Below are 113,041 nucleotides of genomic sequence, written 5' to 3'. Positions count from 1 at the left end.
TTGCTGAGGGTTGCATCTGGCTGACAACAAGTGACACTGTAGTTAAAGCATCTGCACTGGCAGCCCGTCTACTACCGACAGGTCCAAGGTCCTTGTATTTACAAAGCAACAATAGCTAGCTTGATTTCTGATTCTGTGTTTTGAAATATGTTTTTATTGTATTGTTTTATGTGCAATTGTTGTAACCTGTTCTGTTGTTTTTTTTATGAATATGAGCATACGATAAAAGTAAAGGAACCCCTGACTGTTAGGTCCAGTTGCGGACGACTCTGGGGTTGCGGCGCTCATCTTGCTCTATAGGCCGAGGGAGCCGGCGTACAGCTTCCGGGTCATGTGGCCAGCATGACTAAGCTGCTTCTGGCGAACCAGAGCAGCGCACAGAAACGCTGTTTACCCTCCCGCCGGAGCGGTACCTATTTATCTACTTGCACTTTGACGTGCTTTCAAACTGCTAGGTTGGCAGGAGCTGGGACCCCATCGCGGGGATTCGAACCGCCAACCTTCTGATCGGCAAGCCCTAGGCTCAGTGGTTTAGACCACAGTGCCACCCATGTCCCTGAATATGGGCACATAAATAAAATAAATAATAAAGAGGACACCAAGTTAGGGGGAGGCTGTAAATGTGACCACACTTTCTCTCTCCCCTTTCCCCACTCAAGGGCAACCTGTGGTGAGGTGAGGAGGCTGATTACGATCAGCATCAGCTTTGTACCATGCAATCCGGGGGGGGGGGGCGTTCACCAACAAAGTTTGCTGCAGGAAGGAAGCCAGTGTAGTGTAGTGGTTAGAATGCAGGACTAAAACCGTGGAGACCAGGGCTCAAATCCCTACTAGGAAGCCTGCTGGGTGACCTTGGTCCAGTCGCTGCCTCTCAGCCTAACCCGCCTTGGGAATTAAACAAGGGCGAGAACCAGGTATTCCACCTTGAGCTCCTTGGAGAAAAAGGTGGAGTAGAAATGCAATAAATGCACATGTGATGCAATACTGTAGAAAGCTACTTTAAAAAGACAACGGGTATGTTAAACCGCTCATTTAATTCTTTCTCACACAAACTAAACTGCTGTTAGCCCTGCTGGGGCATGATATATGTCCTTGCATTTCTTCTTCTTTTTTAGCAAGTTCAGTAGTTCTGGGGCACAGATTTTAGCAAGTTGGAGCATTAACCTCTCCTTGTCCCCAGCACTGCTGCTCCAACTGAGAGCATTCACAGAAGAAAGGAGTCAGTCAGGAGATCCAGAACGGACCTTCTATCATTTGGAGGCTCCCAAGGTGTTCCTTTGTGCTTCCCTTCATTACAGGAAAGCAGAATTTAAAAAGAGCAGCTCAGAATTGGCATATGTGAAGCCCCCAAAACCACTCAGATGTGACAAATTCTATGGATGATTGTTGTCCTTATGGTGAAGGGCAATTCATGGTGAATTGCTTGCATTAAAAAAAAAACACACGCCTTTTCTTTCTATCCATTTCAGATCTGTTTTGGTGCATTGGGCACCATTTTTGAGGCTACACCAATGTTCATTCAAAGTGGGAAATTGCCAGTTTCATTTCACAATGCATACCAACTATGACCGCCCAACGTGACTTGTGCTTCATTAGACCATATTTTATTTAAGAGCTACACTGAGCTGCAAGCTAGACAATGCCTTTTAAAGTTCCTGCTCCAGGAGTCCTTGCCGCTGCTTAGAGCACAGGCTTTGAAAGAAGGGGTCTTCCTTAGCCCAAACATTCCATTCACAAATGACATTTGATTGAAGACAATTATTTAAGAGACTTGCCTTCAAGGGAATAGAGGTAATCTCCCCTCCTCTTGCTTTACTTAAAAATATGAGAGATGATTAACTAAAAGAAGGAGGGCACTGAAGTTCTCTGAATAAGAACTGAGATTAGTAGCTCACTTCTTTCAACCTTCCACCCCCCCCCAAAAAAAATAAGAGGCTTTGAGAGGGAAGGAGAATTGTGTTAAAGCGATTAAGTAAAAGGACACCATAATTAAAGTCATTGGAGCTCAATCACAGAGGTTTTGCTATTACAAACCAGGCCTAAAAAGACATGGATACTTCTTTTAAAGATGACGGGGGGGGGAGGCATGTGGGGAGGGAAGGTGTGTCACCTTTACCCCCCCCCCCCAAATGTACACAGTGCTATTGTGCTTCAGACCATGGGAAGGGGGAAAGGGTGGAAGGCAGAAGAAGGCTGGCATTGCACTCTCTGGGTGATGAAGTTGAATGCTCGGGGGGGGGGGCATGCAAGATTTCCAAGTATTTGACTTCAACATTCAAGGCTGGCAATCGATTGGGGGGTGGGGGCAGCACTTTGGCGCTTTCCCAACAACAGCTGTGCTTATGTTTCTATTCCTTTTACTACTTTAATACATTTTATTCCCCCCCCCTTGCATTGTTTTTGCTGATTTAGCTGTTTTTATTGTTAGCTGCCGTGAGAGAGAAAAACGCTGAAAAGCAAGATGTAAGTTAGCATATATCAACCTATCAATTCTTAAAGAAATCAGCCCTGAATGCTCACTAGAAGGACAGATCCTGAAGTTGAGGCTCCAGTACTTTGGCCACCTCATGAGAAGAGAAGACTCCCTAGAAAAGACCCTGATGTTGGGAAAGATGGAGGGCACAAGGAGAATGGGACGACAGAGGATGAGATAGTTGGACAGTGTTCTAGAAGCGACTGGCATGAGTTTGGCCAAACTGCGGGAGGCAGTGGAGGATAGGGGTGCCTGGCGTGCTCTGGTCCATGGGGTCACGAAGAGTCGGACACGACTGAACGACTGAACAACAACAAGTTAGCATAAGAAGAGCCCTGCTGGATCCGGCCAAAGGCCTCTCTAGCCCAGCATTCTGTTCTCACAGTGGCCAAGCAGATGTCAGCGGGAAGCCCCCCACCCTGAGTAGGACCCTCCTCTCACCTGTGATTCCCAGCAAGGGGCATTCCTCCGAAAGGGAATGCTGCCTCCGAGAGGGAAGGCAGAACACAAGCCTCATGGCTAGCAGCCACTGGTTGCCTTCCCCTCAGTGAATTTGTTTAATCCTCTTCTGAAGTTATCCAAGATGATGCCCATCATGACGCCTTGCTTTTTATATAAATGGACAGTCTCTGTGATAGGGCAACCTGAGAGGTAGTGAGTGACTAACCCAGAATCAACCAATGAGCTTCACAACTGTATGCAGGTCTCTTCTCAGCGTGGTAGGATCCAGATGTTTGGGACTACCATTTCCACCTGCTCTGCTCTGCTCTGGTTCCAGTCTCACAGTACACATATCAAAAAGGACAATCCCTTCCTGATAGGAAAAAGGTCCAGGAGGTGGGGGTGGAAGGAGGAGGCCTGTCCCTCCCCCCCCCCCTCAAAACTAATAATATTGCCATCATTTTATGAGGCATTAAAAAAAAAAACAGGCGAGGATAACAGATGCTTTTAAGACACTGTTATGGGTTTGTGCGATTTGATTACTGCTTTGCCTGAAGTGCTGCCTGACAGGAGTCAATGATTTGACAGAAATGCCCTTAATGTTCCTTTAGTGGCAGTCAATGCTTTCATGAATAAGCAAAGCGTGGGATCCGAGACCCGCATTTTGCAAGGCTGCAAGAGAAAAACAGGCAGGGATTGTTTTGGTTTTGCACATTGAATTTTGGGGACAGACAGACCTGAAAGAGGTTTAGTTTGGCTGAAGCTAAAGCTCTGTGAGGTGAAATGGATCTCCCACGCTCTGGGGATCATCTGCTTCACTGTAGGCATCCCTTGCTCCCAATATAATCTACTTGTCTATTTAGTAAACAAAGTTATGAAAGATGGTGTTGAAGCAGCCTTCACCAACCTGGTGCCCTCCCACCAGACAGAATGTGCTGGCTAGGGCTGATGGGAGTGGTAGTCCAAAGGATCTTGAGGGCACCAGGTTGGCGAAGGCTGCTGTAAGACTACAATGGGGAAACTCCAGGCCTGCAGATGTTGTTGGACCGCAGGTCTCAACAGCCCCAGTCGGCATTTATTTAAGACATTTATATACCACTAAATTAATCTAAATGGTGTATCTTTAAAAAACCCGCAGAAATTGGGACAATTATTATTATTATTATTTATCATAAAACCAATTGTAAGGGAATGACAGGATTACAGTCAAACATCATTTGGAAGGCCACAGGTTCCTATCCCTGTTCTAAAGATGTCTCACCCAAAGGAAACCAAGCCCAGTGATGTTGCTCCTGGAACTTCTCATGCCTAGGGAGCTGGAGGAGTATGCAGGTTTACGCTGATTTTTCATGATATTTGGGTCCAAATGAGGGTTTTGAAACTTGCTACATGCTACCCAGAGAGAAATGCTGCACAGGAAATAAATTCCTCTCTACACAAAAATTGCGAAATGGCACTCCTGAAAGGACAGGAGGGTGCATTTGAACTCCTCCATTTGACACAGAGCTGGCATGAAGAGACATTTTTCAGTTAAAACTTACATCCTATCTCCCTTGGAAGACAATAACAAACAGAGTGAAACAGTCCAATCCTATGCATGCTTCCTCTGAAGTAAATCCTGCTGGAATCAATGGGCATTAGCAACAGATAATTGTACATAAGATTGCAGCTGAAGTCATATTATTTACAGCATCCTTCAACTATTTGGTGCTGTCCATATGTTTTGGACTACAGTTCCCCTAAATCCTTGGCCAGTGGTGATGCTGGGTGAGGCTGATTATAGCTATTGTCCCAAATGTCTGGAGGGCACGAGGTTGGAGAAGGCTGTATCATGCCATCAAGGACTACCAAAAGAGAAAGCATGTAACAAGAGTCATAATCTCAAGCATTTTCAAGATTCAGATTTTACTTAGCTGTGAAAACACACACACACACACACACACACACACACACACACACACACACAGAGTTAATCTTGACAATTTTTAAACATCAAATGAAAACTGGTTTTAAGAATGTCAAAGGAACAGGATCCTTCGACTTCATCTTAAACTTTTTGCTTCTGGCAAAATTCAGTGGCAACTACTTCCTAATCTACTTAATGCACCTGGGTCTGGATTGTAAGAGCAGGGGGTGTTGAATAAGTACCGGTAACCACAACATGCATTTGCAGAACAAGCACATTAGAAAAACAAAGTGCCATTTATTATTATGGCATATGCCAATGTGGATTCGAGTCTTCTTCCTCAGACTCAAGTAGACTCCAGCCCATGAAAGATTATGCCATAATAACATTTCAATTTTGTTTTTTGTCTGCTGCATGAGTACCCCTCTGGGATGAAAAAAAGAAGTATTTAAACAGCATTGTATCGTGTCAGCATAGCCTATGTTAAGTCAACGAATACGGAAAAATATGCAATGGGGGTGAGGAAGGGTCTTGATAGGAGCATAAAATATGTCTGGCATACACTGCAAAAGCCTGCTCTGAACACGGAATTTGCATAAAGGGTATTAGAATGAAAGCAGGTGGCAATGTGGTTATATAGCATTGAACTAGTGAAGCAGGGCTCTCTCTCTCTCTCTCTCTCTCTCTCTCTCTCTCTCTCTCTCTCGTGTGTGTGTGTGTGTGTGTGTGTGAGAGAGAGAGAGAGAGAGAGAGAGAGAGATATCCTAACAGCAAAGCACCTTGGGAGGCCTCCATTTTATTACTGCAGAGAATGAGTCAGGAATTTTATAGGCTGCTGCAGTTGCTTGTTAAATCTCTGCATCTGCCATTGTTGCCTTAACCGTGGCTCGCAATGGCAAAAATTGTACTTGGGGAAAGGAGGAGCAATGGAAAGTGCTCTGATCTCACCTTTGGAGAAAGGGAAGCCTAAACAACAGTGATGCTGCTCCCCCCCCCACACACACACACTGCACCACAAACATAGCCTGTTGTTGTTGTTCAGTCGTTCAGTCGTGTCTGACTCTTCGTGACCCCATGGACCAGAGCACGCCAGGCACACCTATCCTTCACTGCCTCTCACAGTTCACCTATGGGAACTCTTACCATTACAGCTCAATTCATACATCACATCAAATCACGCTTAAGGGATCTTAACTAATTTAAGAGTGATGCAATGAACTGACAAAGTGTATTTGCACACGGATGTATTTGCAAATTAGGGAGGGTTTGCAAAGTGGTGGGTGTTCATTGTGGCTTGGTGGGAAATACGCATGAGTGCTCACAGCTGTTGGTTCTGCTTCCAGAGCCCACCATACCTACAGACCACAAATGTAACATTTAAAGGAGAAGAAAAAACTCGCCCTCATAGTTGCCCTGGGAGAGCTGTTTTCTGGATGCTGTTGTGGTTGGGAAAGGATGGCCCTCCTCTGTCCCTGTGCTGAGGTCTGGAGGGTATAATTAAGACCAAATTGAGATATAGCTGCACACTGTGCATTAAGCGTAACATATAGTTTCACCCTTAGACGGACACCAGACTAGAACCAATTGTCAGACACAGCACACTACTGGTCTTCAGTGAGTGGGATATACCATACATTCAGCCTCCAGGGCTGAGGTTCCCCATCCCTGCTTTAGAAATTCTGACCAAGAGAATCTCTGCCTTCCATCTAGAAAGTTTTTGCATGGATACTTTAGCAAGAAAGGCTAAATATAGATGTTACCCATGAACGTAGAATGCATACAGAACAGATATTTTCTCAGGATCACACTCCCATTTTGCACCATTCAAATTTAATGACAATTAGTAATGACACATTTATAAATTCTACTTTTCACCATAATAGTACAACCAGTGACTGGCTAATGCTTTAGGTAGACAAGATATGTAATGTTGTCATAAGGCAAGATATATTACATTTGTATTCACTGGCTTCAGAAAGAGTAGAAGGCATTAATATCAAATGACATGAAGTATTTTTTTTAAACAAAATAATACCAGTAATATTAATCAGAAAAAAACTACAAACCAAACAACATCTCAAGTACAAACATTACAGAATTCAGATACCAGTTCGCGTCCAGCAGTTAATACATAACTTTGAAGAAAGTCAAGATGTGTGGAAATAAATAACAAAAAAGTTATACTATCATCACAACAGGAACATGTTGCTAAATAAGTACTCTTCTCCAAGAGCTAGTAACTTGGGCATAACCCACCCAGAGGTTTTTCTGTGCAAATCTCGCTGAAATGAAGGACTGAATGTGCTCCTGTACAGACTTACCTGGGAGTAAGCCCCAGAGGACCCACTCTTGAGTAGACCTGCACAGGATTTCAGTGCTAGGATGACTAGTGAGATAACTATTTTAAACTAGGCTAGTTTGGTTTCAAAAAGGAGAATGTTGTCCTCAACCCTAGAACCGAATTACTGTGTTTATGTAAATGAAACAAAGCTTTGCGGTCCAATCCTATGGATGTACATTCAGAACGACATCCCACTTACTTCACCAGAACTTATAGCTGCTGCGAGCATGGGACTGGATCAGAAAAATTCATAGGGCAACCCCTATACCTGTGTACCCATAAGGAAGCCCCTTTGAGGCTTAACTGCATCCAGGTAATTGAATACAGGATCACAACCTTCGCTTTGTCTGTCAAATACCGGTACACTTTTGTAACCTTGGGATCGGCTTGCATGACTTAGCTTGTGAGGCCAGAGTAAAAAAACAACAAAAACTATTTGTCCAATATAAAAGTGTTCAATATTAAAATTAGTAATTTTAGTCATTGCTACAACAGTGGATGATTGCCAGATTATTTTTGTCTAGCATTAGCACTATCCACAGTACACACACACACACACACACACACACACACGGTATAACAGGACTATAAATCCATATTATCAAAAAGGCAACAATGCATTTTGCATTGTAGAAAGGATCTCATTTAACTTTCCTTGGGGGGGGGGGAATCAGTTTTCTACAGCACCCTACTGGTGTCTGCTTGAGTGTTAAGACTAATTGCGCTACTATTAAGCTTTCTGAACCCTTTGCTGTAGGGAATCACAACACAGAAACACATAACCCCTTGTCAACTTCAAGAAAATAAATTTAAAATGTAAGTTCAACAACAGAACTTGCTGTACAATTGTACAGTATGCATGTTTACTTAGGTGTATGTCCCCCTGTGTTCAATAGAACCAAGTCGTCTTAACAGAGCTGTAGTCTTAAAAGTGCTTAATTGCAATAGGGTCATGTCCGTTTCAACTTCTCTCTCTCTCCCCTTTTTAATAAAAAAGCTGAAACATAGAAGGTGAATAGATTATTGCATAGAAAAATCATTGGTAAATATACACTTTTATTTTTAGAAATGGTATGTTTTGTGGGACTGTGTTTAACTAGAACAAAGGCCAAGCATTCTAAAGTTGCACAAATCACGTTTAAATGGAGAAAAGTTTACCTATGCTCTTTGGAACTGCTAGTGTACATACCGTATTTCTAAATACATTTACTCTTTTTGCATGCTAACTTTTAGGCAATGACAAGACAATGCTAATGGTTTATGGTTTTGTGTAATGAACTCTTTACAGAAAGTTAAGCTAATCATTAAAGAAATATCCCCTCCCTGAAAGGGCTACAAAGGACAAGATCACAGCTACCACACTTGCAATGGGCTAGGTGACAAATGGACTTGCGATTCAGCCTTTCCCACAACACACAGGGTGCACACAAGACACACTCACTACAAAAGTTTATTCAAGTTTTGCATAAGAGTCGTGCATATCAATTAAAAATGCAAAAGCAAATTCCTTCAGAGAAGAACTTCCTCTTTGTGTGAATGCTAAAAAATGTGCAAGAGAAATAATATCCATCCAGGAGTGCCAATGCAGGGTAAGATTAACACACATTTGTAAAATAAACTCTGCACAGAATCAACCCCATAAAAACTAAGATTTGATTACATATGTGTGTGTGCAAAATTACATCTGCATAAGAGTTGTGCAAATATATATTACGCTATGATCTATATTACTATTTTTTAGGCTCAATATATGATTGTGGTTTATAGAGATGCACAAAAAGACATTTCTCACCGCTACATCTTTCACTACAATAAAAGCAAAAGTTTAAAAGCCCGTTGGGCGTTTGAAAACACTGGCTCTAATGTCCAAAGGACATTGTTCTGACAGCAGGGTGGGGGGGGGGAAATGCTAGTCCAATTTCTGTGTTTACGATATAAACTCATCCTGAAGCCATAAAACATATTCTTTAAGAATTAAGAAAAGCATTTAAGGACCACATCCGACACTGTAGTGATTATCCTTGGAAGGCACCTAAACAATCTGAATTCACTGCGGGTTGACTTCTTTTTCGAGGATATAGATTTTGCAGATTTTTGCCTGCCAGCCTCATCAACCCATGCTTCAGCTGGCTGATAAGAGAACAATATTATGCATGAACAAACATTGGTTCATGTGCTAGTTTATGAGCAAAAGCAACTGGGTAGCTCCCCTTTTGATAAACAGCATAGGGGCGCAAGAGCAGGAGCTCTCAAATCACTTTTATATAGCTAAGAGAAGCTCATGTTAAACAGCAGAATTTATATAGGGAGGTAGAGAGGGGGCACTCTACATTTTAATCACTCTTTTAAAAGCAATGCTCATGGGTTGACATTTAGTTTTAAAAGGAGCAGCTAAAATCTTTACCTGAGTGCTGTATTTGTTGAGAGGGTTACTAAAGGTTTTCTATACGGATGAAAGGAACCAGGCGAAATATTGCACATTTCAATAAAACATGGCACATTTCATAAAGCTACATCATTACGCTGGCAGTAAGCTTACGAACACAAAAGCTAAACTACAACAAGGAAACGGACACACTTCGGCTACCTGCTAAACCCATGGATTTCAAACATTCCACCTTCAATATGGCACATCTCGCGAACAGTCTATTACAGAGCCCCCACTTGGTTACAAAAGGATTCTGGAACATTCTCTAGGGCACCCACACATTCAGTCGTCGCCAGCAGTGGTGCAGTTAGGTAATTTCATACTCTGGGCTGTTGTCCACTTTAGAAGCAAAGTGCATTACTTTCACACTGTGGTGAGCCAATTGCACCTGCAGTTTGAGACCTCAAAATCCTGCCCTGGCAGCTCTCTCCTAGCCAGATATTTTGGCCCTCACTGCTGCCCCTCCTGGGCTGAGCAACATACCCAGCATTCCTCAGAGGCTGTACGCTGTGTGAGTGAAGATTAGTCATGATGAACAAGCTGTCTTTATCTGGGAAGCTTGCCCGCTATTGCTTCCTCTTCATGGAGGAACCCCTTATAAGCTAAAGGAAGCTAAAGGGTTTCACAGATTCAAACCACTGCTCAACATTCTGCTTTGGAGGAAGACATTCTAATGCTATGAGGAAAGGATGATTGGAGTGCGCTGGTTTGTGTAAAGATTACAGCAGACAGTTTCTCTAAAAATATACTGCATTAAAAACACTCATGTTTCCTCCCAGGGAAAAAATATATATAGATCTATTATATATATATATATATATATTAGACTCTACCTTGGCAATATATAGCTTTGCTTTATGAGAGTACTGTACACATTTGGTTCACATGAATAACTGGCTCGTACCTGGGTCCACAGAAGTTACAGTCAACGAAACCAGGTTTAAGTGTAGCTCCTTGAAAAGCTGTCAATATACAGAAAAGTGCTGCTTGCTGCTCTGTAGGTAACACCACTGAGTTCTAGCTCATTTATCTATCACAGTGCTAGGCAGCAACCTCTTGTAAGCATTTAACTACATACAGACTGTGGTGATATACACACACACACACACACACACACACACACACACTGAATCTGTTTTAAAAAGTGCTCCTCTCAGTGTTACAAGGTTCTTAGCAGTGCTTAAAAGAAACTATTTTACTAATGCTCTGTATACAAATAATAGATCTTGTCACTGATACAATATATGCGATTGCTAAGTATTAATGTTGTCAGCCAGCTTTGGTCTCCTTGTCTGGAAAGTAAAGCACAGATCTGCAGCAGTTCCCTGCCTGCTGCCCTGCACTTGAAGGTATACAGATTGCAGCTAGCAGTTACTTTTAGTCGTTTTCCATATATTCTCTTGGAAAACTGCTGTTGCAATTAACATGCTGGGAACCTGATCCTGAAAATGTTTGCATGTAGGCTTAAAAATATAAGCATGGGCTCAGAGCATGTTTGAGTATGAAATCGCTGGGAGATCAAGAGACCCAATCCAGATTAAGTAACTCGAGCAACCTAAGTGGCCCGAGGACTCTTTCTGGAAGAAAAAGGGGAGGGGAGGAAAAGCACTGCCACCTCCTCTGAATACAGTTAGCACACGAGCTTGAAGCATGTGCTGAACCAAAAGCCAAGTATCTCCAAATAATATTTGTTTCTAGCTTGCTCCATGTATCATCATGCACACATAAGCCTACTGACATTTGGAAAGCTACTGTAAGCGCTGGAGAGATACTGTTAATGCGAGTTACAGGTAGGTAGCCGTGTTGGTCTGCCATAGTCAAAACAAAATAAAAAAATTCCTTCCAGTAGCACCTTAGAGACCAACTAAGTTTGTTCTTGCTATGAGCTTTCGTGTGCATGCACACTGTGTATCTGAAGAAGTGTGCATGCACACGAAAGCTCATACCAAGAACAAACTTAGTTGATCTCTAAGGTGCTACTGGAAGGAATTTTTTTTTTTGTTTTGACTGTTAATGCGAGTACACGAGCAGCGGCACACAGCTCTCAAATAGTGCAGCCTTTCCGCCCCCTTCCTAGTGTTCCTCCTGAGCCTTCAGAGTTAGCCAGGTTCAGAGAAATTAAGCAGTCAAGCTGTTCCTATCGTTGCATCAGGCTAGGATCTCACTGGGCATTTGCTAGTGCCCGTGTCCCTCTGAATTCTCCTTGCTGTTGCTGCTTGTTGTAAGCGAGGGAGCTGGCACTGACTAGAGCAAAGGGAGTGAACAGGAACCCCTGCATGCCCCTTCCAATATGGCATACACTGGGTCCAGAGGCAGCTGCAACTGAATGGGCAGTGCAACTGTGGTGAAGAAGTGGAGAAGGGGGCTCACTGATAATATCTTGTTCGATTGCCCCCCAACCCATCTCCAAACCCCTCATAAACAGACTGCTGCCATGCCAGGAACTGTACCACTTGCTTAATTTCTTATTGGCGTTAAAGGCACAGACACAAAACAAAAAAGGCGGCAACGCTGCTGCCAGATACCCTTTAGAAACACAGAATTTAATACAGTGTCATGAAGCATAATTGTTATTTGCTGGGCATTAACTGACTGGTGTAGTGCTGCGATTCTGCATTCAGTCTTCCTACCCAAAGCAACAGCTGTGAGAACGACTGTTTTTCAAAACAGCTCCAAATAAGCAGCCAAGCTCAAACTACTGTACTAAAATATATTTTGCCTTTACAAGTTGCTTTATATCCCTCTCATAACTGCAAATTATTTGTACCATGTGTAGTTTTTTCTGCTTAAAAACTTACATTAAGCCAAAAGCCCTCTCTTCCTAAGAACATTGGTCCTGATATGAACAGGCAGCAGTCAAAGGTGAGTTTCAAAAATAGCAGCATTAGGAATATTTACAAACTTATTTATTATTATAGCCTAGGAGCATAGGAAGCTGCCTTAGGCTGAGTCAGATCACTAGTTCATCCAGCCCACGACCGTCCACAATGACCAGCAGTGGCTCTCCAGAGTTTCACACAAGGGTCCCAGCCCTTCCTGAAGATGCTGTGGATTGAACTAGAGACCTTCTGCATGCCAAGCAGATACTCTGCCACAGAGCTAACACAGCAGCCTGCCAAGTGCTTGACTTTTTTCTGCAGTCCAGGGCAAGCAGCAAGAACAGAAGGATTGCTTAGCATCTCTTGGGCTGCCATGCATGGCTGCTGCATCATCATAAGTGGTGCCGACTTGGTCAAAGGCCAAACAACTCTCCCTCCATGAGGAATAGCTAGTGAGTTGCACTGAATAAGGGTTGAAGAAGTTCCAAGGAGAAAAGAAAGGAGATGGCTTGCAAAAATAAATAAATAAATCTGAATTAATTTTTTAAATGACATTCCATTAAAATATTCCATTAATTTTGCTCTCTTGTCTTAAGGCGGCAAAGAAGTGACCCAAACATAAATAAATGAACACAAAAAGACCCTGGCTACAACCCGTTGGAGAGTTCAGCCCCGCTGAAATGTCTCCTGCATCTCAGAGGAGTGCAACAGGAAAATTCCTCAGTGGATTATTCTCCCTCTTGACAGCTTCAGTGCCTATGCTCTATTTGTGGATATATTTTCTGCCCATCCACTGAGGGAGGGATTTTGATAAGGGAATATAGTCAACACAACCAATGTCCATTGCAGCTAAGTCAATGGACTTAAAGTGAGGTTTACATTCTCACTTAAATTTATCCACCATCTTGCAACACACCTGAATAACAATCAAGATAAGGCCTCTTTTCTTCAAAAAAGCACACATGATTCACCCCAGCAATCTCACTTGAGTCAACAGGATCACAACTCATCACATCCCTGATAAGATATAGGGCAGGGGTGGGGAACATTTGACTCTCCAGATGTTGCTGAGATCTCTCTCCTATTAACCGCAGCCAACATGGCCAATAGTCAAGGCTGAAGGGTGTTGAAGTTCAACACCATCTGGAGGGCCAAAGGTTCCCCATAAATGGATTTTCATAAAAGAAACATCTGCACCACCTCTGTGCTGTACTGAGGGTTGTTTTTTTTTAAATTCAACACAGTATTTCTTCTGATTCTAATTTCTAGAGGGGAATAGGGTACAGCTAGAGTATCTGGCATCTGATGGGAAAGCCCTTGTCTAAAGAAAATTCTCATTCAATTCCTTTTCACTCTGTTTTCCAAATGTCAAGACTCCCCCCCCCCATGTATCCACATAACTCGGACCTGTGGTTTGAGTGTTATACTCCTCTATCTAGTTCACAAGTAACTCAAAAACATGGCTTTAGCACTATGTGGAAGAAACTTCATGAGCCCAAGGGTTTGTGCACTCTCCCCTAGGGATGAGCAAGTAGGTCAATAGTGCTTTCTTTCAATCTCCTGCTATAATGCATTCTATGTTATTTTCATTAACAGATGCACTTTACCCTAGTATGTGCATTTTTGTTCACATTACATGTCTGGGGAACTGTTCTGCAAAATTAATTGAAGTGTGAATTTCATAGGATGGCTGCATTTCGGTTTGCAGATTGTTGTGGAAAGTACAGATGAGGTATGTTCACCTTGAAATGAGAACTGAATTTGATTTTGTCCTCATCCTATTCTTCTACCACGTCTCTTCTTCTCCCACACTTTTGCTGAGTTTTGTTTTGCCTCCACAGAAACTCAGTTCAGTGTTATGTACAAACCAGGGACCCTGCTTTACAACAAGATAGTAAGTTAAACAAGCAAGTTTCATGACCTTGGTCGGTACATAAAGCTAAGCCAATGTTGTTGTTGTTTTTTTAAGCAAATCTAAACTTGATAGAACTGCTCCTTCCAACTGCAGGGGTGGTAGATAGTGGAAGGGAAAGTACATAAGCATGATGCTTCACCCTGGCTCATAGAGACTCATATCCATGTAGCACTAAATCATGGTTTAGTGTTATGTGTGGAGTCAACACAGCCATTGTTTCCCATTCAACTTAAACATGGCTATACTGCATGCATTTCATGATAATAGTGGTTCACAGCATACAGAAGCTTCAGCAGTGACAGAATAACTCAAAGACATCTTTACAGGAATGCCAGTTGCTCACCAAGAGTGAACATTTTGATGAAGCCAAAGACTGATGCACACACAAAGAGAACACCAAGTTTCAGTGGACTTCTAATAGGCTGATCCGGAAAGCAAGGCTGGAAAAAATATTTCAGAATCGTAAGCAGTTACCCAAACTGTTAGGCGCCAGTCCTGAGAGAGCTCAGGAAACCATTCATTTCCCAGGGTGCCAGCATCAGATTCCTGTGGACAAGTGGGCTGAGAGGAAGCCATATCACCATTGGCCAGGTACAGGATTTGTACATGAATCTCTAGTCATTTGGAATCAGCAGAACAATTGTTAGAGCGCACATGCTTTCAATTTCAAATTATTGGCCTAAGTCTGCATGCACACTGACTTGAGAGTAAGCCTCAATGCCATTGCATCAGGACGCATATACATAGGTCCAGGTTGCAAGTACAGCCAAAAAGCAGGTTAGGCTCTATGCTTTTTTCACCATTTCCCTTGGGTGTTGTATCTTTTCTGATGCAGAACAGTTGTTTGCTTTTTCAGTCACAACTGGGACAATCTCAGGTAAGCCTAAGCACTTAGAAATTTGAAATAATTATTCAGCCATCTGCAGCGCCAGTGCCTCAGAATTCGAATCTAGCACCTAAAAATGGTAACACACTTAGGAATTGGAAATAAGTAGTTTCCAGTTCTGCTCCGAACACCTAGTCAAAAATAGTATCAAGCCACTGGTTTACACATCTTGTCACTCTGTTACAGTCTGGTGTAATATCCTAGTTTGTTATACTACAATCAGCTGTTTCATAACAACTGAGGAAAATAAGGAGGAAGCTTACAGTGTAAGAAATCATTGCCCTTGCAAGTTATTGCAACACTACTTTCCCGTACTTTGCCTGCAAGTTGTTCCTCTGACGGAAGCTTGAAACAGCTCCTCCCCTCCCCTTCCCCCAGTATATTTCTCAAAATATAAAATATAAACCATCTGTATTTATCCTGGAAACACACAATTTTGAAAATATCATCTGGTGGTGTATATAAATAAAGGAACATCTTACAATTCAAGACACAGCAAGTGAAGAGCGGCAGAGGAGAAGGTACCCGCATGAGAACAGGAGACAAGGTCTCGTGGTCCAGACCAGCTTGAGGAAGAGAAGGCTGTGGGGCTTGAGTAAGTCAGGTGGTCTTCCCTGATCTAGAAAGAAACCTCACTGGATAACCTCTCAAAAGCAGAGACACATACAAAACCCTCAGTGGAACTGAGAGAGCAGCGCTGTGCTCTGCTGAATTCTAGCGATGAACAGACCACATCTCCAGAGACTGGGGTTTCTGGGCAGATTCTTCTCACATCATGGTGAACTGAAACCACCCAGACCTAAACACATTTAACTAGGCAATACAAGTGGATGTGCAGATCATGTGTCCCCTCCCAACCCCCCCAGCAGCTTGAGACTGGCTCGCCCTTCCTCCCCCATTCAAGATGCAGACAAATCACTTGTACTGATTCAGTAATCTGCATTTCCCTTTCCCACTGCTTCAGGCAGGCTACCTGCCATCTTTTGAAAGACACTGCTTGCACATTGATTAGCTTAAATGTATATTCACTCCCTCTTTCATCTTTTTAAAAAGAGGAGAAGATTTGTTTCTTTTTCTTGCTAAAAACCTATTTCAGGGAAAAGGGGAAATGTGGTCTAGTTATGTCACTTAGCTTTCAGCCAATCAGCACTGTGAACAGCCAGCTCTTGCTGCAAGTTGTAGGCTGGTTCTCCCTGATCCAGATATGGGAGAAGTTTCTACATTTAAGCAGAATGCAGGGAGTGAGTTTCTACAGTGAGTTCTCGTTTATGGTACAGGTGTATAATGTATGTCACCTACTCCTCACTGAGGAAGTTAACCTGTGTCTGGGCTGGACAGCCTCAAACTGCAGGAATGTCTCATACGATGGAGTGTCTTTTTAAAATCCCTACACACAGAAAACTAGCATGTGGGAGGGGGTTGTATCATAACCTTCTCTCTGACATGCCAATTTTCATGGTGGAGGGATTTCTTATTTTAAAAAGAGAAGCATTCCATCATGCCTGCCTTCATTGCAGTACTAGGTGTTACCATACCCAGAGATTGCTCTGCCTGAGTACTAAGCTGGAGTTGTCATGGTGCTTACCTCCCGTTAAATATCTAATTAGAACCGCAAGCCTCCTTGCCAAGAGAGATTTGATCAAGGCTGGTTGGAGGGCAACTCAAAGGTGGTTGGAGATGGATAAAGTGAGCCACAAACAAACAAAGCTATTACCGGTACCTATTGCAATCCAATGGAGGTTAATTTGGAAAGGGGACTTTAGGACTCTGTTTTCCACATCCACTGGCCATAAGGAAAGATGAGCATAACAGAGAAGAGCCACCCCACGGCTCAGCCTTTAACGACGGATCATTTTCCTCCTCGGTCCTCACAGTCCTCATGCCCGACCATGCGCCCTATCCTCAAAGAAACTCTCCAGTGTGTCGCCATCTCCGTCGAGGGAAAGGAGCCTGCTGCTCTCCGCCGCCGGATCCCAGGAGAGGGCTCTGGCCAAGGTGGAGAGGAGGCCCCTCGAGCCGTCGGAGAACCTAGGCGGGGCGACCGGCGCGCCTCCTTTCTCAGATGAAATGGATCCAGGCGCCGCCGCCCGGCTCGTGACCCGAGGCAGCAGCCGGCCTCTGCCTGGCGCGCAGCCGGTAGTTGTGGCCGTCGTTGTTGTCCCAGTACTCGGCGTCGGCCACGCGGTAGCGCACGGCGAACTCGAGCAGCGTAGTGCCCGCGCCCACGGGCAGGTGGAAGGCGAAGCGGTCGCTGAGGCCGTTGGGCGGAGGCGGCAGGTAGGCGGCGGGCACCTCGTTGTAGCTGGCCCAGCGGTTGAGCGTGTAGCGCACCGACACGCTCTTCTCGTAGGCCACGTTGAGGACGCGCACGGCGCCGCGCAGGCCCAACGCCTCGGGGCGCACCCACTCCAGCTTCACCTTATGCTGCCGGACGCGCTCGCCGAAGCCCGTGCTGGCGCCCGGCTGCGGCGGGAAGAGGGGCTCCAGCACGGGAGCCGGGGGCCCGAAGAGCACCGGCTCCAGCTCGCCCAGCGACGGCGGCTTGCGCGTCTTGAGCAAGTCGGCGGCGCGCGGCAGTGGGAAAGGCGAGGCGGCCAGCGGCGCCGGCGCCGGCACCCGGGGCACGTCAGCTTGGCAGAAGTGGCGCACGGCGGTGAGCTCCAGGCCCAGCGAGTCGGCGAAGCGCACCGTTTTGCGACGAGACGGGCTCTGCTGCAGGGCCGGCCGTAAGCCCCGCTCGCCCGGCGTGGGAAGAGATTTGGCTCGGCGCCGGAGGGTCGGGCTGGGTGGCACCGACGGCAGCGTGGGCTCCCGGCCGCGGGAAGACGGCGACGCGGGCGGAGGGGAGGTCGGCGGCGACGGGGAGCGAGGAGGGGCCAGCGGGGGCGGCTTCTGGGCAACAGCCGCTGCCACCGCCTCTCGGGTCACTGGCGGGGAGGGCGGCGGCGGCGAGGAGCACGGCGGAGGAGACGACGACGACAGCGGCCCCTCGACGGTCTCGGGCTCCGGGCTGCAGCCCCCTTTGCATTGGTCGGCTAGGCTGCTGTAGAGGCAGGCGCTGCAGCTGAAGTTGCGCGGGAGGTAGAGGCGCGGCGGCGGCGTGGGCACCGACGCGTGCACGGAGCCAGCCTTATCCATGGCGGCGGCAGTGGCGGGACGCTCTCCTCGCAGGGGGCTGTCGGGCAGGAGCCTCCGTTCACGAAGCCGGAGGCGGCGGCTACAGCCAGATCTCTGGCGGCGCCATGGAGCGCCTGGGTACCTTTCCCGCTACCTCGGGGCTGGGCGGCAGTCGCTGGGCTGCGGGGCTCACCTTGGCCGGTTTGCAGACGCGACGGGTCACGATCTAGCTCGGAGCCCCTCGCGGCGCGGCGTCTCTCCTCTCGCTTGGTGCTGGGAAGACGTTCCTCTTGTTTCCGGCTGCGGGAACAACCGAGAGTGCACGTCGCTGCTGTGACCGTGAGTTGCCCGCTGAGCTCCGTGTCTGGCGGCGGCGGCGGCGGCCCTACTCCCGCAGACCCCGGCACGATGGAGGGGGAGACCACCGTGACGCGCCGCGGCTCCCGGGCTGCTGCTGACGTCGTGGAGTCATGCAGCAGCAGCAGCAAAATATACGCATCCCGGGCCTCGTGTCATCTTTCCAATTCATCACCGCTCTGCTCTCCGCCCCTTCATCTCTGCCTCGCCTGCTCGCTCCTCTTCCCCCGTCGCCTCCCTCCTTGTCATCTCGGCTCACGATCAACCCCCCCCCCCGCAAACTGTGACGATTGTGCCACCCGCCTTCCTTCCTCTTCTTTCCCCTCACCCTCCCTGCCGTGTCCTTAAGTACTTGATCCCAAAGCAAAGGGAGGGGGCGGCGGGAGGGATTCCCCCGGAGAAGCCTCCCTCCCCGCTCCAGTCTGTTACCGGAATAGCAGAATCAAAGGCTGCCTGGGAAACATAAGACCGCGGCGGAGAGGAGATGCAGCTGGCTTGCGCGCCGGATCTGGCAGGGTAGATTTAAAAAGGAGGAAAACCAGTTTAATCCCATGTAATGCATTTTCAATAAATCGGCCACGCTCGGGAGTGCAGAGCTGCTCAGTCACGGTCAAGAACAAAAGGTACTCATTAGGCGCCGAATGAGCTTGATTGGTTCTATTTTCTTGAAAGAAAGTTAATTATGGTTTTAATAAGGAAGATCAGGGGAGGAAAATAATGCTAGTTCAATGCGAGCAGAAGGAATTTTGTCACCTGTTAAATATTCCTCGGTTAAATATAATGGCGCCTCCATGTTTTGATTTGTGAAGGAGATTTATGGCAATGGCATAAATAACAGGGAGAAACTAATCCTGTATTACAGGGCATGGGAGCAACTACGCGACTTGTGCTTGACTAAGCATAGGAAAGACCAAGCACCACTGCCATTTTGATGTATCTCTGAGTTAAGATTATTGTAGTTTCCACCTGAACCCTTAATCTAGCAAAAAAAAAATAAAATTGAACAGGATTCAGGCAAAGGACTCTGGAAGTGACTAGAGCAGCAATAATTATGGAAGAAAGAGAGGTGACAACAAAGGAATTCCATATTATTTTCTTCTATACTAGTGCAAATAACAACAAACCAAAATATCACTAAGTAGGTTTCTTATCCGCCATTCCTGATCTCTTTAATGCAGGTATCAGAGGCAGATTTAGGGGTGCATGATCAGTTTGGTCACACTGGGTGTGGAGCCTTGGGAATGCCACAAATATGCTTTAGGATGGAGTAAAGGTAAAGGTAAAGGGACAGCTGACCTTTAGGTCCAGTCGCGGACGACTCTGGAGTTGCTGCGCTCATCTCGCTTTACGGGGTGTCAAATTTTGGCATCGCACAAAAACCTATAAAGGTTTAGCTGAGTCCTGTGTTCAGAGTCTTCAATTACCTGAAGTTTACGCTGGTCATCTTCCAGGAGGGAAGAAGGAAAGATGGATAATTTTAGGCTGATCCATGTCTGCTATATCTACCTTTTAACCATGGAAGAGTTGAACTGCTCTTTATTCAGCAGGTGATAGTAGCTAACTCTGCAATATGGTGGTTTTTAAGCTGTTGAGGAGAAGCTATCTGGAAAATCTCTGTACTTTTTGTAAAAAAAAGGTCATCCTTTCACTGCTCAGGAGAGCAATTTGTATACCATGTACAAATAAATCATAGGCTCTTAGGATTATTAGATGCCTGTGATAGCTCATGTAAAATTATGCATCCTCAGATAAAGAATAGCCAACAGCATTTGTCTGAAAACTCTTTTATGTCCACATACTTTGGCAGAAATAGCAGTGTTCCTTGGGGACTTCTCATTCTAAGCAAGCCATGCTTGCTGAAAGTGTGTAATCCATTATCTGGCAAAGGATTTTGCATCCTAAGGTGCCAAACATCAATACAATACCTAATTAAACTAATTAGGTTTTTGTAAACAATTGGTTATCCTTATTCAAACACTGAGAAACATGGTCAATTTTTAATGAATTTCAGATCACTTACAAAGCTGCTATCTTGTGTAATCCACTAAACTCTAATGTTAGTGTTCGTGTCAGAAGAGGAATTGCAAGATACCGTATGTAGAAAAGAAGCAGCTTTTCAGCAAATTTAAAGCATGTTAAAAATATTTCAGAATTAGTTAATAAAGTTTTCCCCCTCTCTCTTACTTGCACTGAAATTTGGATAAATATAGCAGGAGAGAGGACTATGTTTTTCCTTCTGTATTTTTTTTTTTTGGGGGGGGGATGTTGCCAAATTTCTGTGACAAAGATTATCTTTTAAGTTCTTGTATCTATCTGTTTCGGAAAGTAGTTTTTCCATTCATCTGTTCTCTGTGCATTTGGACACCTTTTAAACCATCATTACCAAATTTGGCATGATGATGTCTGAGATCAAGGAGCAGATTTTGTTCTGTGTTTGGGTATGATTGGATGTTTCTAAACCATTGCTTTAAACTTCTGGTTTAAAAACTGCACTGATTTTTTTAGTTTCTCAGAATTTTTGAGTAATGTCAGATACACGGTTGCCAAACCTCTATAGCTAGAGAAATAATTCAGCAAAGGTAATCTCTGTGCATAACTATTTGATACACACACAAACACACACATTTAGAACATTTCTGTATTTCTTTTACAAAGTTTGATATGACTTCCAATAAAAAAACACAATATTAACAAAACACAATTTAAAATTACATAAACGGCAATAGCTAAAAGCAGTGCATTCTGTAGCAGTGCTCTTGCAGAATCAGAAATGCCCACTTTGCCAGAGACTTTTGGAAAAGAACTGGGTTTCATTGCCTTTCTGAAAGACAATCACAAAAACTGTGTGGCTTCAGACTTCAGGGTAGTGATTCTATAACTTCAATGGCAGTGAAGTCCCCGCTCTCTGTCCCCGCTCACTTCATGTGGGCACATGGACCTAGGGGCCTCATGTAGAAAATGGATTTTTTTGCGGGGTGGGTGGGTGGGTACAAAGCATACCGGTAGTTTCTTTGTGAGACAAACGTTAGTGTAGCAGAGAAAGCAGTCTGCAGTAGATTACATTTGTTATGTTTTGGTCTGACACCTGCTCCCATGGAGCAAGGCAGGTTGCAGGACCACTGATAGACCTGAGTTGGTGACTTGTTCTGAACTTCTGACAGAAGCTGAGAACAGACTGGGGCCTTCTAAGCCTCTGCCTCCTTTTCTAGTCTTTGCCCACTTTTAGAGGCTTCAGATTCTTAAAGGACCAACCCTCTAATCTGAAGAGGCACTGCCCCACCCTTCCATCGCCTTCTGCCTGGTGAGCGCCCTGTCCTGTTGGAGCATTGAGGTACTGTGGGAGCCATTTGGTTCCCCAGGTTGAAGGGAAGGTGCCTGCCAGAATCCTGCCTCAACACCTAGTGTCTCTGATGGTCCTGGGTGTTCTGAAGGCTCCTTTCTGGCCTCCTTGGGTGCAGTGGTCTCCTGACCTCCAGTCAGAGCCTTCAACTTGGTTGGTCTTCTCAGCTGATGCCTCAGCAGCCTCTGACTCTTGTGTCTGGATTGCTGCTGGATTCAAGGGTTGTGACAAACTTAAATCCCAAGTTTCTGAAAGAACGTATCACCCTGCCTGTGCACAAATATCTCTAGTGGAAGCCCTGGTAGTGATCCCTACACCCAGTGAGATCCATGGGGTGGGGACTAAGTGTGCTTTCTTAGTGCTCCCTACCTCTGGAATGACCTCTTTTCTGAACTGCATCTCACCATGACATTGCTCTTGCTTTCTCATTGGGTGAAGATGCATCTCGTTGCTCAGGCTTTTGGGGAAGGGTGAGGTACACTGGACTGGATTTTAAAAATTGCTGCTGCTGTTTTGTTTACACATAATTTATGTTGGCTGTTTAAATATTATTGTTTAACTTCTGGTTTCAATTGTACGCATTCCCACCCTGTAACCTTTGGATGAAGGGCATACTATAAAAATGATAAATAAATAAATAAATAATAAAGAACTACAATACATTCTTTGTTTTGAGAATATCTTAACTCAGGGGAATATGAAGGCACTTCTTCCAGAGTTTCCTGAGTCACTGTGTTTTTTCACTCACTGCAGTCATGTGCTCATGCCCTTAGTGTGGTGATTATCATTTTCTGCACTGGCTTGTTCCTGCTAAAACAGACATGCAGAATTTTTAAAAGAAAAATCTACAGATGAGCCAAGGAGGTGTAAATGGTCTCACATCACTTTTGATTATGTCACACTGCTTTGATTAAAACAAGGAACACCCTTTATGCTGTGTAAATAAGTCATGTTAATGTTCACTGAAATGAGCTTATTGCAGAACACACCTGTTCATAACCGTTCATAAAAGTTCATAGCAGAAAATAAAATATTTGAAAAACTGAAGGACTGAGCACTGGGAATATATGATTGTCATCCTCCATCACAGAAACATGTTTAGCACCTTTATTCAAAGGACGTTCAAAGGACAATTTTCTTTCTGAATTTTCAAACCTGATATAAAAATAAACATGCTCGTGGAGTCTTATTACAGCAACAAGTTACCGGTATGTTAATTCTTACCTTAAACTTTGTAACAATATAAACCTAACCTTGTGTATGCCAGAAATATCTAGTTATAAATCACCTATAAACAGGAACCAGATTTCACACAGACAATTAATATCTCTTTTAAGATTAAATTTATGATCCAAAAACTGTAAAGATAAAGATTGTGTCCTCTTCATTTCAAACTTGTATCTCAGGAAGGTAGTAGTAAACCAGAAGTTACAAACAACAGTTCAAAGGTTTGGTGTTGTGTTACTCACTAGGTAAGCCCCTTCCCTTCCCATAGAAATTAGGTTTGATCAAAGTATACTAAAACCCCAAGCAAACAGCTCCAACCACTCTTCCTTTGCTACTTACCTTTACTTGACTGCAGACCAAAGGAACAGGTGAGAGATTTGTTTCCTTGCTGGTGTAGGATTCTGAGTGAGAGCCCAAGGTGACTTCACACCATACATTGAAAGCACGGCTTAAAACAGTCGTGGATTTTTCTAAACGGCCTCAGCCCAGTATACCTGAAGGAGCATCTCAACCCCATCGCTCGGCTGAGATGCTGAGGTCCTCCTCCAAGGGTCTTCTGCTGGTTCCCTCACTGCGAGAAGCAAAGTTACAGGGAACCAGGCAGAGGGCCGCCTTGGTAGTGGCACCCTCCCTGTGGAATGTAAAGGAGATAAAGAATTACAGTACACAACTTTTAGAAGACATCTGAAGGCAGCCCTGTATCGGGAGGTTTTTAATGCTTGATGTTTTTATTATTTTTTAGATATGCTATAAGCCGCCCAGAGTGGCTGGGGAAACCCAGCCAGATGGGTGGGGTATAAATAATAAAATTATTATTCATTATTTATTTTCTCATATTAAACACTGGGGATCATAGCTGTGCGTGGGAAATAGGGGTCTCCTAACAATTCTTAGGACCCTTAACAAACTGCAGCTCCCAGAATTATTTGTGGGAAGCCATGACTGTTTAAAGTTGTATCATTGTGCTTTAATGTATGGTGTGAATGTGGCCTGTCAGAAGGCACAGATCTCAGATTCCTGACTTTGCACTCCACTTACTTATAAGATTAGTTACACTTCCACTCTCCTTATTTTAATTTCTTTAATTTCTCTTTAGTGTGAATCTGCGACTCATGCTCCAGGTTTTTGGATAGCTGGGAACTCTCTTTAAGACTAAGGTGTGTGACTATGAATGATATTGGCCGCCTGAATAATTGTAAAACTTGCTATCCAAAGCACCACCCATATATACCCACTGTCTTTTGTTTCTGGGTAATAAACTAATATGTTTATACTTCCTGGTGTGAGAAGTTCTTGGCTGAGTATATGGGTGAAAGGTATATATGCATTTTAAATGTCCTGACTCCACGCAAAAGGCTTTTCTCAGTAGGGTATTGCTGGCTTCATAGACATGATGTGGGATCAAACGTACACCTCTCATAACACTCTTTTCTGATTTCTTCTGAGTGGACGGTGCTCACTGTATGAGTCAGCCACACAGGAAGCTGAACTGACATGTTTACTCCCAGGTGGCGGATTATCTCGACATAGCGGAAAATTGCTAAAGGAGTGACTCTCTTGACCCTCACTGCTAGTAGCAATACATTTTTGAAGCTGAATTTTGTTGCATGTGTGGCCGCCTGTCCCATCTGCGTTTGTGATGGAAGCACATGTTCAGACTTCTGATGGGGAGCAGAGAGGGGCAGTTTTATGGGGCAAACAGTTGCCAGGGGAAGGGCTAAGCTCTCTTTTCCCTCTGGCTGCTGCAAAGCTCCCTCTCCCAACAACTCTGGAGCCAAGAAGGGCCATTGGTCTAGTAGTGTTACAGGCAGAGTCTGGCCAAGATCATCATGGTGGAGGGACTCTTTATCTTAATGTTCTATCTTGGCTCACTTCTTGATGTGCTAGCTTTCAACTTGCAGAGCTTATGGGATGATGCTGATGCTGAGAGCCAGTGCAGTGTAATGGTCGGTTATCATGTGTGGGACTAGCACAACTCGGCCACATGGAAGTCACACGCTGGGTGACTTTGTTCGGGCCAGTAACCAGCCCAACCCACCTCGCAGGGCTGTTGTGAGGATTAATGAGGGCGAACCGTGTGGCCCACCTTTAATCCCTTGGAGGAAAAGGTGGGATATAAATGCAAGGAATAATGCTGGTAATCAGCCCCCCCCTCCGCCCCGCCTCCAAGCCTTTGTTCGCTACTTCTCCCCCTCAGGCCTGGCTTCCTAAACAACCACCGCCTCCCCTTGGCCCCGCCCCCTTTCCACCCGCGCGCCGCGCCTTCATCCCCCTCCCTCACAACCACCGCTCCCGTCACCCGGGGCAACGGCTTTGAGGCGGGAGGGGGCGGGCGGTGACGGCGACAGAGGCGCGGGGCGGCGAGGGGACTGTGAGCGCACCGGAGGCCCCACCTCCCGGAGCAGCGCCAGCGCCGCCGCCGCCGCTCAACACCCTGGTCCGTCCGTCGGTGTGCCCTCGTCGCCGTGTTCCCCTCCTTCCCTCTCTGGGTCCCGCGTGAGGGGCTGGCAGGCGGAGGAGGAGGCTGAGGCGGGTCACAAGACTTGCGGGGGGAGGAGGAAGGGGCACGAGGAACGCCAAAAGGAGGCCTTATTATGGGGTGAGTCCGGGGTGAGGGCCAGAGGAGGGGAACGGGCGGAGGACCCGGGCCAACATTGGAGCTACGCCACGGGGACAGTTCGGGAAAGCAAGGCGAGGCGGGGGACCTCTGAGCGCGTGCAGAGCGCCCCCACAAAGTAACTGGAACTCTTACTCTGCCCCGAGTGTCTAGCCAAGTGTTTCCCAAACCTGGGTCAGCAGCTGTATTTGGACAACTCCCAGCACCCCTAGCTAGCAGGACCAGTGGTCAGGGATGATGGGGGTTGTAGTTCAAAAACAGCTGGAGACCCAAGTTTGGGAAACAGTGGTCTAGCCCAACCTTGGGTCCACAGATGTTGGACTACAACACCCATCATTCTTAGCCAAAAAGACCAGTGGGCAAGGATGAGGGGAGTTGTAGTACAACATAAGAACTGCCTGTGCTCAGACCCTGCTCCCTGTCCAATCCAGGCAAAACATTCTCTTCCCCCTTTTCTTCCTAATGTCTCAACAAACGAAATTGATTTGTAAAAATGTTACATGGAAAAAATACAAGAGAGACATTACACTACCTTTGTAAATCAAGAAAAATAAATAAATAAATAAAAATACTTTGCAGACTCCAGCATTATGTAAGGCGGTGAAAATTTTAATGCTCTTCTCTTCATTGAAAACAAATGCCTAGCAATGCAGTCTTTTCACTGGACTTTAGGAAACAGGTTTCCATCACACTTCAGAACTGATGTCTGCTTTCACTCTAAGGCATGGGTGGACAAACTTACTGTTCCTCAGGGGCACATGTAGCTGATGGGTGATACTCGGGGAACTTTGTGCCAGTTGGTGTGGCTTGTCCAGTCTTGGCAGTGGGCTGGAGCATTAACATCCGCACACCCAACTTACACACACACCAAACCGCAGGATTTTTTTTGGAAGATGGGGGCAAATTAATACAGTTGTAGCTTGGATCCCGAACGCCTTGTGAGTCGAACGTTTTGGCTCCCAAACTCGGCAAACACGGAAGTGAGTGTTCTGGTTTGTGAACATTCTTTGGAACACGAACGTCTGAAGGGGCTTCCGAGGCTTCCAATTGGCTGCAGAAGCTTCCTTGGTTTCTGAATGTTTTGGAAGTTGAACGGACTTTCGGAATGGATTCCATTTGACTTCTGAGGAACCACTGTATAGGGATGATACCTGTAAATAAATTCCCATTTCTTTGATCTATTTGAAGCATCTTGGGCTTCTGGGTGTAGTCTTTCTGAGGGAAAGGTCCCAGTTAATTAGTATAATGTGCCACCAGTGTGAAGAGCCTGCTGCCAGATTGCTCTAGGTTAGGGGTTGGCAACCTAAGGCCTATGGGCCAGAAGCAGCCCACGTGGTGAGTCCCCGCGTGCTGTGCTAAACCGGCATGGTGCGAGGACTCTCTTCTGCAGCTCTGGAAATCACTTCTGCACATGTGTAGATGCTGGAAATAGCGTCTGTGCATGCCCAGATGCTGGAAATAGCTTATGCGCAGGTTCAATTTTTGGTGTCTGATCATGCACAGAAGCAATTTCCGGCACCGCAGACATGCACTGATGCGATTTCCAGTGTTGTGCTTTGCCGGCCCAGCCGACAGAGGATCTCCACAGGAGTGATCTGGCGCATGCCCGGTAAGCCTTGCCGACCCCTGCTCATGGTCATAGAAATGGTGCAAAAATGAACTTTGTAGCAGCAGCTGGATAGTTTTCCAGTATGTACATTAATGTTGGGAAAACTAGGCCCTAGGCTGTGATTGGCAAAAATCAGCCTTCTTGTAACCAGGCTTTATGGTATTAAAAAGTGGCCTTTGACTCAGTTTGGGCCCCCCATTCAGATGAAGGATTGTGTTGCAACGACCTGGATGTAGCAAGCTGGTGGGATCTTTGACTACGGGGTTGGTGGTAGGGTGAGGCAAGCTAATGCTGTTCTTTTTGGTCTCTTCCTGAATTCCCAAAAGGTTTTTGGTTCTTAAATTGTAATTTTTAGTATAAAAAGGATTCTATTTAGTCTTGTGGTTTCTTAATAAAGTGTTTTTCTTTATCTATTGCTGTAGCTTCTTGTGGTAGGCTTTTGCTCTAAATCTGGCACCTGGCTGCTTAGTTTTCACTACTGAGTAATTTGTGGGTTTGGGGCTTGGAGAACAAGGAGTGGATATTTGGCTCTTGATTAGATGAATTCCAAGGGTTCCAAAAAGAAATCTGAGTGTCCCCTGACTTAGATTTGGAAAACTCTTCAGGAGTGGAGGCAGAACTACTGGGCAGGATTGATTTTCCCTGGGCATCGTAATATCTGCTCCTTTGTTCCAGGCTAGAAAGGGTGAGATGGGAATAAGGAGATAGGAATAAGGTCTAAACCACAGAGCCTAGGGCTTGCCAGTCAGAAGGTCAGCTCTTCGAATCCCCGCGATGGGGTGAGCTCCCGTTGCTCGGTCCCAGCTCCTGCCCACCTAGCAGTTCAAAAGCACGCCAAAGTGCAAGTAAGATTAATAGGTACCGCTCCGGCGGGAAGGTAAACGCCGTTTCCGTGTGCTGCTCTGGTTCTCCAGAAGTGGCTTAGTCATGCTGGCCACATGACCCAGAATCTGTATACCGGCTCCCTCGGCCAGTAAAGCGAGATGAGCGCCGCAACCCCAGAGTCGTCCGCAACTGGACCTAACGGTCAGGGGTCCCTTTACCTTACCATCATAGCTCCCATCTCAAACCAAAATTTTATTCAATCCCTTCTTTATCATACAAGTCTAGAAATAATGTACGGTAGGTGCTGTGATTTGAGATCCAGAGCTGCTATGCAGTTCCTGAGTCAGCAAGACTCCTGTCAGATGGGGTAAAAAAGCATGTCCTTGTATTCTGTTAAAGGATTTTAGAGGTAAAATTACTTGGTATCACCCAGCAACACCTGGTCATTAAAAAAAATAAACATACCAATTTTGTTTCATTCATGCTAATATAAAATAAATTGTCTAACTGCAGTATTATTATTATTTTTTAAAAATCCTTAAAACACAGGCAGAACGCGTGTAACCTACAGAGTCAGCAAGTGTAATGACTTCCTCTGAACAGAAGCAAAATGAAATAGAGCCTGAAAGAGTCGCTGGAAATACAAGAATTGTGGAAACAGAATTGCGCTGCACCTACCCAAATGAGAGGCGGGAGAGGAATCAGATTTACACCCTTCTAAGCATCAGTAACAGCATAAATGAACAAGAGGAAAGGTCTCTGGATTGTGTTAATGGAACAGGATGGGAGGAAGCTGTGAGTAAGAATTTTATGTTGTGAACATTTATACTCTCCGCCACCAATTATCCATTAAAATGTATCTGCTATAATATAATGTAGTTTATAAATGGGCACCACTTGTCTCCTAGGGGCTGGTTCAAAAGTAGTATCAGTTGAAGCATCTTGTGTCCAAATGTGCATTCTGATAAATATAAAAATTATATTCTTGGTTTCACATCCATCAGGTGATACTGTTGCAGAAGTCCATTTAGCTACACAGGTCTCCCTTGCTAATTCTTTTCAATATAAATGTTGCAGCTGTGGATGCATGCACCTTCCCTCACTTTAAGTTGCAATACTACCTATAGCCCTGCCTAGACAGAGTTAGCTTTGCCTTTTGGAATATTTTCTCCAGGGACAAATTGACTGGCTCCTACTCTTAGCCTTTAGAATGAGGTTCATACAACTGTATTCTCCTGAATTTTTAATTAATTGTTTTAACACTTCCTTTGCTGCTGGGTACTTTTGTTGACAGTCTTATGGTTTGTATTGTTTCTGTATCTTAGTTCTTAAACTTTCTTAGCTGCTTAGAAAGTTTATATACTCAAATGTGGGATAAAATTATTTTAAAGAAAATAAATATTTAAAAACAAAACTCTTGTGACACGTTAAGTCTATTTAGTGTGATAAAAGCATTTGGGAGATAAACATGTTAATCTTTAAGGACCTGCAAGAATCTTGTTGATCTATTTACAAAGGAATTACCGGTAATAAAAATAAATTATAGGTATTAATAATTTCACCCTGTCCAGACTAAAGTCAGTGGTGTTGGGTTCCTAAATTTACATAAAAGATAATCCTTAAATTGGACAATGCTTTTGATGAAATTATTATAATCATAGTATTTATGATTTGGTTCAGGTTAGTATATGTAGCAATACTTTAATTCTTTGCTCAGGGTACTCTACACTTTCCCATTTCATTTTAAAGATGTGCAGCTGGCACTGTGCATGGAAATAAGTCAGTCTGCACTTACTGGGGCTTATGCCCAACTAAGTCTTCATATGACTGCAGTTAGTTATACTCTTGTGTAATTACTTTTGCAGTTTTCTTGTATTTTGGATTGTGAAGCAAATGTCAAAGCTTTTCTTCCTACTGCCATGCAATTTTTACTCTATTTTTAGGCTCATGTTTACAGTACTACATTTTTTTGAGCTCTGCTTTGTGTCCTGATTTCTGAATCTAATTGAGAAGCCCTGTGGCTATGTCCACATGGACCTTATTTTTAGGGCTGCAATCCTGCCAGTGGCTTCATCCAGTCAATCCTTTCCTTGTATACATGCTTTGCATTTCCTAGCTTATAACAGCATGCAAGTGTTTGGGGAAGAGAATGACCAGCAAGGTCTAGTAATGCTTTCTTGTGAGAGGGAGCAATCCAAGCCACCTTGAAGGAAGCAGATATGTACCTTCTCTTAACATGCAGACTGTTCCATCTATTGATTGCTAATTTCTCATTTTTGAATAAAAGTTATCTAGTAGGTAATTATCACAACCCTGATTGCAACCCTGCTATTTTCCCTAAATCTCACAGCAGGTTTGTTACCATCAGTTATGATATTATTCTGGTGTATATTTCCAGGGACATTGTGCTTCAATTCCTATGCAGAGAGCCATTTTCAGAATGTGGTGCTGAGAAATCATCACTAATGTATTATGCAGGGATTTTTTTCGTCTCTTATGCTGTATAGAATCTCTTCTGTATGAAAATCCTGAAGTCCTTTGGGATCCTGCAGTAAGGTGCTGGCATTTTCTTGTAAAATTCAGAAGTGGTGGTGGATAAGATGAAGTGATGTCTGAAATGAGTAGTAGTAGTAATAATAATAGTAATTATTATTATTATTATTATTATTTCATTATTTATACCCTGTCCATCTGGCTGGGTTGCATGAACTGGATGCATGCTAACTAACTGAAGCTCAAACCAGACAAGATGGAGGTACTGATTATAATTGGTTTATAAGTGGTTTAGCCTGATATGTTGAGTCTATTTTGGGTGGTTTTGCATTTCCTTGAAGAATTAGGTGTAGAGCTTGGAGATTTGTTTAGATCTGTTCTTATATCTTGATGCCCAAGTGATATGTTACATGAAGCACTTTATGCCAGTTTCAGCTGCTATGCCAGTTTTCACCCCTCCTCTTGATGACTCACTTATGTTAAGCTAATGCAATGTCTTCATAGAATCATAGAACTGTAGTGTTGGAAAGGACCCTGAGGATCATCTAGTCCAACCCCCTACAATGCAGGAATATGCAGCTGTCCCATAAGGGGATTGAACCTGCAACCTTGGCATTATCATGCTCTAATCAACTGACATATCCAGACTCAGATGGAAGGGGATGCCTTAGAAGACTACTGAAAAGCCACAACTAGTCCATAATATGTTTGGTCAAATGGAACGCATTACACTAGTGCATAAACATATTCAATGGTTAGATGTCTATTTCCAAATACAATTCATAGTCCTGTTGTTAACCTTTAAAGCTGTGCAGCTCAGGTTGCATATATCTGCAGGACTGCTGCCTGAATGCTGAGATTCTCTTCAGAAGCCCCTCTCTGGGTGTCCTTTGTCTGTTTTATATCCTACTTAAAGCAGCTTACAGTACAATGTAGCAGAGCAAGTATAACAATTTCAAAACAACAAAAAACCAGTTCTATTAAATAAGATTCTAGTTAGGAGATAACGCTTCCTGATTCATAGCAAAAAAATGGACTGGATCATCTTTGAAGGAGTTTGCCATAGTGTGGTCTGGTTTTGTCATAATCAGGAATGTGGCAGTAGGCTACTCTGCAATGGTTGTCTTTCATGGGCATGAGGATGTATAGTTTATGTTACTCCAGTGGACCAGGAATTATTGACCAAACAGCAAAGCTGCCGTTTCACATAGTCAGGAGTGCATGATCCAGCTTTTCCTCTTGTATTCAAACTCAGGCTCATAACAGGCACCACTGGAGGAGAAGTTACTGTGGAAGGCATTTATGCTGACAGACTAGTAGGTGGCAGCTTTCAGAACCATAACTGTTCCCAGAAGCAAAGCTAACATAACCTAAGGGTTTGCTTACAAGAGCTCAGCCTGGCTGCGGTGATGGTACCTATTTTGGCTTTTGTATGGTTCATAGGACTCCACCCTGCTTCAGAGTTTTGCCTAGCACAGATTATTCAGACTTGTTTGCTTTGGGTGAAGTTCTTTCCATTTATGACTGTCTTTACAGGTAGACCAATCAGATTTCTGGAAACCAAGTACAGGGCCTTTTCAGTGATAGTCCCGCATCTTTGGAACTCCCTCCCTTAAGAACTTAATTGGCCTCCTGCTTCATAGTTTTAAATGGGCCTTAAAGAGTTTTTTTTGGTTCTTGTGTGCAACTATTTAGAGATGGTGTTGCTGGCTTTTATTTGTTTCACGTGTTCTATTCTGTTGTTGTTTATATTAATTGTTGGTGTGGTTTTATTATATTGGTTAAATGTGATGGTACACTGCCTTAGGAGGGCTTGTCCTCAAAACTGAATTGAAAATAACTTGTGAGTTTACTGTAAGGTGCTCCAAGAACTTCATGGTTGATATAATATTCACTATTTAAAAATAAATAAATCAAAGGATTGATCAGAACACTTGTTGTGCCAAGGTGAGATTACGCAGCCTTCACAGCTGACTTCCTACTACTGGCAATGCGGCTGTTCTGGAGAAAAGCAACTTGTGTTTTATAGAGGTACAGCACTTCCAGTTGTGTAGTGTAGTGTAGTGGTGTAGTGCAGTGTATAGTATAGTATAGTTTAGTAGAGTGTCGTGTAGTGTAGTGTAGTGTAGTGTAGTGTAGTGTAGTGTAGTGTAGTGTAGTGTAGTGCAGTGTATAGTATAGTATAGTATAGTATAGTATAGTATAGTATAGTATAGTATAGTATAGTATAGTATAGTAGAGTGTAGTGAAGTGTAGTGTGCATGGAGCACTGAAGTACTGTACAGATAATTGCTTCAGCCCATTGTTGGCTTTTTTAGAAAAGCAAGTCTCTTCCTTTCTTCTATAAAATGGTATTTTATACTTTCTACTACTTAAAAAAATTATTCAGTATTGAGGCTAGAATCCCTTGGCCCCTGGGAGAGTGTGCCAGGGGGTCATTGGATGTTTCAAATCTCCACGTTGAGGGTGGATAACTTCATAAGGCCTCTTCCAGCCACTATGGTCTCTGTGGCCGTTTGTCTTACCAATGTCAGAGTTTAAATATTGGAGCAAAGAAAGGGGTTGGTTTGGATCTAAATCCTTTCCATATCCCTGTCTCCACCCCTGCCCAGTAAATAAATTGAGATAAATATATGTCAGCCTTCGAACTGACATATGTATTTTCCTTTCTACTGGAAGGAATAATAAAAACTTAGAAGACAAGCACTTATAAAGGACAAATAAAAAAAGAGCACCACGCTTTCCACCTTTTTGTTTAGCTACCATATGCCCAGTAAAACTGTCTTTGAGTTATTCAAATCCTATGCCTTCTGTTGTCCCATTGGTAAGAATGCTGTGTTAGTGAAGAGCTGTAAAGAAAGCATTAAGAATGTGAATCATAACTTTTGGTGCTCCCATTTGAGACTAAAAATTAGCTATAATATGATATGCACAGCTTTGTTATTTAAGTAGACTGATATGAAACAAAAGTCGGGAGTTGTCTTGTGCTGGACCTTCTTGTTTAGTACTAAACTATGACTCATTTAAGGTCTGCTCAACAGTCTTATCTGACTTTCTTGATAATGGGGCATTATTTTAGAATGGTCTAGGAACCTCATTTCAATTACACTTTTTTTGAACAGAGAATATCTTTTCCTGCATATTGGTCCACAGTTAAAATTAGCAATAGATTACCAGTAAATCTAGTTGCTCTGCTGTGCTGCTTAAAATACTAACTTATATTCACATCATTTTGCTCTCAGGTCCAAGGCTGGGGCAAAACAGCCCCATTTGCTTATCTTCAGCTACAAAAGAAAGCTAGAAAAGCAAAGACAAGTGAGTCTGTCAGTGGATGCCAGTCTGTCAGCGGATGCCTTTACTGCTTAGATCTGAATCAAGTTATTGACAAAAGTTTGGAACAAGACTCCAAGGGTACAGAACCATTGAAAACTGATTTCAAATTAAGTACATGTGCTGCCACAGATCGTATTCCAGAAAAACAACAGACTCTGCTTTTACAGAGTGCAACCACAGACTCTTCTGCAACAGAAGACTCTAAAAAGGAAAACTGTTATGGCAAAATATATTCTAGTCAGATATCCCAAGGAGAAAAGAAAAAAGTGTCCTTAAAGGATGCTCAAGCTACTTTAAGTGAAAGGAGATTTTTTCTAATGAAAGAGTGTCCTCTCTTCCAAGGAGAAAAGAGAACAGTGCCAATAAAGGAGTATAGTATACTGACTCCAGGAAAATCCAAAACTCTAGAAACAGTGAAATACAAAGACACAAAAGGCTACGAGCCTCCCATATGTAATCATGTTGGCACTGAAACTGCTACTGTTAAGCCATCATTAGTACTACCACCTCTGAAAGATGCAACTCTCAAAACCACCCTAGACCCTTCAGCAAAGAAAAGCAAGACTGTTACTTCCCAGGCAAGTGAAAAATCATTCCATGCTGTTTCCGAGACAAGTTGCTGTGGTCAGGTTTTTAAAACTAAAGAGCAAAAGAGTGATAAAAGAATAGACACAATGTGTAATGCAGTGAAGGAGCAAATAAAAATGCATGAAATAGCCTCTTTTGACTCAAGGCTTTCCAAGACTTCATTCATCTCAAGAAACCCAGATCGTTGCTACTGGCATTGTGCATTTGCACCAGATACAAAAATGGCAACCATGTCTAATTCAATTGCACTGCGAAGACACAATCATCTCAACAGCATGCATTTTCTGCATACAAAAGGAGCACGAACCAACAAAGCCAATGAGATTCAAGACCCTTGCACCAGAAGTAGGAGTCACACTGGAACCAAACAAGGAAATGAGTCAAAAACACAGGAGATCCCTCTGCTTTCTGGACTATTCCCTTCCTTAACGGTCAGCCGTGTTGCAATAGCTGCATTGCCCTTTAGGCTGACCTGACTTTTTAAATTGTAATTTCTTGTTGGGCTATTCATGGATTTGTTTGGAGCACTCTGTATAATGAGAAAAAATACTGAAAAGTCATTGTAAAGCAGACTGGGCAGATTTGTTAGTTTGCATAGGTGCTATTTTGAATAGAGTTGACTGCCACTCATTTCTGTACAAAATTAAAATACCAATTGATTTCCTCTTACAATATGATAATGGTTTCAGTAGATCCTTAAATATGTTTAGTTGAATCAATGGTGTCTACAGTGTAGACTCAGGCTCTCAGAGATGAGCCTTAATGTGCATTGTCCGGATGACGCCCCCCGTTTGCCTAAAACTTTATGTCTTTAAAAGTACACCCAACTAGTTCTTATTTAGAAAATTGGGCATGGCGTTGCAGTACTTCCAATCCCCACTGTATGTAAATGGAAGCTACTTCGGTCTGTTTTGTTCTCATTGGTCCTTTTGCTTGGGAAGGACCACTGCAGAAGCAGCATGGCCACTGTAGTTTGTCTTCTTAAGGAATACTTGAACTATTGCACCAAACTCAGAATATGGGAAGTACAGGTATGCCCCTTAGATGGGCAAGGGATCAGATTTTGCCTAAATTAAGCCCGTACAATTTGAAAGTCACCGAGCCATATATGCCTGTTTTTGCTCTCTGTCAAGGATGGCAATAGAAGGCTGTTAAATATCTGTCAGGCCAGACTAAGTTGCTCATGGGCTATATTTATCTCAAAGAGTTGTACAGTTGTACAGGCCTAGAGCAAGTGCTTCACCAAATGGAACCTAGAAAAGTACCACAATTTGTCTGCGCAGTCTCTACCACAATGATGTACTATTTTCAAGTGCCCTCCAATTTGTGCAGAGCCTTAGCTGTTTTTAGATGTTGTAAAAAGTTTATTTTTAAAGTTTTCTTTTATGTTTAATGTTCAAACAATGTGTAGATAAGACTAAGGAAGCAAAGTTAATATTTAGTTATATTTGTGTGTGTAGAATTGACTGTATATACTTCTTGGTTTGTTTATGTTAGCTAGGACTTGTCCCCCTCTGCAAAATTAGGTAACTCACATTGCTTTATAATCTAGATAGCTTCAATAAAATACTTTTCTGTATGCACAGTGACAGCATGTTCCTCAGTATTTCAATCCAAGAGATTTTCCCGTCAACATCTGCCATAATTATCCTACACCTTATCTGATGCATTTGGAGTAGCAGGAAGGTAATGACATTTCTGGATATCCAATTGCAAGAGTCCCAATGTCACTCACCCATGATTCATGGAATCCACTTATATTTGATCAACTGTACAGGAACTTGTTCAAGTAGTTTTATTATAAAATCTTGCCAAATTCTTTTTAGTTTCAAACAAACAAGTTTTCACATAAACTGATCATAGTCCTTGAACCAAATATTTTGAGTTCTTATGCAAAAAAAATCTGAGAGCTGAGTGGCTTTTCCCTTTTTGTTTTGGTGATGGTAGCAAGGGCTCTCATCAGGAATTCATGTGCATAAACCTCATGCAAGAACACAGTAGGCTAGTTGACAAAATGAACTTTTTTTGACAAGCAGCTTGCTTTGTTGTTCTTAAAACAGGCATGAAATTATTTAAAGCAAAAGTGTTCAATAGCATGACAGTTTTTTCAGGATTCATCAGTGCCTACAAAGAAGGGATTAAAACAGAGACTGACAAAAATGTTGTAACAAACATGCAAGATTTTTAAGAAACCACACCTATTTCTACAAGTGTGGGGCAAATATATTTGGGGTCAACCACCAATTAAATGGCGTGAATTCCTCAAACCCCACCCCCACCCCCCGTTCTAGGAGACAAAATTGCTTGAACCATTATAAACTTTTTATTTGAATTGCCTTTTCTTGGATTGGCTGCTAGGCTTAACCCTTCCTCTTGCTCCTACTACCACTTCTGTAGAAATGCTGGTTTTAGTGAACACTGTTGAAGGGCTTCCTGCTACCCTCATTGCACATCACATTTACTGCTAAGAATTGTGAAACTGTGCTCCAGTTTAAAACAAAACAAAACAGGGCTTAAGCAAAGTTTTGGATAATGGGTGGATACAAATAGTCATTTGCAAAGTGGTTGCTTAACCATGCTATAACAGTAACCACTTGCTGAGTCAGTTACCTGTGTGATCCTGTTAGGCCAAGTGGATGAAAGATTTTCCTCTCATACAAAATGCAGATATGTGGTTAAATGGTTGTCAATCTTCACCTATGTAGACTTGTACCTTGTAAAATAATGGCTTTACAGAAAATAACATGTTGTCATACTTAAGGACTAATTAATATGTGTTTTCATTTTTCAAAATTACAAGAATAAAAATGTAAATAAATTTTTAAATCATTGTGAGCATAAATAAACTTGAAGTTGCTTTTCTAATGATTCCATTGATGAGTGAACCAAAATAAATAGCAGCTACTTTTCAGTGAATTTGAAATGATTGATCTTGTTACTTACCAGCTAAACCAAGTTAGTGAGCTGAAAAGCCATGCTTGATAGTACTTCCCGATCCTGCAGTTTGGCTTTACAATGAACAAAGTATGAGTTTTGTATTACTTAGTCAAGGGTATGGTGGTGGTGGGGAAGGCTGTGGCTCTCCAGAGACGGCTGGACCCCAATTCCCCTCCTTGAACACAGTGGGGCCCACTTCTGGGTAGGTATGTCCAGGGCCAGGCTGCATATTCCACTGATTTCAGTGGGAAAGATTTAAGCATGCTCATGACGCTAACTGAAAATAAGTAGGGACTTTAAAAGTATCTTAGCGTTGGTTGGGTCATGCCCTTTGTTTTAACTCCCTTTTTCTGCACTGCAGAAAGAGAACTGATGCCACAATCCAGTACTCAATGGTGCATGCTCCAAAATAAGTGTATATAGGATTACGGTACATACAGACGTAAGTGTGCGTAGCATTACATACTAACACAAGTGTGTATTGCTAACTAGCTTTTAAAATAGCATATGTATTTAACAGTTTTTTTCTTAGTTCTCCTGTGGACTTTGTCAATGCTAACTGTGGAATTTAGCTGTGATTTCATTTTTTTAAATAACTTTTGAAAATCATACTATTGATTTTCTTTTAAACACGAGTTTTTTTGTTTTTTAAATCACCATTATATCAAATGTGGAAAAATAGAGGGATAACAGCATACATAATGTACATCACAAAGAATGTGAGAATACAGCGGAATTTAATAATCATTTAGCTTTAAAAATACAGAGCCGCCTTTAAATCCAAATAATCATTGATTTCTCCCCACCCCCCACAAATGCACCTCAAGACCCTCCTGAATTTATCCATTAAAAACCCCTGACCAGTTCTGTGGATACCCTACTGTGATTCTGTTATACCAGAATATTTTTTGGTGACTCTCCTGGGACTCCCACCCCAATGTATCCTTTAAAAAAGGACTACACCTGCTTTTACACTTTGGCCACTTTGGCAAGAGGCCCCCAGAGGGCTGACATTGGGTCTTTTTTATAGGATTTCATTACTAACTTGGTTCAATAAATCATCACCAGCAGGACATATCCAATATAACATTTAGTGGGAAATTCCCGTTTTTCAAATGAAAGTCCTAGATAGCATGGAAAAGTTACCTAACATGACATTGAAGAGTTTAAGAAGAATTTGGCCAAAATTTACTACAAGTTTTGTATAGAGGTTTGGTGAAATTTATTAAGTGTTTTTTTTGTCAAAGTGAAAGATTCACGTTTTTGGTACGGCCTCAAAACTCTGAATTTAAAGGCACCATCTTTCCCCCTCCCTTCTTTCCTTCCAGGAACAAGGCTGGGGGAGAGCTACTCCTTTCACATGCTGTAAGATCCAAAAAGAGACCAAGAGACCAAGAGTAACCAAAACAGTCTCAAGCATCTCTCACCAGAATATGGTGCCTGCTAATAAGAAAAATATGGCCTGGGTAACACAGTTGGCAAGAGAGAGACAAAAAATGGACTGCAAATTTACTGAAGGAGAACCAGTTTCAAGCAACAAAAAGATTGAAGTTTCGTGCATCAAACCATACAACTATGTCCCAATGATGACAGCCCATGCCGAGGGAGACAGAATGAGAGGGAAATTAGACTCTATCCAAACATTCCTAGGTGAAAAAAGGAGCTTGCCAATAAAGGAATATGAAATAAAGTACTCACAACGGCAGACAGAACCTGACATCCTGAAATATAATGAGATCGGCCTGCCCAGAGTAATCCATGGTAATCCTCCTAACAACTTGAGCTGTATAACCTTAAATGCATTTTTGGTCTTCAGACCAAATGAAGGCAATGTAATCAATTTGCATCTGGAGCCTCCTACAAAGCATGAAGCAACGGCAGTCAAGAGAACTGAGGAAGGGGACAGCACGGACGCAGTCTCTTATAGCCACGCAATTAAAAAAGTAAAGCAGAAGAGTGAAAAAAAAGTTGGTATGAATAATACGGTGAAAAAGCAAATACAAGAATCATGTATCGCCCTTTGACTTGTTCATGGTGTTCAGCTATTTTGTCTCGTCTTCAGAGCTGTTTGACTTTTTACTTTGCACTGAATTTAGATTACATTCTAGATATCTTCCATTCCAAATCATTGCTTTTCTAATTGCAATACGAACACCTGCATGGTTTGTACTGCCCTTGTAAAATTGTGATAGTAGCAAGGGCAATTGCATTAATAATAGGGCAGTGAGCTTTAACTCAACAGGACTGATCATCTCAATTAATTGGCAGCGACCAGTTTTAAACCAGTGAGGCCCAAGAGCTGGGACTTAAGGGGTACTCTTGGTTTCTGAGCATAGCTGTCAACCCTTCTTGCTGTTCCCCACTGCTATAATAAGGGGATTTCCTGCAAAAAAAGGGGAAAGGTTGACAGCTATGTTTCTGAGGCTATTTTGGTTCTAGCAGGTTGCTATAACTCAGAATGCTATATATTAAAGTGGTCATTCTTACTTCCAATATCTGGAGCCCCAAAGCACCATGGGTGGTTTTCAGTTGGCACACCTGGCCTTCCCAACTGCCCCTTTCAGTGGTAGCACAAACAGCCAGAGAAGCTTCTTCCCATTAGGAAGCTCTCCAGAGCACACTCCTCTGGCCCCAGGATAAGAACAGCTGCCACCAGAAGGAAATCCCTGCATTCCCCATGAATGAAAGCTTTTTGCAAGACCCAAATGCTACAGGGATACTGAAATTACTGTCTCTGCAGCAGGTCAAGGAACCATGAAGCCAATCTTGCAACAATGGATGCCAGTTTTGTAAAGCAAGGATGCCTTGATTAGTTTTGATTGATACAGCACATCAGTTACAATTGTGTCAACCCTCCAAATTTGCTAAAAAATATTAGGAAAACCAGGACCAAATCATGGGACATAGGAATTGCTACAGCACAATAATAAGGGACAGTATTTTGAGTCCAACACAATTCAGCGTTTGGGATTTGGGGGAGAAACAAACCTATTCACAGGTAGTTTTCACAGGTTTATGGGGGGGACTGAATTTGCTGTGTTTTAAATAATGCAAATTTTGATGTTACAATATATTATTATTAAATAAAAATGCAATATATCAAGATTGCAGACAGGGCACTGCATATTGGTGCTGTAAGGTTGCAGATTAGACATAGAATTGCAATCAAGAACAATCCAAAATACTTTTTTTGCAACATAGGGGCAATGGTATATTTGTGCTTTTGAATGTTGGCTTATGCCCCAAAACTAATTTGCTGAGAATAGGGAGCCTTAGCATTAGAACTCTGGCTGGTTATGAAAATATAATTCTATTATTCCATTGTGATTCTTCAGTCAGAAGAGTTATTCCCCAACTCCTGTGTTATTTTTAATTTTTTTTTTAAAAAAAGCTTATAGTGGAATAAATACCAGTAATTATTTCCCTCCTCACTCCAAAACATAGGTCAATTGTGTGGCAGTATAGTTGTGCCAGGTGTGCCTACCTGAGATGCAGAAGAGCTTCCTTCCTACTGATGAGTAAAAAGCCCTCCTGCTCAATGCCTACTGCATTTTATAGACTTTAAAAATAATATTCTTATAATGTAGAATTTTCCTTTACAGTAAACCTGGGCTAAATATAGTCCACAAACTTTTTTTTTTTAATCACCAATTAAGTAAGGATACATCAAGTACAGCCTTCAAACTATAATTATTCTCTTAGCATGACAGCAAAATCTTATAATTATTTGGAGGCTTAGAACTAAGAGGTATGATAGCCATACATTAAAACGAGTAGCCTTTTCTTTTTACATGATCTCTAAGAACCTTCATGGGTTTGGTGTTTGTCCATTAATAAATGATGCTCTGAAACACAAGGCTTATCCACACTTCCTCTTGTCCTGCTGCTTTCCCCCAGTGAAAACCCGCTCCTCATCACTCAGTTGGAGCAAACAGCAATTTGGGTTTCCCCCAGATTGCCATTTGTTCCAAGCTAAAGAGTGGGTTTCCCCTTGAAAGTGAGCATGGCAAGGGGAAAGCCACTTGGACCGGAGCTTTCTAGGTGTGGCACAAACAAAAGTGTGGATGAGCCCCAAGGCTTCACAAGAGTCTGCAGAACTTTTTTGATGTGTTCTAATTACTATAATTGCTGCCATAAAGAGGCTAAAATAAAGACTTTATGCAGTGTAGAATATTAAGTAGTTTGGTGAAATAACCAAAATTACACACAGAGGAGTCTTTGAAATGTTCTCTTTGGTCATATTGTTAATTTTTTTTTGAAAAAACCTTACCCCCAAACACCTCTATCAAAGAACATGACTGCCACCTGTGGGCAAATGTACCAGTCCCTTGCCATCCCTTCCAACATTTGAAGCTGCTTTGAAGGTCTGGGGGGGGGGGAGGTGAATAAGAGATGGAGCACTTCCTTGCTGTCTTAAGGCACAGATGTGGGCTTGATGTGGATCTCCACCTTTTTTATGCCCCCCCCCCCCAATGACATAGCCCCACTGAACAAAACAGCTTCAAGCAGGCATTTCTACACGTGTGGTCAAGGCACAGAGGTTTGAAGGCAAGGAATAAAAAAGAAATGCTATCCATCCACACAGCCAAAGGCTATTGCACTACAGCAATTTGACGGGGGCTAGTGAAAAGTGTGACATTGCGTTTCCATTTCACAGTATAATCCACTTTCTAGACACAACTATTTCTTTTCAATAGAGAAATGAAATGGCAAAGTGTTTAAGTAACCATTTAGTGTAAAACAAGAGGCAGGGGAAAAAACCTGGTGAGTTAAGGCAGAAAGACATTTATTTGTTCATCTTTGTGACATAAATGTGTTTCATTATATATACAGATAGGCCCTTACCCTGAACAGTTTTATCCAAGACAAAGAGTTCATTTATTTAAAGCTCACAGTATTTGCAATTCTATGCATGCAGTTGTGTGTGCAAACACCTAATAGACAGAGAAAAGTCAGTTCTACCATTTTACTGTCTGAAAACAGAGGAAACTCTGCATTTGCCTGTTGGTCTAAATTGTCATTGCATGCACGTGTAACATTAATGTGCTCTTTGGCATTTCATCTTGATTAGCTGCCTGAAGAGAATACGTATGCATCAGAGGAGAAAAAGGAGGCATGTGGCTCCATAAAGAATAACAGATTTAACTATATTAGATAAATTTGATCTTTAACAAAGTGAGCACAAATGAGAGAGGGGAAACCCCTAGAAAAAGAGGACTACTTTCCTCCCAAACATGGCAGAAAGGAGGGTGTAGTGAAAATTGCAGCTGCCAACGATAATGAGATTTTCTTTCACTTACCATATCCAGCCAGATATTAAAACTAATCATTTGACAACCTCCTCTTAAAGGTAACAGGCCACAGTTTCATTTTTATTCAGGATTCCTCCAGCCCATCTGCTCCCTACCCCCTCAGTGATGAAACGGAAGTAATTCTCTTGATGTTAGGAAACAGCAGCATTGTATTGTTCCCTTGCAAAAACTTCATAAAGTGCAAGAAGTGGATACAGAAAATGTTCAATGATATACATGATCAATGCTGGAATTTAATATGGTGTCATTCAGATGTTTCATCTACATGCCAAGGTTCTGATACCACCTTTGACCCTTTAATAGATGAACTGGGTGTATTGACTCATTTTCACATTTCAGGCAACTTGCAGTGGACAAAAACCCCTTAGTTCACTGGTATTGTCCAATGACACGGTATTGCTTCTGACATGGTATACCCCATGCTTACGCTGCAGGTGGGGGCTCACATTATTGAATGCTCCTCCATACAAAAGGATTCCCTCTTATTTTCTATGTGGAAAACTAGATATTAGGGAATTAAAAAAAATTGCAGGGGGGGGGGTTGAGGTGTAATGAAGCATACGTGTTCCCATCTGCAGCCCATACACAGCCTAGACACAAGTTTATTCACAGTGCAATCCTACATTTATTCAGAAACAAGTCCCTGACCTCCAAAAACCCAAATTCCCATAAAGCATGCAGAGGCTTACAGATTTTCATTTCCAGTGTCTGTGTACGTGATCTCAATCTGCAGTCGGAGGTGAAGCATGTGCTTGTATGTATGCACACCTAGAATTTTTCTTGAAAATTAGCAAGCATAATGAAATGAAATACCATACTTTGATCCAGCAAGAGTAAGACATCACACTAAGCTCTGCAACTCATGTTTTATGTTTTCCAGTTTAGAAACATCCAGTAAGCAGACTAGTGCTATTTTGTGGTGCAAAATTATATTCAAGAATGTTCCTTTAAACGTTAATATAGCTTTGCAAACAATTAAGAGGTGGTTGTATATTTCCTGTCTGCTCATCCTTTCACCCTTTCATCCATCTCGAAACAGCTACAATGACAGGCAAGTATCATGGGTGCATCTACTGCCTCAGGTAACCTCTAACACTGCCTCTGCCAACCTGGCTGTGTTGGCTAGGGCCTATGGGAACATCTGGAAGGCACCAGGTTGGCAAAGGCTACTGTACAGTGACTGTGAACGAGTTATTTTACTTTCTAAAATGATACTAAGCAACTCACCCAGTACAGTGACTGTTAGGCCCTGCTTTCAGATGCTCGAAAAAGACAACTAATATAGCACTCTGGAAGCAGGTGAGAAAGGAAGCATCCAACCCCTGGGAGGAACAGCTTGCCAAAGTTTATTGTTGCTTGCCTGTGATGGGTAGTAGCTTGTAGTACTTGCTTTATTATCGTTGCCGAAAAACAAATATGGTTGGTTTTTAGTTCAAGTTAATTTTAACCCTTAACTGAAGAAAAAGTGAATAATTTCAAGGATGAGAAAGTTTCCCTATAGAAGACAGGACTCAAGTTAGAGATAATGTAAATGTCAGCTGACTATATGCTGACAATATGCACCATGCATGCTGTATTATACTTGGGATTGTAAGGAAGATCATGTCTGTATATATCAGTGTCAATCAGATTGCGAGAAAGGCATTTCTTGTTTCTTAGTACTATAGCAATCAGGGCTAGTCACACAAACACTAAGATATCAGTATGTATATCAGCATCTTTCACCTTCTATGAAGTAGAATATTAATATGTAGAAGCTGAGCAGGACATTCTTAGTTTGCTTTTGACAACAACATGCTGAGTTTGATCTAACAAGGGATAATCTCCAGCTCAGAAGGAGGATATGTGGTATCAACCTCTATTCAGGTCAGGTGGTTCATGCTGACAGAAACTTACCTTCCTGTAGCTATTGTGTCCTGCAAGTAGGCCCTCTGTGTCTAGGTCATGACCATCAAGCTAAACACTAGTATATAAACCAATTCTTTAAAAATTCAAATCTGTTTACTGCTCCCTCATTAGCAGGTAGGTTACCTTGATTGCTAGAAAATACTATGGAATTGGAAAAACCAAAGGCAGAAGATGTAGCTTATGTACCAAACTCCCTTTAATTAACTCATATTAATCAAATACAAGGATTGTGTGCAGACAGTTACAAACTGAGCAACAGCCTGGTTCAATCAATCTGATGAAATGGTGGGGGGGGGGGAACACTTAATAGAACCAAAGAATAAAATGTTACAAGATTCATTTCAGAGACAGGCTCAAAATCTCCTTTAAAAGGATGCCAGGCTCGTGAAAGGTGCTCAGAAATCAGGTCTTTCCTGCAAATATGACCAGGCTGAGTCAATATTTTCTCTCTATAGCAAATATATTCTTGGAATCTCCTACTAAAGAAAGAAGATAGCCAAAAGTGGGGCATGCAGGAGATCTGCCATTCCTGGAGGAGAAAATAAGCTACTGTATTTTGTGCACTGAGCTGTGGATGGCTTTTAAGTCTTCTTCTATGAGTCGAAGGAGTGTGGAACATTTCTTCCCCCACAAGCAGAAATGCATGGATTGATTTAGTCACAGCAACAGTTCAAGGCGAGCTATTGCATAAGCACCCTATGTAGGATAAGATACCAGTAACAGAATAGAGCCCAAAGGTCAATCTGCACTATTGGCACTGGCAGTACCCATCTATAAGTAGCTGCTTAAAGACAATCACATCAACTTAAGAAGGCGATTATATACCAACATGATCTCCACTGCATTAGTGGTACTTTGTTTAAGGGGTGGGGGACCCAGGACAGCTGCCTGTTTTGTTTGTGGAAAAGCTTAATATACATACTCATATTAGTGCCTGAATATCCTGACCACAGACACACATCAACAACACAAAACCACTTCAAGGTGCCCATGGACATTTTAATCAAAAGTGCACCTAGGCTACTACATTCTGAACTGCAACTACCAAGCTGTATACCACAGCAAGCCGGATGACACTAGCTTTGCATTGGAAGCAATAGGAGAGCACTAAGCTTCAGTGGGATGAGGGACTTTTTAGTTGCATCCCAACAAGGGTATAGTTAAATTTTTGGAGTGCCATCTTTTTAATGTATTTTAAATTGTTGTGAACCAACCTAGAATCTTAGGGTGGAAGGGCAAGTAATAAATAAAATAATAATAATAATTCATGTGACCATGGAGGAATAACAGTACAACTCCTGACTGGCAATTGACCTTAGATCAAAACAACTTGCATGATACATAAAGAGTGCACCCTAGTGATGTCATTACTTCACTGCTGCCTGGGACTCTGACCAAACTGCATCTTTTCAGCTTCATCACTTGTTAAACAGCAACAATCAAGGATGTGTAATGCACTTCTGAAGAACAGTGTGTAACCTGCATCAGCCTGGAAGCTGTTTGCCACTCTTTGGCTGAAGCAATCAGCTGGTGCATACCAAAGTGTTATGTACGTACAGGGCCCAGTCGAGAGTTCTTCTTCCAAATGCTTATCCAAGGCTCAGTGGGAAATCGATGCTCAATTCTGCGCAATAAATACTTGGAGAAAGAAAAAATAAACCCTGCATACAATTAATGAAGATTGCAAATATCCAGTGTAGGATATCCAGTGTAGGATATTCTCTTCAATAAACAAAAACTGGAAATAGAAGTTTCTGAAGAACATCAACAGATACGCTGAGCAGTTGCTAACACTTTGACTTTGCCCAGAGTATGTTGGGTAAGAATTAGAAAGCAAGACACAAAATCAATGTGGAAGTGATGTGTCTATGATGATAGACCATTAGCAGCACTATATAATGACAACAACAGACCCTACCACTGAACATGGTGCTCTCCAGATGCTGCTGAACTCCCAACTCCCATCAGCCTTAGACAATAGGGACAACTGTCAGGGATGATAACAGTTGTAGCCCAGGTACATCTGGAGGACCACAGATCCTCCATCCTAGCCCTCAGTTTTTTTGCCCTTTGAAAGATAAGTTGTTCTTGGAGGAGCTGAGGGCTCAACATGAATTGAAAGAATTCAATCACAAACAGAACTGTATGTCCAACAGCAGGTAAAAGCTGTAGCTGAACACACGCCATCTGCTACTTTGATGAACAATTTCCTTTATTACTTGGTAGAAGAGCTTCCTAGTGATCTTGTCCTGAGCAGATAGCAACTCACTGCTTTTTCGTAGCTTGCCTTGCAGCTATGTTTCCAAAGTGATTGTTTGACATAAACTCTTAGGATAGATTAAAAAGAAAAAAGGTGCATTGGGAATTTTAGTCAATAATCCCTTTTCAGAGGCAATGAAAACCAGTAGCTCTGAAGAGTTGCTGACACAAAATGCACTGAATTAAATAACATATCCAAGTGTACATTTGAAGTATCCTCTCTCATTTCTGCATTGGTGCCTTTCTTTATTTTCCTTACTTAATACAGATTTTTGCAAGCCATTGGGCATAATTCCAAACTGCTAGAACCTGGCAAGACTGTTCAGAAACTACAGGCAACTAACATTGTTTCAAGAAAATTGAATCCATGATCAGCAAGGATTTACCCATGTTAAACATGTTGGGTTGTATTCAACGTTAGTCATACACTAAGCAGACCAACCGAAATTAATGGACACGACTAAATTAGATTAATTTCAGTAATCCTAGTCTGAGTATAGCTTAGTCGTACACAATCCAAAGTGTACTGCTGCACATTTTTCTTAGCATGTTGATGTCAATATTCAGTTGTTCACCTACCCACAGTCACAAGTATGAAGTCTTACTAAATCTATATGAATTAGAAGCCAGATGAGACACACAGAGAGAGAGTGAGAGCGCAAAAACTTGTTCTGTACTTTGGTTGGTTTCTTAGCAAGCAACAAGCTGCTGCAAGTATGTAGGGCACATTCCTGCCAAATTGTTGACTACGTTACAGCAACATGCGGAAGCGTGAATCTGTAGGAATTCTTGGGCACAACCATGATGTAACCCCTGTAGAGCTGAATTGCAACAAAGAACTCCAAAAACAAGAACAAAAAAGAGAAGGACTGCATTTTCAGGATTTGGGGAATGAGCCAGAATTTAAAGAAAACTAGGTTTTGGTCCATTTGAAACAAAACAAAACAAAACAAAACAAAACAAAACAAAACAAAACAAAACAAAACAAAACAAAACAAAACAAAACAAAAAACCTACAGCACAATTCCATGTTTGATTACTCAAGAACTCCACTCTGTTTAGTGGACTTCTTCCCAAATACAGGACTGCTGCGTTAATAGTCAAGGTCAGAGGAAAGGTATTACTAACAGCTATGAGTTGTTTTTTTAAAATGTAACTCAGCATAGCAGAGGGCAGACACAAGATTACTACGAGTTATGAAGTGTTCAAACATACACAAACACACAGCCGTAAACATATGCACACGGGATTCATATTAGTAAACACAAAACACAAGTACCTTATAGTACGACATAGTTTGTAAACCAACCATATGTGGTCAATTACATTCAGTGGAGGTGACTTGAATGTCAGTTTCTCCTACCCACACATAACTTATTCCTCAAAGAAAAGAGAGTTTGAGAACAGCACTCAATGGTTTGATTTACCAGGACCCTGAAACAGAGAACACAATTCTGCACAAGTCTGTGTTTCGACTGAACTGAACTGTGACTCCATTGTATTCCAGGCCAAGTCAGCCAACAAAAAGTCATCCATAGCAGTCTGAGTCTCATTGCTAGTAAGAAATAAACTGCCAAGGGTTTCAAAGCAGCTATCCATGGTCTGTGTTTCAGCACTATTCAGCTGGACTTTGCTTTCTGCCATTTGGTTAGAGGAATTTTTTGCAGGAAAATGCACTTCTGTCTGTGTTTCTGTATCAGATGAGTCTGTGCTCATAGAGAAGGCAGACTGTTTCAAGATGCTCCCCAAAGGCAAATAGGGGCTGTCTAAAAAGAAATTTAAGTCTGTCTGGGTCTGTGTGTCAAACATCTCCAAACCTAAGAAATTGGGATTACCCCTGCAGCTATAGGACTGGGTGGCATTATCTGAAAATAAATCTGTCTGGGTTTCAATATCTAGCAACTCCAAGACTGGCTCAGAGTTCAGGTTACCAAGCTGGGTCTCTTCTGTTTGAGTCTGGATATTGGAGGCTGTGAAGAAATCCTCAATGTCAAAATCAATTCCTGTGTTCTGCGTAGGGCCAGAAGGCAAGGGTGTGCCAGCATGCGAGCTAGTGTCAGTCAAAAGACTACGGTTATCCAATGACTGACTCGCTGTGTTATTAGAAAAAATAGTTTCAAGATCGTTCAGTAACTCCATTGTCTGGGTCTGATTGTCTGTCATAACCTGCTGTGGGAGAATATTATTTTGTGCACTGAAGCTGATAACTGGCTCACACTTAGTGTCTGGACTCAAAGATTTGCAACTTCCTCTTTGCAGCAGACTTTGACCCAGGCCTGCAGCCATCAAGTTGCTGCCTGGAAGTCCCACTGTGGTTGAATCACTGAATGATGAACTAACACTGTCAAAAATGTCATTGCACATTACAGCCTGGTCCATTTGTACTCTCCCATCAATATCTTTCTGCAACCTATTGGTCTGAGTCTCCCGAGAAATTCCACATGACTGAAAGCAAGCCTGTGCAAGTGCATCTGTCTGAGCAGCTATGGAAGAAGTCAACTTTGAACTGGGTAACAGTGTCTGCGTCTGCACATTAATTGGCAACAAAACCTGAGAGCTGAACGTCAGGTCTGTTTGAGAACAAGAGGACACCGATGAATCAGGTGTCCAGGCTGCAGATGTCACAAAGTTCTGCGAAATATAAGATAAGTCCGTCTGCACATTTGTTGAACAAATCCCGTTCTTGTAGCATATGGCTTCCAGATCTTGGATTGTATTATCTGATGCCCTTTTACCCAAATTGACCTGGATACCTGTGCTGACTGGCTCAACACTGCCAGCATTTTTGGTTTTTGAAAGGGGCAAAGTGCTTTTAAATGCAAGTGTTTCAGCCTCCAGTCCTGGTATCATAAATCCTACCGGCAGAGGCATTAAGTGAACAGTACTCATAACAGAGCCTTTGTCATCAACGGCAACTACAACGGGTTTGACAGAAGAGTCTGGTGCTGATACAAAGATAGGCAGTTGAGTAAGCTGCATTACAGGGAGTTTAACCAAAGCCACTTTTGGCTTTGGCAGAAGCAACTTTGGTGAATTTTTTGGCTGTGTTTGTGTTTGCTTAGTAGTATAGGAACAGCTAGAATCTTCAAAGGAAGCTGCTGGCTTCATCTCAGAGGTCTCCAAGTCTTTAGTGCTAGTACATCTGGTCTGGACACTGGCAGAAGCTCCTTTAACTTTTTCTCTCACCAACTGATTGGATACAGAGGCTTCAATTTTCCTTTTCTTACTTGGTGGATCCCTGTAAATATTACAAAATCTTTGACTAGGTACAGCTGTAGCACATACTCCTTCATTCCCTCTGAATCTTTCCCACCCCACCACTTTTACCATTTCTATAACAGAATTTAGAATAATGTGAATTGTTTGCCTTGAAAGCATACTTAGAGAAATCAAAATAGTAACACATTGAATTAAGGTAATGTTAAGCAGAAAACAGCTGATGTTCATTGCTGGGTAAATAAATCAGAGTTAAAGTTAAACTCTGTGCCTAGGTTATTCAACCAAAGCATAATTTTTCAGAAGTTTAGCAGCTGACCTAAAAGTAAACTTTGCACTGTGATTCCACACAGTCTATAATACGGTGCATTAAGCATTTTGATAAAGGATTTCAAAAGTAGTAGTCACCCTGCTTCCCCACACTGAATGGAAATGCATTCTGAATTGTTAGATAGTTCAAACAGAATCAGTTTTACTGGCGGCAGCATGTTGGATAATAATTGATTGTATAAAACCCTGGAAAAATTCATGCCTCTTTAGTTATCCTTAAAAAAAATGTTGGTAAGATAAGGGAAGCTGTCAGTGGCAGTGATCTTCACAGAATGGTGTTAGAACTCCCCCCCCTTCCAAAGTTTTAAGGCAAATATATGTGCACATATATGAAACAGTTAACAAAGAAAAAATGTTGCCCTTACCTATGTTCAACAGGGATCTCATGCTGTGTCCTATAAATATGAGACAATAATGCTGTCCTGCTAGCATAGGGGCATCCACAAGTACACTGGAAAGACTTGCCACAGTCCTCACTATGTCGCTTCAGATCCCATATGGTGCCATAGGAATTGCTGCATTTATCACATTTATGCTTCTTTTCAGCATGCATTTTCATAAAATGCTGAAATATAAAAAGTTAAGTAAGTTATAGGAAACTGCCTTGGACAGCACTGGTTCATCTAGTTCAGTAATGTCTACACCAGGGGTCAGCAAACCTTTTCAGCAGAGGGCCGGTCCACTTTCCCTCAGATCTTGTGGGGGGCTGGACTATATTTTGAAAAAATATATATGAACAATTCCTATGCCCCACAAATAACCCAGAGATGCATTTTAAATAAAAGGACACATTCTACTCATGTAAAAACGCGCAGATTGCCGGAACGTCCACAGGCCGGATTTAGAAGGCGATTGGGCCGCATCCGGCCCCCGGGCCTTAGTTTGGGGACCCCTGGTCTACATTGACTGGCAGTGACTTCAGGGTTTCAGACTGGGCTTTTTCTGAGCCCTACCTGGAGATGCCAGTGCTCTGTCACTGAGCGATGGTCCTTCCCAAACAGAAGAAAGTGGTACTATGTTTGAGACACAAAGCTGTTCACGTTCCAGCCTTGTCTATCCAAGACAAGGCACTTTTGAGCATGCTGTCAACAACTGAATTTTCCATAATTTTTGATGCATTTTCATGCATTTTTAAATGATTGACTGGAGTTGACTGAGGGGGTTCAAGATTTTTTCTGGAATTCCTGAAAATGGTTAAAACATGGGAAAGAAAGTCCACATGCGCTATCTGGCTGCACCTCAACTCAATAAATACTGCAACTGACTTTTAACAATTCCACTTTTTCAAAAGATATTAAGAAGCAGAGAATGCATTTCTTAGAAGATCCAGACCTCTGACATTCAGGCTCCATGAAGTTTGCAGTTAAAGTTCTCAATAATCTACACAGGCCCATTATACGTTTTACACAGTTTTGTACTTCTGGTGAAAAGAAGGCATATTACAGAGAGTTGTCAAAGGAGTAATTGAATTAACTACTCAGAAATCTACAGCAAAATTACCCTCCGATTTGCTCCTTTCATTTTCAGCTACTGAAGGCATATCTCAGCACATTTAATAAGTTTAATTTTCTAACAAAAGAGTAGCATGTATAAAACCTGTGCAATGATGCTGCAGGCTCCCTAGTTCCATGAGAGCTCTTTCCCAACACACTGATCCCATAAACAATAGACAACTAATAATATGAAATGGCATTCATATGCAGCTTCTCTTATTATTATAATGGTATACATTTACACAGAAATCATGCAATTCAGAAAGATGCATGGCTCTTGAATAAGATGTTCCATATAAATTATTTCGTTCTATTTATTGAATAGTGTAGTTAGAATACATACCTGTCTTACAAGAGAAAATTGTGAAAAAGGCCTTTCTGGCCCTCTAGGGCAACCTTCAATAGGACAGCAGTAGTATTTCTGTGGCGTTTTCAAGTCTTTCCTTATTGCAGGATTTATTTTTCCATCCTGTAGCAGAAGAATATTATTAAATTGTATCTAACGTTTGAGGTTCAGAAATATCTGGAATACAAATAAAGCTTGTCTTTATACGGCGTTTTGCCTGCCTGCATACTGAAGAGACTCTCCACTTGAAATTTCTGTACATGTTTCAGATATTCCCTATATGGAAGAAAAACTTTAGGTAGTTTACAACCCAGGTCACTCTAATTGCCTAGATTATGTGACAGGTAGTTGATTATTCACTAGCCCAGTTTGGGTCAATTCTGGCTAAATAAGCAGAGGTATGTACAAGGCTTTTGCTCATGTGCTCTGATTTAGAGAAGCCATCTTGGTTTCTGATTTGATCCCAGAATGTCCTGCTTTTCCTTAGGATGTCCCTGTTTTCACTGGAGAAATGTTGGAGGGTATGGAGTTATCTAACCCCCGAGCTGTCTGGAGGCAATACTATATAGGGAAGGTTTTTGTTTTTTTTTAAACGTTTTCATATATGTTAGAAGTTGCCTAGAGTGGCTGGGGCAACCCAGTAAGATGTGTGGGGTATAAATAGTAAAATTATCATTATGGAATGGGATGTCCATATTTTCATCCGAGAAATGTTGGAGGGTATGCTATCCTCATGCCGCCACTTTTCTCCTTGGCACACTGTGAGAAGCAAGGCAATTTCCAATTAACGATAGGTCCCAGTAACACAGTTACCATGTTCCAAACCACCCATGATTTTAAACCATGGTTTGAAAATGTTCCAAACCTGAGATAACCAGTTTCCTAGTGCTAGTGTAATAAGAGTAGATGAAGAATTCTGGGGTTAATTTTGGTGCACCAAGAAAAAGAGTTTGGATTTGATATCCCGCTTTATCAGTACCCTAAGGAGTCTCAAAGCGGCTAACATTCTCCTTCCCCTTCCTCGCCCACAACAAACACTGTGAGGTGAGTGGGGCTGAGAGACTGCAAAGAAGTGTGACTAGCCCAAGGTCACCCAGCAGCTGCATGTGGAGGAGCGGAGACACGAACCCGGTTCACCAGATTACGAGTCTACTGCTCTTAACCACTAAACCAAGAAGGAGGGAAGGGTGTGTGTGGACACAACAAGGCTTATTCACATCTGGGCTTGTTAAACCAAGAAGATATGACTGAGTGAACACTGACAGTCACTTAGGAAAGAGAAACATTTTGCAGAAAACATTATGCTGAACTTTTAGACCAAACGATTTAGAACCAAACATCTCATAGCAAGAGAGTGTAATATTAAATTCAAAACAAACTGAAGCTAGGGAGACTAGTGCTATACCAATGACTTGGGATGTCAGAGCCATGAACCAGGTCAAGGAACCACTGATTGCTCTAGTCTCTCTATAGCTGAACTTCAGCAGGGCTTTGAGCCTACTGTGATTCAGAGCAAGCATAGACAAAAACACAGAATAATGGGCCTATTATTTCCTATAATATTATATTAAAAAACACAAAGTTTCTGGCACTTCTGGTTGGAAAGATTTGCTTAAAATATGTGTGGATATGGCTCCTAAAATCTCAGAAGCCAGAAGGAAATCAGTAGGATTTCCAGTAGTTTTGAGATAGGGCTTACCGGTAATTCCAGAAGTTTTGGGACAGGGATTCAGTGCCCAACATTACAAAATACCAGTAGTTTGATTGCAGAAGTATATGGATGTGGTTCAATTAGTACAAAGAGACAGCTTTCCTTGGTGTAAAATTTGGACTGCACAACTTTTAAAGTCTTTTTAAAGTGTGGCGTTCTCTTTATACATTAAGGTACCCAAGTATTCGTAATCCAAGGCTTTCCAAACCAGCTGCATTAGATACATGCTCAGACTGGCTGGAGTGTAAGTTTCATCATCGGTGCCCAACCTCTTCTCTAACTTCCTTTTATCTTCCCTTTCAAAAAGGAGTGGGGAAAGTGTGAGAGAACAGCCTAGAGATGCTAAAACCTGAAATGCAACGATTCAGTCCTGAAGAATGCAGAGAGACTCTTTCTACTCTTCAGGCCCTCCCTACCCTTCTGTTAATAAACAGCAGTGGTAGCATACAGTATATAAATCCCTAGGAATGAAAAATATTTCCAATCCTTAAGCAAAAGAATCTTCAAAAACAACAAAAAGCTGCCAGCATTTATTTATTTCATTTTACATCTCAGGCTTCCACCCATCCATTTTATCTTCACAACTACTACATGAAGTAAGTTAGGCTGAAGAAAAATGACTGCCTCAAGGTCACCTAGTGAGATCAATGGATGAGTGGTGACTTAAAACTGGCTCACAGACCCAGTGACTGGAGTCTTCCTGTTTATTTTACAGAGCTCACTTTCCCTATATACAATGCAAGTCTCACTTCAAAATTCACTCACAAGCATATACAGATTTCCATATACTCATAGTTCTAAAGTACTATCAGGTACCTTACTTTCTACTGTAATATTGGCACTAAAATATGGAATACCATTTTGAGTAAACTCTTTGTTGGTTGGAGCGAAAATAAGTCTGAAAAGATATTTCTGAAGTAAAAGCCCAACAAGCCATTATGCCACCCTGGGGTATGGTATGTAAAGGGATGAGGAGGGATTACAAGGAGTCAAAGTAGGAGCTGTTGCAATATTATTGTCACATTACTTTAAAATCTTAATTAAGCCAGTAATTTCCAAACAAGTATCTGGCTGCAAGATGGAGGACATGGTTTTATAAACACTCGTTTTGCTCTAAATAGCTACAGCTTCCCACTAGAAGTTTTATCAAGCACTTCTGGAAGGGATTTGGAGGAAGCCGCCAGCCACTTCCCATAAAAGGTCACATTTCAAATTTGGAAAGAGATCCAGTGGGGGAAATTATTAAAAAAGTACAATCAGAAGCAGGAACCCAACCATAAAGGCAGTAAGAAAGATGTGAGTACAGTACTTCACTTAAATACCAGGATTTTGAAAACAGCACCATGGGCTCAGGCACAAAGCTCATTTTCAAGATAAAAACAAGAGAAGAGAAAGTTATGGGAGAAAAGGAAGATTAGCGGTAGGGATTCTGGCTTTGGTGAGAGGAGGTTTCCTTGCTTAGTATGAAATACACAAGAGAAGCTGCAGGAATCTGTAATTAAATACAGTGAGCCTTTCATAGCTACAGTGATTAGGTTACTAGGGTTTCAGGCTAGGTCAGGGAAGGTTATGAAGTTGTCCTTACCTGGGGCATACTCAAGAGATTTTAATAAAAGTACAGTGGTACCTTGGTTCTCAAACATCTTGGTAGACAAACAACTTGGAACCCAAGCACTGCAAACCCAGCAGTAAGTGTTCTGGTTTGCAAACTTTTTTCGGAAACTGAACGTGCTCCGTTTTGAGTGTTACACTTCCAATTTGAGTGCCACATTTCTGTTTTGAGTGTTACACTGAGGTCTGTCTGTTTTTGCTATTTATTTTGCGTTTTTGTGGCTCTTTTTTGCTTTGATTTTGTGACAGTGTGGAACCCAGTTCAGCTACTGATTGATTGGTTGTGTGACTGCAGTACACTGATTATTGCTTTCATTTTATGGATCAATGATCTCGTTAGATACCAGTAGTAAAATTCATGTTAAATTGCTGTTTTAGAGGTTGTTTTTAAAAGTCCGGAACGGATTAATCCATTTTGCATTACTTTCTATGGGAAAATGCGCTTTGGTTTTGGAACGGACTTCCGGAACGGATTAAGTTTGAGAACCAAGGTGCCACTGTACAGAGTGAATTTGTGGAATGAAAGAGCACATAGGTTGCGCTTTTTTCGGAAGCACACGTTCAGCTTCCGAAGAAAGCAATGTAGATGGCGAGGGGACACTGTTCATTGAACCTAGAAAGCTTAGATGAAGTACAGTTTCAGAGCTTAGGAAGGGATTTCTAAATATTTTAAATGGGGATGCTCTTGCCTGATTTTAACAACAACACAGCTTGGCAGGCAGGATGTTTGGCTGGAGTGAGGAATCAGGAAGGGCTGCAGCGAGGCCACATGAAGCTGTCACATGTTTCAGTGGGCCATAGTAGTTGAAGGATTCTGAAAGTCTGAAGAAACCCTGACCTGCACCTAATACATTTATATAAGAGCCTACTGAGGACTCTGCTAAGAAAGAGATTTTAGGGTGGGTTGATTATTTGGCCCTTCAAGAGGCGCCTCCTCATATTTGCTTACAGAAAAAGCATTTTTGTGTGTACCGGTAAATATGTTTGTGTGAGAGCGTTTACAAGAGGACCATAGTGAGGGGATTTGTCAGATGCTTATGGTGAGGGTAACAGATTAGTGGTGCCACTACTTGTCTCCTTTTTGCAGAAAGAATATCATCATATGGGTCTGAATAGGTGGTGTCATTATGTAGTCATTTGAGACTTACAGTTCAGGCTTTGGTTCTAAACTTGCTTACTATGAGGGAGCAAGTTCAGTCATTCTCCAATATTTCAGGCAAGTCTTCCCCAGGCCTGTTATCCAAACAACCCTTTACTTATGTTACACATTGTTCTAGGTCAAGCAGATTGTGGGGTAGATGGTTACCCATTATGTATTGCAACTCTGTGAATGAATGGTTAGAATGGATACTCTCTGCCAAAAAAATACTAAAGGAAAGGATGGCAGCTGAGCTGATACTGCTGAGTATCACAAATGAACAAAGCATTAGAATTCTGCCTCTATAGAATCATCATGAAGCCACAGAGTTAAGAACCCACAATAAGAGCCACAGTCCTTGGAAGTCACAGGCTAACGTATGATTAACAGAAATTCCAGAAGCATGAGAGGAAAATAACATTCCAGGGATAACTGGTACCCAGTCTTCCCCAGGAAGAACAGAAAACATCCTAATAATGCCAAAGTTACTTGCAATTATGATGCCAATCAACCAAGTTATGAACTAGCGAATCTTGGGAAGTACTAAGTGAACAGACTAAGAGGCCCAGATGATCAAGTTATTGAGGGATAAAAGGTATTAGAACAGGGGTCGGCAACCTAAGGTCCATGGGCCGGAAGCCCACAGTATGGCACTTTCATATACCATATTCATATGACTTAGATCAGCAATGGCCAATGTGGTGGCCACCAGATCTTATGGACTACGATCTCCCCATAATATCTGATCACTGGCCATGCTGACTGGGGCTGATGGTGGCATCTGTAGTCCAAAATGTCTAGAGGACGCCATGTTGGCTACCCCCAGACTTACACCAATGGTTATCTAATTCAGGATTTTCTATTCTGACTGGCCACAGCTCTCTTGGGTCTTGAGGAGAATTATTTCCCAATAAGATCCTTTTAACCAGAGGTCCTGCATATTGAACAAGGAATCTTCTGCATGAACAACTATGAAGCTACCTCACACCCAATCTGGTCACATGGTTCATCCAGCCCATTATCATCTACCACGACTAGCAGGAATCGAATCTTGTCCCAAGACTGAACCTGGAGCTTTGTGCATGGAAAGGATGTGCATCACTTTAGCTATGGGCCCTCCCTAACATTTGCTTTTTTAAAAAGGTATTTTATTATCATGGTTGTAAGGCATCCTGGCAGCTTTGCCTGCAACCTTTATATAAAGCTAAGAAGTAATTGTGAGTGGGAAAGGGAGTCTCCGAGGTTTGATTTAACATTGTACTGGCACACCACTTTTCAAGCAAACAAAATGAGCTCAAAGTGGCTCAACAACAGCAGAACATTAAAAAGATATTAAGAATGCCACTGGAGGAGGGAGAGAGGGGAAAGGGGTATCTGAGATAAATCAACCAAAAGGGGGTGGGGTGGGGAGAATAGGAAAAGGGTTTTTGTTGCTGTGATTATTATTAATAACTGGATGTCTATAGCTACCAGTTAATAATTATTGCCTGGGATACCACGAGGGGCTGAATATTATAATTAATAATTGAATTTTGTAAGCTACCCATTAATAACTACGACTTGGGAACGTTGTGAACAAACCGATGCTGGAAGAGTGATTATTAACATTAACATTTTAATTCAGATAACCGCCATCAATGAAAATAATTGAATTCTGACAGCTGCCCATCAGTACATTGTTACCTGGGAAGCTTATAAAGAAACCGAATGCTAAAAAGTGGGGCTGAAATAAAACCTCTCTCTGGAGCTAAGAGGGAAGGCGCTCGGTCCCCGGAGGAGGGAGAGGAGAGGGCGCCGCCGCCGCCTACCTGCTGCTGCTGCACGCCGTGGGCCTTGCTGAGGTGCATGCTCAGCGCCGGCGGGTTGGGCAGCACTTTGCCGCAGCCGGGCACCGTGCACAGGATGTTGCTCCTGACGGCCCGCGACAGCTCCGTCACCGAGGGCCTCACCAGCTCCCACGGGCTCGACGGCCGCTCGCGGGGGCCGCGCGTCGCCGAGCGCGGAGGGCGGCCGAGCCCCAGGCCCAAGCCGGGCCGCCGAGCGGGCGGTGCCCGTGACACGGCTGCTGCGGCTCCTCCTGCCGCCGCCGCTGCTGCCGTAGCCGCCATGTTGCTCTCGGCCGTTCCCGATCCGCCGACCGGCGGGGCACTTCCGGTGGCGGGAGGAGAGGGAGAAAGAGCGTGGAAGGGAACCCGGCGGAGAGACTGACAGGCAGCTCATACATATTTATACCTGGCGTTTTCCATATTCATGAGGGGCGCGCGTTCTATGAAACAAGTCCCACATCCTGTTTGCCCCTAGTGCCTTCCAGACATTATCCGCGGCTGGAAATAAAAGTAGACCAGCATTTTCTATTTCTCCATTTGTAAAATGGGATATGGCTTATTGAGAAGAATGTGGACAAAACAGGGTGGTGACCCCCCCCCCCACACATTCAGCAGTCGCATATGAAAGATCTTGGGTTCTGAGGTCTGACCGCAACTGAGAACCGATAGGTAGAAATTCTTTTGTCATTTCCAAAAGTTTGTTTGCAACTTGTGTACATCCATGGGCGCAGCAAGGATTTATGTTGGGGTGGGGTGGGGGGCAGGCTTCATGTTAGGGGGCAGATCCTCAGTTTGTTAAGTATTTTTATTGATTTATTGAGGGCGGGAGCTGCCCCCCCGCCTACACCCATTTGTACATCCTTAAATGAACTCAATCCCATTTTACACAGGGACAAAGTAAAAAAAGAAAAAATATGAATTTTACCAAATGTATGAAGCTATGGATGCCAATAACACAGGAATACAGATCTCTACATTCCAAATCTACCTGTTAAATGAACTCAAATTGATATTATGTATACACAGTGCTTTTTCTGGGGGGGGGCAGGGGTACGCATACCCTGTTGTCCATTTACTGTATTTATTTTTCCCAATTTGAACTATAAAATGGTGATTTTCTTCCAAGTCAAAATGAGAGTACCCCTAAACATGTGAATTAACTTTAAAACAGGTTTGGACATTAAATAAGAATAGGAAGAAAATCTAAAACAGACTTATATCAAAGAAGAAGGAATACAGTTAGCAGTTGGATTAAATATTCATTAATGTCAGTGTTTAACCTTTAAAAATTCAAAATAAGGATTTCACATCTATAGTAAATAAATCTTTGATTCTCTAAAATATGCTGTCTCTCAGCCTTCTTTGGAAATCTGATTCTATTTCAACAGAGGCACATATACTTGATATAAAAGAGATAGGGGATGACAGAGGCGAGATGGTGGACAGTGTTCTTGAAGCTACCAACATGAATCTGACCAAACACTGGGAGGCAGTGGAAGACAGGAGTGCCTGGCATGCTCTGGTCCATGGGGTCACGAAGAGTCAGACACGACTAAACCACCACCACCACCACCACCACCACCACCACCAGTATAATGGGGCCAGTTACATACTCAGACTTTACAGTGCTTTGAATCAGGGTATTTTGTTATTCAGAGGGGGTGGCTGCTTCAGAGTGTGTCTCATTATACTGTACACAACTTGAGTTTTGTATGCATCATATCACTATCACTACTGATGACTATATTTGGGGGTAAAACAGCAAGAATGTGTAAGCCACTGGACTAGAGAACAAGGAAATACTTCACTAATTCCAGTTCTTCGATAAGCACACTACTGTATTAAATGGGAAGTGGCAGTAAAATGTAATAGCTTTATTTACTATTGTGAAAAAACTTGGACATAAGCAGTTATGAGCTTTCATTTATTTAACCACACAACTATTTTAAAAAGTAATATTACAAGCACCATGTTTATTATAATTGTAATACCATATCAATAAGAATTTTTAAAAGTTCCGTGAAAAGTTAAAAATAAGGAAAAGTTTCATTTGCTTAAATAATCAAGCACTTCGATATTACATCTAACTTCAGTTATTTGCTAAAGAAGTTCATCTACTCATTGTCCAGGAAGTACACACAGACTCTGGTCAACAGGTCACACCAGCTAGCAGGCGACAGCCTGCTAAGATGTCATATTGTAATCTGATCAACTGAATTGTAAGAAGTTAATGGAAATAGATTCCATGTTGTTTTATTTCGCTGAAGAGAAATAAGTTATCCACTCCTTTGTCTAAAAATGGCATTAGCTTGCAAAGGTTTGTGATGGTGCACTATTTCTTTCATTAATTCTAAAATAGTTCCTGGCTTTTTGGGTGATGCAAGTAAGTAATGGTGAAGGGGGAACATCTGCCAGCCCTAGAATGAGAAGAAAACAAAATTAGAATCAGTTCTAAGTTTTGCATATGGTTCCATATTGCCTTGAAAGTACAGCTGTCCAAAGAACAGTTTGGTGGAACCTGTCTTTTAAGGGTCACATAAGCCTCTTCTTTTAAACACAGCTCTTCACCTGGTTTATGCACTTGCATTTTATTCTAGATCACTATAATAGTCTATAATCCTCTGTATGTTACACTAGACCAGGACTGGAGAACTGATGACCCTTAATTAGCCATGCTTACTACAACTCTCATAATTTGCCTTACTTACTAGACGTCATGGGGGTTGGTCCAACAGCTCGCTACCCCCACTAGGGGACCATTAGTCAAGTTCAGCCCCCTAAGGACTCCTGCTAGCATAGTTTGATACATTTCAGTTTCTTACTCCCTTGTGCAAGTCAAGCAATAGGAACTGAAGTACTAACATTCAGCTGTAGTGCTTAAGGGCCCTGAAGGTGTTATGGAATCATTTGCCTGCATCTTAGCTTATGTTGGAATGCTGGCACAGCCAATATTCCTCAAATCAATTTTTGGCACTTAAATACAGTAGAATCTATAGTTACGACTGCCTCTACTTGGGCCTGATCCAAGTTGCGACTGTGGCAAACCCGGAAGTAAATACCGGGTTTGCTGTGATTTGCACATGCACAGAAACGGCTGCCGCCGTCTGCACATGCGCAGAAGCGCACCGCTGCCGAATGCGCCTGCGCACAACAGCGCTTCTATCAGCGACCTGGATCGACTTATGTAAGGACCTCCAGAACTGATTACTTCCGTAAGTAGAGGTTCCACTGTACAGACAAGTGAAAGGGAGTATATTTTGCCAGTTGTCTGATTATCAGCTGTCATTTAAAACCTAAACCAGTTTTTAAACATTGAAAGATTAAAAATAAGTTTGGCAGTGGTGGTACTGAAACCCAGGAATTACTGCTTCTATGGAATCCTTATGCACCAGATAAGCATACAAAACATAGTACTATAAGTGTGCATTCTGAGACACTGGAACACTTACCGGCAGGTGCTAGGGATTTCAGTGACTCTAAAAGATGAGGACTAGAAAACTTGACCATACATCTAAATGGGTCTTTATTTTTCAAGATACCATTTTCTTGTTCATTTCTGAACATAGTCTCAAGCTGTAAGTCAAATCAATAAATGGGTTTATAAAAAAGAGATCTTTGTAGCTTAGAATAAGCAGATAATTATTTTTACAGTTCAAAGTGCTAAAACTACACTTCATTTTCAGCCAACAGATTATTACACTCAGGATTCTGGTTAAAGATACCATGGTGGTCCATTAATTCACTGCTCTCAGAATTCAACAGTTATCCTTTCCTGCACCTCATTTTAAAAGAGCTTTATGCATTTTCTTTAAGAATTCTACAAACAGGAACAGCAACTTTTTCAGATTTTACAATCCTGGTTTTTTTCAAAGTACTTATGTTTTCTTGAGTATGTGTGTGTATACACACACACACACACACACACACACACACACAGCGCCAATCAGTGAAGCTCGAGCTCAACATATGGAGAACTATATCACTCTGGTGGAATTCTGCCTGTATAGTACCACAAAACTCTGCTTTACTTTGGCCTTCTATCACAAAGACATTAAAGAAAACAGGTTCAATAGATGTGCATTTTAAAAAATCAAAGAGTGCCCCCCTGTGGCAAATAGGCAACAATGCCTAAAACAGCCACATTCATAGTTTTAAAGAACCCAAAACACTTGCAACAATTTTGATTCCATTTTTATCACTGCACTAAGCTATATATTCTAATTTACTGTCTCAGTACTGTATTGCTACAGTACTGGCTCAATTAAAAAGCGCAAGAATTACTTCAGTCTCAGTACACTACCCTCTGGGGTTGTTGTGAATTAAGGAAAGTACTTTAGCATTTCAAGACCATGATGTATCAGTTGCAACATATAAGGAACATCACTATTCTGTATACAGGGTAATGATCTGCATGCATGGCTGGAAATTCCGTGTGTGTGTGTGAAATAGTTCATTTAAGAAAAGTAAGCCATTTAAGCCCAGGGTTTTAGAATGTATTTCAAGCAGTCTATATTAGAATGGACTCACGCAACAATGAGGAACAAATCAATACCCTTTCAGCTAGTGCAAGGAAATCTGCATGCTAACAGTTGGGCTCTCTTAAAAAAAATGTAGGGCTGCTACAGAAATAGAAAACTTAATCAATTATATGAATTTTAGGCCACAAATAACTCTAACTGAACGTGGGAACTTACTTGAGTAAACAAATGGTATTGAAGTATTAATAGAATAAATTTGCATACAAACTGAACTTGTTTGTACATCTTACACAGGAGAGTACCGTACATTCCTTGAGATGGTGCCTACCATATACAGTAATTTCATATATTCCCGTATTTCTTTTTAATCTGATTTATGGCACCTTTTTCAGTTGATAAAATAGTCTTATTCAATTAATCTAAGTAGTTAACTGACACTTCAGCCCTAAGTACTGTTTTGTGCAAAAATAAATTCTATGGAATACAGATACATAATAAATGTATATTTGTGCATTAAATTTATATAATATACATTAAATATAATTTTACCTTGTATTGTGCAAACTCTAGTTTTGGCTGAGGACCATCACCAAAGGCTTCCTCATTCATTCTTTCAGTTCTTTCCATTTTAAGTTTATCTTCCTTAACTATATTTGGATCCACTGAAAGCACAGAACCATATAAAATCTCATGTAAAATATTATCCTTTTCAAGGTGGCATTCAGAACTGAACAGAATTCCAAATATGTAAAGGTCATGATGCAACAGAGTAAGACTGTTGTGTGCTTGAAGTACTGCATGAATTGTGCTGCAGCGCCCCCCCCCAATTCATTTACTCCATAATAAACATACTAAAAGTGAACAGATTAGCACCAGAGAAAGCTATGAACTTCCAGCTGTGAGTTTAATTCATGCAAGACAAACATTAGCCACTATTTGAAGTTTCTGAATATTTATTTAAATATTTTAGAAGATTGATAAACCTCTCCAACTAGTGCACAACTTGCTGAACTACTTCCTGTGCACATAGGGGATAAGGGCACCCAAAAAAAGTCATGTGGCAAACATGGGGCTCTTTACAATGGCCAGACTTCTTAATATTTAAATAAACTATTTTGCTATATAGAGTTTTAAACCAAGATATTATGGATACCTCTTTGCAGAATGCAATTTCGTTCTTGTAGAGGTTGTGGGTGATGAGTTTGAAATTTCTGGAGGAAGGGGTCCATGGAGAGAGAGAATAGTGATAGAACATTGTTAGTGTATTTTTGCCTCTAATGACTGATTGTATGAAACTGCATTGCATTCAATGCTTGTCCTAATTAGAGAAGACCAACTGAAGTGAATGGGCACGGCTACTGTAAATTAGGTTCATCAATTTCAATAGGTCTACTCCAAGTAGGACTTTGTATACAACCAATATTCCAAGTTCATTGACTTAAGACCCAGTTTGCATGCCATGAGAAACTGTTAACTATATATTATGCTTAATGAATCCACCAGGGCTGTTTTGCTCCTCCTTCTAGTTTATGAAGAAACAAACCAAATCCCTGGCTTAGCATCACAAAACTGCAATCTGATTTATATTAAAAATGCTGACTTCTTGTTGTGGTTTGTTTAGAGGAAAACAAACCACCACCTCTGCTTTGAACATTAGACTAATCCAAGTATTTTTCCTTCTTGCCAGTGCTCAGTGAAAGACCCTTGGCTCAACTCTCTCTTCAATAACCACAAAATGTAGCCAAGAACAAACCTTGGTTACAGCTCATGGTTAGTGAACAGAGATCTTAAACACAAGCCACAGTTCAGACAACACATCAAGCCGAACCTGGGCTTAGCACAATAGCAAAAAGGACAGGGGAGGAGCAAAGTGACTTAGCAAGGTTTGGCTTAGCATGTAATGCAAAGCAGTTCAATAGCATATTTTGAGATTAAGTGATAACGGACAGAAATGATAAAAAAATCAATAATGGCTCTAAAAGCAGGAGGGAAACTAATTCTGGCCCTTATTATCTCTTCCTGATTGTAAGACTATACAGCTCTGTAGTACTATAAGCGATCTCTTTGAAGGAGAAAAATTCCTTACCTCCTGAGAATTTTAGAACCAGGCCTAAGATTTAAAAAAAACCCCAAGATCTGACTTAGAAATTATATACTTAAATAACTCACCTGGCTACATCGCTTAAGTAAAATATCTTTAAGGGAGTCTAAACAATGGCTTCGGAGGTCAATTTCATGGATGTCATTGTAACTGGCAGCAATCAGCAGGGCCTTTAATTAAAAATGGAGGTGCTAGTTTAGTTGCAGTTGAAAGAGTTGTTCCATTATTTCTGTTTTAGAATTGGAATTTGATATTTAATTTCACAGTATACACCTCTGTAGGATATCATGCAACTGAGCAGTAATTTCCAGTTGCTTGTTCATTCACTCTTACTAAATCTAAGTTTAGAAATTACCTTGAAGATGACAAAAAAACAAATCTTTACCAGACATAATGTATTTACCTGCAAAAGTAATGGTTTGCAGTTCTTATTTCTAGAGCTGGATATGAAGACATAAGGAGCCTGTGAAATGTAAGCTACATAGGATGGCTTGTATTGGTTGGGCTTTGTATACTGTGTTCCCCATGCAATGCGAATCCAAATTGCATTGTCTTCAAACTCTTTAAAGCTGATAGTTACCTGAAGTAAAGATAAAGGAAAAATATATATTGCAGTCTAGCTGGCAGAAGTGGGCACTCAAAGTAGTGAGAACCCTTTATATTTAAAGGCCAAGAAGTATAGACATAGTTGTTTCTTACATGTGTGTTACAAGAAGTAGCAAACACATCATGAACTACTTTAACACAATGGTTTCTACCATGTATACAAAGAAGTTATGAGATATGAAGCACACCTAATTACCTTCCCAATATGATACTAAATACTGCATTAAAAAAAAACCCGAAGGATCACTGCTAAATAGGATAGATGGTAGACATTTCTCCTTTTAGTTTCAAATTACCATAAATTTACATTATTTTTATACAACAGGATAACAAAACTTTTATGAGAACCCAAAATATTAGCATTGTTTATTCTCACATTTTTCAAAGCTGACTGAAGACTTCTTTTAAATTTATTTTTAAAATCTGCCAAGTCAAAAATGTCATATTCATCCCCTGCGAATAAAATAAAACATTTTAAAATAAGTTTCATTCCAAACATAACTTACATTATTTTAGTTCAATCATGCAAAATACCAAAATATTTATTTATTATTTACTATTAATAATTTAAAAATCCTGCTCTTCAGTCAAAAAACTTTTCTGAGACGGTCTCACATCCCTGCCCTCAGGAATGGAATCAAAAATATGAAATACAAAACTAAAAGGGGTTGGGAAAGAAAGAAAATTTTTAGTCACTGTTTCCCAGTTCTTATAACAATCAGCTGGAATTATGGGAATTCAAGGAGAGAAGGGGCCAAAAGTTTCTGGTCTTCCAGCAGAGTTTATGGAAAGATCCTGCAGTACCTTCTCCTGTAGGATGGAATGGCTGCTAGAGACAATAGTTCTGGAAAGAGCATAATAAAGTTGCTCTTTCCTCAAAGCAAGTCTAGAGCTGGTGTAATGAAAACTAATCTGCCACCCTGGCTGGCATGAGTTGGTGAGGCTTAGGATGTGGTGGTGGATCCATACATACTCACATCCCAGTTAGATTGCTCTGTTAATTTCCTGGGGAAAATGTTTTATTATGGAAGGAAGAAGTATATATTGGCCTTTAAGTAGCATTAAGAAAAACCCAATCCTTTGAGCTCTGCTAAACAGACAAAGGTCTGCAAGAAAAACAGCGAAATTTTAGAGGTTTCCAGCAAGTTTTATAAGATAGCTGACATAATCTACTTTAAAGTGAGGATAAGCAAAATTAGACTATAACAGATAACTGGGCACTTCACTTATTTATATCATCCTTTTGTTAATTATAAACACTTACCTTCTTCTCTTCTCATTTGATAAACAGTCCAAAGCTTTTTGTCCCGATATTTGTAGTTGTCTGAGGAAAAATATTTGACAATAAACTGCATAGCTTATTAACACAAGAATCCAAAATTGTTATCATAAGCTAGCAACTCCTCTCTACACAATCAAGGAATTTCATATTTCATTTTGCTGATTAGTTAACAGTTTTGCTCTTTGTTACACAAAGGATGGCTAAGTTCTGTATGCTTGGGAACTGATATCTATTACACATTCTGGAGATTAGAACAATCCAACCCAACCCTTTTCATGGATGATCAGTTTCCATATAATAATACTGGTTCCATCCAACAATTACTGTATTTTTCGCTCCATAGGGCGCACCTCGTTTTTAGAGGAAAGGTTTTCCTCCTCTAAAAGCCCTGGTTTTTTTTAGGATCAGCTCAAATTTTGCAGCTTTTTTTTTTTTGCAAAGGGAAAAGCCCTGGTTTTTTTTAGGATCAGCTCAAAGTTTTGCAGCTTTTTTTGCAAAGGGAAAAGCACTGTTTTTCTGAGGATCAGCTCAAAGTTTTGCAGCTTTTTTGCAAAGGGAAAAGCCCTATTTTTCTGAGGATCAGCTCAAAGTTTTGTAGCTTTTTTGCAAAGGGAAAAGCCCTGTTTTTTTAGGATCAGCTCAAAGTTTTGCAGCTTTTTTGCAAAGGGAAAAGCCCCCCTTTTTAGGATCAGCTCAGATTTGTGCAGCTTTTTTGCAAAGGGGGAAAAGCAAAGCTTCTTTTGCAAAGGGGGAAAAGCAAAGAGGAAAAGCCCCATTTTTATGGGGTTCAATTCACATTTCTGCAGCTTCTTGAGGATAGGGAGCCGTTTCTAGAGTTTCCAGACAGATAATCTAATCAGCCAGTCACATGTCGCTGGGGGAAAAAACAACCTCCCTCTGCGGCACATTCAACAATGGAGGCCTGGGCAAGGGGGCGGGGCCGAAAGGGAGCCAGGGACTCTTCTCTCTCCCGATCTCTTGCTGATCAGCTACTGAGCGGGGTCCTTTCAACACCCCCCTTTTCTCTTTGTAAAAAAAAAAACAGGATCTGCTTTTGGGCCCTGGGCAATTCAGCTCCATGGACCACCACTCTCTCCATAAGACGCATAGATATTTCGCCTTACTTTTTAGGAGGAAAAAAGTGTGTCTTATGGAGTGAAAAATATGGTAAGAGCTTCACAGGAATAGGACATGTGTTTTCAAACGGTAAGAGATAAACAGATTTCCAAATAGTGCAGATACATACTATTCTCATTGGCCACATTTGCAGATAACTCTAAGTCATACATTTTGGCTTACTTAACAATACTGTACACAGGTACTCCCACTTCCCTCATCCCTTCATGCAGCCAAAATTTACTTCCCCAACAAGTATAATTGTCAGCAAATTTTAATATCATTCTGATTATATTTGCATAGGGCCACTTGTGCCCAAAATTTCTTCAGGAGCCAAATCCAACCTGCAAGTGACTGAGTTATTTCTTCTTATTGTTATTTCTACCTCAAAAGCAGCTTACAAGAAATATGAATACAATAAAGTTAAGACCAAATATTTACCCAAATATTTATTCCAAATTAAGAGAGGAGAAGAAATTATGGTTCCTTAACTTGACATTGGATATAGATTCTTTCAACCTCCATTTACTTTTCAAAAACTGAAGCAAACTAGAAATCAATGCATAATCTGGGGTAGTTACATTTTAACATTTCACAATGTAAACTATAAATAGCTGCAATGTAATGTTTACCAAATACTACTATTTCAGATCACAAAGCAATTCAAACCTTCAGATTCTGACAAATATTCAAGCTTGTATTTATTGAGTTATGCAAATGCCATTTAATAGTACTGTTATCCTATAAACACTTGTGGCAGTAAGCCAAATTAAACAGTGACACTTGTAAATAAACAGAGGATTAAGTTGAAAAGAGCATCCCATTTCCTTATCTGGCTCTAAATGTAATTCAAGTTATGTATACTGCAAATAAATGAAATCTTAGTCTAATAGAAACTTCTTTGCTTTGGGAATGTTTATTGGGGAACACGATTAATGGCTAAACACAATTCTGGGTTGGAGAGAACTCTTGCCTTCTGAAGATGGTACATGGATAGCTGGGCCTAGTATCACTGTGTAATGAAAACAATACCATCAAATTAAGAGGAAAGGGGAGCGATCAACTACCTTGTATTACCTAAAAGTTAAATGATTTATTTTTTCGACAAGACAAATATTAATCTAATAAAAAGTGCTTATCCAAAATCTAACTGGTTTATACTAAAACAGAAATTAATCACAACAACAAATATAAGAAAACACTTCACTTACAAATTATGTCTAGATCTGCTGCATGCTGAATAGTTGCATGGTTTTCCTTCAAGACAATAAGAACAACTAATCAAAAAAGTTAGACGATATTATATAGGCCCAAATTGCATACAATGGTAAGCCATAGCTTTTCCCAAATGTACTGGTGCATGCTGCTCCTTCACACCAGCCCCCCCCCCCCCCATGTCATGTTAGGAGAAAACAAAGTAGAACAGTGACCTTGTATTACCGGTACTTGCAAACCAGCATTAGTGGTTTGTTTTTGCTAAACAGGTAAGTAAATGTGTGAGCATTCGTTCCCACATAAGACCAAGTCTATGCCCTGATTTGTTTTCTCCAAGCATGAAGGAGGGGGTGGATGTGAAAGAGCCATGTGCACCAGCATGCTATTCATTCATGGTAAACCATGGTTCATGGCTTACTCTTATGTCCAAATCTGGATAAAAACTGTATTTGTATTAAAACAATATTGTTTCATTATTAAGATCTGAACCTGTAAAATCTATTAGCTATTAATTAGTTAATTAGTTGCTTCATTGACAAGAAACTGGGGGCACTCCATCACAGATCAACAAGGACTACAACAGTCATGGATTTTGTTGAAATTCTGCAGAATCATTATACAAATCAAAATGTATCTACAGCCAAAGTATCCCTGAGCCTCACCACAATTGCTCCAAGGTCACATTTCCCATACAACATGTACAATTTGTAACAGACTGTCAGTGGGAGGGGTTTGTGGCCCTGTCCCCAGGGTTCCAGATACACAGCACTCAGATTTCTGGATTAGGTGCTAAAAGGAGCTCCATCACATTGCCCTGCTGTACTCCAGCACCGGAGCAAGAAGATATGCTCCGGTTTTCAGAACTGGAACAATAGGATATGCACCCCAAAGGTCAAAGCCAGTGCTATTTTCTACACCAGGCTTCCTCAAACTCGGCCCTTCAGATGTTTTGAGACTACAATTCACATCATCCCTGACCACTGGTCCTACTAGCTAGGGATCATGTGAGTTGTAGGCCAAAAACAACTGGAGGGCCGAGCTTGAGGAAGCCTGTTCTACCTTGCCCATGCAAGGAATTATAGTGACAGAATAAAGATGGGGTATAAATGTAAGAAAAATGTGCATTCAAAATTCTCTCACTGCAAAGACCACTACTTTTCCATCACACATGCTCCCATGTGCTCACATCATTGCCTCATCCTCTTATTTGGGTGAAGACATCATCCCAAAGCTCTGGTGGGTCCTCTATTAAAGGCACTTGAGAAAGATTTCAGTATTAAGAAACCAACTCCTATCAAACGTAATTTTAAAACACAGACCACCAATAGTACAGTCATAGTACTTAAATACTACAGTACTATGTTTCCCTTTATCATAATAAACACCTGTAGAGACTTTTGTAACAATCATATATTTTATGCAGAAAAAACACTGACATTTGTACAAATTTCACAATGATCCTTCCAATACTATTCTCACCTCACATAGCCGAACTACTTCTTGGGACAGGTTTTCCTTTAGCTGATGGATGTTTAAAGACTGAAGCTGAGTTTCAGACAGAAACCCCCATGTGGCCAGCATTTTCCCCATTTCGGAACGTGGGATTCGCAGCACAGTTCTTCTAATGTATTCAGCTACTCTCTCATCCATAATGAAGACCCTTCAGAATAAAATAGGGATTAAATATTCAGATACATCACACCAGGCACTCCCAACCTCCGGCCCTCCAGATGTTTTGGACTACAATTCCCATCATCCCTGACCACTGGTCCTGTTAGCCAGGGATGATGGGAGTTGTAAGCCAAAACATCTAGAGGGCCGCAGGTTGGGGATGCCTGCATTACACACTTAAGATAGACAGCATACATCAGCTGTGAAAAAGGTAAATTCAATATTAAGAATTAGTAGGAAAGGGATTGAAAATAAATGGCAAGAATTGAAATGCTACTATAAGTATTTGTTGCAGCCACATTTGGAATCCTGTTACAAGTCTGACTTCATCTTAAAATGGTCTCACAAAGCTTCAAAAACCCCAGCCACAACCATAAAATAATTACAGGGTTGAAACACCTTCCAACCAAGAGATGAGCTAAAGTTTTAGAGGCTTAGGAGTTTTGAAAATATAATTAAGAGGGTAGGATAGTAATATTTACAAAATTATGTTGGCAAAAGTATAGACCGAGAAACCTCTTAGTGCTATAGATACGTATTCCCAAAATTCAGGATAATGACAACAAATTTAGATCTTCATCACTTGAGATTTTAAGATCTAGTCATACTATACAGTAGAACCTTCTGTGAATCAATCATCCTATCCACAACAGGTAGATATTAAATACTGGTACTTATTTTCTCCTGTGTTTTGGCTACACCAACCTGCTTCAGAAGCCAGTATAGGACACACTATTACAACAGGGGTAATCAGTGTGGTACCTTCCAGATCCTATTGGACTCCATCTCCCATCAACCTCAGTCAGCACCGCCAATAGTCAGGGATGATGCAAGCGGTAGTTCAATTACATCTACATTCTATTTTTATCTTGCCATTCCTCCAAACACATGTTTTCCCCATTTTATTCTCACAGAACCTCTGTGAGGTAGGCCAGGTTGAGAAAGGAAGTGACTGGTGCATGGTTACTCTCCATGAGCTCTGTGGATGAGTGAAGGTGTGAACCTGGGACTATCAGATACCTGCTTTTAGTCCGGCACTATAAGTGCCACTTTATACTGGATTTTACTCATGAGAGCAGTGCAACATAAGTGTACACCGGACCCTACTTTCTTCTGAGAGTTGTTGGAAGATATATTTTTGTAAGCCACTTAAGAGGGTATTTTGTTTTTACAATCAAGTGGTCTATAAATGTTATTGAATATAAAAATGCTTGAAGTATGCAAAATAACAGAGCATCTTGGTGGCAAGAGCCCATGGGGTCCTAGGCACACACATGGGGTCTGTGTCCCTTTGGAGAATAGAAGACATGGCAGAGAATGTCATGCTTTAAGAAATGTGGTTTATTCACCTATTTACACCTTCAGTCTGCATGGAGGAAGTCCAGATTTTACAGCATAGTCATTCCAAAAGGCAGCAGCATAAATAGCCTCCAAATGATGGACCTCAGCTCTTTTATCCTTCTTCTTCCCCTAGCCCTCCCCCAGAACTGTTACCCTGGCAACCTCCCAAATCCCCAGTTTCTGTTCACACCTGGGGGCAAGAGAGAAGTTCCATTGTCTTGTTAACCGCCTCTATTGTACCCTTGACAGCCGTAGCTCCACCACCAGGTTGGTTTGCATAAGCCAGCCCAGGAATTCCCTGTCTGGCACATCCCATGTAATCAAAATCCTAATAGTTATTTATTCCTAAAGTTTAGGGGGACCCCCCCATATCTATAACAATATGGAAAATATCCTCATCAATGGGCAACAGCATTCTCCCTCACTCCAACCCACTCACTGACATTATATTGTGGACTACGGGGCGGGGCTCCTATGCCCTTTATCCCAGCTGGCTGGGGCTGATGGGAGTTGTAGTCTGAAACACCAGGAGGGTATGACATCCGGCACCCAAGGCCATGACTCGGGTTCAAACCCTCTCGGCCACGAAGCTCTCACTGGCTAAGGCTTCCTCTCCCGGCCCTAACATACCTCACAGGGTTGTCGCCAGGACGAAATGCGGATCTCACTATGTTAACGGCCGTTCTGAGCTCCTCGGAGGAAGAGCCGGATTAAAATAAACTGACTGATTTACAACGTATCGTTTCCCCGGCTCGCTTTCTTCTGAGGGAAAGGGGCAGCCCCTGTTTACCTCAGCGGCGCTCCCCCACCCTCAAGTCGAACTTACTCGGCCCCGTCCTTGCCATCTCCGGCGTTCAGCCGCTGCCTCTTTTCCATCTTCTTTTTCGGTTTATGACTACCGCCGCCCGCCGCGGCCGCCAAACCGTCCCCTCAGCTTTGAACCAGCCAATCAGCTGTCGCCTTCTCGTCCGCCAAAGCCAATCACCGCCCTAGCGGTGCCACGCGCCGCTGCGCAGAGCTCGAACCGCGATAGTCAACAGAAGCCCCCTAGCGTTCCTCGTCTCCGGTTCCGATCGTGCCAGCGTTAGTTGTGTGCTATCAGCTGCAGCAGAAGAGGCGGGGTTTCCGTGTGACGGAAGCGGTCAAGAAACAACAACTTCCGGGTATGAACGAAGCCTACATCCGGGTTTTGCCCTTTCTTTGATTTTCCGTCTGTTCCAGGCGTGCTGGGAGTTTTACAGAACTTAGGTAGGTGTGAAGCGGGGTCTTCAGTAATCGGGTGTTTGCGTGACTTTGAGCGAAAATGTGAGAGAGGAGGAAGAATAAGAATGGCAACGATGTTGAATTCTGTTGACTGTCCGCTTATATATAATGTATTATGTCATGGGGAAATTATGTAATGTATATATGCAATATATGTTGAGTTGTATCTGACCAAATCATATTCAGCGTAGATCCATTAAAATTAATGGAGTGGAGGGAAACATTTATGCCATTCAAATCTCCACCAGCACAGCGGAATGGGGAGTTTGGATTGCTCTGCCTGTAAGGTAGTAATATTTATGGAATTTCAGTACTTTAGTTGAAACAAAATTTAAAAAAATCCTTCCAGTAGCACTTTATTTTTTGCTGTTTTTAAGAGAATAAGAAGAGCCTGCTGGATCAGGCCAATGGCCTGTATATAGCATAACACCATTTTCTCACAGTGGCAAACCAGATGCCTGTAGGAAGCCTGAAAGCAGGATCTGAGATCCTTTGACAGCGGAGATGGAACCCAGCCGTAGGTAGCCTTATACATCATGAATTTGCTACCCATGTTGATGGTCGTCAGTACTAGTAGGAGTGAATTCTATAGTTTTAACTGTGTGCTGTGCTTTTATAAAACTCAGTCTTAAAAAATAATACCGCATGCTGTGCGAAGATGTACTTTCAGTCCTTTAGTTCTTACATTTATGTATTTTTCTGTATAATTTGAAAATGGATTATATTTATGATGTGTCCGTATGCTAGTATGTTCTCACTAAAGCTGTGATTGAAAACAATATTAGGAACAGCAAAAAATCTCAAACTAGGCTTGCTCACTGCATTGTAAAAGGTAAAGGGACCCCTGATCATTAGATCCAGTCGTGTCCGACTCTGGGGTTGCGGCGCTCATCTCGCTTTACTGGCCAAGGGAGCCGGCGTGCAGCTTCCGGGTCATGTGGCCAGGATGACTAAGCTGCTTCTGGCGAACCAGAGCAGTGCACGGAAACGCCGTTTACCTTCCCGCCGGAGCAGTACCTATTTATCTACCGGTACTTGCACTTTGACATGCTTTCGCACTGCTAGGTGGGCAGGAGTTGGGACCGAGCAACAGGAGCTCACATTGTAGTGTTGTCCCAATAAAGCTCTCCCCTCCTTTGTCATACAGTATTGCATTGGGAAATGGGTAGCTATGCTGAATTTGTACTTCTACCTTCTATTGTTCTTTTATTCACTATTGTATGATTTTATATACTATAAGAAGGCTTTGGTGGGAGAGGGCATTCTCTGTGCCAGCCCCTAAGTTGTGGAATTAGCTCACCACAAAGGTGTGTCTGGCACTTACACTATATAGTTTCGATTGTATGTTGAAGAAGATACATTACTTTACCCTCGCCTTTAGCACCTGAGCTATGTATTTTTAGGACCCACCCAGTTCTCTTGATTGTAATTTGTTTGTAATATTGCTATAATACACCCTGGGACCTTATTGTGAAGGATGGCTAAGAATTCAATTCAACAACAACAACAACAACAACAACAACAACAATACTTTGTGCACCACATTCTACAGTATGACTGGCTTCTGATTTTTTTGTGAAAAATGTTGGGATCTTAAAGTGGCTTATGATGTGGCTAAACCTTGTATATTGAACAAAAACTAGCCTATGTATAAATTCGGGTCACTCTGAACTTTCTGGCAGCAGAATTCTACAAATGGAATAGAAGCACTGTTTGAATGAATGAATTTTATAGTGGTGGTTACTACAAAAGCACCTTAATACTGTAGTTATGCTTGCTTTTCTTGGCCATGGCACCACCTTGTGGTCATTCTTATATAGACTTTGTTGTTGTCATGTGGGTTGTAAATACCTACTGGTAACTTCTATGTTCATTTAAAAAGAAACCAACTCACAAGCCTGTTTTTAGAGAGAGAAATATAATGGTGCTTATTAATCACACCAGTACTGGAAGTTGAACCAAGCTTGGCAGAAGCTTTCCTACATTTATGCCATTTTCAGTGAGAAATGACCCCATCTTCCTTAAAAAGATGATGAAAACTCTTGCTAGTTAGCAAACAGTTGCCATGTAAACCTGTTCACCCACAGCCATGTCAGGCATTCTGCAATCCCTCAGAGGCTTTTTTTTCACACTTCCCATCTTTAAAGTATAGATTTTTCACGTCTAACTATCCATTTTTAATCTGCCTTTCTTGTTTCTGTGGTGAAAGGAGCAAAGACTGGCAGCAGCTGTAACACTGCTGCCTAAGTAACAATTGTGCTGCACAGTGAAATATCACAATACTATGTATGTCTGACACCAGTGACATAGAGTGCAAATTCTTCCAGTACTTCCTTTTCCTGTGGAAGATTTTCCATTTCATAATTATGTTAGTAATGATTAATGCATGACAATTGTGAATATATACAGGGGAATCTTGGCAGTTTCAAAGTGTTTAGCTTCGTTTACTAAATACAAATAAAATAAGCTTGCTAAATTAGATCACCCTGTAGGACAACAGAAAATGTTCTGATGCAGACTGAAAAATTATCAATACAAAATTTTCTGTAATACCTATGTCACCGTTTGAGGCATGCAGTTTTTAAAAATATTTTTTGAGTTGTATAAGTCTGAGGGGTTTCTGTACTTCTGCAAACCCTGAGGTTCCTCTGAGGTGCCTGATACCTCCTCTGTATGTGTGTGTGTGTGCGTGTTTGTGGTGTCACTTTTGCCACTTAAAGAACCTGACTTGGAGAAGGAGTTCACTATTAGCCCATTTTGTCAAACCTATATACTGAGAATAGACGGTTAGGTCTCCTTAGGGGACATAAAGCTGTTTCATTCATTCTGTAAGAGAGTATAAAAAAAACCCCTGGCAGTCTACTATTTATTGAACAGCGCTCCCTCCTGAGGAAGAAGAGAAATGCCATTTCTGTGGGGGCTCCTTAATATCCTGAGGTTAAATGTATGGAGCCGAGATAATGCTGCTTTGTGATCATTATAAAAAAATCATCTCTTGGAAGTTTGACAGAACAGTCTTGCTCATTTTTCTTCTGCTGCGGACTCAGTGGTGCAGAATGATTTGACTGTGGCGAGAGAGAATGGTTAGAGTAAGGCATTGGCATAATAGCTCAGTAGCAGAGTGCAAACTGAGACATCTAGGGATGAAGCTGTGTGTGTGTGTATATGCAGTTGTTGCCCCCCCTTTGCTTTATATGATCAGGGGAGGGCGATGCAGCCACTGCGCATGCGCTGATGCAATGCAAATAATACTTACTCTGATACACCACTAATTATCTGAATATAGGAAGCTGCCGTATAATGAGTCAGGCCAATGTGGTTCAGAGCAGGGCAGAGGCTCTCCAGGGTTTCAAACACGACACATTCCCAGTTTTACCAGGAGATGCCAGGGACCGAACCTGCAAACGTCTGCGTGCAAAGCAGATGCCCTACCACTGAGCTACAACCCTTCGTTTGTCAAAGGTTAAATATCTTCTAGCTCAGTATTGTCTGTTCTGGTCAGCAGTTGATCTCAAGGGTCTCAGGCAGGAAGCTGCCTTATATCACATCAACTTGTTCATTCGTCTAGACCAGGCAACCCAAACTCGGCCCTCCAGATGTTTTGGGACTACAGTTCCCATCATCCCTGACCACTGGCCCTGTTAGCTAGGGATGGTGGGAGTTGTAATCCCAAAAGATCTGGAGGGCTGAGTTTGGGGATGCCTGGTCTAGACCTGTATTGTCTACACTGACTGGCAGTGGCTGTCTAGGGTCCATGTGGAGTTTCTCCCAGCCCGACCTGAAGATGCCAGGGGTCGAACCTGAGATCATTTTCATCCAAAGCAGACATGCTACTGCTGAGCTAGGGCCCTTTTCATTACTGTTTTATTTTGCTTTTCTCTCGAGCAGCTCAGGACAATACGCAGAGTCTCCAGCTTAATTTTATCCTTACAACAATCCTGAGAAGTATGTTTGGCTGGGAGAGAGAGAGTGACTGGCCCAGGGTCACCCAATTAGCTCTATGGCCAAGAGAGGATTTGAAACTCGGCCTCCCTAGTCTTAAAAAGCTAAAGGTAAAGGACCCCTGACCGTTAAGTCCAGTTGCGGATGACTCTGGGGTTGCGGCGCTCATCTCGCTTTACTGGCCAAGGGAGCCGACGTTTGTTCACAGACAGCTTCTGGGTCATGTGGCCAGCATGACTAAGCCGCTTCTGGCGAAACTAGAGCAGTGCACGGAAACGTCGTTTACCTTCCCGCTGGAGCGGTACCTATTTATCTACTTGCACTTTGACGTGCTTTCGAACTGCTAGGTGGGCAGGAACTGGGGCCGAGCAATGGGAGATCACCTCGTCGCGGGGATTCAAACCACCGACCTTCTGATCGGCAAGCCCTAGGCTCAGTGGTTTAGACCACAGCGCCACCTGACACTATCTAGCCAGGGACAGCTATCATAGTTGTATGGGATCTTTTGCATGCAATGCATGTGCTGTACCAGTGAGCTATGGCCTCTCTTTGTATTATAACAAATTAGCAATTGTATGGTCAATAATTGCATCTCTGTGTGCCTTCTGCACCTTTATCCTGTCAGTGAGTGCAGTATAACACAGTACAGTAAACTTTTATTGCTTTTCACTGCCCTGTGATCTTCAGATGTAGGGCAGTATACAACTTTAATAAATAATAGCAATGAAAATTTCACGAATCACCATTGCATCTTTCCAAGAAATAATAGTTTCTGAGAGATGACACCCAGGGAATGTAGAAACCTATAGTATGCTGGAGTGTTAACTTGATGTTCTATGTATCCAATATTGTGTTGAAAAAACTATTATATATAAAAAATTATGCAGTTGTTGGAGTACCAAATAGTTTTCTCACACATACATATGTGCGTGTGTGCATGCGTACCCACAAACAAACATTTCCTCTTTCCTTCCTTTACTGGCTTCAAGCCTTGTGTGTTTCTTGAAAATATCCATCTCATTTTAAACTCACATAGTTTTGCCAAAGTCCAAGTTCTATAAAGTGGGACCTGTTTTTATCCAGGTCCAGGTTTTCTGTAACCATTCTGATTTTGTAGGTTTTTAATTGAATTCTGACTTCCTGTCCTTGCAATAGTAAGCATATATACACTATCACATTATGAACACAAACTGCAGTAACTTTTAAAAACAAAGTTCAGCAGACAGAATTTTGATTTTTTAAAAATGCCATTCATGTTTCCTCCCCACAGTTGTGAATTGACGGATAACAGCAGGCGCACAAGTCAGATTTCCCAGGTAAGTACTAATTTTAATATTGTTCCAGGCTTTCAAAGGTTAGAAATAGCTGCCTTATACTGAGGCAGACAGTGGATCCATTTAGTTCAGTATTCCCTACACCAGACCTTTCCGAACTTTTTGTGTCGGTGACATACTTTTTAGACATGCATTATTTTGCAACACAGTAATTCAATTTTACTAGCAAACTGGAGACTAAACTACCGTATATACCCGAATATAAGCCGACCCGAATATAAACCGAGGCACCTAATTTTCCCACAAAAACCTGGGAAAGCTTATTGACTCAAGTATAAGCCGGTTCACCTTTGCCGCTGTGGAGGAGGAGGAGGAACGAGCAGCCCGAAAGCAGCCCTTTGGGCTGCTCCTTCCTCTTCCTCCTTTGCCAAGTTTGCATTTATGCGAGCAGTTCAGGAATGGAACAAGCTGCCTTAAGGAATGGTTGACTGGGGTGAGCGGGCGGCGGCGGCACGAGTGGAGAGAAAGGGCTTCTTTCTCACTGCCCCCACCGCCCGCCTCACTCAAGTATAAGCCGAGGGCAGCTTTTTCAGCACAAAAAATGTGCTGAAAAACTAGGCTTATACTCAAGTATATACAGTAACCCCTTTCTATCCCTGGGAGAAGCATGGGCAGCGTTCGCACAACACACCTACACACTGCAGCCGACACACTAGCGTGTCACGACACACAGTTTGGAAAGCTCTCCCCTACGCTGACTGGGAGCAGCTCTCCAACATTTAAATCACTTACATATCCTCACAACAATGCTATGAGGTAGGTTGTCCTGGGAGACAGTGATTTCCCCAAGGCTATGCTATAAGCTTCACAGGTGAGCAGGGATTTGTATTTATGTATCATGTGCAAACCTTATATTTTGTTTTGTCAACGTAAAAAGTGCCTGTGCCATTCTACCCTGCCAAAGAAGAAAATGAACTGAAGTTTATCTTTCTTAAACAAACTTTGCTAGCTATTTGAACAGAGCCAAAATCCAGTTGTTGTAGCTTTATATGTTTTGACCTGGAAGCCCTTTAAGTTATGTTGCATTGTCCACTACAAATGTTTATCTTCTTTATTCTATGCATCCAAACCTAGTGCATTTTATTTTCTGTGTGTAAATTTTACAATTTTGATGGTTGTATTTGATAAATTGCAGGCATTGGAACTATGTTACTAATACCAGTTCTTAAAATGTATTAAGCTTGAAGGTGTTGTTTAAAATCTACTTTTAGATAATAATAATATTTTTAAAAATGGCTATAGTCATAGTCACAGTCACACTGGTTATATGCACTTCCAGTATCATGAGGAAGCATTTTTCTGAATAGCAGTTCTTTGGGTTCACAAGAGAAGAGTGCTATTGTTTCTGATTGGTCACCGTGGGACACAGGAAACTGGGCTAGATCAGGCCTTTTGGTCTGACCCGTAATTGTTGTCCAGTCTTAGTTGTGCTCGACTCTCCGTGACCCCATGAACCAGAGCATGCCTTGGATTTTCTTCTGAAAGCTTCTCCTTTTGTCCATGGAGAGTTCATGGCAAGATACTGGAGTGGGTTGCCAGTTCCTTCTCCATTGGTCTGACCCAGGAGGTTTCTTTTTACTTTCTGACCTAGCCAGGCTCTTATTTTCTTACTTGTTCTCTTTGGTTCTTCTCCCTCCCTCCCTGGAGAGAAATGAGTACAACGCAATGCTTTGTGATAGATACTCTGAGTGCATTTCCAGTTTATCTATATTTTTTCCTTTCCCATCCTCAAACATAAGCCACACTTCGGCTATTAACCGCTCCAAAGGCTAAAGATGTGGGTCATAATTTTATGTTGGAAGATTGTGGAAAACTGGTATAAAATTTTCAGGGTGTAATATGCTTAGAGAGAATATCATGAACAAAGTAATATACCATGGACAAAGTAATAAATGCTGGAAATGTAAACAGGTAGAAGGAACTTTTTTCCATATGTGGTGGACGTGCCCAAAGGTAAAAGACTTCTGGGAAAAGATTTATAATGAAATGAAAAAGGTGTTGAAAAACACATTTAAAAAAGAAACCAGAAGCCTTTTTGCTGGGCATCCTAGGCCAGGAAATTCCAAAATGTGATAGAACTGTGTTTATGTATGCCACAACAGCAGCTAGAATTTTGATAGCTAGAAACTGGAAGACAGGAATTACCAACAATTGAAGAATGGCAGATGAAAATGATTGACTATATGGAACTTGCTGAGATGACCGGGAAGCTCCGTGACCAGAGGGACGATGCGGTGGGAGAAGAATGGAAGAAATTTAAATTGTATTAAAAAAATTATACTAAGATTGAAATATAGATGTAACTTGGAAGATAAGTCAGACTGCAGATTTAGAATTATGTTAAGCGTTAAGGAATTTGGAGATAATGAATCAAGATAATAGTTTAAAAATTGGATAGATTTTTTTGTAAAATAAGGTTTATATAATGTAAAGAAATTACTAAAGATGTGAGACAATGAACGCAGGAAGGGTAGACGTGAGGAAGTCAAGTTACAATGTTAAGGAAAGTAGCAGTTTATGTGAATAAGTTTTTGTTTTTTATTGTAGTTTGTCTGTAATAGTTGTATTGTAGTGTATTTGTTTGTTGTTTGTATTTTGTTGATGTTTTGGAAAAGTTAATAAATATATATATATATTTTAAAAAACAATAACCGCTCCAAAGGCTACTAGCCCTGATGGCTGTGCTCTGCCGCTGCTCAGAAATAGCATGCTTCTGAATACCAGGTGCTGGAAACTGCGGGATGGGAGAGGGCTGTTGTGCTCAGGTCCTGCTTGGGGGCCTCTGGTTGCCGCTGTGAGAAGAGGATGCTGGGCTAGACAGGCCACTGGCCTGATCCTGCAGGGTTCTTCTTATGTTCTTGTACCTTCTGAATTTGGTCTGAAGCTACCGAATTATCTTTGGGCCACTTTATAGAAGCCGTTCTTCACTTCTGTCAAAATCTCTCCAAAAGGGGCTTTGTCCAAAGCGGAGGCACACACATTGACCTTGTGCCTTGCTTTTGGCCTTCCCATCTCGTTGGCATGGGTGAGAAGCAAGATGCGAAACCTAAACAGGCCTTTGTTCTTACCTTCTCAGGTTTTTACATTCTTATCTGTTACATTTACTTACCACTTTGGTATATGTCTTCTTGGCCAGCTAGCTTCTGATTTCTCGCTCACCCTAGAACAGGCATAGGCAACCTTCGGCTCTCCAGATGTTTTGGACTACAATTCCCATCATCCCTGACCACTGGTCCTGTTAGCTAGGGATCATGGGAGTTGTAGGCCAAAACATCTGGAGAGCCGAAGGTTGCCTATGCCTGCCCTAGAAGCTCAAAGGGGTGTGACAACCCTTTCTTATCTCATTTTGTAGGTTGCCTCTAACTTTCCAAAGCTGAATAGCTTTCAAGATGGGCTACAGGAAAATTATCCTGAGGTCGTGCTCCCTTCTGTATATACTATACAATCACAAAACACCTGATAGATCAGGGTTATTAAAGTTGGTTGTTCAGGCTTGGTATTTCTGATACTGTGGGCTTATGGCTAGACCCTTGAGGTCAACTTTGAAAGCCTTGCAGGAAGATTTACTTCTTGATTACTTTTTGAAGCAGTTGCGCACCTTGATGCCTAGAGATACGTGTTGAAAGCACTGTTAGTGGTGCACATACCCAGGCAGCAAGAAGCTGAGACATTTACTGCTGTTCTATTCCTGTATAGTTAGCAGAGATGAGGTGGAAATAGAGCTTCAGCTTTGAAAAATTGATTAATGGAAGCTGAGGTGTGGCAGAGCAGAAACTAGTAGCAAAAAGTCACCCCAAAGAAGCTGCAGTGGGGGTGGGCAAGGGACTCACGGAGAAGCCCAACAGATACTGGGGATAAATATATTGATACCCAACGTATGAATATCAACATATTTTGAACAAATAGTGCTTTATTAGGCAACTGTGTTTTCTGCCATTTTTTTTAAAAAAGTCTTTCTTCAAAAGGAGTCCTTGCCTAATCTACTGATTCTCTTCACCATTATATATGTGGGGCTCAGAGGATCCTGTTCTAGTTAAAACTAAATTTGCAGTGATTTATGGCTAGAATTCAAAGAGCCAGTCCTGCAGCGCAGACTTTTGCACATGTATTCAGGAATGAGTTACCCTCAGTTCTGGGGGATTTAAGCTCAAATGTGCCTATTAGGATTGCAGCTGTGGGTTCATACAAGGGGCTTAAACTAGCCCAATGGGACTGATTTACTTGGACAGCTGATGCTCTCCCCTATCCCTACGTGTCTGGGATGCATCATAAACTATATGAAACTCCCCATGGTTTCAAAACCAATTTGCTGCTCTTTGAGCTCACAGAACCAGTTTCCTAATTTGTTGGCTCCTGGCCCATTTTATCTGTTGATAAGAGAGTATGTAAGGTTTTTCACTATGTAAACCTTTAATTGGGCAAAAATGAAAAAGAGGAATTGCTCTCAGTTGATGAGCTCAAATCACCAACCCATTGTAGAACATGAACTAAATTATGTTGTTCTGGTTGTTGTTGTTGTTGTCATTGTCATGGTACTGTGGTATGATTCATGGCCTATCCGTATTGTACATCTACAAGTAGGGTCAGGTCTTTACTTTTGTTGTTGGATGAACTCCTCAATACATCTCTGTTCTATTGTGTTTTATTCTATGTATTTGGGTTTAAATTATGCACAGGCAGTTATGCATTTTATATATTGTAAGTTGCTTAAAGAAACTGTCTTGTAAAGGTAAAGGTAAAGGACCCCTGACAGTTAAGTCCAGTCGTGAACGACTCTGGGGTTGCAGCGCTCATCTCGCTGTACTGGCCGAGGGAGCTGACATTTGTCCGCAGACAGTTTTTCCGGGTCATGTGGCCAGCATGACTAAGCCGCTTCTGGCGAAACCAGAGCAGCACACGGAAACGCCTTTTACCTTCCCGCCGGAGCAGTACCTATTTATCTACTTGCACTTTGACGTGCTTTCGAACTGCTAGGTTGGCAGGAGCTGGGACCGAGCAACGGGAGCTCACCCCATCGTAGGGATTCGAACCGCCGACCTTCCGATTGGCAAGCCCTAGGCTCAGTGGTTTAGACCACAGCACCACCCGCATCCCTGCAGGAGTGGGCGAGAACGAGTTGCTGGAGGTCTCCGGCCTGAGCCTGTGGACCCGCATGCAGAAGAACTTGGAAGAGTTGGCGGCAACTATTCCTGGACTCAAAATATTTTGGTCGCAACTCTTGCAGAGGTGCGCATGGAGAGGGAGTCGTAGCCCACCTGCCACCAAGAGGGCCAGGAGATGCATGCAGAGCGTGGTGGCCAGGAAGGTCTTATCTGCCACCCAGGCATTACCTATCGCAACACATCCCTTTACAGGCCTGATGGTGTTCACCTGTCTGTATTTGGGAATGATTTATGACTGACCTCCATGTAGAGCAGGATTAAGGGATTGGTTACAGGAGTGAGTGGTTGGCGGCGAGCACTTGTACTCTTGGTGGTGGATAGGAGCCACTTGATGCCTAGCTTATTAAACCAGGGTTACAGTTATCAAAATGGAATGCCTAGTTGCCAATTTGGGGCTCTAAAGCAGGGGTCAGCAAACTTTTTCAGCAGGTGGCTGGTTCACTGTCCCTCAGACCTTGTGGGGGGGGGGCGGACTATATTTTGAAAAAAAATATGAACAAATTCCTATGCCCCACAAATAACCCAGAGATGCATTTTAAATAAAAGGACACATTCTACTCATGTAAAAATACCAGGCAGGCCCCACAAATAACCCAGAGATGCATTTTAAATAAACGGACACATTCTACTCATGTAAAATTACGCTGATTCCCGGACTGTCCACGGGGTGGATTTAGAAGGTGATTGGGCCTCATCTGGCCCCCGGGCCTTAGTTTGGGGACCCCTGCTCTAAAGTCTATTTTTCAATAAAACTTTTTGGTTCCTGAAATTCATTATGGTTGTGCAGATAAAATATAATGAATATAATTCTACAGGATGTGTTGCTAGTGTGTGAAAACAGTCCAGATCCAAGGATCCCCAGACATGTACCTCCAGGTGGTGGAGATGTCAGGCACCATCCTGGCACCCGGGCATCTTCACTTGGTGGCATGTGGCCAATAGCCAGGTGCAAAGTGCGTCTGGGGCCTGGTGATTTTCGAACGCTGCTCCCCCTCCTTGTTTCACCCTCACAACAGCACAAAAGATAGGTTAGGCTGTAAGCTAACTTAAGGTCACAGCCAGTGAGCTTCATGGCTGCGTCAGGATTCGAAAGCTGGTGTCCCAGGTCATCATCTGATACTCTAACCGCTGCACCAAATTGACATGGGTGATAACAGGAAAGGGAGGCAGAGCTGAACCAAGAACTGCTTGCCATATGAGGAGAGGTTGCAGCGTTTGGGACTTTTTAGTTTAGAGAAAGGTGAGTAAACAGGAGGTTTGATAGAAATTTATGGATGGCATGGAGAAAGTGGAAAGAGAAATGTTTTTCTCCCTCTCTCATAACACTTAAAATTGGGGAGGGATTTAGGGCAGGTAACAGAAAGTCCTTCTGTATGCAGTGGATAGTTAAGCTGCAGAACTTGCTCCAATTTGGATTGCTCTGAAAGAAGATTGGAGAAATTCATGGGGAAGAGGGCTCTCAGTGGCTACTGGCCCCAATGGCTATGCTCTGCCTCCACTGTTGGAGGCAGCAGTGCTTCTGAATACCAGTCACTGGAAACTGCAGGAAGAGAGTGGGCTCTTGGGCTCAGGTCCCACTTCCAGGTTTTCCACAAGAATCTGGTTGGCCCCTGTGAGAATAGGATAATGAACTAGACGGGCTTGATCCAGCAGGGCTCTCCTTATGTTTTTGGGTGTAAGTTGCAGTTTTTTCAGTTACACATGCTGAGGATTAATAGCCTAGGGCAGGGGTGGCCAACTCCCAAGAGACTGCGATCTACTTACAGAGTTAAAAACTGGCAGTCATCTACCCCCTTTTGGGGGGTTCAGGTCAAAGTTGTTCAGCTTTTTTAGGGAGAAGGAAAGCCCCATTTTCAGGGGGTGCAGGGCAAAAAAAATTGAGCTATTTTAAGGGGAGCTGAAGTTGTTGAGCTTCTTTGGGGGGAGCCAGTGGTCTACCAGCGATCTACCACAGACATCCAGTGATCTACTGGTTACCTGCTGGAAGTACCTGGCCTAGGGCTTGCCGATCAGAAGGTCGGCGGTTCGAATCCTCACGACGGGGTGAGCTCCCGTTGTTCGGTCCTAGCTCCTGCCCACCTAGCAGTTCGAAAGCACATCAAGTGCAAGTAGATAAATAGGTACTGCTCCGGCGGGAAGGTAAACAGCGTTTCCATGCGCTGCTCTGTTTCGCCAGAAGCGGCTTAGTCATGCTGGCCACATGACTCGGAAGCTGTACGCCGGCTCCCTCGGCCAGTAAAGCGAGATGAGCGCTGCAACCCCAGAGTTGGACACAACTTGACCTTATGGTCAGGGGTACCTTTTCCTTTACCTTTACAGATTCTCTAACTGATTTTACAAAAGATTAAGAGCCAAATACAAATAGTACTTTATAATCATGCTTTGGTTCTGATAGTTATATCTTTTCACTAAGAAATATACATAGGGCAAGATGCCCCATCTGGCATTCTCTTGGATATAAAAATGTATCACAATATTGACAGGTGGAAGACTTCAGATTTTGCTCATGAGCTCTCCTTAATTTGCGATGCACCCAGATCTGTCTCCTCATCTGCACAGCGAAGAATGCAACCTTATTATCCGTCTGCTCAAGGAGTGCCACAAAGAGGTAGGACTTCTGCCTAAACCCAAAGCACACTGAAATGTATCCTGGTAGAAAGGGCTTATCCCAGAACTCTACAGATAGAGGAGATGGCCTTCGGGCAGTATGACCATGAAATAGCTAAATACACCCTAAAGAGCAGCTCTCACTCACTCTTCCTTCTTTCTTTCTCTGCCTCTCTCTCCTTGGCTCAGCGGCAGACACAGTGTTGCTGATGGTGCCTTTAGAAAGTCCAGCAAGTTAAACTGATTGAGTAGCTGTGCAGGTTTGTCCATTTTCACAAGAGAAATTTTTGTTTACCCCTTTCTTTCTCAATATAAGGTACACCCAGAAGCATCCATATTACTGCAGGTATGTGCAGACGGGTTTATCAGCTGGCCCATTAAGAGCAATCGAAAGGGTACAGTGCTGGGCTTGCCACAGAATCCTTTTCAAAATTAATGCTGAGAGATTTTGCAGTTGCTGGGTTAGGTTTTGGGTGGGAGGGAGTAGCTAGGGGCTTACGATTCTCAAATATGATGGAGAAGTCAGATTGCAAGGGTGTCCTGTAGCCATGGGCCTTGTATCGCCCATCTGACTCCTTGGCTGCAGTTGTTCTCTTCAAGCAATGAGAATTTTGCTGCTGCTGCTGCTGCTGCTGCTGCTACCACCTAATTACGCCATGGTGGGTAATTAAGAGCTGCCTTTTGTTGCTCCGTAGAATTCATCTGCGGTAACATTCCTGCTTGGCCATGGCTGCAAAGGAGCCTTTTTTCAGTATTAATATTCATGAACCGCTCTAATCCTTTCATGTTTTAGAAAGGCTAGGTGAAATGTTACATATAATTATAGGTTAACAAGATGTGGTTTATGATCAGTCCTGCTTGAAACCTGTATTTGATTGCTGAAAGAAGAGAAATGGAAGCACAGCCAAGGAAGGAAGGAAGGAAGGAAGGAAGGAAGGAAGGAAGGAAGGATCGATCTTTTACTCTCAGTATAAAGATGCAGATGATGCATCTGACATGTTAAAAATTACTAACTGTTCACTAGCTGTGCATGTAGAAGCAACAATAAAGAGTTAATTAGCTGAAAATAGTTTCCTGCAGAAGGAAGTAGAATATCTGCATTTGTGGTCCAGGTCACGAAAATAAATTTCTTGATTTTCTAAATACTACTTACAAAAGAACTTCCCCCTGTTTCTTAGTTAACTTATATGGTCCATTGATTGTTTCATGTTAGAACTTTGGAAACACGCTTTTATTGAGATTAATACAAGGCAAGTATAGGAAGTGGGGGTGGAAACCAGCATACAAATTCAATGCAGCTGCTAATAATTTTGAAACAGTTATACAGTCCTGTACTGAACTGGTGCCTGGGCTCCTAAAGGCTTTTGTGAGTTACTGCTGTAGTAAGCATTGAACTGGTTGTGGTTAGGATTGAGCCAAATTGGAGGGGGAAGTGGTTCAAACAAACAAACAAACAAACAATCCATTGAATACGTGTTTCTGTGCGCGTAAAAATGACATTAGCCTGTTTAGAGGGGGGCAGGAAACATTGCTCTGGCTCTGTGACATGAGGTAACTAAATTTAATAGTTTATGCAGCATAACCAAGGTTTGTCCTATGTTTACAATACATGGTTTGTCTGAGAGAGCTAAACCACGAGCCCATTAAGCTTAGTGCATCAGCTAAATGACCAGGGAAAAGCAAAGTGACTGCAATATGCTCTCTTTGAGCCTGCATGTTGCGCATCCACACTATACTGTGGTTTGACATGTGAACCAGACAGCTTCCTGTGTACTCTATGGGTGCAGCAACTATGGATGAGAGTCTTTAGATTTGGGTTGGGGGAAATCTATCGACTGCTTGCTCAGCTACTCAAGGCCTCTCTTGGGATGCGTATCCAGGAACAATGCCTACACTCCACCCCCACCCACTTCCTGCCCTTTCCCTTTCCGATGGTTGGCAGGGGGAGTGTCAATCATGAGGTGAAAAGAAAATAAGTAGCTGTTACTATTAGTATTCTTTTATATCCCACATAGTGCCAAAATGGGTTTCTAAGCGGTTTACAAGTATAAAAACACAAGCGTGGTGCCACACAGCTGTTGGTGATGACAACTGGAAGTTAGGAAGCCAGGCCCAGGCTAAACCACCAGCTCCTGAAGGAACCAGCCATGATCTGATAGGAGTGGGGTGGTAGCCTCACCCTCTTACGCCCCACCGTTCTTTCGGCTAATTAAGACTTGGGTGCTCTGAGGGAAGGAAGAAGTGAGTGTAAGCCTGGGCTAGGGAGTTAAGGTCCTGAAGTAGGCTGGAGAATATTTTGTACTGTGGGTTTGTTTTCATATTTTAAATTGTAAACTACCTTGGCAGAAAGGTATCTATGCAATGCATAAAAAATAAAACACTGACATCACAGCCTTGGTCAGCTAATTAACATACAGTCATGAAACAAATGCCTTTGTCTTGGTTTGACCCATGTTGTCAGAAGTGCCACAACCTCCATTTTACAGATTTTTTGGGGGGGAGGGGGGAGTTGGAAAGGAAATCCCACGTGACTGATTATGGATTACCATAAATTTCAACATAAATTATCATCTTTACTTTGAACCCCCTTCCCACGTCCGTCAACACTTTATATTGTTTCATTGGTAACATAAGAGGAAAAATGACTTTTACTCATACGTAATCTAAGCACAACCGCAAGGGCTCCTGATTAGGTGTTTAGGTGTGCAATATTGAATGTTATCTGTTAACCCTGTGTTCTATCCTCTTTCCCCTTCACTTTTGCTTTTGTTTAAACCAATTCACGAGCCAAGAACTTGTACATTGACCGCTAATAATGAATCGTATCTTGTAGATATTACTTCAAAACTATTATGCTATTTTTTGTGATATACAAATGACACGAGAAGACTTGGTGTATTTATTTGTATCATTTATTATCACTTTGGTCCTGTTTCTCAGCACTCCATCATGAGATATTTTGGTCGTTGCAATGATTTTGACAGAGAAATGAGGCGATGCTTAAAGAAAGAGGTAAGCCACAGACAATGAGGCCGGACCACTGAAATATTCCCAAACACCCCTTTCAGTTGTGTGCCTTCCTATTGAGAAGCGGTTCCCAAGGTGGGCTGTACCAATCCCAGGGAGGGCAGAGGGATTATCTATGGGGGCACTGAGAGGCAAGGGGATGGCTGGAGGTGTAAATGACTAACAGACTTTGAAATGTTGGTATCACTGGATCAAGTTCCACAATTTCGTTGAATTAAATAGTTTTAATTTGATTTTGAATAAATATGCAATTATTTATTACTGCTTTGAATTTTATGGTGTTATTATATTTAGTAGGTCATGCAAACAGCTCTTCTGAACGATGCTTTTTGTAGGGTAGGGTAGGGGGCATTGGGGAAGAGTTAATGAAACCAAGCATGGCCTGAAAAAGTTTGGGAACCCCTGCTCTTGAGTCTAGGGGTCCTCCTGGAATTTTACAAAAGCATTCAAACCCATACTCCCCCAGGCTGTCTCCCATCACAAATCATTCACCTGGGGGACCAGACTCAGTGCCAAAATCCAGGCTGGAGAGGATCTAGACCAGGGGTCAGCAGATTTTTTCAGTAGGGGGCCGGTCCACTGTCCCTCAGAACATATTTTGAAGGGGGGGGGAATGAACTAATTCCTATGCCCCACAAATAACCCAGAGATGCATTTTAAATAAAAGCACACATTCTACTCATGTAAAAACACGATGATTCCCAGACTGTACAGGGGCCGGATTTAGAAGGCGATTGGGCCGCATCTGGCCCCTGGGCCTTAGTTTGCCTACCCATGATCTAGACCATGGGTAAGCAAACTAAGGCCCGGGGGCCGGATCCAGCCCAATCGCCTTCTAAATGTGGCCTGTGGACGGTCCCCTCCCATCAGATGTCTAGGAAATAAGCAGCTATCCTATTTCTAAAAGACATCTGAAGGCAGCCCTGTTTAGGAAGTTTTTAATGTTTAATGCTGTATTGTTTTTAACACTCGATTGGGAGCCGCCCAGAGTGGCTGGGGAAACTCAGCCAGATGGGCGGGGTATAAATAATAATAAATTATTATTATTATTGTTGTTGTTGTTGTTGTTGTTAAAAATGCATCTCTGGGTTATTTGTGGGGCAGAGGAATTCATTCATTCCACACACACACACTCAAAAAATATAGTCCAGCCCCCCACAAGGTCTGAGGGACAGTGGACCAGCCCCGTGCTGAAAAAGTTTGCTGACCCCTGAGACAATCTGTTTAACCCACCCACACCCATCCCACAGAACCTGCATTGCCACAACCTGCTCACACAGCTTGCTCAAAAAATGGATACTGGGCAGTAGTTGTTCAGATCCTTTGTCAAGGTTTGTTAGCCCTCATGGTTTAAAAATGTACACAGAGTGTTCCCTTGAAGTCTCAGAAAGCATATGGAGCTGTGGAAAGAGCTGCGTTGTTGCTGTTCACTTTTGAAAACTCTGTTCAACCTAAAACAAATGGAGTAGCTACAGATGCAAATTAAATAATAACCTTAGTGGGCTGCTTTGGTCCCCGCCCCAACCAATGCAAATGTAATTTGTGTTCTACAAAAAAATATGTATTTCCTTCTTGAGTGATAAACCCATGCTGCATTTTTAATGTAGTGACATGATTTATCTATTATTCATTTATTGCCTTGTTTTTCCTGCCAGTATCAAGAAAAAAGAGCCAGGAGCCAAGCACACGCAGAAGAGATAAGACGAAAAATGAGAACTTTAGAACCATAGATAGAGCTGAGGACTGGGCAACATACGGATGGCCAAAGGATTGTGTTGTCTCATATCTTCTGGGTACCTAAATAAAGAAAACTATTTAAATCCAAAACATTTGCAATAAAAATGGCTGCGATGTTGGCAACTGTTCATTTTTTAAAGAGCCCTGCTAGATCAAGCTAGAGGTCTATTTATTCCATCATCCTCTATCCTGCAGTGGCCAACCAGATGTCTGTAGGAAACCCACAAATAGGATGCCAAGACAATAACTCTGTCCTACTCATTCTCCCCAACAGTAGGTATTTAGAGACATGCTACTTTGAACCTTGAGGGTAGCATATGGCCATCCTGACCAGAAGCCATGATAGCCTTGGTGGAGTATAATTGCTTCTCGAGTTTTTCTGCAGAGAGGAATGATAGCTCAGTGGGTGAGTGCATGATTTGCATGTGGAAGGTCCCAGGTTCAGTCCCTGGCATCTCATATTAAAAGGGATCTCCTGAGAGCAAGGCTGGGAAGAGCTTTTCCCTGAGACTTTGGGAGGCTGCTTAAAAAAAGCAAGCAAGAAATCAGAGACTAGGGAAGTTGAATCTTGCAGCCAGTACCACATAGTGCATTTCTTTGCTGGCATATACACATGGCCTTGGTTTTAACTGATACGTTAGGAGCTTCAGATCTCACTCCATTTCCTTTTGGAAATAAAAGCTCTTAAGAGAAATGCCTGGTTATCTGCAAATCGCTTTCAGAAAATATCAAGTCAGATGGTCAGAGGCATAAAGAACCATCCTATTTGCTCAGCACACCTGTCAAAACATGACCCTGAAACATCATGTGTGCAACCCCAGCAGGAGGTGCAAACAAACAGCTGAGTGCATTAATGCTCCTGTGTTTGGTGGGAAAAGAACTTAACTCTGATGATACTGGATTGGGGGCGGTGGATGACCAGCAAAAAAGTATTTGATGGGCTCTGAAGTCACACACTTTTTAATAATGCTTAGTTTATCCACAAGATAAAAAAGCTAAATAGAAAAGAAAAGGATGCATGGACATATATTAACACAGTACGGCCCATTTCACTCAAAGCAGACCCACTGGAATTAATGGACCTAACTTTGTAATTAATTTCAAAAGGGCTGCTCTGACTAAAACTTAGTTGAATATCACCCATGGTTAGGGTTCCACTGTAAATTCATCTGCCTGCAAGAAACAGTTTTGACTTATAAACAGCCTTTGAGTGCTAGGCTGATAACTGCTTAACCTTGCTTACTTATTGTCCTTGGTTGGTTGGTTGGTGCTTCCTGCTTGATCTATATATTTATAAACTGGATAATACAAAAAAAGCCTATAATCTTTTGCAAAGAAAACTCTTGTACTTTGTTGATTTCTTACAACCTAGCTCTGAGTTCTTCACACTTAGAACATATTCATACTTTGCAACATAGAAAACTTACCTTAAACTAAATTGGACTGTTGGTCCAGCCAGCTCAGTATTGTCCACACTGGCTTTCAGCAACTTTCCAGGGTTTTTAGGCCGGAGGCTTTCTCAGGTGCTGGGCATTCAACCTGGGGCCTTCTGCCAGAAAAGCAGATCCTCTACCACTGAGCTGCAGCTCTTCTCCTTAAACTTCATGGTTTGGGGCTGCTGCCTTTTTCTCAACCCATTTGCAATCTTAAGTTTTCGCAGGCTCTTTTACTGTCTTCAGTTTCTCACTTCTAATTCTAATGTCAACGCTAATAAAATCCCATCGTAAAGGTGTTTTATACATGAGCTGTGCTACGTTATGGTGCTTGCAATATCATGCTCCCCAGATCACCACATTAAATCAAGATATTGGCATTTATGGTGCACTATACTGCCATCATGTGAGGTTATAATTTGGAGATGCTGCAGCTCATGATTGTATCTGAAATGGGAATCCACAGCAATAAAATGAAATGTCTTATAATAGGGCACTGTGAGAACTCTCTCTCTCTCTCTCTCTCTCTCTCTCTCTCTCTCTCTCTGTGTGTGTGTGTGTGTGTGTGATGTGGACTTATAGACAACTCTGTTGGAATAAATCTGGGTAGCTAATGGGATGCCCTCCAGATGTTGATGGACTACAACTCCCATCACCCCCAGCCAGCATGGCCAAGGGCAGGGATGTTAGGATTTGTAGTCCAACATCATCTGGAGGGCATCATCAATTGTCTGCAAAGCCATGTTTCCCTGTCAGTGAAGCCTTACACATCTTGGAACCTTGGAACCTATTTTAATGAATATTTTGTACTGTTTTAATTGTGTTTTATTGTATATATAATGTTGTTGTGACCTGCCCTGATAATTTTTGATATTGTGATATATAAATACTTTTATAAATAGATGAATGTAAGGAGTATTATGTGGAGATAAAAAAATAAACCCCAAACAGGCAAAGTTGTCCTTAGAAGATGCTTTAAATGTGCAAGAATTTAATGTGGTATAGTAATTCCACCTGACAGTTTCAACTTGCAAAGTTCCCTGCCTGAAGTGTGCCCATATCCTTTATAAAGCTTGTGTGTTGGGTAGGAGAGACCAACTTGCTCGCTGATATGTATGTGTGACGCATAAGGATAGGTTTTCAAATGGGCAAACCGACTAACGTCTTTGGTTCTGACAGCAAGAGCTGTTCAACAGTGGAAAAGACTCCTATGAGAAGTGGTGGACTCTCCTTTCTTGGAGGATTTTAAGCAGAGGTTGGATGGTCATCTGTCCTGTATGATCTACTCCTTGCATTGCAAAGAGTTGGACTAAATGACCCTCAAGTCCCTTCCAACTCTATAGTTCTATGATTCTAAGTCTCTCTCTCTCTCTCTCTCTCTCTCTCTCTCTCTCTCTCTCTCTCTCTGTGTGTGTGTGTGTGTGCATGTGCTTGTACACACATACACATACATAGATGCATGCAAGGCTGGTTTGCATATTGTATTTATTTACAAAGAAGCAGTGGGCCCAGGTTGGCACACTTCACATTGTTGCAAGGGAGCCTGGTATTGAGTTCGTCATTCCTGGGCCAGCAGCCAGTAGCTGGCAGAGTTATGAATTAAAAATAAAATGGATATTTATAGATATGCTACATAATACTCCTTTTATGTGAGCTACTTATGTAGGATTCAGCTTGTGCGTAGCCTTGTCCAGTCCAGTAAAGTAATGAGGTGAAGTGCACCTATTAATATAAACAGCTGCTCGCTTTCCCTTGATTCACTGCATTCCTCATGAAGAAAAACATAAAATATTGGACCCAGGATCATTGGCTCAGTTGTAGAGCAAACACTTTGCCTGCAAAAGGTCCCAGGTACCACCTCTGAGTAGAGCTGTGGAAGAGTCCCATCTGAAACTCTGGAGATTCATTGCCAGTAAGTGTATGTATACTGAGTGAAATAGACCCCTTCAGAATTTAAGTTTCAACTGCTTAGGAGCCAGACAAAACAGAGACATTCTGTTGAATGGAAGTATGGAGTTTGGATCAAAGGAAGTAATAGTAATAATACGATTCTATTCTGCCTTGGTCAGACCACTCCTGGAGTATTGTGTCTGGTTTGGGGCATCTCATTTTGAGAAGGTTATTGACAAGATGATAAAGGGTCTGGAAACAAAGCTTTATGAGGAACGGTTGAAGGAACTGGGAAAAGAGGAGACTGAGAGGATATGTGATAGCCATCTTCAAATATCTAAAGGGCTGTCACACGGAAGATGGAGCGAGCTTGTTTTCTCCTCCAGAGGGTAGGACCCAAACCAGTGGATTCCAAATTACAAGAAAGGAGATTCCAACCAAACCTTAGGAAGAACTTTGTGGCAATTGTAACAATGCATCGTACATACTTTACCAAACCTTTATTAGGCATTACAAATATAGGCCATCATAAAACATCCATTTATAATTTTTTTAAAATATATACAAATAAACAGCCATGTAAAAATATGTAACAACGAGGATTTTCATTGGAGTTTCTTCCCGCTAAATACTGCCATTCACCACTCTAAGAAATACTATTGATAAAAACTCAGCCACCCTTGCTGTTACTTCTGGGTTAATGTCGGACAGATAGAATCTGATATTTTCATTGTGTCGTCATGTTAGACTACCCAGAAAATGGGATAGCATGTGTTTGCATAGCTGGTTGTACAATGGACAGTAGAAGAGAATATGTTCTACTGTGTCTGGCACATGCAAAAAACATCCGCAATGGGACAGCTGATTGGTTGCCAGCTTCCAGACCTCCATATACTATCAACCAAAATGATTTGTTATTTTTGTTTTGGATGGAGTCAAGTAATTGGGACCATTTTGGGGTGGCATATTTTTATTTCTTTTCGGCCAGAACAAGGTGATATTTTCTTTTTTCATGGAAGTAGAAAGGTTCAAGTTTGGTACGGTTATTTTTGAAAAAATGGGCGCAATTCTCTTTTAAGTTGAAGGAATTCATCATCGAACCAGGGACTAGTTTTGTTTTTAAGTGACCTTTTGGGTGAAGTGTTAAGCTCTTCAAACATTTTGAAGATTTCACTATATACTTCCAGAATGCCACTACAAGAATTGATGTTCTTTAGATTAAAGATTACCTGGTTTGTAAAATCATCTGTAAGTTTTTGCCCCACTGCTACATTCATTTCCTGGGACCATTTTAACTGGGTCATTTGCTCATGTTGACAATAATTTGTGTTGTTACGATTAGTTATTTCTAAATCAAAGTTTAAGTTTACAGACTTCAACAATGGTTGGTGATCACTTTCGGTACGTGTCTCAATTCTAAAGTCCACTATCAGATTTACAATGTCGCAGTGGGCCAGCATATAGTCAATAACAATGCATCCTCCAGGGGACAATGGATTGTAACACATTATTGACAATGTAACACAATGCGTTGTCCACATTTTCCAGCAAAGATTCTCCATCAGCTAACAACAATTGTGGAAGTTATCGTAAACATATATTTCTGTCTCCAGTTCCTGGTCTTGCTTTTAAATTTGTAATCCAAGGTTTAAAACAAAATCCTGGATTCCCTGTGCAGGTCCAAAAACACTTTAGAATGGAAAATCAGCAATAAGAATAGCTAACTTGAGCCATAACCTTCCAAATTTGCTCTTGCATTTGCTGCTGGGTTAACAGTGTGGAAATCACCTCATTATTCCTGGGTCAAACAGATGGTGTAACAAGCTCTGAAAATGTTATTGTTGTGGTTGGAGTTCAAATAAGAAAAAGTTTCACCAGTAAAATGTATATCTGGCATGCAACTGTTAAAAGCACAGGAGCCCTGTTAGGAGAAAGTTCAAAAACATGTATGCACTCTGTGTTCGTTTCTCGTTCAAAATCCAAAACCTATATTGTTGTGGACAACCCAATGATCTGGTTTCAACAGATGCAGTTGGCAGGAGTGTAGAGTTTCTATTGCCAATTAGCTTTGTCATGTAACAGGGGTTAATTTCCCCCCTGAAAAGATTGCTTCCCCTGATGCTGTTGGTAGGTTAGTATATGCAAAGTGGGAAGTGGTCTTAAGGAGGAAGACTGAAATTCTACCTGCACCTACAAATGTCTCAACTTCTGCACAATCTGACAACAAAAGACAGAAGGCTCAATTCTAAAATGGGAAAACTCGTAAAAGCACAGAATCATGAAAACTAAGGTAGTTGGTAGAGCCATCTAAACTAGTCTGCTGTCATAAAGGAGGTGTTGAGAGAGTGGATAGAGATAATTTGTTCCTTTTCTCCCATAATACTAGGTGTATTATTGAAGTGAAAATTATTAACAGCATCTTCTGCACATATCAAAGAAATCACTCCTTCACACAATGTCCAATTAATTCATAGCCATAAAATGTGTTGGCTACAAGCTTAGATGACCTTAAAAGTGACATAGACAAAATTCAGGCAAGTTAGGGATGGTTGATAGTGATTGACGTGACAGAGTGATGTTGATGCCCTGTCATGCTTATGGCTTTCCTAAAAGCACATGGCTGCCCACAAGATAACAGAGCCTTAGTCTATCTTCGTGTTCACCAGCTCTAGCCTGTAAGATCCACTTTCACCATCGGTAGGGAGGGGAAAACCTGTCAGTTGCCGTTTCTCTTGGTTTCTCATTTTTCCAATCTTAAATTCAGTTCTAATTTCCTCATCAGTTTTTTTAAAAAGTAAGTCCTCATGAAAATCCATCAGCTTTCTGGTGTTAATTTCTCCTAATATACATATCTGCATGCAATTTTGCCTAATATACTCCCCCCCCAAACCAATGACCACTAATATATGCATTTTGTTTGTTCATTTCACTAATATTTGCACTTCTGTGTACATTTTACCCTAACGACGTGCCTTGGCTAGAGAACTGCGTTGCAAAATCAGAGACCTGAATTTAAAGGAAGGCTGTGTTTCAGTTCCTGTGTTGTTTCAGAAAGAGTGAATTAGGTAGATTGGCTTTCATATGCAAACTCCATTGAATTTGTCCCTCATCCCTAACCACCAGTAATAGTTTGGGTGTCTGGAGAAGCAGTGGCTGCTGCAGAGCTACTATTTTTTTTTCTGGATCCTTGGAGGATTGAGTCCCAGTGTATAATTTCAGAAAATAATAGTCTCGGCGAAATGCTCTAATTGGGGACAGGTTGGGTTTTCTCCAGAGTGTGGTCTCTTGCGAGCACCTCACTGATTATCTAACAGTCTGTTAAAGAGAAAGAGACATTACGCTCCTCCCCGGTTTGATTTCTGCCAGGCTTGGGAGCCCAGAAGATGTTGAGCATATTCCCCACATGACAAGGTTTCTCATTCTTGCCTTCAAGACTCCTGATTAGAAAGGGGTGGGGAAAGAAGAAAGCACATTGTCACAAATTAAATGCGAATGCAAGTTCCATCTATTTACTACATTCATGCCACATCTTTCTTCCAAGGAACTCAAGGTAGTGTACATGTGTTCTTCTTCCGTTCTCACAGTAACTCTGTAAGGTAGTCAAAACAAAATAAAAAATAAAAAAATCCTTCCAGTAGCACCTTAGAGACCAACTAAGTTTGTTCTTGGTATGAGCTTTCGTGTGCATAGGCTGAGAAAAAGCCACTGGAGCAAGGTCACCAAGTGAGTTTCATGACTGTGTAGGGACTTGAACCCGGGTCTCACCAGTTCTAGTCCCACAACTGCATCACACTGGCTCTCCAGAACTATGGTTCCTAGTTAAGTGTCAGAAACATTTCCCATCGTGATGATGTAAACAGGGTAAAATTAAGCAATACTGAATAGAATAATCGAATTGTGGAGCTGGAAGGGACCATGAGGGTCATCTAGTCCAACCCCCTGCACTTCAGGAATCTTTTGCCCAACGTGGGGCTCGAACCCACGACCCTGAGTCTCATGTTCTACCAACCGAGCTATCCTTAAGTTTTGTTCTACCCATTAGCAGGAATTTCCAGAGCTTCTGTTTAATGAACCTTTCAGGGGCCACATGCCTGTGGGTGGTGGAGCCAAGGCATAAGTAAGCACAGCAATGGATGTGGTTCTTGCCTTTATGTACTGCCACCCCTTTTAACCCTGAATGGACATCTTGGTGATGCTGCTGTTAAACTGCATTCCTGAGGGTACGTTCCTGCTCCTCACCCCCCCCAAAAGCATTGATTTCCATGGACACAACTCAGGCTAAATTAACTGCAAAGAACCATTCATTGTCAATGGGAGTTTAAGAAGAGCCATCTTTATATTTCTCTTACCAAATAGCCGTGATACTAGGTGAGCCTATGCAGTGGTGTAGGAAGGGCGGGGCGTAGGGGGCGCTCTGCCCCGGGTTCCAGGGGAGCGGGTGACACTCCCCGGCCCCTCCCCTGCCGCCCAGCACCCCATCCGTTGCTCCTGCGGCGAGGCGGCAAGCAAGCGGCAGGTTGTGGGGCTGCCCGACCTGCCACTCGCTCGCCGCCTCGCAGCAGCGCTGGCCGGATGCATCTGGCTGGCACTGCTGCTCCCACTCGCTTGTTGGCTCAGATCCACTATGCATGCCCAGAATTCCAGGCATGCGCAGTGCATCTGATGCGCCATGGCGTCATGATGCACGTGCCGTGGCGCCCTGCCACCAGGGGAGTGGCTTCGTGCCGCCGCCCCTGGTGGCGCGGAGGCTTCCTCCGCCACTGAGCCTATGGAACCCCTGAGAATCAGCTCAACCTTGCGGCTTGTAAAGTTCTGCACACTGCGCTGAGCAGAAGAACAATACAGCAACAGCATTTTTTTTTAAGTGACAGGTAAAAACAGCATTAAAACCCAATCTTTTTAGGATTAAAAGTCCTTAACAGACATGGGGAGTTTGGTGCCCAAAGGATGATGACGTAGGTTCCAGGCAAGCCTTTCTGACGTTTTTGTTTGTTTATAAAGTATTTTTATCCCTCTTTTCAGCTGAAAAGGCTCACAGAGTGTCTTAGATAAGATCAAGAACAAACCAGGCAGCATGGTCGTCCTACTTTACAAAGGAACATAAGACGAGCCCTGTAGCTGGATCTGGCCAAAGGCCCAGTCCAGTATCCTGTTCTCAGAGCAGCCAACCAGATGCCTATGGGATGCCCACAAGCATGACCTGCATCCTGTAGTTGAAGGACTATCTACCCCAAATTTGTCTTCAAGATAAAGAACCAAAAGAAGGGAGATCAGGAAGGGTCCTGAAGTTGCCCACCAACAGCTAGCTACCAGACACACCTGGTCACAGTCTTCCTTCTTTGGTGAGATGGGGTGTATTTCTCTGTAAATTATATTCCCACGTTTGCATCTATACAAATATACACCAGCATATGCAAATAAGCTATCTTATTTTTTGGCGGGGCATTTCCTCTTTTTCAGAGATGCATATGTAAGCAGCCTCCCAACAAGATGCTCCCTGCCTGTAGACTTGCAATCTAATCCTTATGGCCAAAAAATAAAAAAGGGATGAAGAGATTGCAAGGAGATTCCTGCATTGCAGGGGTTGGACTAGATGAGCGTTGGGGTCCCTTCCAGTTCTGTAACCATAACTCCTGTGGCAGAGCATTTGCTTTGCATACCAGATTCAATCCCTGGTACCTCCAGGTAGGTATGAGAATGCTCCCTGACCCAGAGAGCCACTGTCAGTCATTGTAGACAGTTCTGAGCTAGATGGACCCAAGGGTTTGACTCAGTATCAGGCAGTTAGTTCCCTATGTTCCTAAGAGGAAAACAAGCAAACCCAGGCATCCATTCTTAAAGTTACTCAGTTCTTTTACTGTCCACTTGAATGAAAGCATTCAGGATGTGAAGTGGCTAAATGGAGCTTTGCAATCAAATGTGTTGACAAAGAGAATTCCGATTCCCTTCTCTCCTTTGACTCATAGAATGTCTGCTCCTAGATTCGTAGCTGAGGGAGAGAAAGAATCAAAGAGCACCCTGACCCCAGCAGGATTCTGGCTCCCTTAAAAAGGCTATGCATGTGCATTCTTGTCTGCTGAATCAGCCCAGGGTATTATGGGTGCAGTACCAGCTTGCTCATGCAATTCTCCATTAAAGGTGATTGAGAAATTCTGTTCAGTGTGCATTTAAACATGAACTTACCTGGTTGGCCCTTTCTGAAATAATATGTGAAGTAAAACACAGCCAAGCTTCAAAACTTGCACTTCTCTGATTTTTACAATGCAGAGGGTGACTAGTCTGGCCATTATATCTTATTTCAATACAGTGGTACCTCGGGTTAAGAACATAATTCGTTCTGGAGATCCGTTCTTCACCTGAAACTGTTCTTAACCTGAGGTACCACTTTAGTTAATGGAGCCTCCTGCCGCCGCCGCGCCGCCGCCATGTGATTTCTGTTCTCATCCTGAAGCAAAGTTCTTAACCCGAGGTACTATTTTTGGGTTAGCAGAGTCTGTAACCTGAAGCGTCTGTAACCTGAAGCGTCTGTAACCCGAGGTACCACTGTACTGGCAATGGGATAATGACCCCCCCCCCCACTGCAACCCAGCATTTGCTGCCTGAGGCAGTGTCTCACTCTACCTAATGGTAGGGCTGGCCCTGAAGGTGCCCGTATGCAATACTTCTTGTAAAACCACCAATCCACTTTTGAGAAAAGAAAAAGTAGCCTTTGAGCTAGGAAATGAGAATGGAAGAGCCTGCCTTGGAGGTTTGGAGATTAATAACACTATAATGACTCATCCTTTCATTCCCCCCCCCTCCACAACAAAGTCAAATTAACAGTCTCCCTAGGTAATGACTTTAGAAGAGCAGTGCAACTTTTGAGAGATTTACAGTAAACCCCTCTTTAATGACCACCCTTCTGCCCTTGGCCAAAAACAGTGATACCAGCAGCAGAGGCGTAAACTAATCTGGAAAGGGGTCCAGAGGTGATAGAATGTCCCTTATTTTGCAGCCCACATTATGGTTAGGCTTAGGAAATCAAATTGCAAAGCAGAACAGGCAGAGAAAAGGCTTAAGGTCCAACTATGAGTTGATAGGATACCCCTGTTTCCCCTCACAGAGCTACAATTCCCAGAGTGATTTAACAATCCTTCATCGCTGGGCATTCTGAAAATTTTGGCTCTGTGAATGGTGAATTGTGGTCTCCTAACAACTCTGGTTGTTGGACAGTGTTCTTGAAGCGACTAGCATGTGTTTGGCCAAACTGCAGGAGGCAGTGAAAGATAGGTGTGCCTGGCGTGCTCTGGTCCATGGGGTCACGAAGAGTCGGACATGACTGAACACAACACAACAACTCTCAGCACCCTTAACAAACTACAGTTCCCAGGATTCTTTGGAAGAAGCCATGGCTGCTTAAAGTGGTACCATACTGCTTTAAATGTGTAGTGCAGATGGAGCCTAAGTGAGAATGTCCATGTGTGGAACTTATCACGATGTTACAGGCATTGTGTGATGATCCTACATATGTGGACCAACCACACATATTTAAATCGGGACAGTCCTGCAGATGTTTCCTTTACTGAAAGAATAATGACGAACTGAAACCAGCTAGGCATGTCAAACTGAAACACTAGCTAGATGAGCTAAAATTTTATTTTGTTTTGCTAGTCACACAGAATGTTTTAATTCAAGCAGCGTGTGACAGCAGTAATTGCCCTAGTTATGATCATCGTACGACTAGTCACTAGGAAAGCCAAGGAAGAACATTTTGTGACCTTTTTAAAAAAGCTTTAAAAAACCCCAGTAAGGGACACTGAGGTGTTACCAGTTTCCTGCTATGTTCAGTTGCAATTGCAAATATGTGTTGATTCAAAATATTATTATATTATATTATATTATATTATATTATATTATATTATATTATATTATATTAATACTATATTATACTATAATGGAAGTGATGATATTCCAGCTGAACTACTTAAAATTTTAAAAGATGATGCTGTTAAGGTGCTACACTCAATATGCCAGCAAGTTTGGAAAACTCAGCAGTGGCCAGAGGATTGGAGAAGATCAGTCTACATCCCAATCCCAAAGAAGGGCAGTGCCAAAGAATGCTCCAACTACTGCACAATTGCACTCATGTCACACACTAGCAAGGTTATGCTTAAAATTCTACAAGGCAGGCTTAAGCAGTATGTGGACCGAGAACTCCCAGAAGTGCAAGCTGGATTTCGAAGGGGCAGAGGAATTGCAAACATACGCTGGATTATGGAGAAAGCTAGAGAGTTCCAGAAAAACATCTACTTCTGCTTCATTGACTACGCAAAAGCATTTGACTGTGTCGACCACAGCAAACTATGGCAAGTCCTTAAAGAAATGGGAGTGCCGGATCACCTCATTTGTCTCCTGAGAAATCTCTATGTGGGACAAGAAGCTACAGTTAGAACTGGATATGGAACAACTGATTGGTTCAAAATTGGGAAAGGGGTACGACAAGGCTGTATATTGTCTCCCTGCTTATTTAACTTATATGCAGAATTCATCATGCGAAGGGCTGGACTGGATGAATCCCAAACCGGAATTAAGATTGCCGGAAAAAATATCAACAACCTCAGATATGCTGATGATACTACCTTGATGGCAGAAAGTGAGGAGGAATTAAAGAACCTTTTAATGAGGGTGAAAGAGGAGAGCGCAAAATATGGTCTGAAGCTCAACATCAAAAAAACTAAGATCATGGCCACTGGTCCCATCACCTGGCAAATAGAAGGGGAAGAAATGGAGGCAGTGAGAGATTTCACTTTCTTGGGTTCCATGATCACTGCAGATGGTGACAGCAGTCACGAAATTAGAAGACGCCTGCTTCTTGGGAGAAAAGCAATGACAAACCTAGACAGCATCTTAAAAAGCAAAGATATCACCTTGCCGACAAAGGTCCGTATAGTTAAAGCTATGGTTTTCCCAGTAGTAATGTACGGAAGTGAGAGCTGGACCATAAAGAAGGCTGATCGCCGAAGAATTGATGCTTTTGAATTATGGTGCTGGAGGAGACTCTTGAGAGTCCCATGGACTGCAAGAAGATCAAACCTATCCATTCAGAAATCAGCCCTGAGTGCTCACTAGAAGGACAGATCCTGAAGTTGAGGCTCCAGTACTTTGGCCACCTCATGAGAAGAGAAGACCCTGATGTTGGGAAAGATGGAGGGCACAAGGAGAAGGGGACGACAGAGGATGAGATGGTTGGACAGTGTTCTCGAAGCTACTAACATGAGTTTGGCCAAACTGCGAGAGGCAGTGAAGGATAGGCGTGCCTGGCGTGCTCTGGTCCATGGGGTCATGAAGAGTCGGACACGACTGAACGACTGAACAACAACAACAATATTATACTATACACCTTGTAACAAAGTTTCAGCTGCTGTTTTACATTGGATGTATGATCCAGTGGGCCACTGCCCCACCAACATTAGTCTGCCCTCCTTTGCATGCTTCCACCTTCCTGCCCACCTACCGGGGGGGGGGGGTAGAACTGCTTGCCAGCTTCCGCCTTGTCTCCGTGTTGCCCTTGTAGAACTCAACAGGGAGGAGGAGGGGGACAAAACTAGAATCAGTTGACACCTCCACCTGAGCACAGGCGTTGGCTCCATCTACTGCTGGCCTCCTGCCCTAAAAGTTTCAATAGGCACCAACCACCTCTGTGTCTATCAGTAATCATACCTGCAATGAGACCTGCACCACAAAAGTTGGAAAGGTGGTTAAAAGCCAAGTGTGCTTTAAACCACCCCTTTTCTAGCTACGGACCTCAAAGCACACATGATTAGTTAAGAGCCAAAATCTTTTTGGTCCAAGTTAAACTTTTTATTCAGCATACATCTGGGTATAATACATTTGCGTTTTGACTGTATTTGTAAGAGGGATGGGTGCGGAGAGTTGCAAAACTTCAATTAATACTATTAACAATGGACATTTCATTACTATGTTTCTCCCGCTAATCTGATGTTGCCGTTTTTCTCTCCCTCTCTCTTCAATTTCCTGCCATTTGCCTTTTATCTCTTCCACAGGATATTATGCTACCTCGCAAGATGGAGAATGCAGTTTTTGATATTAAACTGAAGCAGGGCTGGGAATGGAACAAATGCTCACCCAGAAGCCAAGAGACAACAATCTTCTTTTTTGAGATGAATTAAAGGAAGTGAAATTCACCAGTAATCCACTGACACCATCTGACCTGAAGCCTGGCAGGGACCTTTCCTTATCTTTTCTTCCCGCTTCAATGAATTAAGAAGCAATTTGCTAAATGTTTTTATATCAGAGTAAGATCCTGATCCCACTGGTTTGGGAAAGAATGGAGGCAAATGAATTGGTTTGTGAGGCAACTAGATTGGAGGTGGAACTTGAGTCGGTCCAGACACTATCTGAGCTGGCTGAGGAATAGAGCACTGTCAAAAGACTAGGCCAAGCGTAGGGAATCTCAGGCCGGGGGGGGGGGGGAATGTGGCCATCCAAAACTTTCTGTCTCTCCCAGGCTTCATCCATAGGGATGGAGGAGAAATTGGGTTTGGTTTGCATCTAACTCACACATTCCGAAAATCATATGTAAACTGATTAGCAGCAGTCCTCCAAAATCTGCACTTCCCTGAATTTTAAGCCTCCAATCAAATAACATGTACAACAAATTGTACACTAGGAGAAAGTGTCCATTAAAATGCATATATTTGTCAAAATAACATTAAAATTTCTTATACTATGGAAACACACATGTAAAAATGTGCTTATTACAAGAAATGCACACTATAATGCTGATGATTGCAGACATAATAATAATAATAATAATAATAATAATAATAATAATAATAATAATAATACAAATTGATGAGGAAATGTGGAGAATTTAAGATTGGAAAAAATGAGTAGCTGAGAGAAGACAAAACTGACAGAAGTGAAAGCTGACAGATCCTTCCACCCCTCTGGCCCCTCCTGCCTTTATTTATGGCCCCAACCATTTTTGCTGCTGGCCCTGCCCACTTTTCACTCTGGTCCTGCCAGCAGCTGCTAAAGGGGTGGGGAACCTTTCTCAGCCTAAGGGCCACATTCCCTTCTAGGCAACCTCCCAGGGGCCACATGCCAGTGGCGGGTGGGGCCAGAAGCAAAAGTGGGCAAAAGTGCACCATTTTCTGTCTTCCACTCAGGCAAGGCAGAAGCACTGTCAGAGTTCAGGACACATTCCAGCCAGGTAAAGGAGGCTGCAAGGCAGAGTCAGTGAAGGGCTGGGGAGGAGTTGTGGTCTGGGGACAGTTCCAAGTGACAGAAAGGTCGACATTTGGCCCTGGCCCCTGTTCCTGAGATTCCTTGTCCCAGAGATACAGTCAAACCTCAGTTGTCAAACATAATCCGTTCCGAAGTCCGTTTGGCTTTCGAAATGTTCGACAACAGAGGCACAGCTTCTGATTGGTTGCAGGAGCTTCTTGCACTCAAGTGGAAGCTGCGTTGGATGTTTGGCTTCCGATAAACATTTGAAAACTGGAGCATTTACTTCTGGGTTTTTGGCGTTCGGGAGCTGAAATGTTCCAAAACGGAGCCGTTCAGGATCCGAGGTTTGACTGTCTCTAGTGAGACAAAGCATCACCCTCTCTGCCACACATTTTTTTGTTATTTATTTTCCTGTCAGAAGGTGGTTCCTGCTGCTTCCTGTTTTAAAGTACACCGCTAAACACCATTTCCTTCTCAAAAGCTGCCCAAACCTAGCTGACCAGCATAGGCATATGCAAGCATTTTTTTTAAAAAAGAAAAACACATGCAAAAAACCCAAGAAACCCTCTTGTCTGCTTCCCTAAAAAACTCAGCATTGCTACCTCTTCTGCTATCCTGTACACTAGGTATACAATGTGGAGAGAGGAATCTAGTGTAGGAACTGGGATTTCTGTAGCTTCCCTAAAGCTGCCTAAGACTGCAATGCTGTGCGTGTTTGCATCAGGGGAAGTCCTACTGAAATCAGAGGGTTTGCAGACATAGCTAGGACTGTGCAATAAGGCAGCTGGTGGTTTTGCTGGTATGCTTCTGTGTTCTGCTGTCTTTTTAGTTCCTATGTATGTACATTTATATGCTGGCCTCCTGGTGCAAAAGCACCACAACATTTAAAATTACAGTTGTATAGAAACAGCAATGTAAAACAACATGGGCACGAATGCCTCTTTTAAAAGTAAAAACTCTGCTGCTTCAACAAAATAATACAAAAGAATGATAATGATGATGATGATGATAAAATGTTATATCCATATTTTTTCAATTTTACTTGGAATAGACTCATTAAAATTAATAGACCTACATTAGCCATGTTCATTAGCCATGGGTTTTCTCCGAGTATGTCTAGCATTAGATGACGTCCAATTTATTTATTTATTTAAAAAACAATCTCCTGCCTTCTTAATCAGGGCACCATTATTTTAAAACATTAGTTACTTTAAAAAATTTAAAAAGCATTTTTGCCTCACTCTTCAGCCAAAAATGCTCCCATAATGGCTTACTGATCAATAAAAATAAAAATGACATCCCCTGCCCTTGGCCTTATAAACCGTAAGACACACACACATACAAAGGGAAAAGGGGATGCTTTATGTGTGGAGTGGGGTGGGAGGAGGAAACACAGGCAACCAGATGTTAAAATTACAGAATATGTAAACATTTAATTCACAGCCAGTCTCAGAAAAAACATTTCCGAAAACATGGGGGTACCTTTTAGTTGATTAAAATGTTTTTAATCAATTGAATTGTACCAATTAATTGACTAAACACCGCAGTCTTATATCAGTCAAAGATATTAGAAGAGGTACACTGCCTTATCTTTCCAGCCTTCTGGTTACGGATTACATAGCCTTCCTAACAAGCTCCAGGGTATCCGTTTTCTATAAGAGGTCATTAAATGGATAATGGCATCACGGAAAAACTCACTCCCCATGCCTAATTAGTCAAGAGCGGCATTATGCGAAGCCTTCATCTCCTTGTCTCCTGTGCAGCTGGAGTGAGCTGTTTGACAGAGATTGAAAGTCAGGCGTAACCTCCTCCTCGATAATTATTTGCCCACCAGACTCATAAAGGGCAGGAACTCAAGAAGAACACGCCACATCCCCTACCAAGAGGCTCTTCCATTGCTTCAAAGACAAGTGACTGCTGACCGCCACTTGGAAGGTGCTTCCAGACTGTAAAAACAGCGCATAGTTACCCTATAGAACTCTCTCCCACAGAAAGCAATGATGGCCACCAATTTGGATGGCTTTAAAAGAGGATTGTCCAACAATGGTTCTTCAACGTCAACTTTGTTGGACTGGCAATGTTGTTTGGATGCCTGATTACTGCCATCCAAAACAACTACTCTATTCCCAACTTAAGAATGGAAAGCGAAATACTGGTGGACAACAAAACACTTCAGACTTTGTTTCATAAACCTGGTGTGGTGTCTTCTTATTTCAACACCCTCACACTTAGGAGCTAGAATACCACACTACTTTAAAAGGCTTCAGGAGGGCCTTGGGGGGAGTTTGGAGGCTGATTGATAAGGGGCAACCTTGTGGAAATAACTAACCCATCTCATGGAAGCAGCTTTTTTCAAAGCGGAAGAGTGGGTTGAGCAGAGGGAGATACTCTGTGTTAGCTAAGGACACTCTCCTGCACATGGGGTAGCTGCTACAAGGAAGCATTGCACAGACTGACCCACCATGAATGGCACTGGGTGGAGCCGGTTGTTTCATTTTGATTATCCTTCCCCTGGCTCCTTCACTCGTATGAAATGGTTATCACATTATGAACTCCTTTTTTTTTTAAATGGCCTGTATGATTGTAAAGCAAAGCATTTCCTTATGATAGCACATAAATGTTTTACAACGCTTTCATTTAAATTTAGCGTCTGCTTTAGAATGACAAATGAAACAAAAGGAAGCACCAACGTAAAATATTGTTTTGACACCTTTGGAGCTGAGCAAGGAAATTACACCAAATACATTTATCCTGCTCCAGCACGTTTCAGCACCTTTCAGCAATCTTTTCTTTAGAACAAAGTCACACTGCAGTCGGCGTGTAAATAATGCATACAGGTAAAATATTATTATACCTGCACATTGATGTAAAATGCATTGTAACTGCAGGAAATATGGAACTTCTGCCAAAACAAAACAAATTCCTCATTTCCTCACTTGCCTCCAGTAAAAACAATGGGTTTTGTATGTGTGTGTGTGTGTGTGTGTGTGTGTGTGTGTGCATGCTACCTGCAAAAGGCTATCCAACACAAAATACCATTGCATATCAAATGTTAAATAAGACTGTGTCTTAGTTATTCAATACTGCTAAATATTGACTGTTTAATTTCAGATTTGGAAATGAAAGTATCACAATGTATTCAAATGAGAATATCAAATGGAACTCAAGCAAATATACACCAGAGAAGATGGAATCTTTGGTCCTCCAGATGTTGTCAATTTCCCATTTGCTTTGACTGTCCCTATTATAGGAAGAGTCCTGCTGGATCAGATTTGAGGTCCATTTACGGTAGTTCAAATACAATAGCTGACACCTATTTAACTTCAAACTGCATTTTCTGAGCCAGGTTTGTTCCAGACCTGATAGTCATAGTTTCATAACGTGGATGACATGAGAAACTGATCAATTACTCCAGGAATTAATTGCAGCAAGGCTTTACACAATGGAAAAAAGACATACTAAACTTTCTAATGCAAAAGAAAAAACTGAGGATTAAATATAAAATATTAAAAGATGAAACGCAAAGAGGGGGGATTTGCTCTTCCAGATCTGAAACTCTACTATGAAGCAACTTGTTTAAGTTGGATGAAAGAATGGATAGAACTGAAGGATGTGAACATACATTGGTACCTCGGGTTATATACTCTTCGGGTTACATATGCTTCAGGTTACATACTCCACTAACCCAGAAATAACGCTTCAGGTTAAGAACTTTGCTTCAGGTTAAGAACAGAAATCGTGCTTTGGTGGTGCAGCGGCAGCAGGAGGTCCCATTAGCTAAAGTGGTGCTTCAGGTTAAGAACAGTTTCAGGTTAAGAACGGACCTCCGGAACAAATTAAGTACGTAACCAGAGGTACCACTGTATTGGATTTAGAAGGGGCCAATTTAAATTATGGGTGGCATGCGTACCTATGGTACAAAATAACCAAGGTTCACAAGGGATTTTTTAATCATGTGATTAGAAGTTTATATAAGGTCTGAATGAGACATAGAGATATCTTAGAAAGAAAAACTCCTGGTTAGATATCACTGGTAGAAGCAGTTGCAGTAAGGTTAAATATGGATAGGACTTGGGAAAGTATAAAGATCTGCTTGAATATCAAGAAGGTAATATAAAATCCAGAGTTAGGCAGGAGATTTCTAACTGGATACCTGATTGGTTTCACTATTTTCAAACAAACAGGTGTTTAAAAAAAGAAAAAGATAAAGTAAGAAGGACCCAGGTGGCACTGTGGGTTAAACCACAGAGTCTAGGGCTTGCTGATCAGAAGGTTGGCGGTTTGAATCCATGCCATGGGGTGAGCTCCCATTGCTCGGTCCCAGCTCCTGCCCACCTAGCAGTTCAAAAGCAAGTCAAAGTGAAAGTAGATAAATAGGGACTGCTCCAGCGGGAAGGTAAATGGCGTTTCCGTGCGCTGCTCTGGTTTGCCATGCTGGCCACATGGCCTGGAAGCTGTCTGCGGACAAATGCCGGCTCCCTCGGCCTATAGAGCGAGATGAGCGGCACAACCCCAGAGTCGGACACGACTGGACCTCATGGTCAGGGGTCCCTTTACCTTTACGAAGGTTCAGAATTTGAAAAAGTGATTTTGGGACCTAATAAAAAATTAATTTCTAATTATATAAATTATTGTTAGAATGGGAGACTAAAGACGAACTTATAAAGGAGGCAATGATAAAAAGGATCATTAATATTGGACATACTATTGAAATCTTTGAATGGGAAAAATTATGGAATTTTACACTCAACATTTCTGCATGCTATCAAATAAGAGAAAATATGCAAAAAATGCAATATAGATGGTATTTGACACTGGTTATAGTGGCTAAAATGTATAAAAGAGGCTCAAAACTTTGTTGGAAATGCCTAGAAGTTGAGGGCACATTTATTCATTTATGGTGGAAATGCAACCGGGCAAAGGAATTATGGGAGATAGTGTACAACGAGTTTTAAAAAATCTTTAAATTCACAAATCTCAAGAAACCTGAAGCATTCCCTTCCAGGCATGCTTGGGAATGAGTTACCCCCAAAAGCCCACAAACTATTTCTATATGCAACAACAGCTGTGAGTATTGTATATGCAAGATATTGGAAAAAAGGAGACCCCAGGTAAAGAACAATGGTTAAATAAATTAACTGAATATGCCAAGCTTGTAAGGATGACACCTAAAATAAGAAACCAAGATGACAAATGGATGAGGAGTGAGTGGGAGTATTTAGGGGAATATTTACAAAAAATTTTTTATTTCAAATATAAATTCCAGGTAGGGGGTACCTTATGACCAACAGTTGACAATGTAAAGGTTATGAGAATTTGGAAAATAAGGTAAAGGAGTTAATGCATATGCAGCTAAGTAAGATTTGTAAAGAACTGTTATAGAACGCTGGGTGGGAAGTCCAAAGTAACTGTTGTAAAAGAATGGAAAATGTTGCAATTGTAAAACTGAAAACTTAATAATAATAATAATAATAATAATAATAATAATAATAGCAAAGCAAGGAGGAGAAATGATGGCACATGCAGGTAGAAGGCTCATGCACATTCTCTGATGAAGTGTGTTATTTTTAGCAAGTATTACAATGTGGTGTTCCTGCAACAGGCATGTTTTGTAAGATGCTTGACCGTGCACATATGGGCTCATCCATCTGAAGAAGTGTGCATGCACACGAAAGCTCATACCAAGAACAAACTTAGTTGGTCTCTAAGGTGCTACTGGAAGGGCTCATCCATCATTTGACTTGCTTTGGACGTATGCGGGGACAGCTTCAGGTGTGAAGGAATACTAGGAAAAGTTACTTTGGCGGGCACCTCTTAGGTAGAGGTTGATGGGCTTACCTGTCCGCCTTACTGCAAGGGTGGGTGAGAACTGCCATATAACATTTACGCATGAATTAAATTTATATCTCGTCCTCCTAAAGGGGCACATGACAGCAAACACTCAAATGATAAAACTGCTAAGAACAATTCCAACACAGAGACAGGCTGGGAAACATCTGGATTGAAAAGGATTGCTGGAAGAGGAAGGTCCTCAGTAGGTCTAATGGGAAGCTTTCCAAAGGGCAGGTGTCATAACACTAAAGGCCTGATTCCTCTATTGGGCAGAAATGATCTCCTGATAAGATCTCCACTGAAGGCCCTCTTCTGCCAAGTGCTGTGATCAGCATCTTGATTAATCACAATGCCCCAAAGTGCTTTACTTAGTGTCATGCCAGGACATTGGGGATATGAAAAGGAAGGCTCGCAGACCCAACTGTCCAACGTGGAGGGGTGGAGGTTAGTGCTGGTAGGCCCTGTTGAAGCAATTGCCCTAGGTTGCCAGGTGATGATGTCAGACCCGTATCACGGGTGAGGAACCCCCTGTGACTGCTTGGAAAATCTGGCATGCAACTTCCCCTTAAGTTTGATGTTGGCAGTAATGGATATGCACGTTGACACTCCTTGGCAAAACTCACCATGACCATTTTTATAACCCCAAAGTCAGAAAATGGAAGTTCCAATGTTTTTATTCAAAGCAGCTTCTCACAATGTATAAATACTGCATATTAACACACATGAAAAATACAACTTCTAAGGCACCCAGAAAAATGTGTTCATACACTAGTTTACAGGACCATTGACAAATATATTGTGTACAATTTGATCTAGACAGTCAATATTTGATAAAACAGAAGAAACTAGTACTGAACTAGCTTCCAAAATATTATTTACAACACTGTGGTTAAGGGGTGCCCTATACCCTCATATTTGTTATATACTGTGCACTCTCCTTCATCACAAATATTGGAAACTGTTCCCATCT

General features: G+C 42.1%; 5 protein-coding genes across 10 annotated transcripts; 2 read left to right on the top strand and 3 right to left on the bottom strand.

Annotated features, from left to right (window-relative positions):
- Positions 1 to 17,206: 17,206 nt before the first annotated feature.
- LOC117052189 (protein phosphatase 1 regulatory subunit 3E-like) lies at positions 17,207 to 18,554 on the bottom strand. Its single transcript, XM_033158965.1, has one exon. It carries the CDS (start codon positions 18,345 to 18,347, stop codon positions 17,268 to 17,270), a length of 1,080 nt encoding a protein of 359 aa, XP_033014856.1. The 5' UTR covers positions 18,348 to 18,554; the 3' UTR covers positions 17,207 to 17,267.
- A 7,134-nt stretch (positions 18,555 to 25,688) lies between these two features.
- On the top strand, positions 25,689 to 39,735 carry C8H16orf46 (chromosome 8 C16orf46 homolog). Its single transcript, XM_033157195.1, has 4 exons — positions 25,689 to 25,849; positions 28,851 to 29,096; positions 34,037 to 35,146; positions 38,981 to 39,735. Exons 2-4 carry the CDS (start codon positions 28,887 to 28,889, stop codon positions 39,674 to 39,676), a joined length of 2,016 nt encoding a protein of 671 aa, XP_033013086.1. The 5' UTR covers positions 25,689 to 25,849; positions 28,851 to 28,886; the 3' UTR covers positions 39,677 to 39,735.
- Positions 39,736 to 48,533: 8,798 nt separating this feature from the next.
- On the bottom strand, positions 48,534 to 59,205 carry ATMIN (ATM interactor). 4 transcript variants are annotated; one of them, XM_033157191.1, is made up of 4 exons: positions 58,785 to 59,205; positions 52,514 to 52,642; positions 51,043 to 51,242; positions 48,534 to 50,369 (listed from the first exon to the last, which is right to left on the bottom strand). In XM_033157191.1, exons 1-4 carry the CDS (start codon positions 59,082 to 59,084, stop codon positions 48,542 to 48,544), a joined length of 2,457 nt encoding a protein of 818 aa, XP_033013082.1. In that variant the 5' UTR covers positions 59,085 to 59,205; the 3' UTR covers positions 48,534 to 48,541. The 4 variants fall into 4 exon arrangements, with proteins under 4 accessions (XP_033013082.1, XP_033013084.1, XP_033013085.1 ...); XM_033157193.1 differs by having other exon boundaries at positions 58,791 to 59,205; XM_033157194.1 differs by having other exon boundaries at positions 58,794 to 59,205.
- Positions 59,206 to 60,841: 1,636 nt separating this feature from the next.
- On the bottom strand, positions 60,842 to 73,501 carry CENPN (centromere protein N). Of its 2 annotated transcripts, none has more exons than XM_033157187.1 (11): positions 73,439 to 73,501; positions 71,080 to 71,260; positions 69,597 to 69,642; positions 67,252 to 67,311; positions 66,364 to 66,440; positions 65,785 to 65,961; positions 65,450 to 65,551; positions 64,434 to 64,491; positions 63,830 to 63,942; positions 62,252 to 62,375; positions 60,842 to 61,219 (listed from the first exon to the last, which is right to left on the bottom strand). In XM_033157187.1, exons 1-11 carry the CDS (start codon positions 73,486 to 73,488, stop codon positions 61,107 to 61,109), a joined length of 1,101 nt encoding a protein of 366 aa, XP_033013078.1. In that variant the 5' UTR covers positions 73,489 to 73,501; the 3' UTR covers positions 60,842 to 61,106. The 2 variants fall into 2 exon arrangements, with proteins under 2 accessions (XP_033013078.1, XP_033013079.1); XM_033157188.1 differs by having other exon boundaries at positions 73,353 to 73,498.
- A 242-nt stretch (positions 73,502 to 73,743) lies between these two features.
- CMC2 (C-X9-C motif containing 2) lies at positions 73,744 to 91,807 on the top strand. Of its 2 annotated transcripts, XM_033157189.1 has the most exons (5): positions 73,744 to 73,860; positions 79,088 to 79,133; positions 86,797 to 86,921; positions 89,861 to 89,932; positions 91,603 to 91,807. In XM_033157189.1, the coding sequence occupies exons 3-5, from the start codon at positions 86,841 to 86,843 to the stop codon at positions 91,675 to 91,677; spliced, it is 228 nt and encodes a 75-aa protein (XP_033013080.1). In that variant the 5' UTR covers positions 73,744 to 73,860; positions 79,088 to 79,133; positions 86,797 to 86,840; the 3' UTR covers positions 91,678 to 91,807. The 2 variants fall into 2 exon arrangements, with proteins under 2 accessions (XP_033013080.1, XP_033013081.1); XM_033157190.1 differs by lacking the exon at positions 79,088 to 79,133.
- The last annotated feature ends 21,234 nt before the right edge of the window (positions 91,808 to 113,041 follow it).

Source organism: Lacerta agilis, chromosome 8 (genome assembly GCF_009819535.1).
Source record: "Lacerta agilis isolate rLacAgi1 chromosome 8, rLacAgi1.pri, whole genome shotgun sequence".
Classification (NCBI taxonomy): domain Eukaryota; kingdom Metazoa; phylum Chordata; class Lepidosauria; order Squamata; family Lacertidae; genus Lacerta; species Lacerta agilis.
The sequence above is the reverse complement of the archived record's forward strand: the minus strand, read 5'-3'. Positions and strand labels throughout refer to the sequence as shown.

Excerpts from the sequence above, each read along its gene's own strand:
- LOC117052189 (XM_033158965.1), bottom strand. The coding sequence starts at position 18,347 with ATGGATAAGGCTGGCTCCGTGCACGCGTCGGTGCCCACGCCGCCGCCG.
- C8H16orf46 (XM_033157195.1), top strand. The coding sequence starts at position 28,887 with ATGACTTCCTCTGAACAGAAGCAAAATGAAATAGAGCCTGAAAGAGTC. Across the intron at positions 29,097-34,036 it reads GAACAGGATGGGAGGAAGCT|GTCCAAGGCTGGGGCAAAAC; the intron begins GTGAGTAAGAAT and ends TTTTGCTCTCAG. Across the intron at positions 35,147-38,980 it reads GACTATTCCCTTCCTTAACG|GAACAAGGCTGGGGGAGAGC; the intron begins GTCAGCCGTGTT and ends CTTTCCTTCCAG.
- ATMIN (XM_033157191.1), bottom strand. The coding sequence starts at position 59,084 with ATGGCGGCTACGGCAGCAGCGGCGGCGGCAGGAGGAGCCGCAGCAGCC. Across the intron at positions 51,243-52,513 it reads AATTTTCTCTTGTAAGACAG|CATTTTATGAAAATGCATGC; the intron begins GTATGTATTCTA and ends TTTATATTTCAG. Across the intron at positions 50,370-51,042 it reads GAGATCCCTGTTGAACATAG|GGATCCACCAAGTAAGAAAA; the intron begins GTAAGGGCAACA and ends TAATATTTACAG.
- CENPN (XM_033157187.1), bottom strand. The coding sequence starts at position 73,488 with ATGGAAAAGAGGCAGCGGCTGAACGCCGGAGATGGCAAGGACGGGGCC. Across the intron at positions 69,643-71,079 it reads AAGTAGTTCGGCTATGTGAG|GAAAACCATGCAACTATTCA; the intron begins GTGAGAATAGTA and ends ATTGTCTTGAAG. Across the intron at positions 63,943-64,433 it reads AAATTGCATTCTGCAAAGAG|TGGATCCAAATATAGTTAAG; the intron begins GTATCCATAATA and ends CTGTGCTTTCAG.
- CMC2 (XM_033157190.1), top strand. The coding sequence starts at position 86,841 with ATGCACCCAGATCTGTCTCCTCATCTGCACAGCGAAGAATGCAACCTT. Across the intron at positions 86,922-89,860 it reads TCAAGGAGTGCCACAAAGAG|CACTCCATCATGAGATATTT; the intron begins GTAGGACTTCTG and ends CCTGTTTCTCAG. Across the intron at positions 89,933-91,602 it reads GGCGATGCTTAAAGAAAGAG|TATCAAGAAAAAAGAGCCAG; the intron begins GTAAGCCACAGA and ends TTTTCCTGCCAG.